The sequence below is a fragment of the Clavelina lepadiformis genome, chromosome 8, assembly GCF_947623445.1.
Source record: "Clavelina lepadiformis chromosome 8, kaClaLepa1.1, whole genome shotgun sequence".
Taxonomy (NCBI): domain Eukaryota; kingdom Metazoa; phylum Chordata; class Ascidiacea; order Aplousobranchia; family Clavelinidae; genus Clavelina; species Clavelina lepadiformis.
In genome coordinates this window covers 12988796-13111323 of record NC_135247.1, presented here as the reverse complement: position 1 = coordinate 13111323, position 122528 = coordinate 12988796, and the positions used below count along the sequence as shown (strand labels likewise).

The following is a 122528-nucleotide window of genomic DNA, read 5'->3' as shown; positions in this document are numbered from 1 at the left end:
TTAACGAAGCCTTTTATTGTGGTACATTGTGAAACTTGAACTTTACACGAATGTGTCGCTGTAGATCTAAAATTCTACTATACATTTGCATTATCTATATTATACTTATACTTGTTCCATTTTTAAAACTTACATCATATTTCCATCAGTGGATGGCGGAGCCATCATGCAGCGACTCAAAGAGTTTCATAAAACGTTTATGACGTTTGTCATTTCGGTTGGGTAACTTGCCAGGCAAGTAATGTGTTATTGCGTTAAGGAAAATTGCTTACCTAGAACTTAGCCAGCATAAAAGTTTCATTGTGGCCACGACCACGAGAAACTAAAATTGAAATGTCTTTTATTTTGGGTTTTATTTTCCAACCCACCGATGTACAGCATTGAAATCAACCATCTGCACTAAAACCCACCGCCTGTTTATTTTGCGCTAGATCCGTTGTCAGCGCATTCAAATTTCAGCCTTATACTTTGGGACTGCGTAGTTTAGGTTTAGTACCGGTGCTCTTTAATTGTCAGCAATGAAATCCATTTCATTCTTTTTGATACGTTTACATGCAAGGTGCAAGCTATCTAGCTTTGGTCCCTTTTAATCGTGCATTATCACGCCTGATATCTTTATACTCCAGGATTGTTTCTGTAGCTCCGACAACGCGCCAATGACAAAATATGAAATCAATTATGACTAAATTGTAATGTATGGTTTTTCGTCATTGACTGTGGGAAGAAAAAAGTATGGTGCCAATCTTGTTATAGGATGCTAAAACAAGAGTAAAATGCATTCATAAACAATCAATGAGTAAAATAAGCGGCAAAACCCCTGAGGCTTAAAAGTGCAAGATTTTAATTATACTTCAGCAGTGTTGAAACGAAACAATCAATGTAATTGATAAATAAACCACAACGTGTCTTTTCTACTCGTCACGCCTCGTCACAGCTCTGTTTTTAGATTGTTTTATCGCCGTATTTTAGCATTTTTCTTTTGGAAATTGACTATTTCACCAAAGGTAGGACGCGCAGCCCGAAGTTAAACTGAGGAGAAAATCCCAAAACAAGTTGGCTTTTTAAATCAAAGAATAGTTGCCAGCCAGTAAACTGGAAAAAGCATTGTCACCAATATGTTAGGGTTAAGCAGTTATTACCAAAGCGATATCGCATATTTGGCCTCTTTTATGACGGAGATGGTGGAGGTTATATAGTTGCAATCTAAAAACACCTTGCTTGATGACAGGGGTTTGAATTAGGTATGGTAGTAGTGGTAGGCCAGCTAACGCGTTTTGAATGGAAAACCACTCTGTGGACCATAGGAAGATGGTTAGTGACAGATAATGTTTATTTTCAGCACAGAAATATCACAGATGACAGTACACCAACGGGTAAAGCGTTCTTGTTTTACGAAAGTTACATGGAGCCGGACTATAGGATGGCGCCAACACCTTAGACTGAGCTGTAGCTTAGCAACTACATTTATCAGTACAAATATACCAATGGTAAGCTAGTTTAGGCTTATTTAATGCAAATAGTCCTGATTTATACTTAATTACGCTTTATTTATACCTATTAATTGTCGGCCAAACAAAACATTTTGTTAGCACATAATCCAAATACCTGAGTCATCCCCATTGCATCTGTTTATTGTAACGTAATAAGAACCGCCATCTCGTCAAAATTATTCGTTGACTTTGGGTTTTTGCTACTTATTCATGACAATAACTGCTTAGTCACTACATATTCGATTTTCATATTCAGATTTTCGATTCGATATTCACTACTACAAGTATATTTACCGACAACTGAAGGGCCAACTTGTTGTTAGACTTGCCTCTAACTTTAAACATGATTAATCGGTTGGGTTAGGACAGAGGTTGGAGGAAATGTGGTCGTCAGGTAACAAGCGTTTTGTTCCAGAGTTATGCGATCTTTGGTTTACAAATAAATTTGCTTTAATTGTTAGTTTAGTTTTTCTCAATTTTTGACAAAGAATCTTTGCAAGCCGCGACGGAAAAGGCAAAACCGTTTGAAGTGTTTTATATTCAGAGCGTGAAAACAATTAAGTTATAAGCCCTAGATTTCTAGTTTGTTTTCTTTGTAGTGTTGTAGTGGTTAAATGCTATCAAATGCTAACAAGCTTTGCAATGTTTTGTTTCTGCGTACTTTTTAAATTGCGCCCCAACTGATTCCAGATGAACTGAAATGGAGCCGTCTCTCCTCTGTGTTAAGAGAATGAAATCACGAAAAGTTGATTTTAGCTGTTTAGGCTTTAATTGAACTTAGATTTAGATTAAAATGTAGATTTGGGTGAGGTTAAGGTTTTCATGTTATAAGTTTAACATTCAAGTTAGGTTAACAAGAAACCGTGAATAATGCCCTTAAACACACGATTTTTTCCGGTGAAATAGTGACAGTCAATAAATTTTCAAGTGATCGGACTATCGAACTGAAATTGTTCTTTTTGTTTTACGTCATTACGACAAGCCCCAGGTATTATTTTTGATTTGTAAATTATTACGTCACTTTTCAGTGTTGTGACACGTTTTGGACTCATGCACTGTTCCCTCTAAACTGTGCGCGTGCGCAACACTGTCTCCGCGCACAGAAAATCTGTGCTGTGCACAAGAAAAAAATCCAATCTGAATCGAAAATAAAATAAACGCATAATAATTGCCACAGTGTGCACGTCTGGTGTTGCTCACAGTGGTTCAAGGGACCGCTCAGGGAGTTCGTGTGTTTGCTCAGATTCGTGAAAAATTAGAGGGAACTTTGGACTCATGTAGTTTTCACTGTTTTATGTCCAAACAACGGTCAAGATTTTCCAGGAAAAATGAATTTGATTTAGGTTGAGAATTCGCCATGGTCATGACAAAACCGCAAATTTACGGCGGTGGCTATAATTAAAGAATTAATTTATTTGTAACAGTTGACTAACAAGAAACCTTAATTCTCATCTCGAGTTGTTAATGCGTCATGGTTATTGTCAAGTGCTATTTTTGCTCACAAGTTGCAATACCGATAAAACAAAAAAGCTCCAATACAATCTTAATGAAAATTTCACTTTCAAAAGTGTGTTCGACTGTTTATTTTTCACTTGTTCAAGTCTTATAACGCCATTATGTTTGGATTGCATTTACACATCAAAACCTGTTAACATCGTAAGTGCTTGTAAGTTATAATATTTGATAGATTAGAACAGATTCGACTATGACTTTATTATGCATTTTTTGATAATAATAAAACATTGTATAATGTCTTCTGCTTCTTTACTAAGTAATTGACAAAAGTGATAACGCAAAGCAGTGCAATGAGTACATGCAATATTTGTAAAACAACATTCCCTTTGTACTGTGTAATGGATTTATACAATTATACTTAAACAAGAATGCAGCTTTGTTGCTAAGCACGGCTACGACTTACACCAAAAACGGTTTTCTAGGTTGGTAACGTTTGTTTCGTGATAGTTGAAATCGTGTTAGCAAGAAATAGAGTGAGATCAGGTTTACCATTTTCCCGTTAGCTGTACGTTTTCTTTCAACCCCTGGCGCGGGTATAAAAGAGTGTAGTAGGTCAAGCCTTGTAAACGGTCATTGATCACACCAACGTGGAAAGAAAAATGGCTCAAAATCAATAAGGTTGACACCGTTTAACTTTTTTTGCCAATTTGTGAATTTTAAAGATCAACTAAAACAAAATGAAAATATCCATCCCAGGCCCAAGTACACTACATTTTAAAATGCCCAGGCAGAATAGGGTTAAAAGAAAGCGGTAAGGTTGGGAAACAGGTTATCTGGAAAGGAATTTTGAGTAATTTATGGCTAAATTGAAAGTAAATTTAGATTAAAACATATACTCTAGTTAGGTTGAGATTACTCGATTATAATTTATAAGTTAACTAGAAATCCGGTCAACTAGGTCTAAACGTCAATTTGTTGGTGAAACATCGACAGCTTTTGACAATTAATTGCCTAGCATGGATAAATATTTATATTTGCAATGGCATACCGTACTTTAAACCTATAATTTGCTTTCTAGTCTGATCAAAGTTTTGCTATAAGTACCGCAGCGTATGCAGCACAATCTTGCAGTACCGAATAGGCTTAGGGCTTAGGCAATCAAGCCTAAGTATAACTATTTCAAGATGAACAACCTTCTCGTTTACTAATTTCACAGCGAGGAAAAAAAGTGCGTTACAAAACGCCATGCGTGGTTTTGTGGTAAGGGTTCTTTGTGAGGTATATAATTCAGCGTGTCAGGATTGCTGATACAGTAGTAAGTAGGTCTAGTAATGTTTCTGATTTTCTGATTTTTTTAGTTGGTATTCCTCTCTGGACTTTTGTGATGATGTAAGAAATTAGACTTGGCGACTTGCTTTCTTTTCTTTATACTGGCAGTAAAAGTAATCAGGTAAAATCTGCAACTAGAAGTTTTTTAGTGTGTTGTTCAGTGCTCGGTATCAAACTATTGGCATGGTATATACAGTAACTAGCTTAGATAGTAGTCTACATGTAACACGATATTATGCAAATGAAAAGACTTTTGTGATCTGTAGGCTATTCTGTATTTGCGACAGCCAGCTACCGCAAAAATACTTTTTATTTGGTTAGTTGATCATTGTTATGTTGATCATTGTTGAAGTTTGAGTTGTTCGTGATGTAAGCTGGTGACTATCACTATCGCTTTACAATTACATGCAGATGAGCAGTAATTATAGCGATGGTATTTTGTCGTGTGTATGAGGCATGAATTGCGATTAAGGTTGGCATTTGTTCATTATAATGGATATTCGCAGTACCCCTATTTTGTGTGTAGCCCGTGTGTACAGTTATATAAGACACAGATGATCGATTAAGCAGGAAGCGTTTGTTCATTTGACTGTTTTGGGGATGTTTGTGTATAATTTTCGAGATGTAAATTTTAATTTGAGAACATGATTTCATGACTGACCGCAAAATGACAACCTACTTACTCAGTTTGCCATAAAATTCCTTTATCAAAAGTCTTTGCTAAATAAACAATACATCGATGAGAAAAAAGAGTACGTGCGAGTTTGGAATAGTTATTTTGGGAACAGTCAATATTTGAACAAGTTGTGGCCAGGGATGACCGAAAAATCAAACGATCTATTACACAAGTGCCGCGTAGAATGTAAGTTTATTTGTAAAATCGTGATATGATGTTTATTTCTTTCAACGTAAATTTCATATACCTTACAATTTCATTCGGTTTGTTGAGTTTGCAATCAGCACTAAGTGAATGTTGTTAAATACTAAGTCAATTTAGTCGCCAAACATACGTTTAAGGTGAGGGGCGAGTTCAACAACAGATTGACCTAAAATCAAAGAGTATTTGTCAGTAAATATACTGGTGAAAGGATCTGTACTAATATATAATGGTTAAGCAGTCATTGCTATAATAAAATAAGAGGAAGAAACTCAAATTCATCTCTTAATTATGACGAGAATACCGGTTTTTATGACGTTACAACAAAAGAAACAAAATGGTTGACTCAGGTATTTGGATCAAGTGTGAATCCAATGTTTGTTGTAACAGACAAGTAACGAATTATATGTATTATTATTGTGTACTCAGTATAACAGTAACATTTTGTGTTAAATAAACCTAAACTAGCTTACCTTTGGCGTATTTGTGCTGGTTAATGCAAAACGCTACAGTTCAGTCGTGGCTGTTGGCTCTAGGCCAGACCAGGAACGTTAACAGACGTAAAAACAAGATTGCTTTATTAGTTTATGTACTGCCAATGATAACATTCCTATGCTGAAAATTAACACTACCTGCCACTAATCACCTACCTACGGCAACGTATTCCAGCCAAAACGCATTAGCTAACCTTCCATACCTAATAAAAACGTCAGTTATCAAGCATATTGTTTTACAGAGTGACTTCACCATGACCTCGATATCCGCCATAAAAGAAAACCAAATTTGCGACACAATTTTGGCAATAAGGCCTTAACCACTACATATTATTAGAAGTTCATTCTTCGGTTTGTTTACTGACAAGTACTCTTTGATTTTAGGCCAGCTAGTTTTTATATTTGACCGTCACTTTAAGATAAACTCTGAAAATCTAAGGCATACAACACTCACATAGCCTATACGTGAGTTTCGTATACTTTAGATTAGAAGTAAGTAAGTTGCTTGGCAGGATTTCTATGACAGGCTATCTTAATCCCAAAGTCTTATTAATCCAACTTCTCGGTTGGAAATAGCCTACTGTATTTTTGGCAGTTGTTTGCTATTGTATTTAATAATAACGCGGCATCTGATCCAAACTTTTGAAATTATACAAAAATATCAAAATTAACCTCAAAAGTAAGTATTCTTACGTCGTTATTTGTTTAAAAGCTCCCAAACCTATCACACTTCTTTATTTTACTGTATTTACATATTAGAACACGGAGGTATAGGTGCTGACTAAAATGAATAAAAGTAGCAAGAACGAAAAATTGTACCCATGTGGTTTACAAGATAAACAGTGGAGCTGGTTGAAGCCAGGCTTTAGCGGCAAAGTTCTGTTTTTGGTCTTCTCGTCTATACTGTTGGCCTTGATGGGGTCTTCTGCCAGGGGTGAATTATTCTTATTCGCCGTCATGCTATGGAAGAATTGGGATGATTTCTACTTTTTCTATCCACGAGAAAATAACGATTCATTGGCAAAGGTTGACGATTCTTTTCAGTCTGAAAGGAATTCAGTAAATGTTTCGGAAGCGTCCAAGATTCTGAGTCAAAATAGCAATAATTTTTTAAACAAAGTATTGGAGGATTATTATCTACAAGACGTCTACATTCAAGTACCGATGGCATTGTTAACGTCGTACCTAGTATTTTTTGTCGTCGGAGGTTACTTACAATGGCAAGTAATACAAAAAGAAAGCATAATTAGGCTACACAACAAATATTCGAAGGTTTAAACGTATATTCTGTCGTTAACAAGCATAAGCATAGCATAGCCTAATAGTATGACCATATCATAAGCATAGCCTAAGGTTTTTTTCAAAAAACGCATCGTAATGCATCGTCATCGTTTATGAGCATCGTCATGCAAACTGCTGATTATACAGCATATAATTTTACGTTCCTCTTCAAGTCCGCTTTAAACTGCAGTTTAAATGTTCACTTCGCGGTTAAGGCGTATCACTACTTTCTTTGCTCTTGCTTGTAGGAACTATTATATCAAGAAAAGAGACAAAGCTGAAGAATGGAAATGCCAACCCCAACGATTTTTAACACGGGAGGTTTGTTGGAAATACTGACTTGTTTTTGCATATTTTTGCGATATCTTTCCGAGATTGTAGTTTTTTTGTTGCAGCATATTGCTTGTAATAATCATGTTATCTAAAATATGAGCGGACATCAAATATAATTCAAAAGTTCAAGATTGCTGTCAATATTTCTGTCAAGTGACGCTGTTAGGTAACACTTTTGAATACGAAAGTAAACTACATAGATTTACTCTAGAATGAAAGGCACGAAATTTACCTCGGTGCCGTATGTCTTCTTGTGAATGGAACATTTTCTGGAATTCTATCAACATACGTGAAAAACGGGGGAGCTCTGTCCAAAGTTTACTTCGATGTAAACAAATATGGATTTCCGTATTTCATAGTATCAACCATTGTATACTTCTTACTTCAAGATGCCGCTTCCTACTATTATCACAGGTGATACTTTGATGCAGAATATCATTCCTTACCGGCCAAAAAGCTTTAGCAAAATACTTATGTGATGGAAATATATTTATGGCAATATGCAGAATGCTTCATTGGCCTTTCTTCTATCGCAACTTTCACAAGTGGCATCATCGTTATCATTCCCCTACTGCATTTAGTGCAGTCGCCCTTCATCCTGTGGAATCCGTGGTGTTTCAGGTATGTTATATGCTGCTGTTTTCCGTGGAAGGATATATTTTGTGCATAGACCATTGCAACTAAAAAGCTTGTAAAAAGTAATATATCAAAATTTTAAATTAATAATAGGCTACCGCTAGACTAATGCTAGGTTATATGCATCGGTGGAAATTAACGGAGCAATTCGTGAATGTTTTCAGTTTCTCCTTCTTTTGCCCCTTTTCTTCGTACCCTTGCATTTCGTGTCCGTCGCGGGTTGTTTCTACTACCTTTATTACTACGGTCTCATAGATCATTCCGGTAATACTTGTTTTCAGTTTTCATGCATTTTTTGTATTTCTTAAGATAAACACATAATCCGGAATTTAGAGTGGGCCAAATTTATTGGATTCATCCCCATTTAAACTTTTGTTTTCGTGTTTTTATTTATTACGGTTTTTACATGAAAACACGTTGTAACTTACGTTATAGGAATCGACATGGAATCTATCTGGCCTTGGCAACCCCCCGTACGTTTTCACGACGATCACCATAAGTACTTTCATTGCAATTTTGGTTTCAATACTCTACTCTTTGATCGTTTTCACGATACATTAAGACGCACCGATCGCAAATATGGTGAGGGTATCTTCGGAGGTAAAGGTTCTCCTGCTGGTGAAAAAGCGAAGAAAGCATAAGTATACGTTTGCAATTTTTAATTTATATTGAATGTTTTTGATGGAAATATTTTTTCTTTTATAGTTTTAAGAAGTATTTATTTCCGGAAACATTCAACGATTTTTTTTTGCAAAAAAATTAATTTAATTTAAAAAAATTTGATTTCATTTCAACACCATTGATTAACATTAACATAGTTTTGTAATATTGTGTAATTGAGCTTCATTTATTTTTAGATATAGATTGCCTCTATACTTTTATACGTTGTTTAGTTAGACTTTATTTGGCGCCATTTTGGAAAATGACAGTTGCATTTTTATTAGCGAGAAAGCCACTACTTGATGCTGTATGTTCGTTGACATTGCGACTTTATTCCAATTTAGCGACTTAAGAATCTTATTCCTCTGTTGTAAAAGTTAACAAACGGTATAATTACAGTATAACTGTTCAACTTGTGCAATCAGCTGGAGCGAGCGTAGTTACTATTCTTCATCATGTTTAGTGTAGGATTGCAAATGTTTCTTAAAAGTCATAAAAAATCGGTGATATTCAGGTGAAATAAATAATCCTACCACACACGCCGCCTTATACGCTTGCATGAAGTTTATTTACACTCAGCATTTATTCTTCCCATTTCCGGTCATTAATGGCAACAATTAGTGTTGCTATTAAAGTGCAATTTGATTTATGGCTTTGCTGACTAAACTTTTTTGAAGCACTTCATGAGCAAGCAAACTATGAGCAAGTCATATGCGCAAGCAACATAAACCATTCCAGCCAGAAAATGGTTAATGTTCAATCAAGTGAGTACCTTCTAAATCAGGTGGCAAATAAGACGGTAGAGGTTGTTAAGGAATATTACCCATAGTGGTAGGCTGTTTTGTAGACCTGCTGGGCAGTTCTAAAATCGGACAATACTATACAATAAGAAAATCAAAAAGCCAAACGAAAAATGTGTGACAATCGAAACTTGCACAAAGACTAGCTCGGTAACCAGGGCTCGAGCGATGAGGAGCCACGTCGGTTAGGTTGTGGAAAGAGTTTCCTCAGTCCGAGGACAAAGATTATCATACCATATATAATAATTGATAATATAAGAATATGCTGCTAACTGGTAAGCTGCAAATTTTATATACTGTCTTTAAATGATTATGCTTTACCAATCAAACTACCCTCTCTTAGGTAACACGTTTAGTTGTTGCTCTCTGGATTATTCATAAACCATACGCATACTTGTAGACTTCACACATGCGATAATAATACCAGCATAAATCCCAATTGAACTAGGTATCGAGGAACAGTTTCAAACACCCTTCTTTGCTGAAATTCAATTTTAGTTCATACTTCGACTTGAAAAAGCGGGCCTACTTGTTTCTTTGATATTGATTAAATATATTTTTAAATATTTGTGGTATTTTGATATTTGGTTTCAAATATTTTCACTACATCATAAACATAATGTGCTAAAACAAGTTGTCTTCCCCATATACGAAATTGAGAATTATATAGGCCTAGTGCATTTTAAATCAATTTTTGTCTAACGACATCAAATGGAAGCAAGCAGGTTGCAAAACATTCAGCAAAAATATAATTGTGTGCTTTGAGGTCGTGAGCAAATACTTACTTTACAGTAACTCTTCTTACAGTAACCGTTTAGTGTTTATTTGCTGGGACAACGGGGTTGATCGGCCATAGTTCAATTATTTTTACCGACAAATATTTGCATCACCAATCGAAGTCACGTCAACTATATGGTGAACCCAGCGGTTTGTATACCAAACAACACATTAAAAACGGGCTCGCATGTATGAGCGTAACGCACTATCTAAGGAGTAGATACAGGTAGGTGCAACACATCTACCGCTTAAAATGCTAGATTGTTGTAGCCAACAACTTTTGCCGTTTGTGCAGCCGAAAGAAATGTCGCACCGTGTGAGCTTAAATCATGTTTCCAGCAATGTTCTCGTTAATTTTGCAAGTGTCATATGGCAAAAGTTAAACCCTGTGCGTTAGTTTACGTTGTGCGCATTTCAATAGGCCTATACTGAAAATCCACAATATAAATTAATGAACAACAAAAACCCTATTTGTCTAGTCTAGTCTAGTCCATGGTGCATGTCTAATGTCTATAATCCACGCTGGTCAATTCAGTCTTGAAAGAGATAAATTGACATCGCACGATCAATTTTTTTAGTTTATGTAATAAAAACTAAACTACATTATTTCCAAGCATATTCCACTTGCATTAAACAGACACTTCAACTATAAGAGAACTATAAGTAAGATACAGTAATGTAGAATGCTACGCGTATAGTAGTAGTAGTATATAATAAGCTGTGAAAGACTGGGTTTTCCTAACGCTCTTGGCTTGTGCTTTTAAAATACTCAGATTAAAGTAATGGACTAATAAAAGAGTTTCATGCAAAATGCTATATTTGATGATACGCAAGCTGAGTTAATTTTACATACAAAGAGTTTATGAGTTTATAATTAGTAAAACTTTAACAAAGAATACAGTGATCGTTTTATTTAAACTTGCTATAATAATATGCAACTACCCTAAAATGTTCTAATGATTTGCAATCGACCCACTTTGTCATTGTGACCAACCAACCAATCTTATTAGACGGCTCTATGTCTTTTTGAACGAATCCATCAAGAGCTCCGACTGGTCGTGGCGTCTATAGGATCCTTTGGCAATATACTTTCTGCCCCTAGTTTTATGTACAATTTCAATGTGTCGCAGTCCCGTCAGCAAATCACACCACTGATGTACGCGTCCGTTATCAACTATTGGGGCATGACAAGGTATATCTATGGTTTCTTAGGCAATTTTCTGTGACGAACCCCAGCAAGATGTTTTTCTTTTGATGCTATTTTTTTTGGTTAAGAGTTATTTGTATTGCACCTTCCGATCTTTGCTATCTTTTTTAGCTTAGCTAATGAATTTAATTTTTTAAAACTTTGTTTACAAACAAAACATATTAACTTAAAAATAAACAAAAAAGGTTACCTATACTGCAGGACACAAAAAGTAATTATATGCTACAAGGTTTTTTTTATATACATTGTTTTAATCTTTTGTTTCTTTCTCTGCAAAATCTGAAACGCATAGATTCAATTATTACGTATGGATTATACGTTTACCAAAGCAATAAGCCAAAACCGCATTAGACTGCTTCTATAGCCTATACCGCATTTTTATAATTACAATTATTATAATTATAAATACAGTACGTCTTATAATTTTTACTATGATAGAAATTCCACTTTCACCAATCCCTTTGCCATTAACTTATAGTTTATAGCTATTAGCCACAATTTTACATCGCTGACACACACTGCAGTCTCTGGGCCATACTTGATTAAATAAACAGTTTATTATGACTTCATAAAACAGTTTCTTAAAATGAGATTTCTGAAATGTTATTTAACTTAAATTTTGTTTGTTCTACGCTTTTTACAATACCATAAGACACCATGTTACGTCACTCAAGCTTTTAAGTATTTCAAATCAATACACTTCCTTTTCCGTTTTAAGCGCATTTGTTTAAGGAGTAAAAGCGCGTCCGTCGTTTTTTTGCAATTATAGGAATCTGGATCAACAATACAAATGCAGATGTTCAAGACCGGCGCGAAGTTGATTACCGGTTCCCTGGTTACTTATTTACGATTTAGGCGGTTTCACTTGTCAAACCACTTGCGACCTGTTGTATAAGTCATGATTTTAAATTCATAGAAAAATAATGTAAATTTAAATAAATTTATACAAAATGAAATAAACCAATTAAATTTAAAAACAAATAAAATTAAAATAAATCAACACTAAAGCAACTAAATTAAAAAAAAAAAACTTATAAAAAATTAAAATAAAATAATTTTAAATAATTTTAATTAAAAAAAATTACAAAAAAATTTTGTGTTTGCTGCTTTTTATATTGGACAAGTACAAAAAGCTTTGCTTGATCATATACTTTTTATTTAGGTGTCATACAACGCTTTACTTCATCCAAGTTTTAATGATTTAGGTTAGTAAACTCACAATTTTTGCATCCTATTATTAATTATAAGGTTATTATAGTTATTTATGGTTTATTAACTTTGTAAATTTTGTTTTTACAGCTCCAGTTAATTTGAATAGTCCACAATGGACTTGTGGAAAACACAGACGAGTATTAAGATTTAATAGTTACATCGTAAGTATGATATGCATTTGGTGTAATTATTATTTTGAATGCCAAATAGCTTTTACTGTTTTAATAAAGATATCATATGATTGGTAGTCGAGGAAAGGTTTTTGTTGTTACAAAATTTAGTAATTTGAACAAGTTTGAGAGTTGGAATGGATGGTGATCTGTGGTGTGAGGCTTGTCCAAGAATTTTGTTTGGTTTCGAAACTTTTTATGAATTATTTTTATTGTGACATTTTATTCTCTTTGCACCTTTTCAATAGCTTATTTTATCTCCTATTTTGCATTTCAGGTTAGCATTGTAGACTACACAAAACCAAGTGAGCTTAAACGGGACTTAAATCTTAAGTTCAAGAAATGTTACCCGCAGGTACGTTTTGCACATACCCTACTGTATAACGTACAGAGCGCAAAATCTGGAATATACATAAAGTGTTTTTGCAGGTGTGTTTAACATTATCAAAACTTCGTTCATTGGAAAAACAGATGATGCGTTCCGTAAAAGCATTTGGTTTACAACCTGCGGTATTAACGTACGCAAAATACTATTTTGAACGACTCGTTTTTAGCTGTGCAATTAATAAAGCCAATCGCCATCACTTGGCAGCCGTTTGCCTTCTTTTGTCTGCAAAGGTACACGGTGATTTGAAAACTGAAGTTGTTCCAGAGCTAATTTCAGTGAGTTAAGGTCTTTTTTCGGAATCCTTTTTCGTAAAACTGTAACGAATAAGTGATCATTTCGAAAATTGCATTTTTACGTTGTATTTTGATTTCAGATTTTGGAACATTATTTCAAAGCGAACTGCAGTGCATTTCTTCCTTACGAGTTCGCCGCATTTGCTGCATTGAAATTTTCGCTAATTTTCCCGATTCGAAATCGGCATCTCAGTGATGAATCTTGATTGCTGATTTTTGGACCAAACCGATTTTTAACTACCTCCCTACAGGTGTTTGTCAGAAACAACTTGAACCAACATTATTACTAAAGTCTTTATTGAATCGCGTTGTTGAAGCTGATGTCTTGGTCACAAACAACGAAAACTCAAACACACAATACAAAACTCATATTGCAGGCCTACTTTTATTTCAGGAATTGCGAGTTTTAACCAAGATTTAATCGAAAGGGTTCTTACAACTAAAGAGGTTCTTAACTAGGCGAGCAGCATAGTTAGTTATGTTATGGTGAACTAAGAGTAGTGAGAAAGATGGTTTGCTGGCTTCGTTTTATGAGGTGTGATGCTGGCATCTGAATCTTTTAGATCGAATTTAATGCAATAAAGTCACTGTCTTAATTTGACACTAGACTAGGGTTACCATATTTGATAATGCACAATCCCTGACAAATTTACCTCAGTTGCATTGACCAACTTTGGAATATTTCCAAAGTACATTGCCGCCATTGCTTTTTTGTGAAAGAAGGATAAACACAAAACAATACAAAAACAGCAAAGAAATGTTGCATTGCAATACACGAATGCAAGTTTTCTTCTATACAGGAACATTTGTGAAAACGAAAATTAGCACAAATTTTTTTCAAAATACACTCCAAATTAATTAAATAATGAACGTATAACAGTTTATGAATAATACTCTACTCTCCCTCATACCAATCGTACTTTTCCGAAGATCTGATTTTTTTTTGAACAAGCTCTTGTTTGACTTCAAAAACACATAAAATTCTCAACAAGACATGCTTTGTACTGAAGTGTTAAAATTACTTTCATTCTCTCAATGGTCATATTATCTCTTTATTAAAATTCTTACGAGCTGACAATGTTCGCGACCTAAAAAAAGTTTGAAAAAAGGTTGCAACCTAGAAAAATTTAGACTAAAATACAATTTTAAAAAATCACGGATTTTAAGTACATTTTAGCATTTCTCCCTGACTCATATTCAAGCACTAAATTCCCTGACATGTCAGGGAAAATCCGAATCCTGGCGTATGGCAACCCTATACTAGACTCCATCTGACTATACAGAAGTTGTGTGCTTGCCAGGCTTAAGTTAGCACATATATTCTCTAAATCTGAATTTTGTTATAGTGCTCAAGTCAATATCTGAAATTGGAATGAAACGAAATGGGACAAGACAAATGTAGATGCTAAGAGATTTGTTTCTCCTTAATTGCAAATGTGATAGTGTCAACTAGTGACGTGAAAAACTTCACTCAACAGCCGCTGCAAAGTTTATTGCTATTCACTGACAAGTAGACCCAACGTACCGTAATGTACTGTACAACATAGCAGAGCTCGAGAGTTAGTAGGGCTATATTAGCTATCAGTTCTTTTACAATATGCAAGAATTTTTTATATAGACAAACCTTGTGGTAAAGAACCGACATCTTCACTGACTCTCTGTTAGAAAGTTACACAACACCAAAACTAAATTAATAAATAATCACTTAAATTGATTACTCTTCCGTCATGCCCCTATAAGTACTGTATCTTGGGTAGCTCTGGACGGATCGCTCACGTACCCCAAACATCTTTGTTTTAGCAGTTGATCTTATTACTGGAAATAATAAATTACTGGATTATTGTGTTTTTGTTTATTAAGCGCTCTCAACGGCGTCAAGGCACGCTTAATATAAATATCGCAAAAAAAGAAAAGGATCGTGAAAAGTTCGGAATAGACACAGAGTAGGCCTATTTCCAAAAGCATTCTAAATTAGAAAACACAGAAAAAGGATACAATCTTTAATTTATAGTATAACTGAGTTCACTGGGGTTCGGTTTGTAGGTAAAGTCGCAGCATTCAAAATAACATGAAACAACAATAATATATTACTGGATTATTAAAGAAATATTATTGGAAAATGATTGCAACCTGAACCAGACATTGTTACATTTGCCTTTTTTATTTGTGGTATTCATCATCGTTGCTGATGTGTTTGCGACCACATGCTTCAGCACCATTTTTTTATATTTAATCGAAAGTTTCCCTTTCCTATGGGCTAATCCTTGACGAATTGGGTGATGTATTAGCTATGGAATAAGTCATTTGGATTTGTTGAAAAACATTTCTATAAAAGGGATTTTCCCGAAACGACATCGTGGACAGACATCTTATAAGTTATATGGGACGTATATAATTGCACTGGGCAGTAGAGTCGGGCCGTTTACATACAATTAAGAAAGCGAAAAAGGAGTTTCTTTCTTTATCATAGTGGGAAAAGGCTTTACCAAACTTGCAGGTCTATGCTGTACTAAACTGTAGGTTCAAAATCACTCGAGCATAACCATTTTCACCTTCGCCTTCTAAATGGTGTATAAAAACCTTTATCCATTTGACGCTAAGGTGAGAATTTGTTAGTGTTGGAAAGATTTGATTGGAAATATTCTGACACCCTGATCAGCTCATTCTGTCTTTATTTTTATACCTGGATGAAGTGTTTAGAGACCATCTGCTGACTTATTTTGGACTTACGTGGTAAAACTGATGTGAAATTCAACATTTCAAACTCTCAAGTAAAACGTTAACCATACTGCTCATCACCGCATGCAGCGATGAGTTGCAATTGACAATTTGACATATAGCTTAATATGACTGTATGGGTCTAGTACACAACCAGAGAATGCATTTGTATACTAAACTCCAGCTGCTCAAATTTGCAAGTTGTGACGTCATTTAGTTGTGCACTTCTGCAGTAGACCCCTAATATGTTGGTGAAAGATTAGAAGCAAATATCCTAACCTTGTTGACAAGAACAAGCAGTTGACTAGGCTATTCAATTTGCAGGAATACTTTAGGGAAATTTACTTAGTTTTATTTTAAGACAGTACAAGTCTCATCCTCGTCCCAAGATGAGCTACTACCGCCGATAGTAATTGTTAGCATCTATAGGCCTAATGCCCAAACTGGGATGTATGGCAGTTTTTGAAAACAAATGGTGCGTACAAAGACACAACTTTTGTCGTGATCTCGTGCACCAAAACCTTAATTCTTTGTATGTTTATTTTAAACTGGCGTTTAAACAACCAACTTTCGTTTATTATCATTATAAATCGGCATTAAGATAAAAATTGGCTTGCACGTTGATTAATCTTGTGCATGCAGCTGCCACACTTTCCACTATGGTCTAAGGCCAGGTGACAATTTGTTGTTTTGGCTATACTGATAGCAAACTAATCAATTATTTAATGAACTGACTGCATTCCTTAATTCTGTTTTTGGATTAAACCAGCCTACAGTAAAGACAAACAACTATATTTTACTGTTTTACAGGTTGTATACAGACATTATATAAAAAATGGGAGTGAAGTGGGAAGATATACCAAAAAAATATAAACCCCACTGGAGGTAAGCATATCTGCTTGTAGATGATTTATTTAATTATTGTTTAGTTTTTGGCGTTGACTGTGGGGAGCGAAAAGTATGATGCTAAACTCGTTGTAGACTGGTCAAACAAGTAACGTAAAAAGACCCTTTTCGAGCCAAGCTTGTGTTGTGGAACTGAATTTTAGTGATTTTTTTACAAACTTTTCCGTACTACTAACTTCCTTAGACAAATTAGGTAAGACATGATGTTATTGTTTACTTAATGACATATTTCAAGTTATTTTTTATCAATTGAAATGACTGGCTTGTCTTGTAATTAAGTTCACTTCATTATTGAATAAAAGTTTTTATGAAAAAAATGTACAGCTAAAGGTATTGTAATAGAAATTGAATAATACTTTAAGGACGATTTTTACGGCCCTACTAAAAATGCTTATGTGCTATGTGCACTACGTGCATAGTGTATCCGTCTTATCTATTCGTATAGCTCGTCCATTTGCCTAACTCGCAGCCATTTTGCTAATTATGAACATAACATAACGTGATGTAACATAACCCCATTATGCATCACAATGTGCATTTGTCTGTTTATGGACGTATTATTTTGTCAGTTAAAACTATTTCTGCCATTGCAACGCAAAGAGTAACAGAAAAATCACCTTACTTCTGGACAACATTCCATATTGAAAATTTAACTGAAAATTACATTATTGTGCAGCAACTCAAACGCTGCTGTCTTTTTGTTCAGCTTTCGCAGGAGTAGAGGGTTCTCAAGTTTGTGTAATCATGTGCAAATGCATGTATTATTTGCCTAAGTCGCCAGTTTTTCTATTCCCATTGAGATGGCAACTTTGGCAAATTCTACTGTAACATAACAATGTTATAGCAATAAGCTTATATTATCAGAAGTCGCATGAAAGATATTTATGTGCACATGAATAGTTACGTAAAACCGCACAGGTAAAAACTCTATACCGGAATCCCATTAAACAAGATAAATATTCTAAGACAAAAGGATACTGTAAGTATTGATAGGCAACACATTAACAATGAAAACTGATGCACTACATTGCAACAACATATCCTAAGCAACCTGTATATATATACAGTCGAAATCGGTTAATCGCATAGTCAATTTGCCAAGCTTTTTTATGCGATTAACCGATGTATGCGACTAACCGATGTATGCGTTTTTTACCTACATTTTCTCCGCTATTCTCTTTTAAACACCGGCGCACGCATTCTTGCTCCTCCGCCGATTTTTGGAATGACACAATGCATTATGACGCAACAAGTGGGCTTCCTTCTTTTCGATTTCGACACAAAAAAAAACACGAAACAAAAACGGAAGGTTGCGGTTGCGCTTTGCGACATAACAGTCCTTAAATAAAAATTAGTCTTGTTGTTCTATTGTGATGTAACCATCCGTAACAATCCTTAAATGAAACGTAGTTTTGTGGTTCATAATCACTGTGGAGAAGGCCTTTTTTCGTGAAGTTTTACTTTATTGTTCAAATCATTTACGTGCTACTGTCTCTATAGCCTTCAGCCTTGCGGTGAATTTAATCACAGCTGTCTTTAATTCACAACTGCTGTCTTCAGTGTCTTGTCGTGTATTTAATCGCTGCGGGTTATGGGAGATCTAGCGATGATTTTTGTTTATTGGTGAGGATAATCTCAAGCAACTTAACACTTCATCAAAGGAAATATGCGGTTAAGTGATACAAGTCTACAAATCAATCAAGAATTCCTATTCGATTAACCGATTTATACGATTAACCGTTATGCGATTAACCGTTGAATTTTCTTCACAAGTGAATGGGAATGGTTTGGGATTATGCAATGCTATGCTATAAAGCGATTAATGCCTTTAACCGATATGCGATTAACTGATTTCGACTGTATATATATATGTAAAGTCTGGTGTCGATTTTGCCCAAAGGATGTGTTGCAAGAATTAGACATGTCCAGAACCAGCAAGGATGGAGGAAAGTGATGATGTAGTCATGGTCCCATGTCAGCCTTCCACCTTTTTCTTGAATTGACTTTTGTGTAAAGTTGTGACACCCCGTAACTGAACATAATTGGTCTCAAGAGAGAATGTGGCGGTCTGCGTCCCATGCTGTGCTTATCTGCTTCATAAGTTAACGTAATAGATTGAGCAGGATATATAAACACTGATAAACGTAACTTTTATGATTTTACTTATTTGCTCCACATTGAACATCACCTTTTGTTTTGAATTTTTTCATCCTGTAAAATGCAAATTTAAAATAATCATTAAATACTTACAACAGTTTTATCGTAGTGCATGGGCATATTTTAGAAGCACCCAATTTTTATTAATGCATGGCTAGGAAGTTTAGATTTTTATGGATTGTAATGCTTCATGTGGGTATGAGACAGCAAGCAGAGTAAGGTTTGTTTAAGTAACGTCTCCTACTTTGTAACGTTCTTTCACTATTGACACAAATTAAACATGAGATTTGTTTATTGCCACTGATGTATTTTATGCTAGCTGAAACATCTGAAGAGGAGAAAATGGCCTGTGTTTTTGTCTTAGATGTCTTCAAATCGTTGGTAATAATTGTCTTTATACTATAATTAGTAGTATGTTGCTACTCTCCACACTTAACAGTCTTAAATTTGAATGATTGACCACTATTCATATAGTTCCTAGACACATTTCTTTTTACAAATTTTAAGATTTAAGTTTCAAATTCTACTTAGACAACTTTATTCAAAAAGTTTAGCTCTGTTTAAATGTTGAACACCAGAACTTTCTAATTAAACAACTTCGACTGAAAGCCAGCAAACCAGATTAAGGTACTGCTTATTTGCAAGGGAAAAATAATATCTGACCATGGCATTGCTGCTTTGATAACAAAAACATGTGAACTATTTTTATAATTGCCTTCCCCTAACAGATGTCTACTGTAAGACTTTGATACAAATTTTTGCACACAACTGTTGTGTAAGTTTTCATGTCACCAATTGTAGTTGTATATCCATTTTGTAAATACTGTTTTGTACTGTTGCATAACTTGAATAACATCATACAAAAAATTTTAGACTGTAGATTTTAAATCAGGCAAACAATTTTCTAGGCTTTGCTTATCTTGTCACAAGCAGTTGATAACCATTAAAATCACTCCCGGTATATTGTGGTGGTAAAGGTCAGAATTTGTAACAACTAAGCAATCCAAGCTTGATTTTCAGTGGCACTACACTATAATTGTAATGCCAAAAGCTTTAATGAGTTTTGCTTTCGTGGTTCTGGTTATCAATGCCAAGTTTAGGGAACTGTGTAAAAATCAACAAAGTGTATATATCCATGCACACAGACAAGCTTGATAAGTTTGAGCCCAAACGTTGAGGAGTCAGCACTAAGTTTACCTCATGCAAAAACTCTTCTCAGTCTTGAGGACAAATATTTCGATACTTTGCCATACATACTAGTTTTATATATAAAATATAGGTATATAATAATAAATCAATTTATTGCAGAAAGGAAATGAGATTAAAAGTACTGGGCAGTATGTTATAATGTTTATGTTTAATGCAATAAATGTGTTTTACTGTAAAAATGCAGCACATGGAAAATAGAAGGCACTCCTTTTGAGGAAACACAAAAGAAGCTCAATGCAAAAAATCTTCATGACCCATGGCTTAGAAACGAAGTATGGATTTACTCAATTCCAAAGCACTACTCCTCTTTTGTTAAGGTAGGTGTCATGCTGTATGTACAGCTGCCGCAAAATGACTTAAAACACCACATTACACTGCTAAAATAGCCTGGTAATTACGCAAAATGAAAAACGACTTGTCTCAAAGGTTGACACCCAACTATGACACCCTCAAAACAGAGTTTACAAAATTATGGTGCCAGGAAAGAAACTGGATTATTTTAGAAATCTGAGTGCCTCTATTCCAAAACATCTGCAAATTGTTATAAAAACAAAGGAAATGTGACCAAATAGTAATGTTTATTGTTTGTTTCAATAAAAATCCGTAGTTTAGACTGAAGTTGTGTTTTTAATGGAAAAATATACCAGGTCCTATATCATTTTGCGGCAGCTGTATATGTTTCTTGTGATTTGTATCATATCATAGCGTTAATAAAGTAAATAGAAAATATGATTGATGCAGGTTCAGTTACTATATACAATGTTGTCTGCACTTAAAAATTTATACTTATTTATATTTTGTTGTTCGTCTTATTTTTCCATTCCAAAAGTGTGTGAACAAAGGAAGTGGTCATATTATGAAGCTTTATTTGTGTAGAAAGTCTGGTTTTTACATTTTATATTTATGTCATTGTGATCCTAAACACTATGGAAAATAGCTGAAATAGGATTTTAATCAAAACAAGATTTTTACAAAACGAGGTGTTAGTAGGCGTACATCAATGCCCTAAATAAAAACAAATTCTTTCAATGCCTGCAAATTTTTAATTCCTCTTTGAATTCTTGACAGATTTGGTTCCATTTTTACTTTAGTTTTCTACTGTTTATCCAAGCACCCAGTCTATTGATTTTTATTGCTTATTAATGGGGAAAGTATATAAGAACAACAGAGTGCACCTTTGTGGACTAGCTGGTAAATTTTATTACAACACAAGGTATGAGCAGTTGTAACTAGAAAAGTCTAATTTATCAGTTGAAAAAAATGGTTTCGCAAAGTGAGTGGACGAATACTGCACATTGTACAGGAAAGATATTGTTAGAGAAACGGAGTAATTACTGTACTGAACGACAGCTACAAGATGATGGCATAGTAAAATAATCAGACATATGCCCAAGGTGTCTAATCAAGTTAAAGCCCATGGTGTGTTAGGAATCTGCATATCAGGAATTTTTAATCTATTCTACTTGGTGTATTGAATTAATTTGTAAAGCAGAAAAATTTAAGAAACAAAGTTTGTTTTTTTTCAAGATCAAAATATCTTCAAGATAATTTGTAGTAATTAGTCTTTTTTACCATTACAAGTTAATTAATTAGTCTTCATTTACCAAGTAGTAAGGCCAGTGATTGTTTAAATAGTACCATAATGCGTATGTTTTTGTAAACTTGCTTTTTGTTATGAGTTACCTGCTTAATTACCTTTATCTATGTATTCCTTGTAGTTTTGAAAAAAATTGTGTGATTTCAACATGCGATTGTGTGCGAGCTGCAAAATCAGTAGTGTTTCTCAATTTGGTTATTATAATATGATATAATATTATATAATTAGTTGTCAATTTGGGATATTACCATTCAGCTAGAAGAGCCACAAAAACATGTCGGCGAGCTTCAGTTTGCTCACCTTTCGTAACTATATACTATCGTGATACAATTCTCTTTGCTTAAATGTATTTTTTGTTACAGGTGTTTACTAGAGGTATGATTCCTGGCTTTGCCCTTTTTCTTGGATTGCTTGGAATAAAACGCTACAATGGCTCTGAAACACAGCATCATTGAGTTTTTGTTTTATTTTTTCAAATTGAATTATATCATTAATAAAGATTCGGAAAGAAAAATGTGAGTGAAATCAAGTCAGCTTGGTGTAATGTGCAGGATAAATGCAGAGATTTGTCCATAATATACTGGTAATGCATTTAGTTTCGTATTACAACCAACAATTCTAAACAATATTGTGATTTGCAAGTTGTAGTATATACAGTTATTTTAATATTTCATTTAGAATTTTTTTTTGTAGCTGATGTACTTGTAGTCAAAATTAGTAGTCATATAGTCAAAAACCAATTATAAAAGTAAAATTAAATAGCAAGTTACAGTTTATTACAACAACTTACATGTTAAGAACTGGAATTATCTTAGGGTTTCATATTAGCTACACATGCATTGATTATTTTGGAATGAATTGTGTAAACAAATTACTTTGGTTTCACAAGCTTGGCTAACTTGTGCAAAAACTGTTGTCGCCGGCCCGACATTGTTTAATATTGCACAGCTGGTTTTGTCTGCAACCTTCATCGCAATCGGACATATCCAAATCCTTGGTAATATGATCATAATACTGCTGAGCTAGTTTGTCATCACTTGTAAATCTAGAAAATAAAAGTGTGTCATGACTTAACATTACAAACATTTTGAACTGGGGCTATTAGTAGGCTAATTAATGTTGACCTTTCAAGTAGATTTTCAAATTCAGGTGGGGAAAGATTTTTCATTCCATAGTCTTTAGAAAACGTGTATTCCAATTGCCATTTGGAATTTCCATTCAAGTTGGCATCTATTTAAACAGCAGTTGTAAATACAAATTTAAGAGTTATAGGAATCTTTACAGTACAGTACAAATTCCAACTCTAGCAATTCTGAATTCGGATCGTTTCTGCATTTGGGCTATCTAGCCTGTGTTCAATGCTGTCTTAATTTGAACGTTGACAAAAATTTAATGGTGTTTTATATTTTTGTTAACAATGTTTAGAAAGGGATAAAACTTCATAACTGCAAGCGACCTGTTTTATAGGCTACCAACAGCTTACCTGTAATATTTAAAAAGTAAGTTTCTGCGTCAAGCAATATATTTGTGGTCCCTTGGTAATCACCATCCATCGTATATATTCTGTATCCAGAGTTTTTGTACGAATAGGTAGTAAATCCTGGTCCAATGAAACCCACTACGCTTAAATGGGATGGGTCATTTTCATCATAAAACATTTTTAATTCATCCTACAGCAGTAAAAACGTCTTTGTTTTATCCTACTATTTTTATAGACGTAATTTTAGGCGCAATAATCTATAACTAGTGCAACCACATTCTGACCTTAAAATGTTATCCTTTTATAAAAAAAAACTTTTCGCATTATACTACACGTCGAATTAATTTACTTAGTATCAAATAAACAAGAGCTAGTTCAACGAAAAATATTTATTTAATTTATTTATAATGAACAAATGTTTTTGAACGGGATGAAAAAAAAAACTAAGCCTAGTTACCCAAACAACATAACAACGCAGGGCCAGATTTAGGGAACACCACCTTTTTTAACCAACCACTCTATACCACAAATAAGCAAAAATCCACTGATTTACAATGCAAAATTTGTATTTATCCACCAAATTTAAAGTTTTGCTTTAATTAAACGTTCATTTTCCTAACTAATTTCATTGCGTTTTAATGAGTTCAAACTGCACTGGAAAATGTGTTTCTATTTACCTAAAACTAATTGAAAACCGGCGGCACAATGCACATGTCGATGACTTAGGAAAATCTTGCTCACACTAGCGTGTTTATACGGAAGGGACCATTGGTAGGGCGACCAACCGTTCAACTGTCATATATTTCAAATGACTGTCACATGTTTGAAGACATCAAATGTCATAAATGTGACATATATGCTATGGCACTGAAAGAGATTTAGACAATTTGTGCAGGAAACGATGCTAAGAGATTACAAATTTTAGCAAATTAATCACCAGCAGATAATTTGCTTTTTTGAAAGAAATACGCCATTCTAGACCTTGTAAATTCAAAACTGTCTAGGGGACCATGCCCACCGACCCCCTAAGATTAATTGATATGTATCCTGCATTTTTATTGGACTGGAAAAAACTTTTCACACACCATTGACGGTGCCTTCATTCCTGCACAGAAATGTTCCATTAATTAAGTTTGAAGTAGGCCAATTACCATTAAATGCCTATCCCAAAATGAACCGAGGGCTGCGACGCTATAATAAATCATTTGAATTATAACAATGCGAAGAGCACAACCTTCGCTAGCCCACCAGATGCAAACTTTTTATAAATTACTTAACTGCCAAGGTTATGAACTTTACTTTTGCTAAATAAAATCGCCACAGCGTGAGAAGTGAGAACACGGCGCTGGGCAAATTATTAGGAATAGGCTACAGTTGTAAGCTAAGGTTTTAGCAGCGGAGACATAGGACTATTACAAGAAAAATAAGAGCAAATGGTTTTGGAATGTGTGATTGGACTGCATTGCGTAAGGGTTTGTGCAAATTTCATTGTATTCTGTTCCAGCGAAAAAATAGGACCATTTTGGCCTCTGGTTACCCAAGTTAGAGCTTGCAGTTTACACAGTAGGCCTATAACTTACTGAATGTGCGTGGCCAAAAAACTGAGAAATAATGGATTGTTGGTATCTATTAACAATAGCGTAATAATTGTAACTCCAAGATTTCATGCAACCATCCGTTGGACGATGTGTAATTATGAACACCTTCTCTTTTTCGTCTTCTGCCTATTAAAATGCAAGGTAAGACAGACGTATACAGGTAAAAACGCAAAATAAATGGTTGTGGCAGTTTAATTCTGCTTTCTACGTGAACGTTTTGAACCTTTTGCATAACTTTTGCGAACCAAGCTAACTGATCCTGAGGATCAACTGAGTTGTCTCCGACTATCAACCACCAGGAATCATCACTACAGAAATTTGAATTGAGCGACACAACTCGCAAACCAGGTCGAATAAGCGTGGAATAAAAGCCACCTAAAATTTAAAACTTAGCTGAAAGAATTCCTGCTTATTCGGCTATGTTAAAAGTTCTATCTTAGAGACTGAAAGTAGATTTTCGAAAATAACGTGATTATAAATTATTCATGAGTTATATTTATCATTGAAATGAGATCCAAGTGCAAAAAGAAGTTGACTTTAAATTAAAGCAATTGTCAATGACAGTAAATATTTTCCGAAGAATGAAATCACCAATAATAGTTTATCATTTAGTAACTATTGCCAAAATATACGCAAGTATGACGCAGGGTGGTAGAAAATATTAAATCACGATGATTAATTTTGTGCATGATGCTGTGCCTGAATCAGGTAGGCTACAGTATGAAGAAAATATTTTGTGTAAAAAACAAGAAAGAAGTATAATTTATCAAAGTGATCGTTTCACAGTCGGATTAGATCACGCTGCCGGTTGTTAAAGATATGCGATAAGGTTAGTTTAGGAAAATAGAAAAAGCAAAAGGTCAATTTAAGCTATACTGGTTTTAATTGCAGTGATTTCACATAGTGACGGTAAAATTGCCACCAACCCGGGCTTCATCATATCGTAGGCTAATTTGAAATACATTTTCGGCAACAATTGATGTGCTTAATGACAACTATTTTTTGGTTGAAGGTCAACTTATTTTAGTACTTGCTCGTCACTTTAAACAAAAAGCTGCAATGAAAATTCATTCTAACCTTGCTTCACTGTAGCCAAATCATTTTCCGGTATCCAGTTTGACCAGCTATCGTAGACTGTGTCATAGAGCCAGCTGATATCTGCACCAGGCTCATGATTAATAGAACTCGGAGGATAGGAATTCACTGGAGCACTTTCATGGTTTCCAAGAGCAGCATAAACTGGCGTATCTGATATATCGCAGAAAAAATCGTGTCTGGGAGAACGTCAGTGAAATTTTTCTTGTTTTTGTTTTGTATCAATTCTTTTGTAATGTCAATGTAATACTGTAAATACAGAATTTGATTAAAAGTCTCATGCTGTATGATTCAATTCATAAAAAAGCAACGATTTTCATGATATCTTACGAGAAGTAAACTCTGCTGCTTTGAGCTATAGGCGTCATAATAAGGAAAATATTTTTACTGAAAGCAGTTTTATACTTTAAGATTGGAATTCAAACAATTTATCTATCTCGGCCTTTTAAGAATCAACGGCTTGGTGCTTTTAGATGCTTTACATGGCAAGAAAAACTGTGCTTAATTTATTGTACAGTCTACATATGCAGCATAATTGAAGTCTATATGATTAAAACTTGCAGTCTTGTATTAACAGAAATATAGGAAAGCATTGCTTTCAAGTCTCAAGGTGCGGCACTTCTAAAATATTTTAACCATTACTTGGAAAGTAAGATTTTAATAGAGTGGTCCATCGATTAATTTTGTCTATTTGGTCCTCTTTCGTCTGATTCCATACATTGTGAGCTGGAATATCACCTTTACGAAAAGTTAAAGATAAAAATTTTATACGAACAAATGTAGATTTTATGCAAATACGTTCTCCATCTATATCAAAAACGAATAGCATTTTAGGTAACCTGTATACCGGTAAATAAAATAAAATCGAGATCAACTGCGCTTGCTACTTCCATCATTCCCTCAACGGTCCATTGAGGCATGTCGCAATTTCTGTAATCTCCCCACTTTCCAGCACCTTCGGAAGCTACAAGAATATAATCTTTAAAAGTGAGAATCAAGAATTTATACAGAATTCGAAAAAGATTGCTTTCCAAACCGTCACTTGGTGTTGGGTTGTTGTCTCGACAACACAAAGGTTCTCCACACACAGCACTTGCTCCCGGTTTGTATCTCACATCCATGTGAACATCGCTGAAAAATAGAAACTTCGAAGTAGGCGCTCCATCACTGGGTACTTTAGGAGGCTGATATGTTGGCACTGAAGTACTTGGCAACGTTACTTTCCATTCTGGTTCAAAACTTTCAGGTTTGTCACATTTGTCACTGAGCAGCCAGTAACAAAGCTAAAACCATTTAATTCAAATTAATAATCTATTTTAATTGCTGCATTTTTCAAGCATATTTTTGAATTAACCATAGGTCTATAGATTACATTGTAATTGTAATACAGTTTGGTGTTACCTCATCCGGTTTTAGATTAAAAAATATATAAAAAGCTTCGTCTTTGAATTCTTTCACTGCAAGTTTACAAACATTCTCATCTTCGATTTTAAACTGCAAGAAGATTTTTGGTAATTTTTAAAGGTTTGTGATCAAAGAATATTTCAACAAAATTTCATATTTCTGTATAGACATAGCCTACATAAGGTTATGTAGATTTTCTCATTGAAACAAGTTTTTTTAACAGTGTTTTTTTTAATAAATCCCTTTAACCTGTATAATTTAGAAGTTGCTTATGGATCATTGTTTAATCATGATTTTGCTACCAAATGCACGCTTTGACGTACTCACTTCTATGCAAACTCCCACTGCAACGACACTGATGATATCCTCGCCTAATTCGTTGTATAGCAAAGATTGAAGAAGCCTTACGCCGCCATCACACAGTTTACAAGTCATTTTTTCCTTATTAATTAAGTCATTTATTACTTGACTTTTCTTAGGTGATAAAATATCTCCTTGACTGAGAATGCGTCTGATCAGAAGAAAACCGATTTTCCTGCAAGCATGTAAGTTATTATTATAAACTGCTCAGGGTTGAGTTGTACACGAACTTTGGCATGAACATTAGCATTCTTAAATTCTCACGAACCCGAGCTTAAGTTTCAGGTCACCAGAACGTGTATAGTCTTATAAAATTTGAGCGATGTTTGTCAAACTTAATCACTAACAACTATTCATTTTAGAGCAAACGTCGTGTTAAATATCCTACTTCCGGCATTTGCTTTGTCACGCAATGTATACTCGTTATACGAGGTTACAGGTTAAATTGTGCAGCATGAACAGCATCGGATAAGTCACACAATGATCTTTCTTTGACTCCTGTAAAACTTGTACGAGAGCCTATACTAGACTTTTTCCTCAAAACGTTTTTCCACGATTTTGTCTGCATGTCAAATGCTTTCATTTAATAGGTCAATTGAAATGACCAGCGAGATGTTGGTTACCGGTTCCTTAATTAGGCTACTTATACTGAAACGTGAAATTGGTTACCGGCTTTGTGGTGACTTATTCTGTTACTTAATGAAAACCTTAATTTGAATGGTTACCGGTTACCGGTCAGTTACTGATGCGTGACGTTAGTTACTGTATCCGCTGGTTGCATAGTGATAGTCAATGACGTACTCGCACCTGAAGTGTGTTACTCACTAAATCATCTGCTGTCTGTTGTAAAGTCTTAGTTTAAAGTAATTTTGTAAGAATTGGTGTAAATTTACATCAATTTACAGCAGACAGTTTCAGTTCAATTTCAGTTAGGCGGTTTAAGTTTGCATATTGAAAATAATTCATATAAATTTGAAATCTATCAACCAATATTTATCTTACAAAAAGTTATGGAGTAGCATCACAATTAATTTTAAGAACGTAATAAAAACTCAAATTAATCCGTATACGAATGTTTATGTAAAGCTTAATAATTTTATTTAAATTTAAGTTAATTAATCTTTTTATTGAGAATCAAATAACTTTTACACAATTTAAAAGAAATTAATATAAACTTATAAAAAACCCAAGTCATCTATTAAAACGAAATGACGTTTGTAAAAATTGATATAAACTTCATGCAGTTCGGAAAATCTCAACTAAATTAATACAATATATGAACTCATAAGAATTCAGTTAGATTTTAAAAGATTCAAAAATTGAAATTAGTCAAAAAATTTAAAGAGGTATGGAGGATATTTAGATATTAGGTATAAGTTATAAATATTTAAATGTAATTAGATTTATATAAATTAGGGATGAATCGATTAATCGGCGACCGGCATGTAATTAATCTGTAACAGGCGTAATTATCCGCTATTTCACCGATTAGCTGGTGTTAATTGTTTTGGCCAATTGTTCAGCTTTAGTGATCGGCAATTGCTAAAATCTAAGTAAAAGATATGAATTCTCAAGGATCTGATAACAGACTGACTTGAATCAGCCATACAAAGTCGATCGATATCGATTTATCGGTGGCGATAAATCAAACCTTAATAAAATCAGTTTATATATGAGAATATTGAGAATTTATATGCTATAAAAAGTTAGCAATGGTTAACTATTACAACGATAGAAACAATTATACCGATTATCAACCATGTAAAATGGGCTGATACCGATTACTCAGTCACCGATTAATCTAGCCTGGTTCTTATAAGAACCAAAATTATTTTCAAATTTTCACAGCTCTAATTAGGCTACTAAGTATAACTATAACAAAAATCGCTTCAATTTCGTTTGTTGTTGTTTACCTTTTTAAATCAAAAGCTTCATGTTCTTTGCTGACAGCAGGTTTGTTAAAATTGGCAGGTAATTTGCCGTCAAGGCCTTCCCTGTTTAAAATACCATCGAGCAACACAACATCATTGTCTGGTGACCATTTCCATGTAGGTTTAGCATAACTTCCACAAAAGAAACAACATGCTCCTACAAGCAGTAGTATTATCGAAACTTCTTTGTTGACCATGATTTGCAGTTCCTATCAGACATATTAATATCTGTTTAACTGCGTCTTTTATCCCTATGTTTAGAAACATGAACTCATTGCATTCTTGTCGTGCCAAATTGAAATGACAACGTTTCTGGACACATCCTTTTTCTCTTTTCTGTGTTTTCAGAAAACAATGAAATTGGTGAATTCTATATACTGTAGGCTACAGTTACTCAGTTAGGTTGCGGTGCTCAGTGAAAAAACTAGCATTTTTGCTTTAAACTTCATTGCTGCAAAGAAAAAAAATTATCCCACTACTGCGACATTGTACTGCAGTAAATATCTCTAAAGAAAACTTATTCGAACTACGCAATCAAATACCGCGCTGCAGCCCTTCTGCGAGCTCACTTAAGCGGAATTAAAAAAAGTTTGTAAAAACTTTCCTCTTTCGTTCCCATATTAAGTGCAGCGTAACATAACTATCTACATTAAACACTATTTTAATTATATGAAAGGTGGATACCTTACACAGTAAGCCTTACCTTATAAGTCTTAACGAGAAATCATTATAGTTATGAAGTGTGTTCAAAAAGTGTCCAACCTCTGCGCATAAATACGCAACACAATACATTTGACATATTTTATTTTATCGCCTACTAAAATTGCCGTTCAAGATATCGCACTTTTTCCAACAGTTTCACCATTGCCTGTGACATTCCTAAACGCCTTCGCTGGAATGTTTTGTAGCTCCATCAACGACTTTTCACAAAACAACCTCTCTTGACTCAAATCACATCCATTCCAGCACGATTTTTAACTGAGAAAAAACTCGGAATTCTGGACACTTATGCTGTGAGCGTTTGCAAAGCAGTGAACGCACATGCAGCTTTACAAAGGCGACTTAAAATCTTGGAGTAGTATTTGTTAATAATTGTTTGGCCTGATGGTATTGGTGTAGAAAGTTTATTCATAATGCATAAAACCATTAAAGAATTAAGTCAGCATAACTTTACGTTGCTGAAAGGTTTTCATGGTTTTTGCCAAAGGCTTCCAATGAAAGGATTGAAAATTGCTTTGTGAGTTCCCAAACGTACACAGAAAGGTGAAGTCATTTTTTACAAAAAAACCACTTTGCCGAAGCGGAGAAAGTTAGATGTTACTTGAAGCAGGGAAAAATAAAGTCAGATAATTTTACAGTAAAACAGACCTCGCATATGCTCACTAACTGTAATACGAAGATATAGATTGCCAATAGGTTATTGGTTACTGTTGTTACAAACCTTACCAATAAGTCAAGTGAGATGTATGCTTACTTTATAGACTTAGCACTGACATTTTCGTCATTAGTCAAATGGATAGAAACTTGAACCTACTCTGGCAATACTAATGGTTGTAATCTATCTTGCTCCTTTATTCTTATGCTGTTTTATTCCTTGATCTTAGTAATGGCGTCTTTTTGAAATCTTGACGTTTTCACTTAAATGATTCGGGTAACACTTTTGTACAAATAATTAAGGTAATCGAGGTTATTAAAACATGCAATGAAGGTTAGCTGTGATAGTTTGAAAATGTTTTTGAAAATTCCATTTGCTTCATACGTTAGAAATAATCCTAAAACATTTTTTCCTGACCTCAATCACCTCAGTTATAATTTTTTGCTTCTGTAGTGGTATAGGCACTAATGACTAATCTATACCACGCACTAACGCTTTGCGTTTGGTAGCAGGACATGCAGAAAACAATTCTCAGCAATGTTTGAGGAAACGTGATTGCAATGATACAGTATATTTATTTGCGCAAAACTAACACAAGTTACGCTTGCTTAGCCGTATGTGCTTGACTTTTTACTTAAACATTAGATCCCGTGACAAGTTAATATTTTGCGATGTTAAAATAAGTGGCAAGCGTAAACATAAACAGCAGCACCACAAAGCTGATGCAAAGCCGTATAGTGCTAAACAGGCATAAAAATTGACCATTAAAACTGACCTTTGATAGTCATTACTCATTACTCATTAGTCATTCAGACTGACTAACCTAATCGGCAATAATTAATTAGGCCTGGTTGGGGAGGCCTTGAGAAAATGCTAAATCGCAAATGATGAATAGTACTGCAGGCATACGCAAACTGCTGAGTTTTAGACATTGCACGTTCTTCGAATGACCGTTCACCCGCTTTGGGCCAGCCTTTCGTCCCTCTCTATAGCACAATCAATGACTCTTATATAGACTGACATTTTTTTGGGTTTAATGGAGACATGGATAGTAGCAAACGGCATTATTGCAGAAATGTATTAAAAGTCTATTTTCAAAAACTGACAAACAAATTTGGCAAAATAAAGAAAAGTGGATAGCTTGTAACTTTTCCTAATTATATACCCACCAAATTTCACGTTAGTACGTTAAGAAATGTCTCGTCAAATCACATTTTCAATGGAAAGTTACAAATCTTCCTTATCGAAAACTATCAGTCGTCCGCTCTCCTTGCTGGGTCTGTATTACCGGAATGGTATACCTGTCTAAAGACCATTGACACACCGAGGTCATTTTGATAATTGTTCACATAAGACGGTAAAGTTTCATTTGGTAAATGAAACAGATAAGTTTATAACAGCGCACACAGCATAACAGCGCATAACAGCGTTCTGTAAGTACAAGGATACCAATCGAATTTAGCCGAGGCCGAGGTGATTTAAGCTCTCAGGTCCTCGAAATGTAGCAAAATTGAAGCACAAAACTTGACTGAAGGAAAAATAAATCAAAGTAAGATATACCGGTATGTCTAACATTTAGAAAATTCAAATGAAACTAAGAAATCCTTTTTCATAAATAGCGGAATTAGAAATTAGTTTTGTGGTGTTTGTTTATCTTTCATTAATTATTATTATTATAGCACCATACTATTATTCTTTGCTGATTTGATAAAATTTCCCTCAAATTCAGTCTTACATTTACATATTTGACATTATTCGTATTGGTTGTTTTTTGTAACCTTGGTTGTTAGGTTTTGCGCTATATATTGAAAAGACGCCAACAGTTGATGCAATAAGAAAAACACAACATTGAGTTAAATTTATTGAAGAACGACGGAAGATGAAAGTACTCAGGCAGTTTTAAAGTTATAACAGCAATCCTATTGATATAACTACACATTTTCTATGAAACGTAAAACCATGGCCTCTGGTTGAGAGACCCTGACCTAGGTTAAACATTACAGTTAACCTACCTAACTTCCTACCTTAACATACCCAAACTAAATGTGACAATTAATGTGAGGGTGCATACATTTTAGCACTACGTTTACTGTGTCAATATCATGTTATTGTATAATGTACGAGTGTATAATACATGTCAGATAAAAGCAATTATATACAATACAATTATGGTTTATTTCTTATTTGATTGATACAGTCAAGTAATTGTATTGGTATGTTATAAAAAATGAATATATAATTATAGTTTTTAAACAGCCTCCGCTTTTAAAAATTACTAGCAACATCCTTAATGTTGTTTACACTCTATTTAATTCTGAGAATCTAGCAAAAACTGTCATCGCCCGTTCTGCATTGCTTAATGTCGCAAATGTAGTATTGTTTGCATGCCTCGTCACAAGATGACAACCTTGCATCTTTGGTTGAATGTTGATAATACTGCTGGAATATTTCATCATCAGCGTCAAACCTAAATATTACACACGTGAAGTAGACAATTCTAACATTCTATTCAGCGGTGCGGGCGAAAAAAAGTGTTTAAAGCTGTTTTTACCTGTCAAGTAGTTTATCAAATTCTGATGCTGATAAATTCCTCATGCCATAGTCTTTGGAAAATGTATATTCCAGTTCCCATTTGGGATCATTGGTCAAATTTGCATCTGTACAAAAGGGTCAGCTGTTATTGACTTTATGACAAACGTAATGTATGTTAATTGTAACTGTACAAGCGCAGACAAATTTATTTGATTATGTATTACAAATACGATATCTATTTTTCATAAAGTTTTACATTTTTTAAAGGCTTACATTTTTGCAAGCCGTAAATATAATTGCATTGAAAGATGCTGGTTGACTAAACAACTTTTTTACAAAGTATGAGCGAAATACAGTAAATGTATATTGCAACCAGAACAATACTCAAAAAAAACAAAACTTCAAAGCACCAGTCATATTTAGGATATATGTGTCTGCATCAAGTAAGCTATTTGTTGTCCCTTTGTAGTCACCGTCCATTGTGTAAATTCTGTAACCAGCATTCAGGTCGGAATATTCAGAGTAGGTGGTGAATCCTGGACCGATAAAACCCACTATGCTTATGTGTGATGGATCATTTTCGTCGTAATACATTTTCAGCTCGTCCTAAACAGCAGTATAGTTACCAATTAAAACAAATTTATTTGTGTTTTCATACTTTTAATATACTTAAATTTAATTGTTTATTGCAGTTTTAATTGGTTTATTATTACCACTTGGTTTAGTTTTTTGGTGTTTGCTATACTTTGCCTGGGCAAGCGTTAAAAGTTCCTTTTATGACCTCACCAAAATCATTTACAAAATTCATACAATGTTGTCGTACAGTTTATAGTGTATTGAAAAATACAGTAAAATGAAATATCAAGTCTCATTATATACATATTAAATATTTTTATATGCATAACCGATATGTAGAATTATGTTAGATTCAACTTACTGTATGTGCATGGCCAAAAAACTGAGCAATTATTGTATTCTTGTATCTATTAACGATGTCGTAATAGTTGTAGCTCCACGACTTTATACAGCCATTTAGAAGACGATGCGTAATTATAAACACACTTTCATTCTGGTCTTCAGCCTTTGAATGTATAAAAAATAGATACAGTCTCGCAAACTATATATAGTAATATGCAAGACCCAAAGACGGAGTTCTAGTTCTGTAATAATCATATATATGTCTCACCAGTTGCATAACTTTTGCGAACCAAGCTAACTGATCCTGAGGATCAACTGAGTTGTCTCCGACCAGAAGCCACCAGGAGTCATCACTACAGTAATTTGAATTGAGAGACACAACTCGCAAACCAGGTCGAATAAGCGTGGAATAAAAGCCACCTGGGATTTAAGCGTAAATAGGGAAAAAGTCATAGAAGCGCTTTATTTACAATTTATAAACGTTGATATTAAATATTATAACAATAATATTTTCGTGAAGATGCAATAATCAAAGAAAAATCGTAATTAACCTTGCTTCACTGTAGCCAGATCATTTTCCGGTATCCAATTTGACCAGCTATCGTAGACTGTGTCATAGAGCCAGCTGATATCTGCACCAGGCTCATGATTAATAGAACTCGGAGGATAGGAATTCACTGGAGCACTTTCGTGGTTACCAAGAGCAGCATAAACTGGCGTATCTGATATATTTTTTATAACAATGTTATAATACAAAGTATGGAAAATAACCAGTGAAATAAAACCCGTTGCGTATACATGTTAGCGTAGGTACTTGAAAGCTATTTTGTTTGCCAATCACGTTAAGTATACATATGTAGATGCTCTTTGAACGCCAAAGTTTGATAAGTTTTGCTACAACGTCACAGACTATCTAGCCTGTATAGGTCAGTGGTTCCGGAACTTTTTTGAGCATGACCCACTTTTCATACATTATCTGTATTCATGGCCCCTTTTCTCCAATCCATATAACGTGGCTGTACTATTTAACATTTAATTCAGGGTGATGAAGTGGACTTAAAAGAAAATATTACTTTATTTACAAGTCGGATTCAATACCAGATTCAATACTTCTAGATTCAATCTAGTCAGAGTAGATTCAATACTTCCGTGCGGAAAAGAGCGTCATTGTCAATGATAGCGGTGTAAAATTATTACAATTGAAAGTGCAGGAAACGTAGAAATCTATCCAATAAGGGTCCTGATGCACGCTCCCCCGAAGTGTCTTAAATTTGTATGGTCTAAAATGGCGTATAATAATGCATAATATTTTGCTTTTTTCTAAAAAAGGTTGCATGCTTTTTTATGCCCTCACGCCCAGTTTATGACCCCCCTAAATATTTCTGTATGGTCCCCAAGTTGGAAACAACTGCGATATATAGGCGATAAAAAACTTGTGATAAAATGAAAATCATGTCGACCCAATAACTTTCACAACCACATTTGTTTAACTATTTTATATATGGCTATGAATTACTGACAAAACTAATGACATATTATTTCCTAAATGTATTAAGAATAAGCATAGGAACTTGTATTAAACTCTTATTTTATATTATATTAAAGCGAAAAGGCGTCTTACCTGGAAAATATGTTTTTAATAAAGTCGTCCAACGATTAATTTTGTCAATTTGATCTTCTTTGGTCTGATTCCATACATCATGAGCGGGAATATCACCTATATAATGAATAAGTCTTGTTTCCGTTATATTTTAACATTGCTAATTGAATTGAAGCATTTTATGCAAACAATTCATACCTGCGAACAATATGAAGTCTAAATCATCTCTTTTCGCTGCTTCCATCATTCCTTCAACGGTCCGTCGTGGCATGTCACAATTTCTGTAATCTCCCCATTTTCCAGCACCTTCAAAAGCTAGAAAAACAGACTTTAAAATTTTTATTTAACTGTATGTAGGCTATAGAATTCAAAACATATATGCTATTCGTACCGTCACTTGGTGTTGGGTCGTTATCTCGACAACACAAAGGTTCTCCACACACAGCACTTGCTCCCGATTCATATTTCACATCCATGTGAACATCGCTGAAAAATAGAAACTTCGAAGTAGGCGCTCCATCACTGGGTACTTTAGGTGGCTGATATGTTGGCACTGAAGTACTTGGCAACGTTACTTTCCATTCCGGAAGAAAGCCATCGGGTTTGACGCATTGGTCTCCCAATAGCCAGTAACAAAGCTGTGCACAATATACCTTGCTAAAAGACTTTTTGACATTTGAAATTATAAGTGATATGAAATTACAGTTACTACTATGTAAGATTGCAACTGCTTTACCTCATCCGGCTTTAGATTGTTTAAGACATAAAAAAATTCAGTTTTGAATTCATCCACCGCCATTTCACAAACTCTTTCACTGAGAAGATCACTTAAGCCTTGGATCTATTTTAACATATTAGAAATAAGATTACTAAGATAACGCTCTTCCAAATAGCTTTTTCCGTAATGGACACATTTCCGCTTGATACTATAACGAAATCATAATATCTAACTGTAAATAACTTCACATATACAATACTTATTAGATAAAATGCAACACAAAAAAATGAAAATTAAACTGAAAGTAATAACTCGCATAACAACCCATTGAGATTTGTGTCACGAAGTTTCACGTTTGTAGTTTAACAAACGTAATAATGTATATATAGGCTAAGTTCATTTTCAGATTTCTACGGAAATTTAATTTATTATTGCTTCCAATTTTTCTTTTTATGTATTAATAGTCGCTTACTTCTTCACAAGCTCCCACCACAGCAGCAGTAATGATTTCTTCTCCAAAGAAACCACTTAGTATGTCTTGAAGCAACATTACACCAGATTCACACAACCCACAGGTTGTTTTTTCGCGGTATACTAACTCATCTATTGCATTGCGTTGGCTGGATGACAAAATATCTCCTTGATTCAATATGCGTCGAACTACTAAAAGTCCGATATTCCTGCATTGTATAGTTTGTATTATAAAACAAAATAATGTACTATACCTTGTATATACTTTATAAGCAGATACAGTACTTTAATTTAATCGAAAAAATAAAACATATGCATGGCAGTTTTTTGTAACTTATACCTTTTCAAATGAAAATCCTTTTTTCCTTTATGTATGTATTTTGTTGTGTAGAAACTTGTAAGCAACTTCGGGTCAAATTTATCTCCGTTGATCAGATTTCCGAGTGGAACGACATCATTTACTATTGGCCATTTCGAAATAGATTTGGCAGAACTGTCATGAAGAAAATGAGCTACCAAGACCAGCAGAGTCACCAAAAGTCCTATCTGACCCATGTCAACTTAAACACTATTACCTGTAACATTTTTGCAGCTGTGTGAAAGGTAGGTGAGCGCAAGGAACAACAAGACATTATCTACGCCTGATGTCTAATTTATAACTTTTACCAAAGTGAGATAATTTAAACAAAGATAGCATTTCCTCCGTAATAGTGCAATGGCATAGCATGAGGATCTTCTCTAAACGTACTCATAAATTTGTTAAATCTATCGAAAGGAGGAAAAGGTTGTTTTGAAAGAATAAAGATTGGTCCACATCGTTATAGCCTATCTTTTCCGATTGTGAACTATACGGCTCCATTTTCTATCTCGTACAAACAAAAGTTTGAAATCTGTGAAATAAACATTTTTATCCTTCTATAGATAAGAAAAGGCATGTCATAGTGATTTTTAACCTTTTTAGTTGCTATACGTATAATATAGATTTTATCAAAGTAAGAGAAATCCGAAATAATTAATAATTAATTAATTAATATTCTGTACTGACAAAATATTTAGTACAAAAAAGATTCTGTGCTGACATTTCTAATATAGAGTAATTTATAGTTCTAATTTTTGTCAAGCTTATCTGACACTCATAAAGCAGTGTACTTTTCAATGGAGTTAATTGAAACAAAATAAACAAAGCGCAAGATATGCTATAGCTTTACCTAAATTGCTTATCTTTGACAAACAGTAAAACACGTCATAAGTTAATATGTAGCACATTTTAAACGGCGGATATATGGCGTTAAGGTAAATAATTGAGTTAGCTATTAATTTATTAATGCAAAGCCCGGGTGCTTGCAGCTGAGACAAGCAGTCACTATTGCCTTTAAATGCTAAAAATTACTCTACAACAACGAAGTGAATAATCTTGGAAAATTTCTCATATCATGTTATTATACTTAAGCTTTCAGAAAGATCCATTTGATGACTTATCGATAGAAATTGGCACGAAACACACACTTGAAGCATTTTAGATAAAATTAACTCAAAGGAATATCTCAAATTGAAAAACAAAGTTATATAACACGCTGACCTGTTGAAGCTAATGAATGTATCTTCTAATTTGTGGTTCATGACCAATAGTCTCCGGTTGAATCGATTGTGTATGTTTTCCTGATCTTTTCTATCTTCTTACCGCATTAACGTATTTTAAAAAAACAACGCATTATATGTTTGCAAATTTTTTTCAGTTTTTTATCTGAAAACGTATAACAGAGCACTATTACAGTATCGGGACCAATTATGCATTCCGAGCATCATCAGCATAAATAATTAAATAAGTTGAATACATAAACGAGTTGTTCACTTTTTATAAACCATGTTATATCGATCGTATACGCAGCGTGATATTACTGTAACAGACTCTTAGTGTCTATAGTGGCTCTAATAAACCTAAGCTGATGTGGTTAAATTTGTAAAATTGCAAAAAATAGCTGTTGAGTATTTGATATAAGCAGGTTAATCTCATGGCTGAAAATTTCTAGTTTCAATACCTTTGATAATTAATCGTTTCATGCGGGTCTTTTATATTTTTTATTGTTTAATTAAAGTAAGCGAATGAAAGTGCATACAAATTTCAAAATTCTTGCGTAAATGTTGTAGGTTTGTTTCTTATCTATTCTGTGATACGCATCGTCAAATGTTCCCACAGTGCGCATCTATACGTCGTAAGGAATGATTAACATTGCACTATTCTATGAAAATATTTTCTTTTAGAGGATGCATAAATACAATATGCTTTCATATAGATGATTTTGACGTAAAGTTAACGAAGCCTTTTATTGTGGTACATTGTGAAACTTGAACTTTACACGAATGTGTCGCTGTAGATCTAAAATTCTACTATACATTTGCATTATCTATATTATACTTATACTTGTTCCATTTTTAAAACTTACATCATATTTCCATCAGTGGATGGCGGAGCCATCATGCAGCGACTCAAAGAGTTTCATAAAACGTTTATGACGTTTGTCATTTCGGTTGGGTAACTTGCCAGGCAAGTAATGTGTTATTGCGTTAAGGAAAATTGCTTACCTAGAACTTAGCCAGCATAAAAGTTTCATTGTGGCCACGACCACGAGAAACTAAAATTGAAATGTCTTTTATTTTGGGTTTTATTTTCCAACCCACCGATGTACAGCATTGAAATCAACCATCTGCACTAAAACCCACCGCCTGTTTATTTTGCGCTAGATCCGTTGTCAGCGCATTCAAATTTCAGCCTTATACTTTGGGACTGCGTAGTTTAGGTTTAGTACCGGTGCTCTTTAATTGTCAGCAATGAAATCCATTTCATTCTTTTTGATACGTTTACATGCAAGGTGCAAGCTATCTAGCTTTGGTCCCTTTTAATCGTGCATTATCACGCCTGATATCTTTATACTCCAGGATTGTTTCTGTAGCTCCGACAACGCGCCAATGACAAAATATGAAATCAATTATGACTAAATTGTAATGTATGGTTTTTCGTCATTGACTGTGGGAAGAAAAAAGTATGGTGCCAATCTTGTTATAGGATGCTAAAACAAGAGTAAAATGCATTCATAAACAATCAATGAGTAAAATAAGCGGCAAAACCCCTGAGGCTTAAAAGTGCAAGATTTTAATTATACTTCAGCAGTGTTGAAACGAAACAATCAATGTAATTGATAAATAAACCACAACGTGTCTTTTCTACTCGTCACGCCTCGTCACAGCTCTGTTTTTAGATTGTTTTATCGCCGTATTTTAGCATTTTTCTTTTGGAAATTGACTATTTCACCAAAGGTAGGACGCGCAGCCCGAAGTTAAACTGAGGAGAAAATCCCAAAACAAGTTGGCTTTTTAAATCAAAGAATAGTTGCCAGCCAGTAAACTGGAAAAAGCATTGTCACCAATATGTTAGGGTTAAGCAGTTATTACCAAAGCGATATCGCATATTTGGCCTCTTTTATGACGGAGATGGTGGAGGTTATATAGTTGCAATCTAAAAACACCTTGCTTGATGACAGGGGTTTGAATTAGGTATGGTAGTAGTGGTAGGCCAGCTAACGCGTTTTGAATGGAAAACCACTCTGTGGACCATAGGAAGATGGTTAGTGACAGATAATGTTTATTTTCAGCACAGAAATATCACAGATGACAGTACACCAACGGGTAAAGCGTTCTTGTTTTACGAAAGTTACATGGAGCCGGACTATAGGATGGCGCCAACACCTTAGACTGAGCTGTAGCTTAGCAACTACATTTATCAGTACAAATATACCAATGGTAAGCTAGTTTAGGCTTATTTAATGCAAATAGTCCTGATTTATACTTAATTACGCTTTATTTATACCTATTAATTGTCGGCCAAACAAAACATTTTGTTAGCACATAATCCAAATACCTGAGTCATCCCCATTGCATCTGTTTATTGTAACGTAATAAGAACCGCCATCTCGTCAAAATTATTCGTTGACTTTGGGTTTTTGCTACTTATTCATGACAATAACTGCTTAGTCACTACATATTCGATTTTCATATTCAGATTTTCGATTCGATATTCACTACTACAAGTATATTTACCGACAACTGAAGGGCCAACTTGTTGTTAGACTTGCCTCTAACTTTAAACATGATTAATCGGTTGGGTTAGGACAGAGGTTGGAGGAAATGTGGTCGTCAGGTAACAAGCGTTTTGTTCCAGAGTTATGCGATCTTTGGTTTACAAATAAATTTGCTTTAATTGTTAGTTTAGTTTTTCTCAATTTTTGACAAAGAATCTTTGCAAGCCGCGACGGAAAAGGCAAAACCGTTTGAAGTGTTTTATATTCAGAGCGTGAAAACAATTAAGTTATAAGCCCTAGATTTCTAGTTTGTTTTCTTTGTAGTGTTGTAGTGGTTAAATGCTATCAAATGCTAACAAGCTTTGCAATGTTTTGTTTCTGCGTACTTTTTAAATTGCGCCCCAACTGATTCCAGATGAACTGAAATGGAGCCGTCTCTCCTCTGTGTTAAGAGAATGAAATCACGAAAAGTTGATTTTAGCTGTTTAGGCTTTAATTGAACTTAGATTTAGATTAAAATGTAGATTTGGGTGAGGTTAAGGTTTTCATGTTATAAGTTTAACATTCAAGTTAGGTTAACAAGAAACCGTGAATAATGCCCTTAAACACACGATTTTTTCCGGTGAAATAGTGACAGTCAATAAATTTTCAAGTGATCGGACTATCGAACTGAAATTGTTCTTTTTGTTTTACGTCATTACGACAAGCCCCAGGTATTATTTTTGATTTGTAAATTATTACGTCACTTTTCAGTGTTGTGACACGTTTTGGACTCATGCACTGTTCCCTCTAAACTGTGCGCGTGCGCAACACTGTCTCCGCGCACAGAAAATCTGTGCTGTGCACAAGAAAAAAATCCAATCTGAATCGAAAATAAAATAAACGCATAATAATTGCCACAGTGTGCACGTCTGGTGTTGCTCACAGTGGTTCAAGGGACCGCTCAGGGAGTTCGTGTGTTTGCTCAGATTCGTGAAAAATTAGAGGGAACTTTGGACTCATGTAGTTTTCACTGTTTTATGTCCAAACAACGGTCAAGATTTTCCAGGAAAAATGAATTTGATTTAGGTTGAGAATTCGCCATGGTCATGACAAAACCGCAAATTTACGGCGGTGGCTATAATTAAAGAATTAATTTATTTGTAACAGTTGACTAACAAGAAACCTTAATTCTCATCTCGAGTTGTTAATGCGTCATGGTTATTGTCAAGTGCTATTTTTGCTCACAAGTTGCAATACCGATAAAACAAAAAAGCTCCAATACAATCTTAATGAAAATTTCACTTTCAAAAGTGTGTTCGACTGTTTATTTTTCACTTGTTCAAGTCTTATAACGCCATTATGTTTGGATTGCATTTACACATCAAAACCTGTTAACATCGTAAGTGCTTGTAAGTTATAATATTTGATAGATTAGAACAGATTCGACTATGACTTTATTATGCATTTTTTGATAATAATAAAACATTGTATAATGTCTTCTGCTTCTTTACTAAGTAATTGACAAAAGTGATAACGCAAAGCAGTGCAATGAGTACATGCAATATTTGTAAAACAACATTCCCTTTGTACTGTGTAATGGATTTATACAATTATACTTAAACAAGAATGCAGCTTTGTTGCTAAGCACGGCTACGACTTACACCAAAAACGGTTTTCTAGGTTGGTAACGTTTGTTTCGTGATAGTTGAAATCGTGTTAGCAAGAAATAGAGTGAGATCAGGTTTACCATTTTCCCGTTAGCTGTACGTTTTCTTTCAACCCCTGGCGCGGGTATAAAAGAGTGTAGTAGGTCAAGCCTTGTAAACGGTCATTGATCACACCAACGTGGAAAGAAAAATGGCTCAAAATCAATAAGGTTGACACCGTTTAACTTTTTTTGCCAATTTGTGAATTTTAAAGATCAACTAAAACAAAATGAAAATATCCATCCCAGGCCCAAGTACACTACATTTTAAAATGCCCAGGCAGAATAGGGTTAAAAGAAAGCGGTAAGGTTGGGAAACAGGTTATCTGGAAAGGAATTTTGAGTAATTTATGGCTAAATTGAAAGTAAATTTAGATTAAAACATATACTCTAGTTAGGTTGAGATTACTCGATTATAATTTATAAGTTAACTAGAAATCCGGTCAACTAGGTCTAAACGTCAATTTGTTGGTGAAACATCGACAGCTTTTGACAATTAATTGCCTAGCATGGATAAATATTTATATTTGCAATGGCATACCGTACTTTAAACCTATAATTTGCTTTCTAGTCTGATCAAAGTTTTGCTATAAGTACCGCAGCGTATGCAGCACAATCTTGCAGTACCGAATAGGCTTAGGGCTTAGGCAATCAAGCCTAAGTATAACTATTTCAAGATGAACAACCTTCTCGTTTACTAATTTCACAGCGAGGAAAAAAAGTGCGTTACAAAACGCCATGCGTGGTTTTGTGGTAAGGGTTCTTTGTGAGGTATATAATTCAGCGTGTCAGGATTGCTGATACAGTAGTAAGTAGGTCTAGTAATGTTTCTGATTTTCTGATTTTTTTAGTTGGTATTCCTCTCTGGACTTTTGTGATGATGTAAGAAATTAGACTTGGCGACTTGCTTTCTTTTCTTTATACTGGCAGTAAAAGTAATCAGGTAAAATCTGCAACTAGAAGTTTTTTAGTGTGTTGTTCAGTGCTCGGTATCAAACTATTGGCATGGTATATACAGTAACTAGCTTAGATAGTAGTCTACATGTAACACGATATTATGCAAATGAAAAGACTTTTGTGATCTGTAGGCTATTCTGTATTTGCGACAGCCAGCTACCGCAAAAATACTTTTTATTTGGTTAGTTGATCATTGTTATGTTGATCATTGTTGAAGTTTGAGTTGTTCGTGATGTAAGCTGGTGACTATCACTATCGCTTTACAATTACATGCAGATGAGCAGTAATTATAGCGATGGTATTTTGTCGTGTGTATGAGGCATGAATTGCGATTAAGGTTGGCATTTGTTCATTATAATGGATATTCGCAGTACCCCTATTTTGTGTGTAGCCCGTGTGTACAGTTATATAAGACACAGATGATCGATTAAGCAGGAAGCGTTTGTTCATTTGACTGTTTTGGGGATGTTTGTGTATAATTTTCGAGATGTAAATTTTAATTTGAGAACATGATTTCATGACTGACCGCAAAATGACAACCTACTTACTCAGTTTGCCATAAAATTCCTTTATCAAAAGTCTTTGCTAAATAAACAATACATCGATGAGAAAAAAGAGTACGTGCGAGTTTGGAATAGTTATTTTGGGAACAGTCAATATTTGAACAAGTTGTGGCCAGGGATGACCGAAAAATCAAACGATCTATTACACAAGTGCCGCGTAGAATGTAAGTTTATTTGTAAAATCGTGATATGATGTTTATTTCTTTCAACGTAAATTTCATATACCTTACAATTTCATTCGGTTTGTTGAGTTTGCAATCAGCACTAAGTGAATGTTGTTAAATACTAAGTCAATTTAGTCGCCAAACATACGTTTAAGGTGAGGGGCGAGTTCAACAACAGATTGACCTAAAATCAAAGAGTATTTGTCAGTAAATATACTGGTGAAAGGATCTGTACTAATATATAATGGTTAAGCAGTCATTGCTATAATAAAATAAGAGGAAGAAACTCAAATTCATCTCTTAATTATGACGAGAATACCGGTTTTTATGACGTTACAACAAAAGAAACAAAATGGTTGACTCAGGTATTTGGATCAAGTGTGAATCCAATGTTTGTTGTAACAGACAAGTAACGAATTATATGTATTATTATTGTGTACTCAGTATAACAGTAACATTTTGTGTTAAATAAACCTAAACTAGCTTACCTTTGGCGTATTTGTGCTGGTTAATGCAAAACGCTACAGTTCAGTCGTGGCTGTTGGCTCTAGGCCAGACCAGGAACGTTAACAGACGTAAAAACAAGATTGCTTTATTAGTTTATGTACTGCCAATGATAACATTCCTATGCTGAAAATTAACACTACCTGCCACTAATCACCTACCTACGGCAACGTATTCCAGCCAAAACGCATTAGCTAACCTTCCATACCTAATAAAAACGTCAGTTATCAAGCATATTGTTTTACAGAGTGACTTCACCATGACCTCGATATCCGCCATAAAAGAAAACCAAATTTGCGACACAATTTTGGCAATAAGGCCTTAACCACTACATATTATTAGAAGTTCATTCTTCGGTTTGTTTACTGACAAGTACTCTTTGATTTTAGGCCAGCTAGTTTTTATATTTGACCGTCACTTTAAGATAAACTCTGAAAATCTAAGGCATACAACACTCACATAGCCTATACGTGAGTTTCGTATACTTTAGATTAGAAGTAAGTAAGTTGCTTGGCAGGATTTCTATGACAGGCTATCTTAATCCCAAAGTCTTATTAATCCAACTTCTCGGTTGGAAATAGCCTACTGTATTTTTGGCAGTTGTTTGCTATTGTATTTAATAATAACGCGGCATCTGATCCAAACTTTTGAAATTATACAAAAATATCAAAATTAACCTCAAAAGTAAGTATTCTTACGTCGTTATTTGTTTAAAAGCTCCCAAACCTATCACACTTCTTTATTTTACTGTATTTACATATTAGAACACGGAGGTATAGGTGCTGACTAAAATGAATAAAAGTAGCAAGAACGAAAAATTGTACCCATGTGGTTTACAAGATAAACAGTGGAGCTGGTTGAAGCCAGGCTTTAGCGGCAAAGTTCTGTTTTTGGTCTTCTCGTCTATACTGTTGGCCTTGATGGGGTCTTCTGCCAGGGGTGAATTATTCTTATTCGCCGTCATGCTATGGAAGAATTGGGATGATTTCTACTTTTTCTATCCACGAGAAAATAACGATTCATTGGCAAAGGTTGACGATTCTTTTCAGTCTGAAAGGAATTCAGTAAATGTTTCGGAAGCGTCCAAGATTCTGAGTCAAAATAGCAATAATTTTTTAAACAAAGTATTGGAGGATTATTATCTACAAGACGTCTACATTCAAGTACCGATGGCATTGTTAACGTCGTACCTAGTATTTTTTGTCGTCGGAGGTTACTTACAATGGCAAGTAATACAAAAAGAAAGCATAATTAGGCTACACAACAAATATTCGAAGGTTTAAACGTATATTCTGTCGTTAACAAGCATAAGCATAGCATAGCCTAATAGTATGACCATATCATAAGCATAGCCTAAGGTTTTTTTCAAAAAACGCATCGTAATGCATCGTCATCGTTTATGAGCATCGTCATGCAAACTGCTGATTATACAGCATATAATTTTACGTTCCTCTTCAAGTCCGCTTTAAACTGCAGTTTAAATGTTCACTTCGCGGTTAAGGCGTATCACTACTTTCTTTGCTCTTGCTTGTAGGAACTATTATATCAAGAAAAGAGACAAAGCTGAAGAATGGAAATGCCAACCCCAACGATTTTTAACACGGGAGGTTTGTTGGAAATACTGACTTGTTTTTGCATATTTTTGCGATATCTTTCCGAGATTGTAGTTTTTTTGTTGCAGCATATTGCTTGTAATAATCATGTTATCTAAAATATGAGCGGACATCAAATATAATTCAAAAGTTCAAGATTGCTGTCAATATTTCTGTCAAGTGACGCTGTTAGGTAACACTTTTGAATACGAAAGTAAACTACATAGATTTACTCTAGAATGAAAGGCACGAAATTTACCTCGGTGCCGTATGTCTTCTTGTGAATGGAACATTTTCTGGAATTCTATCAACATACGTGAAAAACGGGGGAGCTCTGTCCAAAGTTTACTTCGATGTAAACAAATATGGATTTCCGTATTTCATAGTATCAACCATTGTATACTTCTTACTTCAAGATGCCGCTTCCTACTATTATCACAGGTGATACTTTGATGCAGAATATCATTCCTTACCGGCCAAAAAGCTTTAGCAAAATACTTATGTGATGGAAATATATTTATGGCAATATGCAGAATGCTTCATTGGCCTTTCTTCTATCGCAACTTTCACAAGTGGCATCATCGTTATCATTCCCCTACTGCATTTAGTGCAGTCGCCCTTCATCCTGTGGAATCCGTGGTGTTTCAGGTATGTTATATGCTGCTGTTTTCCGTGGAAGGATATATTTTGTGCATAGACCATTGCAACTAAAAAGCTTGTAAAAAGTAATATATCAAAATTTTAAATTAATAATAGGCTACCGCTAGACTAATGCTAGGTTATATGCATCGGTGGAAATTAACGGAGCAATTCGTGAATGTTTTCAGTTTCTCCTTCTTTTGCCCCTTTTCTTCGTACCCTTGCATTTCGTGTCCGTCGCGGGTTGTTTCTACTACCTTTATTACTACGGTCTCATAGATCATTCCGGTAATACTTGTTTTCAGTTTTCATGCATTTTTTGTATTTCTTAAGATAAACACATAATCCGGAATTTAGAGTGGGCCAAATTTATTGGATTCATCCCCATTTAAACTTTTGTTTTCGTGTTTTTATTTATTACGGTTTTTACATAAAAACACGTTGTAACTTACGTTATAGGAATCGACATGGAATCTATCTGGCCTTGGCAACCCCCCGTACGTTTTCACGACGATCACCATAAGTACTTTCATTGCAATTTTGGTTTCAATACTCTACTCTTTGATCGTTTTCACGATACATTAAGACGCACCGATCGCAAATATGGTGAGGGTATCTTCGGAGGTAAAGGTTCTCCTGCTGGTGAAAAAGCGAAGAAAGCATAAGTATACGTTTGCAATTTTTAATTTATATTGAATGTTTTTGATGGAAATATTTTTTCTTTTATAGTTTTAAGAAGTATTTATTTCCGGAAACATTCAACGATTTTTTTTTGCAAAAAAATTAATTTAATTTAAAAAAATTTGATTTCATTTCAACACCATTGATTAACATTAACATAGTTTTGTAATATTGTGTAATTGAGCTTCATTTATTTTTAGATATAGATTGCCTCTATACTTTTATACGTTGTTTAGTTAGACTTTATTTGGCGCCATTTTGGAAAATGACAGTTGCATTTTTATTAGCGAGAAAGCCACTACTTGATGCTGTATGTTCGTTGACATTGCGACTTTATTCCAATTTAGCGACTTAAGAATCTTATTCCTCTGTTGTAAAAGTTAACAAACGGTATAATTACAGTATAACTGTTCAACTTGTGCAATCAGCTGGAGCGAGCGTAGTTACTATTCTTCATCATGTTTAGTGTAGGATTGCAAATGTTTCTTAAAAGTCATAAAAAATCGGTGATATTCAGGTGAAATAAATAATCCTACCACACACGCCGCCTTATACGCTTGCATGAAGTTTATTTACACTCAGCATTTATTCTTCCCATTTCCGGTCATTAATGGCAACAATTAGTGTTGCTATTAAAGTGCAATTTGATTTATGGCTTTGCTGACTAAACTTTTTTGAAGCACTTCATGAGCAAGCAAACTATGAGCAAGTCATATGCGCAAGCAACATAAACCATTCCAGCCAGAAAATGGTTAATGTTCAATCAAGTGAGTACCTTCTAAATCAGGTGGCAAATAAGACGGTAGAGGTTGTTAAGGAATATTACCCATAGTGGTAGGCTGTTTTGTAGACCTGCTGGGCAGTTCTAAAATCGGACAATACTATACAATAAGAAAATCAAAAAGCCAAACGAAAAATGTGTGACAATCGAAACTTGCACAAAGACTAGCTCGGTAACCAGGGCTCGAGCGATGAGGAGCCACGTCGGTTAGGTTGTGGAAAGAGTTTCCTCAGTCCGAGGACAAAGATTATCATACCATATATAATAATTGATAATATAAGAATATGCTGCTAACTGGTAAGCTGCAAATTTTATATACTGTCTTTAAATGATTATGCTTTACCAATCAAACTACCCTCTCTTAGGTAACACGTTTAGTTGTTGCTCTCTGGATTATTCATAAACCATACGCATACTTGTAGACTTCACACATGCGATAATAATACCAGCATAAATCCCAATTGAACTAGGTATCGAGGAACAGTTTCAAACACCCTTCTTTGCTGAAATTCAATTTTAGTTCATACTTCGACTTGAAAAAGCGGGCCTACTTGTTTCTTTGATATTGATTAAATATATTTTTAAATATTTGTGGTATTTTGATATTTGGTTTCAAATATTTTCACTACATCATAAACATAATGTGCTAAAACAAGTTGTCTTCCCCATATACGAAATTGAGAATTATATAGGCCTACTGCATTTTAAATCAATTTTTGTCTAACGACATCAAATGGAAGCAAGCAGGTTGCAAAACATTCAGCAAAAATATAATTGTGTGCTTTGAGGTCGTGAGCAAATACTTACTTTACAGTAACTCTTCTTACAGTAACCGTTTAGTGTTTATTTGCTGGGACAACGGGGTTGATCGGCCATAGTTCAATTATTTTTACCGACAAATATTTGCATCACCAATCGAAGTCACGTCAACTATATGGTGAACCCAGCGGTTTGTATACCAAACAACACATTAAAAACGGGCTCGCATGTATGAGCGTAACGCACTATCTAAGGAGTAGATACAGGTAGGTGCAACACATCTACCGCTTAAAATGCTAGATTGTTGTAGCCAACAACTTTTGCCGTTTGTGCAGCCGAAAGAAATGTCGCACCGTGTGAGCTTAAATCATGTTTCCAGCAATGTTCTCGTTAATTTTGCAAGTGTCATATGGCAAAAGTTAAACCCTGTGCGTTAGTTTACGTTGTGCGCATTTCAATAGGCCTATACTGAAAATCCACAATATAAATTAATGAACAACAAAAACCCTATTTGTCTAGTCTAGTCTAGTCCATGGTGCATGTCTAATGTCTATAATCCACGCTGGTCAATTCAGTCTTGAAAGAGATAAATTGACATCGCACGATCAATTTTTTTAGTTTATGTAATAAAAACTAAACTACATTATTTCCAAGCATATTCCACTTGCATTAAACAGACACTTCAACTATAAGAGAACTATAAGTAAGATACAGTAATGTAGAATGCTACGCGTATAGTAGTAGTAGTATATAATAAGCTGTGAAAGACTGGGTTTTCCTAACGCTCTTCGCTTGTGCTTTTAAAATACTCAGATTAAAGTAATGGACTAATAAAAGAGTTTCATGCAAAATGCTATATTTGATGATACGCAAGCTGAGTTAATTTTACATACAAAGAGTTTATGAGTTTATAATTAGTAAAACTTTAACAAAGAATACAGTGATCGTTTTATTTAAACTTGCTATAATAATATGCAACTACCCTAAAATGTTCTAATGATTTGCAATCGACCCACTTTGTCATTGTGACCAACCAACCAATCTTATTAGACGGCTCTATGTCTTTTTGAACGAATCCATCAAGAGCTCCGACTGGTCGTGGCGTCTATAGGATCCTTTGGCAATATACTTTCTGCCCCTAGTTTTATGTACAATTTCAATGTGTCGCAGTCCCGTCAGCAAATCACACCACTGATGTACGCGTCCGTTATCAACTATTGGGGCATGACAAGGTATATCTATGGTTTCTTAGGCAATTTTCTGTGACGAACCCCAGCAAGATGTTTTTCTTTTGATGCTATTTTTTTTGGTTAAGAGTTATTTGTATTGCACCTTCCGATCTTTGCTATCTTTTTTAGCTTAGCTAATGAATTTAATTTTTTAAAACTTTGTTTACAAACAAAACATATTAACTTAAAAATAAACAAAAAAGGTTACCTATACTGCAGGACACAAAAAGTAATTATATGCTACAAGGTTTTTTTTATATACATTGTTTTAATCTTTTGTTTCTTTCTCTGCAAAATCTGAAACGCATAGATTCAATTATTACGTATGGATTATACGTTTACCAAAGCAATAAGCCAAAACCGCATTAGACTGCTTCTATAGCCTATACCGCATTTTTATAATTACAATTATTATAATTATAAATACAGTACGTCTTATAATTTTTACTATGATAGAAATTCCACTTTCACCAATCCCTTTGCCATTAACTTATAGTTTATAGCTATTAGCCACAATTTTACATCGCTGACACACACTGCAGTCTCTGGGCCATACTTGATTAAATAAACAGTTTATTATGACTTCATAAAACAGTTTCTTAAAATGAGATTTCTGAAATGTTATTTAACTTAAATTTTGTTTGTTCTACGCTTTTTACAATACCATAAGACACTATGTTACGTCACTCAAGCTTTTAAGTATTTCAAATCAATACACTTCCTTTTCCGTTTTAAGCGCATTTGTTTAAGGAGTAAAAGCGCGTCCGTCGTTTTTTTGCAATTATAGGAATCTGGATCAACAATACAAATGCAGATGTTCAAGACCGGCGCGAAGTTGATTACCGGTTCCCTGGTTACTTATTTACGATTTAGGCGGTTTCACTTGTCAAACCACTTGCGACCTGTTGTATAAGTCATGATTTTAAATTCATAGAAAAATAATGTAAATTTAAATAAATTTATACAAAATGAAATAAACCAATTAAATTTAAAAACAAATAAAATTAAAATAAATCAACACTAAAGCAACTAAATTAAAAAAAAAAAACTTATAAAAAATTAAAATAAAATAATTTTAAATAATTTTAATTAAAAAAAATTACAAAAAAATCAAAGAAAGTTTAACAAATTTAAAATAAATTAACAATGGCTCAAAATAATTTCAATTAATAACATATATAACGTAATAGAAAATTAAAATGCATTGGTAAAAACTCAAATAAATTTTATTAATCATGAAAAAATTAGTACCTGCGGTTATCGTCTTTTGTACCGATTACCTGATGTCGCTTTTTGGTTAACTTTTTATAACATGTGAATTCTCAATATTCTCATAATAAACTATCTGGCTCAATTAACACTTCATTTATTGGCAGTCAATTAATGGGCATTGAAACATAGCGTGAAAAACGAATAGACGGGGTCTATAAGTATACAATTTGAAATATATCAATAAACATATGCAAATGTAACTTGAAGTAAATTGCAAGCCCAAAACCAAGTCCAACGGAATAGTTGTCAGCAAAGATATCAGAGAACGAATTTTTCTATAATAGTTAATATTTATAATCAAATAATAATTAAATACTGTATATATGTCAGAAAAAGGGCTTTATGACATACATAATCGTTATAATTACGTCACAATGAGAAATCATTGTGCATAACGCTAGTGTTTGCATCAACTGTGAATAGAACTTTTCCTGATTGAGGACAATAGTAGGTATGGTAAAAGAATACTTACAGTGCATTCGCAACAGGGATACCTTACGTTAAGCCTAGTTTGGTACAGTTGGTGTATTTATACTGGTGAAGGTAGATACTAAGCTACTGCTCACTGAGTTTAGTTTTGTCTTTTAGCCCTGGTTAGCCTACTCTCGTACTGGCACTTGCTGCGGAGACAGAAATGCTTCACAAGTTCATGTGAAAATAAACATCAATTGCAATCAATCGTCTAACAGCGGAGTCATTTTTCATCCAAAAGTGTTAGCCACTATACCACCCAGACTATATTACCATATTTGATTCAAACGCAAACAACTAAGCACATAGGTTTCACATGGTGACGTCATAATTACTGCCACCTCCATCACCAAGAAGGTCATATTTCGGAAACAATTGCTTAACCAATACATATTGTTGAAAAAATCCTTCTCCGGTATACTTACTGACAAAAGCTTTTCATTTTGTAGATGAAGTTGTTTTTAGACTTGCCTCTCGCTTTAAATTATACAACTAATATAATTTCTTTCAAACTAAATGCAATAAAAAATGTTTGTCGTATGCATATAGCCTACCAAAATTGATAGTGTTGCGAAAATTAAAGGAAATGCCGAAAATTTTCAGTTAGCATATTTGTTGCCGTGTTAGGATTATTTTGGCGTTGGCTACTAAATTTCGCAATCTTGCGTTGTTTGTCCCTGAAGCGACAAAAGCGTTAGAAACGGTTCCACGCATTGCAAAAAGCGTTTCGTGTCGACACCCCAGCTGAAATAATCAACCTGTGCAGATAATAAAATACTAGGCAATGTTGTTACAGTTACAGGTTTACAGGGTTTTCTTTTTCCGAGGTGAATTGGTTTTTTTTTTCGGTTATGATATGGAATAACTGGGACAAAGTTTGTGTTTTTACTCCCACAAGAGAAGATATTTCGTCCGCCGGCAATTCAGATAAAGCTCTACTCAAAAAGAAGTTCCGCCAAATGCCACTCAGTAATTTAACCAAGGCTGAAATCGAAGAAAACTTCATTGAAATATGGACGTTTGAACAGTTATTGGAAGAATGGCAATTACAAGGCGTGTTTGTTCAAGTTATCATTGCGATATTAGCGTCATACGCTCTGTTCTTTGGCCTCGGTGGTTATTTACAGTGGTAAGTGTCAGATGTGATTACTATGTTATTGCTACAATCATGGTTAAATTTTCAAGAGTATTCAAAACCAACCAATTCGAGATATATATCTTATGTGCAATATAAAAACGCAACGTTTGACTAGTGCAATGTACTGTACATTTGATAAATATTCATACTCCAGGACAAATACTCGTATTTAATTTCTGTTTTTATTACGGCAGAACTACCGTAAACTCCAAAAATGAAATCTTCAGAAGCGTTTTCTTTATAGGTATTACTATATGCAAAGGAAAGATAAATCCGATGAGTGGAAGTGTCAGCCAAGACGTTTTCTTACGGCTGACGTGAGAACAATATCCACATATTTTATTTTATTCGTAAGCGTTCAGTGCAGAAGGGCCTAAAAATTGTGTTGTTCTTGATCATCTTCATGGTGACCATTTTGTCTAACAAGAATGAGTTATGGCTAATAAGCTCATGTCTGGTTTTACATCCCACTGAATGCTATTTATTCAAAATACCGGAAGGCCCATGCAGAAAAATCTGCTGCTGTTGTTGATTGAATAGTTAAAAAAGAATTAAACTTCGTTTTAATTTAGCGGCTGATCTGTGTGGGTTGATTTTGTTTACTGTTTTCCGTTTGCAGAACGAGAGACACGAAATTTTTCTTGGTTCCATTTGCCTTTTCATGAACGCAACGACTTCTGGAATTTTATCAACTTATATCAAAAATGGAGGAAACATTACCGCTGTTTATTTCGACATTCACGATTATGGCTGGTTTTACTTTTTCACTTCATTTGCCATATGCTTCCTGTTGCAGGATGGAGCAGCCTATTACTATCACAGGTAAACAAAATAAATATATTATAATAAAAGTTTGCGTCGCTTATAATAGTGTAGTGTCATACATGCCGAAGATCTTATAGTATAGGCCAGTTGTGTCCAACCGAAATACCTTAACGGCCAAAATTTACGTCACTAGTTTAAATCGGGCCGCATATTGCCACCATGAATAGCTTACACTACTAACCACACAAACGCAGTAATAACAACACCTACAATAATGGACCTTATGACGCTCAAGGAATTTGTATATGAATAAAATAACAATCAACGGCACTCTTTCAAGAAAAGTCAAACAGACCGACGAAAATATTAAAGAGTCGTCGAGGCATTAAAAATAAAATCTTGGCTAATCTAATGACATTATAAGTATAATGTCACTAGCGAGTATATCGTCGACATAAAGCATCACAGCCGCTCTGGAAAGAATGCAAATGATTTGCAAATGAATGATCACGCTCTGGCCATGCGTTCGAAAACTGGTCAGCGCTGGACAAGATTAATAGTATTCAAGTAAAAATCAGGAAACTTCAATACTACCATTCAATTTAGGTCATTAAAACAGCTCAATTCTGCTTTTTCCGGGTGACCTTCCGTTTAAAACAAGTTCATGAGTCATGACTTATTAAGTTATAAAGCTTTAAGGAGAACTTTGCTGCAATAATTGTGCTCAAACTTGAGAAACAAAGGCAATTTACTGGTATCACTAACACAAAGTTTCTTATAGAATGAATGTATACATGTTGTTGATTGAGCACTTTATCCTATACCGAGAGCGTAAAAGCACTGTGATAATTTCATAAGTAATTATTTATACTGTATAGCCTTATTTGTATGATAACGGAGAGATATGTAAGATTTTCGTATACGTCTTTGTCAGGGACGATGTTAAATCATTATGCATTACAAGCTTAAAGCGTTACTCGAAATGCAGGATGCTACATGTACCTTTCTTTTACCGAAATTTCCACAAATGGCACCATCGCTACCCGAGTCCTACTGCTTTCGGAGCCTTAGCCATGCATCCTCTGGAGTCATTTTTCTTTGAAGTAGACTTTATCAGTTGTTGTTTTAGTAACTGTACTGTAAAATATTTGGAATGAAAGTAGTCGGCTGTGGCAGTTTGTATGACAACTTCAGTTATTTCAGGTCGTTCTCTTACTCCCAATCTTTATTGTACCGTTTCACTTTGTGGTCGTGATTATTTGCTTCTACTACCACTTTTACTATGGACTAATTGATCATTCTGGTAATGTTGCAGTTACATGTAACATACTTTTTGAAATGGCTTCTACATTTGAGTATCAAAATATTAATTTATGATTCGAATTTTTAAGGCATTGAAATGGATTCTTTTTGGCCCTGGCAACCGCCAACTCGTTTTCACGACGACCACCACAAATACTTCCATTGCAACTTTGGTCTGAACTCGCTTTTATTGGACCGATTTCATGGAACACTAAGACAAACAGATCGACAATACGGCGAAGACGTTTTTGGAGGCAAAGGTGTCTCCACTGATTGCAATAATAACTGAACCGCTTACCAGTAATTCTACTCATGTTTCGATACAAGTTGGGTTTTTCTTTATATTCATTACAATTTCATTTTCTGAAGTGTAAACGAAATACAAATATTACATGCAAATACTCTTTATTTACTGCCTGTTTAAGACCAATCTTGCTTATGTTATCAAAATGCGTGTAAATGCTGCGACTTAACTGGGATGTTCAAAACTCGCAATAGCTTTCGAAACGACAAAACCGTACAAAAGACAAGTACGCGAAACTCCTTTATTCACACAGTAGTAACACGAAAAAAACCTCGAAAAAGTATCAACTTTAACAGTTGAATAAATAAACCACAGTAATTCATTATATTGGTTTATTGATGATATGGTTTCTATTTTATCAAAGCTAGAAAAAATTAATACTCCTAAAGGTGGTCGTTTACCTCGCCACAATAAAATAATAATTTCAATCCATGCACTTGTTCGACTTTTGAAAATGCCTGACAAAAATACCAGAACTGTGGCAAGGCGGGTTTCCAATTGTTAAAAAAGCAACGCTTACCTATTAGACATTAATTTGATCGGAAGTTTCTATTTTTAACGACGCTTTTCCAATAAAGGCCTTAAGATAAACGTTGATCATACAGAGTTCTAAATTTGTCGGAAAGAAATACGAAGTAAGAAAACAAAGCGTAAAACTACGAAATAAAAACTGTAAATAATCTACTGATATCCACCTATACCTATCTATCTACTTGCGAGCAATCGAAAAATCTATTCACGGTTGAATCATACAGTCATCGCCACATATTAGGCTACAAGTATTTATACAAGTGTCGTTTTTTGTTTCTTCATAACAGTTTCTAGCCTTATAGTTTCGGATTGTTAAACACAACTTTAATGCTGCCGAACAATCCTTGACACAATTTCGGAGTGAGCATCCACTCTGGAAGTCTCTGAGCACGCTGTAAGACAGTAAGTTAGTTCAAAATATGTGATTATACAGTTTAAAACTAAAATGGTATATACATACATCTGCAGATTGCACAAACAATAAATTAAAACTGTGTAGATAGGGCACCTCCGTTTTCTCTTGAACATTCGGTAGACGCTTGCGTAGTGTTGCTTTCATATGTTTCCGTGTGTATGTCATAAAACCCAGTTTTTTGTCGTTGCGACAAAGAGCGGAGAGACCGGTAAGCAAAACTTCCTATTGGTGCCAAAATTCCCGATTGTATTGGCTTATACCAAGCATTTCTTAGCTCCAGTCTCATTACAGCCGTGAGAAGGAACAGAAAAAAGCCCTGTTCAAGGAAAGTTAGCCTCTATATCTCTTTTAACTTTATTATTTATTACGGTTATTGTCGAATCTTTTCGAAAATTCATAACAAAAGCTTGCAAATTTACCTGCATACTACTTGTTATCGCAAACGCCCATGACATAATCGTTTGAAAATGGACCTCACTTGACAGCATCATAAAATATCCGAATGCCCAAGTAAAGCCGAGCGTTATTGCCATAACCACTCCCACTCTGACATCTCTTTTCAGACGTGCGGTAGATTTATTCTAAATTAAGTAAAATCTAAATCATGTATAAAGATACCCTCTAACTGACTGAATAAGGTCATTAAACCTTCTTACCTTTCGCCCGGTAATTTTGCGCATTACCATAGCATACAATACTATGTTGAATACCAATAAAACAAAAGATGGAAGGACAAATCCAAAATTAAGTGCGTTTTCGTGCAACCAGCATAAGTGCTCAGGACGATAACTTTTATACATTCTGTGTTCTATAAAACCAAACACAATTACCTTAAAGTGAGTGGCAAGTCCAAAAACACGCTGACCTTAAGTTAGAGAGTCGTTGTCAGAAAACATACTGGAGAAAGGGTTTGTACTAATATGTAGTTGTCTATGGGGCGCCGTTCGTAAAAAAAATACTTTTTTGCCAGAACACGCTTTCCTAAGCCAACATTTGACAAATCAGGATGATTTACATTAAATCGATCTGATTTATTTATATTGGTATCATTTCTTTCCGATTTAAACAATGGTAAATAATAAATCGCCCTAACTAAATCAGTTCGATTTAATGTAAATCATCCTGGTTTGTCAAATGTTGGCTTAGGAAAGCGTGTTCAGGAAAAATTTTTTTCTTTACAAACGGCTCCCCATAGTGGTTAAGCAGTTATTGCCAAAATTGTATCGCGAATTTGGTCTCCTATATGGCGACGAAGGCTGTCACTATGTAATGATAACGTGCTTAATGAGTAATGACTGAGGTTTTTATTAAGTATGGTAGGCTAGCTAACGCGTTTTAGATGGAAAACGTCTCCATAGGTAGGTGATTAGTGGCAGGTAATATCTATTTTCAGCATAGGAATGTCACAGATTGCAGTACATGAAATGGTAAAGCATTTTTGTTTTTAGCGCAGTTAGGCTACAGTTACCGGACTAGGCTTGGAGCCAACAGCCTTTACTGAATTAAAACATTCTATTTACATTTGATCCAAATACGTGATCCAATCTTATCATTGCTTTTATCGTGACGTAATAAGAACCTGGATTTCATCATAGTTAAGGATGAATTTGCGTTTTCCTCCCTTATTCATGGCTATAACTGCTTAACCACTGCATAATAATACAAATACTTTCACCATTAAATTTAATGACAACTATAATAATAATAATAATAACAGCGTTTTATATATACTCTCCAATAGTTTATGTTCAGAGATGCATAGTGTGACTATGACAAAGTAAAAACCGTTTGTCATAACTGTGAGGTATGCCATGCCATGTAGGCTATGACAACGAAGATTGCTTCGTTATACATATGAATATTTTGATTACTATCCATTTTTTCCAACTAACCTGTTGTGTGGTTTCCACAAACTTTAGCTTCGTCGGTAAGTTCCTCGCCTTGATTGTGGTAAGTTGTAAACGTGACTGCAATTGTTGCAGCAGTTGCCAAGAGAGGGCCACCGTATGCAAAGACACAGGATAGTAACATATAGTGTTTCGATTGTCGTGCACCAAGCAACTACGGATAAAGACTAAACTAAAACTCTTCACCTTTAATCTTACCCATTGCAACTATCTAATGATTTTCTTATGAAAAGCATTTTTATGAGTCTTGACAAAAATCCAACGCAATAACAAGTAGGCTACATACCTCCGTGAGAGATCGATAGATGCAATGAATATACACGGCCATCCAACACCAAGCACTCAGCAAAACAAAATGAAGAAAAGACGTTACCGCTGTGCACACATTGGGATTTTCTGTTCGGCCCACTCCAAATATAAATGCCAAGTAAAAGGAAATCAGAGAGACGCAAATATGGATAAAGATTCGGTTCTGGCGAACTTCTCTAACCTTTCTGTTTTCAAATAAATACCGATAATTAATCATAATAATCACAAATCAAAACGCTTGGTACTTCATATAGTATAAATCATCTGCTTTTATCATTCTTACCTCACGTACAAATGGGCTAAGACAGTGCAGATTAAGCCAATTACAGACAACGAACAGCCAATTATGCTGACCATAGAAAGAGCGAAATTGCCGTCCACCACAGTATGTCTCTGAAAGACAAATTTGTTAACTTAAGTAGCTATAGTAAACTGTAAAAACAATACCCGCCTCTAAGAATGTCTGATAAGTGGTAATAACATACAAACTCGTACTATCAGAATTGAAAAACTGGTCAAATGTGTAGATTGACAAATTGACGACCCTTCCATTCTGCATAACCCGTCGGTAACCCACTTTTGATTTGTTTCATCTCGATAAACACAAGACAAGTCTGTTTTCATCATCTAAAAATACAGCATGATTCTTCGTAATAGCGCTGTAAGTTTCGTCTTAGTAACTACCACTTCTTAATTTTGCTTTTTACTACAAAAAGTGAAGGCAAGTGAAACTAGAACCTGGCCTTAATCCAAGGGAAAGTTGTTAGTATAAGAAATCAGAATGGCGAGCAATAAGTCCTTGTTTTAAGAGCAACTTACTTTAACACTTGCCCCTTACTTTTAATTTCAAGAAATGTTAAAGACCCAACTAGGATAACGCTTCTTATATAACGACAAGTTTTCACTTTTTGATTGATATTGTCTATTAAGTGTCAAAATTTCTACACACACCACTTATCTAATACTCATGCCGTAATCGATGATAAAACAAATTCAAAAATTTAATCGATAATCATGCATTTAGTTGCACCTGCAATGATTCTTTTATTGGTTTAAGCCCTGATGTAGCTTGAATTTCGCTGAAGCTGATAGTAACTGGTTTAGTAAGATTTGCCACTGTTACATTTTTACCTATTTCAGCCGAGACCACCTTTAATAACAATATACACTTGAAAAACAGTGATATGGTACGTTCAATAAGTCTAAAATAAAAGAAACGGAAAGATGCCTGAAGTTGAGTATTTATAATTTTCAATAAAATACGCTGTTTTGCAACATAGCACGGTAGATAATGTAATATTTACCCATTCCAAGTTTCCATGGTATAATCCTTTTCCTTTGAATATTAACATGGAAGCTAGGAACGACCCATTAGTGCTGGTCGATACCATTTGGTAAGCTTCGGACGGTAAAGTAACGTCTACAACAGGAACCTGCACTAGGGAGTTGTTTGCTGTCACATTCAAGCGGTATTTTGTGTTGTGAAAGAGACCAGTTTCTGAGTTGTGGCTTGATATCTGCAAAATCATGACCGCTCTCTTTAACTATGTTGAAAATACTTGACTCCCTGAAATTAATTTTGCCTCTTACAACAACGGCAACGTTTTCGGCTTCAATGCTGGTCATCTCGTTGATTTCTGCTGAAGCTACGTGAGAAACTACAGTATGCAAGGAATGCACCAACGTCTGGCCGAGTTCCATTTCATTTGACCCGTTAACAGTTTTAGCTGAAGAGGCAATAACGTCGGCGCTATAGATCATGTTGCTCAGTGCATTTAAGCTGACCTGCAAATTACATTAAAGACAGTATTACCCTCCATTGACAACACTGCCTTTTAGATAGCAGATGGTAAAATAGAGGAACAATACACATAAAAATAACAAGATTTGCAACAAGACATCATAATGGCGTCTTTTGTAACGGCTGTACACTAATTAAGGTTGACCGGCGTAATTATTGTAACACCTTGCTTTCTGTTTCATCCAATTTAGCTGAAAAGTTTGAAAAAAAGTTGACCACTCCACTGGTCTCGTCCATCGCCAAAATTCTATTTTTCATGAGAAGAATTAATTCGCCTGTTATCTTCTCTATCGCATTTGTGTTCCTCGAACTCATCTATTTTAGGCATATTGTTAGTTCAGTATACGTTGGCAGTGTAGTAACAGTATATTCATGTCAAAAATAATTTTGGTTTATATATGTACATTTGCAAGGTAATCTGCCAATGTAAGATTGCAGTTTAGGTAAATCAATGTCGACATGTCGAAGGCTGCAGCACGTTTTTCAGCATTTTCTTCGCCGGAACAAAAAATAGATCCCATTGGACGACCTTAGAGGAAAAGTTGCATGATTAATATGCAAAATAAGTTCAATTTTAATTTTATTTCATCACTAGTGCATGCACAGTTACCATCCGGACATTGCAAACTGCTAAAACTTTTCTGGTTTACAAAGACGCTTCCGAATGTCACATTACCAAATGGAGTTTCGACAGTGAGTGCTGAGCATGATGCTGTAAGACACAAAATGTTCTCAGGAAATATCACAACACTCCAAAATCACATGACATCAGTTAAAGAACGTTTTTACAAAGAATATGCTCCTTTAAAGTTACCTGTACATTTGCCAAAATGTTGTCTTAATTCGAATCCTATTTTACAGACGCAACGGTCATATACGCATTCTTCATTGGTCCCGCATATTGTGGAACATTTTGCGATAGCTGGAATGATGATTTATTGCAGGAAATTAACTCCACAAATTAAGATAGGTCAATAAAATTACAATACTCAGTATGGACATTGATAACTATGGTTATTGACAAATCATTGCACTGTATTATGACAACAAAAATGAAGGAAAATATTTTACAATGACTGGTTTTCAAACATTTTTACATATAAGGATATCTATCTCGTCATTACAATAAAATAGTAAACAACTTTACAAAGCAATATTATAACTTCGTCTAATATAAGCTTCATAAAAATTTTTGCAAGATGTAAAATATAAACATTGGCTTCAATGTTTTTCGCAAAAATACGGATGAGGGCGTTGTTGAACTTTGATTATCTTGATTATTTGATATCTGTTATGCTGCTATATGAAAAAGTTGTATACAAAAATGTAGAAGTCTAAATTTCTATTGAGGCAATAGGCCTACAAGGTTACATGAAAACAAAAAAAAACGCAAAGTAATGGTATACCTTTACATGTGGTGACTCCATCACCGACAAATCCACTTTTACACGCACATGTGTATGACCCTGCAGTGTTTGAACATTTTGCATTTTCATGACAATTATTGGAGCCATCGTCACATTCATTTTCATCTGGGAATAATCAAAACCATTTGATTAATTATCGCAAATCAGTTATCGTATGGCTCGATAGATGAAACACTTCCATATAGTTTACAGCTGTAAGTAGACTCCTATCCATTTTTGACTAGTTTAGCATGGTATCGTTTCCTTACCCCAACATGACGGCGACCCATTCCCGGAAAAACCTTTTTTGCAAATACAGTCGTGAGAGCCAACCAAGTTTACACACGTGGCATTTTCATGACAGTTGTGAGTAGCACTTGAGCATTCATTTATATCTGCATAAGCAAAATACTTTAGAAGAAAAACAAAAATAGAGGGTTTCATGTTGTTAATCCAAGTAACACTTAAGGTTTAGGGATGGACAATAAATAAGTTGAAATCATGTAGTAATGCGCAGTTGTTGCCATCAAAATGGCTATTGCCAACTCTAAAATAGTATTTACAAATAGTTTACCATTGCACGTCAAACCATTTCCTTGATAACCCAGTTTGCATCTGCATGTGTAACCACCATCATAGTTAGTACATATTCCCAAAGTAGTATGGCATTTGTTTTTGCCAAGGCATTCGTTTACGTCCGCTGTAAAGATTTGTAAAGTTTATATTAATTTTCCAACAACAAACCATTGTTCGAAATTTCGGAAAACTTGAAGCAACTTTACTGTTCAGCCCATGCATATAAATTGCGGTATAAACAATACATATGCAGACGTAATGATAACTCGAAGCTCTTTAAGTCGAAGTGTTTTTGTGGTCCCCAATGCATAGCTTGTTATTTCGAAATTAGTCGAAAAATCGTTCATTAGAAATGTAAACACCATGGTGATTCGCTTTGTTTATGGATTGTAATAAGGTAACGCAAAACGTTAATTTTGCGTTCTTTAATTTGTCGCGTGTACTGCAATGTGTGACATTTAAAAACTCAAAACGGAGCTTTCACGACCCTGCAGTTAAAAGCTTATGAAGATACACGCAACCGCATATAGAAAGTAACAAATTTAACAAGAACAATTAAAACAACTAAACTAAGTGAGATAAAAGCAGTACTAAACCAATCAAATGTGGCGCTATAGAGCTCCCGTGGCGCCACCCATGAGACCAATAAAGCGACGCCAAAAAGGTTATCGTACTTAATATCAACCACATAGGCGAGTCTAGCACTCTAGATGGTTCTACATTGCCGAAACGATTATAACAGTTGGTCTTTGCCAGTTCTGCGTTTAATGTCATTATTAAACTTAAAAATACAGTGCTGCATTTAAATAAAACTAAATTTACTTTTTTATGAAAAGGAGTCTACAAGAGCGTGCTTAAGTTGATTGCTAATAATGCTTCTATTATGCTCCAGTCGCCTTTTCATGGCTATATACCGTCAATTACACCAACTTTTTATTACTTAAAATAATTCCATTGGTCCCTTCAACTTCGAATTAACGAGCTTCCACTGTAGTCTACTCTACTGTGCAAAATCTACTCGGTTTTACCTGCAGTATCGCCACGCTTGCTAATACAGAAAAGAATTATGACAATGGCACAAAGATGCAATAAGACCGACTGCTTTGGCCAGTACATTTTATTTATGTAGTTAGGTTTATTTCTGGAAAATATTTCTGCAATTTACATTATTTGAAACTTAATTTGGTAATATATGCATTGTTTGCATTTTTTATGATGGTTATGCGACAGTAATATTAATCTCACAAAGGTCCTAATAATATAACCTATCTGATTCATACTCCAAGGGTATCTAGATTTAATTGTTTTACATTTAAATTGCCTTGAATCCTTTCAACTATCTTCAAAATACATTTGACCTGCTGATATGTTTGGTACTCGCTTTCCTCGCAGACTTTAAACCTTTTACTGTAAGTAGAATGGCATGTTTTTAAGTCTGCATGCAGCTGTGGAAGATGATTCGTCATCAGGTTTTTGCAGAAATAAAAAACCATTTGGAAAAACCATTACCAACGTTTCCACACTGAAGGTTTGAAGTGCGTTTTTGAGACGAACCCAAGCATGCCAGAATACATTTGGACGATTTTGAAACTCAAATCTCTGCAACAGTTGTAGTCTTTTGAAGCGATTAAATTCAGTTGAGGCAGATAACTTATACCTTTTGATGCTGATTATAATGATTGGCGCAACAAACTGCTGTACCTGCACACGAAGATATCCGTACAACTTTACACTGTTCAAGAAAATCCTTTTTATGAAGACAACACTCCCACGTTTTATTATACGTTTTGTTCTATTTACAACAACTATGTCAACAGCAACAACGTACCATAACCCTAAAGTAGAATTTCCGTACGTCACGTAGTATTAGCACAATATTTTCCACTTCCTCAAATATTATCATGTTCATCTTATATTTTGTAAGAGGCGTTGCCTATGAGCAACAAACACAAATTTTTATTTTTGGTCTTGTTGCGTTATTAAATTCGCCATACATAATACCATGCGATGCATAATTATTTTTGAAAACAATTAGCCTAGCAACTGGGTAAAACTTCCATAATGTATGATGACGAGTTACTTTACTTTACAGCTCGCCATAACAGGGGTACACACGTCAAATTATAAAATAGGCGGCGTAGGCTATGTAGTAGCGCTTTACTTGACCATATTCGGGATTGCAAAAAGCCGAATCACTTTGTTTGTGTATGTGTCGTATTCGACAGTCGTGTAAACATTTCCGAGTACCAGTTTTTGACAAGGTGACATGCAGTAATCAAGTAGGCAATTTCCAATATGAATCGATATCACTTTAGGGTAGATATTTTAATTGACAACCTTTTTATGTTCATTCGTACCACAACCAAAAGAGATAAAACTAACAAATGATATTTGGCATTGTTTGATACTCATCTCATACGATTCACCTTACATGATGCGATATATTTAGCCCGCTCGAATGCCATTGCGCGTCCGCAGGTCGTTGGTGATCCCACAATGTTACTCATTCCTAAACTGCATGACGTAGTTTGAAAAGGATAAAAAATAAACAAAAGGTGGCATGGTATCAGGATCTTTGTGGTCGGTTTATAAGAATAGTCTTTGCACCGCCTAAACTCGGCCATGATTCTTGATCGCTTGTTCTTCAGTTACCGAGTTTGTACAAATTCCACAGACACAAATATTTTTTATTTTTTTGTATCGTATTTCCCAAATTTAGTACTGTTTATGAGAAGTTCTGATCAAGGGCAGGCTACGTTAATGCTCTTCAAACGCATTGCAATGGTAGCTGAAGGGTGTCGATTATGAATCGTTTTTTTGTGAGCCCAGCAGCGCTTTTTCTGTTCGCACTAAGCCGAAAAATATGCTGTTTTGTTAAAGGATTTAGTATGGAAAACTGTGGTATCAAACCACAATCACCATCGATGTAAAAAAAAACAGATTGTTATGGTACCTTTTTGCAAAGCAAATATATTTCGAAAATGCAATTTCGAATAAAACCAGGTGAAGAAATGGAAATAAAACAGAAACGGAAATAAAATAGTTTCCAAACTCACGGATTTTATATTTTTTGTTATGGCTAAAAACGTGTTGTTAAAAATAAAGCACCGTTTGAAACGAAACTTGAAAGATACTATGCTATAGTTATTTATGGGTGAACTGAAAATATAATTTTTATAATCGAGGACCTATATTTACCAGCGTGAAGTTTGCGACCGGTTCCCTTGGACTTATTCGCAGTTAAAGTGATTGACACATAAAGATTTTTGCTACTTTTTCTAAAAGCTATGATTTAAAATAAAACTATAAAAATTAAAGTAAATTCAAATGAATAAGTAAATAACAATATACTTGGATTCATGTAACTTCATGCCAATTGAAAAAAATATAACTGAACTAAAAAAAGTTAAAAAAAATTAGGACAAATTCAAGTATAGATTCGAATTACTGTAATTTGTATCAAATCAAATAACGCTTATAAAAATAATTCCATATAAAAAAATCAAATGTGTCATTATAAATACAGACAAATTGGCACTAGTTCTTTTATATATTTTCTATAATTTGTATAAATTATAGAAAATATATCTAATAAATTATTATCTTGTAGAATATACAGTAATCGGTATTTTACTTTAATAGCTATTTTCCCGTTTACTTGCAGTGTCGGGTTTTTTGCTGAATAATGGGTAAAAATCGGCCTCGGCTGAAATTATCGGTGCACATGGATTTTCAGTGGCTAGTGGCTATACAATTTAATTAAACCAGTGCGTCATGAAAATATGGAGAATTGGTATGTTATGACAAATTTAGCAGAATCCATTGGCTTTATTTATTTGATATGTTATGTATAAAAAGTATTTGAGCTTTTTAAGTATATTTTAGTTCTTATTAGCATTAGGCCTATTTGGTTTTATATAAATCATATCGGTCTAATTTATTTTAATTTTTCTTAGAGTTTTAAAGGTTGTTTCGACTTTTTTATATCTCTTCAATTAACGTGGATTTAAATTATTCCAATTAAACTTGTATGAATTTATTTGTATTTACATTATTTTTATGATTTTATTTTAAATCATCGACTTTAAAACAGTTAACAAGTGATTTTATTGGTAACCCACTTGAACTGCAAATAAGTACGGTAACCATATACTGTAAGTATAACCAGAGAAACGGTAACCAGCTTCAATTGTGAATAAGTAACCATATGGAACCCGTAACTAACGGTAACCGTGCAACCGATAACTAGCTATACGCCAGTGATGCTTGATATAGCTAGTATACGTATATAGCTGTACGCCAGTGACGTTTGATATAAAGAGCAGAACAATATCATTACTGGAACAATTTGAAAATGGCCTGAATAATTCCATCAAAGCAATAGCTCTCGTATCTTTTCCATACTTAACTACAGTACATACGGTCTTAGAATTATTCCAGGTCCCGATGAACTTTTTTGCAATACTTTTGATTTTGTTAGCGTATTGATCTTCTTCCTTTGATAAAATTGATATGCGCGCATTTTTAGTCACCGCCTTCGTCAACAACATTCATCTAGTCACGCTTCGCTAGGTGCGTAAAATCGACAAGCACCTACCATATAGGCTCAGCAGGACGAGAGATAGTGCTACTGGAGGGTTTTGGTGCTGAGCGTTTTCAGCATTTAAGCGTGTTGTATTTTTGTACTAGGATGTATTAAAGCCTGCAATTAAAATTGTTTACATCATGCAAAGTGAAATGTTAGAATCGTTTTAAACCCATGGTGCCTGGAAAGGCAGAGAGAAGGTTGTTTGCAGTAGAATCTAAACACAAGTAACAGTATGACAATAGAGAGTACGAGTTAGATTCTCGGAAAGCTATACATAACAGTGCAAAATGAAGAGACAAGTTATACGAAAATGTGTTCTCGAAATTGTCGCAGCTTTAAGCACAAATGTATAAAAAACATCGAATCTTTCAATGAATAACGCGTGTCGTCACAGGCACACGTTTTTCGATGGCGTTTCTGGTATTATGTAAATAAAAGGTGAACCTTCAGCGTAGATATGCTATTCTATGCTAGGCTGGTTTATGCTGATAAATTTTGCAACAGTTCCTATTACTCCATAGAATAGACATTCCACTGTTAACCAAGACTGTGGATGGGTGTGTTTACTATCTTTTTTTATTCATTAAGTGCTCTCGCCTATCTGTATAGCAAAATAATATAACCCCGGGTGTGAGTTACCAAACCTGTGGGAACACGTACAGTCATGCGTACACTTACAACGGAACAATACCTCTTGACCAGAGAGAGAAACGCTAAAGTTACCATTTCTCTATAATTTTAAAAGTTTGGATTTGTTTGGCTAGTGATATTAAATAACATTCAACAACTTACCAATATTACGTAATTAGCATCCTTATAACGTAGTATGCATCTTAAAACTGTTATGTGGTTGGAATTAACACCCTTTCGTACCCTAAATTTACTTCGACTGAATACAATATATGGTCATTGTTCATACCTTTGATTTTGGTGCTGTTTAGGGCTATATTCAAAGCGCGCTTTCATTTAAAACGGCTAATGCAGTTTCTTTTTAACACAAAGTTCCGGTCGCAAATACAAACTTCAACGTTTGTCTTCTGATAACATTTGCCTTTTGTACGTCTGGCACTGTGCCAATACTGCATGGATGAGTACAATTCGAGATCGGCCTACCTTGGGGTCGCTTGCATGGCTATAGGTTTATACGACGTAAAGGATCTTAAGTGAGGTTCTTAAGTAAGTTAGATTTAGGTGTAAACGTAGCCTAAGTCTCCTGAAGTTAGGTGTGTGATTTTCAACTGCCAATTGTACAACATTGGCTTTTGAATGTAATTTACCTCGTAAAACAAACTGTGCCTACATTTTGCTCATTTTCGGAAAGCTGTCAAGTTTGCTTACATCGTGGAAACATAACCGAAGTTGTTGGCTGACCCCCATTTTCAAAGTTCCAGACAGCCATACCATTCTTAGCAAAGTGCTTGTCGCCAATTGTGATATAGAACGCATACTGGTTATCAATACAATATTAGCTTATCAACACTCTAGTTTTGAAATTTGTTCTGAAACCCCAAACTTTTTTGGCAGCAAAGCGTCTATTCGAAGGTTTTATTGCTGGCTGGGTTTTATATGTCGGATTAAGAAACATTTGAAGTAGACCGCCCCCCCCCTGCTCGAGCTATGCCACAGATTATTGAGCAGACTTTAAAAGTATGACGTCATATGCAAGTAAATTTCGCTATGCAAACAGTTGGTAGCAAGCTGGAATTCTGTGGGCAAACTTGAAATGGTGATAATGTATCTGGGCGATTTGATGGGCCATTTACCATGACTGGACGTAAACAGCTGTTTTGCTGAGCGAAAACAGCAGAAGGGCGGAGTCACACTCATTCGGTATGAGGAATATTTTGTTAGGTAGAGCTTGGAGAAAGTTTTCTGAAACATTTGTGTAGACCGGAGCAGTGCTACTGTTTATTAGGTCCACGAAAAATAATTTTACGAAAGATAGGAAGTACACTTTCGTCATCGTGTACATCAAAATGCTTCATAGTTATAAGTCACATATGGTCATTACGTCTCAAACTGTTTGGCAAAGCCGAAGCATTTACTCTGTGATACGAAGGCGTATATTGACGCTGGAGGGGTAGTGGATAGTACGTCTGATAAAAGCCGAATGTCTTTTACGTAAAATACGTTTGGTAGTTTTAAGATTGAGCCATAACAATTATCGTATCGCAAATATGTTGTATATAGATGTGTGATTTAAACATATTAGTACTGTTTTTGTTTTTATGCAATAATGATAACTAGCCTATGTGATGTGAGGAATGTAATTTTATTAATGGTTCCATTCTTACGTTTTAGACTACGTTTACTTGGAGTTCCGTTAACAGCAAAACTGTATAGCTATTTTTTAATACCTTACAATCGGTGTTACAAAATTTGCACTTGGATTACCCAGTTTTGACAAATTAGAACAACGGCTGCTTGAAAACGTTATGCAGGTCTGCTTGTATGAGGAGGAATAAAAGCGGGTGTAAGTATTAGTTTAAGATCGCAGCACTGATGGAAGATTTCATTCTCTGACATGTTGTCGCTGCCTTAAACTTAGGCAAATTACTAGTTAACTTTAACGGCCTGCAGTTTATTTTGGCGTATCCCTTTTGGCTAAAACACTGTTTGACGAACTCGCCTTGTGATAAAACCGCGTAAGAAGATATTATAGTTTAAAGTGCGTTTTTCTCTTATTGGCCAAAAAATCAACTATCTCGCTGTAGCATCAATACATGTTGTGATTAGAGTGTAAATGATCCTCCAATTAATTGTCATAGATAAGCCAACGGTGTGATCGGTAACGAACTACTGTGCAAAATATTAAGGTGTTTTCTGGAATGATAGTTGTTTAGTCGCATATACTTTGAGATTACACAACCATAATTCTACCATAAATTTTATCATTTCTAGGCTGAGTGTTTCTTCTGTTTTACATCATAAATATTTTTACCTTTTTTCAGAATTTCGTCTTTGCCACATCAGAATGTTTAACTACAAACTTGTGCGGTTTTCTATATTCCTTGCCTTAACAATTTCGCAAGTGCAACCACACGAAGCGCAAGGTGAGGCTTCATATTTATAAAATATTCTGCTCTAGTTCTAGTATGAAACAATTCAAGACTCTGTGGTGTCGTCATATGAACTAGTAGGGTATCACGGAACGTTTTCATAGTTACGGGTCGCATATGGAACAATCGTGTTTTATATTGTTTTCGCATTTATTTATGTGCATTCTATCTTCACCACACAATGTGCGATGTTACGATATAAAACCGTTTATTAGTATGTAAGGTAGACGCTCCATCTAACTACAGTACTAGACTATAGCTTTTAAGCCCGATTATTGAGTAAAAGGTTTTTATTGGTGTGGAAAATGGAAATGTCAGATGTAACACTTGACACCGTGACATTTCTTTGAAGATTAATATCGGAGCGACTGTTAGAGGCAGTTGACTCAGGTTTACTGCTAAAGCTCACGTAGCAAACTACGTTAAGGTTTAGCATACCTAGCAAATTATTGTTGTTTCCATAATCCAGGAAAACGTTTGTTGATGCTTTAAAATAGTTATCAGTTTTCACTTTCGTTTAAAATAAATAAAAATCATACAAAGCCTTTATCGTATGAAAACGTAGCGCGCCTGTTGGCTTATAAAACTAATGGAAACATCATTACTGGCAAACGACAGCTGGATCCCCTTCGCGCCTCAAGTTGTTCAGCGTAGTTGTGTGGGTTAATTACATGCAATGACGTTATGGTCCAATTTAAATCCCGCCTCGTTGATGAGAGACAAAACGTCATCATTGACCTTCAGGAAGCCATTGTATACCTCATTTCAGTTTATAATGAGGCGCCAACTGTCTTCATAACATGAAGTTATGTGCAAGCAGTTAATGTTTCAACAAACGGTTGGTTCTGTCACTCAGACTTTTGTATACGCTGTTGTTTATAACATTTATCATAAATAACTAAACGAGAAGCAGCAATTACGCTTTTCCGAGTATTATACCAAGAAATGCTGTCATCGACAAAATGAATTTAGCTGCATCTTTATGTATATTGATGTTATTCAAAGCATACCACATACCACAGCAACTGTTTTTCCCCAGAGGAAAACCCGGAAAGTTTACAACATTGGATTGTGCGGCGATGTTAATTTTGTGATATTACGTAATGTTCCGAACGACGGCAGCTTTCTTCATGGCCCGTCCAGTACAAGAAGTGATTGTTTGAAAAAGCAAATATGTTTGACATACAAAAATCAGTCAGTTGTGAGATTAATTGGAAGTTATGATATACTGTGCCATGCTATTCTAAACATAACCTTAGTCTCGTATCTAACTTGACCTTAAATAAACCTATAACGCTTTCTCTTCACTTGGCTCAGATTTTAAAAACGCAGTATTTCCTCTAAAATTGTCACTTGGTTAGGTTTATTTCCAACAAAGTGCAAATCAAATCTGTTCTGTCATAAACGAATGGTCCCATATCAGCGTCAACAGGTGGTGTGTTCCTACAAAAAGAAGTGGGGGTTCGCTGTTCAACAATTCTTGACATCGTATTATTTCCAAATGTATACGGAAATGTTCAAAGGGGAAGCCTTTGAACACTTTGTCACATCACTTGAGCTTAAATTACCGATATTTTTTCTGTGCGTCGTTCATACACATGCTAATGATGTTTTTAATCTTGCCTGGATAACTGCAATGATAAAACAAGCAAAAATAAGTAAGGGGTCGGGACCCCCTTCAAAAAATGAAGAGATGGCGATCCCGCGCGATCCCACTACAAAACATCACTGGTGTCAACCTTCTTTTAAAATAACGGAATACATGACTACGTACCGTCATGCGACTCAAAACCTTTTGATCTACCCGCGCACTCGCGACCGTCTTCTTCGGGGTGAAGGTCTCAGCGACACTTCATTTTTGCAACGGCTGACAACAAGACTTACGCAATAGTGGAAGCCGTTAAATATGTTATTTTTACAGCCCTAAACATTTTGCAAAAATGCATTTCCTTGCATGTTTTGTATACTATAGACTATAGAGTATAGACCGATCAGTTGTGTGTGAAAGGTTACCAAAGTAATATTGAACTAAGAGTGTGCAAACATCTTTAGGTTCGTCGACCTGTGGTGGTGCGTCTGGATGGTCGTATTCAGCATCGTCTTCATCTTCCAGCTCTTCATCATCGGCTTCGGCGTCAAGTTCATTTTCATCATCAAGTTCTTCTTCCGGGTCGTCATCATCATCAGGATCTGTCTCCATTAGTTCTGTTTGTACGCAAGCTAAAATTCCAGGAGAATGTATAACAGCAAACCGAATGTGTCAATGGTGTAAACAGGAAGTTAGTATCTATTTGTTTTACCGTAATCACTTTGTCACTTATCCTTTTTTAGCGGTTTAATCTATATCGTAAACTTGACAGTTTATTATAAAACAGAAACTACATTCGCGGTACACTGTTTGACCGCTGCAAGAAAGAATCCCAATTTAGCTTGTCAGTTACATTATTATTAGTTAAGTAACAAGTTTAGTTACGTTATTTTGGACAAGGGTGACGAGGTTAGTATATAGCATTACCGATAAAATGTCGCCTTTGTAATAAGTTAGCTCTTTTTAGTATCAACTACGGAAATCAACACCTAACTATGCACATGACATTTCACTTGTTTTCCTGCATAGTAAGATGTCAAACAAACAATGCCCCGGGCGTAATAAGACATTTTAAAGTTGATGAAATCAACGGTATGCAAACAATGGGTTTTTATCATCCTGCAAGGAGATTGTGTTTGTATCTTTTCAATACTATCAATAAACTCGTTTAAATTGCTAGTAATAAGGGCAATGCACTCTCGCTCTAGGAATTCATGAACTGCGTACATAAAAGCAGCATCATTTTTTTACAGTTCATCCGCAAGCTGCAAAGTGAAATCGCCTCCTGTAAGCTAATCCTCTCTTTACCCGATTATACCTGAGAATATGTACCGGTAACTGTACATTGTTATACCACCATCAAAGATCGTTAATGTTAATGCGTTTTAATATGGTGTACCGAACAAATAATCGAATAGAAATTGGAAGTAGTTTGAAAAAATTGATTTCTATAATTAATGCGAAAAATTTACATGTTAGATTAAAATGATGCGTTTTTTATTTGCTGAAAAACCAGGTATTCTGAATTCAAATAGGAACGCTGTTTTAGAGTTTACGATTCTAGTTCTGTATAAAATGATTTATAACGATTTTTTTTATTTTCTTTTTTTATGCTGCACTTTTCCTTTGCGTATTAGTCGTAATTCCTAACCTTTGTTTTACGCCCACTCCAAATATTGTGTGTGTATTTTTAACTTTAAATTCTGGCCCCATTGATTTTTCGATATGGTATTTTACCAATTTTGTGCGATTTGATTATTCTGCTACATTGAAACATATTTTCTGCCTTTGAATTGTGTAAAGGAATTTATAAAATCGTGGGTCATGCAACTGTGCTCACTTTGGGACCACATGTTACATGTGATCTCAAGCGAATAGATTAACAAGTACCTGACGCATAATGCGGCTTGTGTTTTGTTGCTGTAATCGTTGTGCGTTGCATACCAAAGCAATGACCCATAGCATTGCCGCACCTAATATGTGAGTCAGAATCATATAAAACTTTTTGGGTCAAAGCTGTCTAAACCAAGTATGGTTTAAAATGCAGTTTGATCCTTATTTTGTTTTACATCTAAATCGTCCAAAAAATGAATCGATTGCACAGTATGCTAGATAGGTTTGATATAATTAAGTGATCTCCTCTCGCTTGATTCTGTAGACCTTCCTCAAACTCCTGTACGTTCCTTTAACGTTCCTCTGACTGTGCTTTTGTATATTTTCTGTTTCTAGGATTTCAGTGGACAAAGATGCAACACTGAGGAACTTCTTATCGAACAAAAATGTGGGGAAATCGACACTGTTAAATCAGCAGCAACACTCGATGCTGCGAATGAGAATAACCGTTTTAATCATCAAGCAGCCAGTGTACGTGTATAAGAGTATAAGGCACCATATTGATTATTGCATATGAAAGCAATTGTACAGTACATATGATTACTTGTTGCCAAACGTATTATGCAATATCATGACAGTTTCCTTGAAAATGATGATAATAATTTTATTCTATAGGCAAGAGTTCGCGTCGGCGATTCGGTTATAATTCCATTTCGCATAAAAGAGCCAGAAATTTATCCTGTTGACCTCTATTACCTTATGGACATGTCATATAGTATGCAAGACGATTTGCAAAGTGTTAGAAGTCTGGCTTCTTCCATTAGTGAGTGCCATGAGTTGAATATACGCTTATTCTGCTTTTTTATACCCATTTTCGCAATTTATTGCTTCAATGCCGTCCATTGTGTGTAGTCCAGACTCTTCAAGATCTCACTATGGGTGGGGAAGGAAGTGTTCAAATTGGGTTTGGAAAATTTGTCGATAAGGTTCAAAGTCCGATGACGCAAATGACGACTTACAGGTGAAGCAACATTTCTACGTTCAACTTAAGATAAACTTTCTCTTCACTATTCGCGTGTGTATTTGTTGACACTATTTCAACAAAAATAAACGGAGTAGTTTTGTTCACTACTGTCACCGTATTTAATCTCGGTTTGGTTTTTATCACTCGTAGTTTACAACATCCTTACGGCGAAGAAACGGTTGCACCATTTCTGTATGAAAATGTAATTGGTCTAACTCCTGAAGCCTCAAAGTTTGAAGAAGCGCTCAGTCGCTTAAACGTTTCCGGAAATTTAGATCCTCCAGAAGGCGCTCTGGATGCCATGCTTCAAGCTGTACAATGCAAACACATAATAGGCTGGCGTGGCAATGCTCTCAGACTTCTCATGATTGCAACCGAATCAGCTTATCACTATGCCGGTGATGGGTCTGCTTTTCTTGCCGGTATTTCAAAAGCTAATGACGGAAATTGCCATTTGGACAATGACGGAAAGTAATAATCTTTCATTTTCGTTATTCACAAACAGTTCAACTAGATTGAGTCTCTGGTTTGACATAGAGTAACGTGAAAAATTAGATATTCTTCCGAAAATTAAAGCTTTTTATGACAGGTATGTTGGTGCTGAGGATCAAGATTATCCGACTGTCAATCAGGTACAACGTGCTCTTGAAGAGAAATCGATCACTCCAATTTTTGCTATTGGCAACAGCTATGCTGATTTGTACAAGGTAGAGCACAAGACGTTGTAATACAGTGTATGCTTTCAAACTTGCACACCATTTTTTTAGTGGAAGTCGTCGGAATAAAAGTGATATTAAAAATGCAACGTAACAACTAGAAGGGACAAATGTTTGTAGAATTTATCATTAATATATGATGACTGCTTATTATATCTTTCTATGGCTTTTGACATTCATTAGAGTTTCACGATATGGATTTCTAAACAGCCTAACACATTCCATTTTGACGATGTTTAGACCTAACTTTACTGTCGTATGTGATTAATTTCAGTACGTATCGGAAAATGTTTTTCGTGGATCTACTTGGGGAGTTTTACAAGGAAAATCAGAAAACGTTGTTCAGCTGGTCAGCGACGCTTACAAGAAAATTGCCGGTAATGTAATAGTTTTTAACTACGTTTATTGGTAATACCCCTAAACATTCTTACATACAATATAACTACTTATAAAAAAGCTTATATCTCAATTTCATAACTTTTGCGCATTTAGGTAAGCAAGAGATTGTAACCGGCAACCCAGACGAAGATGTTCTGTGCCCTGGCTATGTTGCTCTTTTACCGAGTGGAATGTCCCGTGTTATATCTGATGACGAAAGTGTGATTGAAAAGTTGTCGTCGGGCAGCAAAGTAACGTGCTTAATTAAATATAGGAAACGTCTATTTTACCGGCAAAAATTGTACCTTCAGAACTGTTTTTTTTTGGTGAAATATTAATGTACAGCTTTAACATTTACCTTGAAATCACATAACATATACTATACTAACCTCTACGTTATTCTTACGTATCCCTGAACTAACTTGAACTTTAATACATCTTCCATTAACAAAATTTATCTGTTCACGTGTCTTTTTCTCTAACCCACCGATTCTTAAATTTCGTGAATGTACTGAACTTCGCAGATCTCAAGCGTGTACAACAGTATTCACCGAACCCTACGTTGAAATTCAAGAACATTAAGCAAACAAACTGTATTTCCTGATATCCATCGATCGAAACCCTATGACTTACTCACCGAAACCCTATTAGGGTTTGATCGAACCCATGTTAAAACCACTTCCCTATTCCAACTATCTCATCTCATCTTGTTTATTTCGTCAACGCAATCTACTTTTGAAATAGACACCTTGTTATAAATAGTAACTGAAGTTGATTTTCTTAATGTTCCGAACTATATCAGTCTTCAAGACTTCGAGTTATGACTTACAGCGTCACAATTGGTATAATATATGTGCTAATTGCTGAAACAATGTCTAGGTTTATTACAACATGTCTTTGGCTGCAAATAAAAATGCTTGCGCTGGTGAATCGAGCTGCTACATTGGAAATGTTGAAGTTAAGACTAGACTTTACGATGACAAGCTCTCTGTGGACACAACAGTACTTGGAGCGTTTGGTTGTACCCTGGAAGTCGATGTGAGTTACAAAAATCATTGAAATAGTGTGATATCTTGGGACATGGGCTACGGCTCAATGTTGATTATGAACAAAATACTGGGAAATGTGTATAAATTTTTCAATGATCTGTATTTTTAACCAGAATTGCATTATACATCCATATAGGTGAATAGTTTATCGTGCAGTGGACAAGGAAGTTTCTCTTGCGGAATATGTGCGTGTAATCCCGGATGGACAGGATCAATTTGTGATATTCCAATTACGTCACGAGGATGTAGAGAGGAAGGAGCATTAATCGATTGCAACGGTATTTACACTACTGTAAATTTTCTTTTATTGCTAAATAAATGCAAATTGCCGGCCGATTAGAAGTTATTTATGCCTTTTATTAAGTGTGAGTTGTTCCCAGCGGTAAATTTTCTTTTGCTAAACTGTTCTGGTGGTAAGCGTTTCATTCACAAACTTTGTACTCGCAAATGTATTATTGAATAACAAACACTTGAACCTTTACTGTGTAATACAGGTCATGGACAGTGCAACGATCAAGCTTGCGTTTGTGATCCTGGATACAAACATAATAAAGGACGAATTTACGGAGATTTTTGTCAGTGCAATGAGTGTCTCAAAACAGCTGGCCTTGTGTGCTCAAATCACGGAAGGTAAGTCATTTAATGACGAGTTGACATGATTACAAGCTGTAGTTTTCAATGTTTATTGCACCTTTTAAAAATTCAGATAATATGCTATTTCGTTCTTAAAATACATTGTAATTGAACATCGTAGCTCATCGGTTTTCGACAACAAAACTTGGTGTGACCAAGGTTTAAAGAGGTTAAATTCCAATATATGTGTAATCCTGTTTTACAAATGATCGTACATGTAGCCCAGTTACTAAAGACTGCAAGTGCGCATGCGAGTGCGATGCGGGATATACCAACGACGACTGCGGATGTACCAACGCTACAATTTCATGTCTCGGAATCAATGGCGAGATTTGCTCTGGCAGTGGAAAGTGTGTGTGTGGAGCTTGTGTTTGTGACGAAGCCTCTGGTTTTGGTGGACCTACTTGCAGTGACTGTACTAGCGTAAGTACTAGTAAAGTTGAATTTGTCATGGTATGCTAAATGTTTGTGGTCAAACTAACCAACTTTCGCAACGTAGAACTGCCCGTCATGCCAAGTATTTCAGGACTGCGTACAGTGCAAAATTCATAAAACTGGCCCATACAACCAAACATGTGATGAAAATTGTCCTATCACGGAGTATGATGACGTTTCTCGCGTGGACACGTACTCTATGACAGAAGGTATTCCTTCTGTGTACAGTTTCATAAATGTCGCTTGCTAGCAGACCGCGTAATTGCGTTAAATGCTTTTGTGAATATGATTATAATGCCGATTTGTATTGTTGCACGCAGAAAACACTGAGAACGGCGATGGCACTGTTTTATGCGCTGCTATTGACACAAGCGACAACTGTAAATTTTACTACTCGTATCAAGTCCGACCTACCGGAAGTGTTTTTGTCGCGGAGAAAGATAAAAGTAAATATATTAATCTGACCACTGGCAGGCAATTTATACGACTGTTAATTTCTAGTGTCTTATCTTGTCTCGGTTTTGATTCTCGTAGGATGCAAGCCATCGTACTCCCTGCTGGTCATCTTGTGGTGCTTCCTCCTCTTTTTGCTCATTGCTCTAATCCTTCTTTGTTGCTGGAGATGCTGCGTTTATGTGATTGACAGGGAAGAAGAAAGAAAATACCAAATTTCTAATGTTCCGGGGTTAATTCCTCTTCTTCCTGCGATGGGTCCAGGTAAATAGTTATGCTTTCTAAACTGCAAGCATTTTAAGCCGTGCTTTTCTGAACGCATATAACATAGGTGTACGACACAAGGAATTTTTTAGGGCTGTTTGCAACGTAGTAAACAAATATTGTTACATAGCCTAAAACATTTGGAGCGTCTTCGGCGTTCTATTGACGTCACTGCTCCTTCTTGCTCCCGTCAAGGAAATGCACGTTTTCAGCTCGGGCTATTTTCCTTGGCACTGAAAACATTTAAGTATCAGCAGCGAAGCGTCATCCTGAAACCTTTTCCAAACAATATTGTAAATTATGTGTCATTTCAGGCACCGTTGTTGAGTTTATTAAAGCGAAATACCTAGTCAGAAGAAGTGCCAAAGTAGCCGTGATTCCAGTCCGTCGTTCTTTTCTGAATGGTGGTACCAAGGTTATGTGGCGCACCTATGAAGGTAATCAACGTTTTTATTACTTTTGTTTGCGTCAAACGCTGTATCCGTTTTTTATTAATATGTGCTATTTTTTGCTTTTTACAATGTCGTTCAAATTTAAGGTTCATCGATGGATAACGAACTAGAAGTTTTGGGTATTGGAGAAGAAGGGACGATTATGAGGAAGAAACAGCAAAGTGCACAGCAAGTGGAACAGTAAGATGTATTCTAAGCATATTAACTAATTTGGGCTGAAAGAAGCATTGTTTTAATTTATCGTCAAGTCGGTATAGAAATGTGCAATGGAAAGATTAAAATAACAATACAGGTTGGTAGTCCACGGAAAGAAAGGAGACACGACTATTGAAATTGAAGCGTTGGAGTCGCGAGGACCACAAGGATATTCATACGGTGGAGCAGGAGGGATGGCCGCTGCCGACGGAGCTGGAACTGCTAATGGTTCTCAACTTGCTGAAATGAACGGGCAGCATAGGAGTAATGCAGCCACTTTAAGATATGGAACCGTCGATGAAACTTCACCTCTGTTGGAACGACTTTCATGGGGCGATGGTGAAGTTTCGTAAGTCAACGATTTAATTATTATCGGTTATCCACATTTCTAGTCGTGCTAGCTCTTCAGATAATCATAAAGTGGTAGTGAGGTAGTTACCTAAACATATTGCTCCATCTTAATATTACAAGTATGTTTCGTATTTTTGTCCCGTTAACACCTATAGGCTACAATTTTCGAATTAAACTATACCACACGAACTATACCAAACTATTTTGTGAATTTTGTTGCATTAGATTCCATGATGGTGACGAATTTGGCAATATAGAGATTCCACTTTTAAACGACTTTTCTGGAAAAGAAGCGTCGTTTTGGGTGGAACTTTATGGACAGGAGAAGGGAGTAGCTCTTGGGTTGAAAAGAACAAAAGTAGTGGTCATCAAAGACGAGGGTATGTTCAACAAATTTAGGCCATTAAACTTGTCCTCTGTTATATATTATAGTATAAACAGCTCTTTGAAAGAACTTTGTGTCATTCTCCAACGTCTGATTATGTTTACAGAGGCTGGTATTATCGGATTTCCCAAACCAAGCTATGTATTCAAGGAAAATGACGGATTTGCAACTGTTCCAGTTCATCGCACTGTTGGAATGGACGGAAAAATAAGCGTAACCTGGTTCACCCGGGACATCACTGCTTCGAGCGGCAAACACTACGTTGGTGGGCGTGGTGTTGTTGAGTTCAACGATGCTGAGGTACACATATAATCTCATAATGACATACAAAGTGTGTATTTCCTTTTTTGTTGTCGTGCTGATAATATTTTGGTAGCACTCTCGTAACTTGAATTTAACTCACAGGTCACCAAAAACGTACGTATCGAGTTGATACCTGACATCTTGTACGATGAGAATGAGAAAATGTTCAGTATTCAGTTGGAGGATCCAAAAGGTGGCGCATCTCTTGATCTTAGCAACTGCATGGTCACAATGCTTTGTGATGAAGAGTGCTCTTTGATCCAATTCCCCAAGAATGCTTATCCATTTATGGGTATGTTTTATACAAGCTAAGAAATATAAATTACCTTTTAAGGTGTTAAAACCGATTGTAGTAGGGGTGATGTATACTTACACTAGCGGTATAGAAACGCTTATAACAATTATTTTATCGTACTTTATTTTTGGAATAAAGAGTTGCTTTATGTATATGTATCATATTGTTCCTAAAATAAGGTTATACATGAGTGTTTGTTTTACTTTGTATAAACTTTTTGTCTGGTCCTTTTAAAAGAAAATTGTGGAATTGCTGAGATTGCTGTGTTGAGAACACGGAGTACCAAAGGTAATTCCACCGTGAGATGGTACACTGAAGATGACACGGCCATTGCCGGAAAAGATTACGAAGCATCAGAGGTAATTATAGTTATCTTTATTTCTAAAGCTGTTGCAAAACGTATAAAATCCATGTACAGTACACCGGAAAATTAAATGTATTTTATTGTTTGCAGGGTACGATCACCTTCAATAACGCTCAAACCGAATCTCACATCAAAGTACCAATTATCGACAACGATATCTTTGATGAGTCGGGAAGAGCGTTCCGCGTTGTTTTGGTCGACCCGAGCGAAGGAACCAAACTTGCCAACAACATTGCTAATATTTCTATCATTGAAGATGACGGTAAAATCAGCACAGTGGACAAACATGACTCTGCTTTCATTGGCACACTCTAAAGTATTATGACATACACTCATTCTTTATCGTTTTTTGATAGAACCTGGCTTGTTCGAATTCACGAAAACGAGCTTAGTGATGCGTTCGAAGACGCAGCTTGGTAGGCTAACTGTGATCCGATCACTGGGAACAGATGGCCACATTCGTGTTCCCTGGGTCATACGCCAGCAAGGGGATAATGCCATCAGCAAAGGTTTGCTAGAAACGGGTAACAATAGGACACACGGTGATAACAGAAAAAATGCTGTACATTGGATTCAAAAGCATGAAATTGTAGTTGAATAAATTGCATATGTAATAATTTTTAATTATTTACACCACGTGTTATTTCTTCTTCAATTTGTATGTAGAGCTTTTGGCAATAAACGGAGTTCTTGAATTCCGAAACGGAGAGATCAGCAAATATCTAGAATTGAACCTATCCAACATAAGCTCAACAGAGTTGATGATGTTTGCAGTTATTTTACAACATCCATCGGGAGGTGGTAAACTAGGAGCTAAGAACGAGGCAACAGTCACTGTATTTGCTGCCGAAGGTAAGCCAATGATTCTTGTAGAACTAGAAACAAAATTGCAGACTAAATCCCTATCATTTGCATTTATTTTTTTTACACTTTAGATTATGGAACTGTACATTTTGCCCAATCTCAGTTTGACGTCACTGCCACTGCTGGCGTAGCCAATTTGCTAGTTTCTCGCAAGGGTGACGTCAGTAGCGCTGCATTTGTTATGTGTGAAACATCAGACCGATCAGCTATCAGCGGAAAGCATTACCAAGGTGATCTATGTGTATTCTAAGTTATATTGTTTTAGTGATGTGTGGGATTCTGTTTGTAATCGTGTATACGCCAGCTTAGCTTTGAAGAGGGGAACCATCATATTTTATCTGTGGAATCGATATTTCCGCATATGTTGTGTACACTGCGGCGCCATCTTGCGTGTTCCGTGTTGGGTGGAGCTAAAATCAGGGTATTTATCAACCAGCGCTGTTCACACAAAAATGTCCAAGACAATAACCAAAACTTTTTTGTTTGTCATAACAATTTGACTTGTATCCGTTATACATAACTAAAACTGGAAGTGGTTTTTAATATTTCTAAAACCTTACCCATGTACAATGAGACACTCTAAAACAACAAGAGGTATTAAAAAAACCCATTCTAATTGAAAACTTCATACAGTTTAGGCAAGTGCAGCATAAACAGAAAACGGTTTAAGTTTACTAGAATCCTTTAAACTATTGTAGCGTTTGGTGAAAATGTTTCGAAAATGCTGCACATCGCATCATGAACAATACTTCTATTATTATTAAAGTACAACAATAATAAATGCTTTAAATTCCATACAGGTAGTTTTTGGCGACTAATGCGTATAATTATCAAATATTTACATTATACTGTTGTGGATGATTTTGGCAGGTGGCACTATCAGCGTAGTGTTTGACGCTGGAGAAACGGTGAAGGAAGTTGGCATTCCAGTTTACAACGATCCCAATCACAAAGGACAGTTACAGTTTGCGGTTTGCTTGCGTTCAACTCCAGGTGGCCCAAAAACCGAATCACCATCTGAAGCCGTTGTTGGAATTACATGTGTTGCTATGGGTAAGTTGTGTCTTTATCGCCGTTTATACGAATTTCATCCAAAGCCTTGAACAATACAATGACAGCCTCAAGTTGTTATACAAAATTATTGTTGGATGTAACGCAGTACTTTTGTATGAACATCTCTAATGTTTAAACAGCTCCAGCGCGGCCGGTTGGATTGGCGCCTTCTGGACCTTCCATTGTTGAGTTTGTCAAGCCCAAATATTTATTCAGGCGCAGTGCTAAAGTATGATTCTTTGAATTGCTTGTTACTTTATGGGTTTACAATTTCCTCCTACACACCTACTGTAAGGCATACCTTTAACCTGTTTCTGCAGCAACTTGCTACCAAAGATGTGTACCAGACACCTTTTTCCCGATACCGGAATGATAAAAATTCCATAATAAAAAATCTAACCAAAACTTTTTGGCAGTATTTTAAGATTTAGTCAAAACAAAAACTGAAAACTATTATAACTAAAGTTTATACAACAAGTTAAATAATCTGGAGTTAATAGTATTTGATCAGTACAACTATATTATTATAGATAACTCAATATATATCAATTTACAGTACGCCGCCATCCCAATACATCGTTCAACAAGTGATGGTTCCTGTTTAGTTGAATGGCGTGCCACCAGTCATGACAGTTCTAATGATGTGGCTCCTTTGTCGAAAAGATCTTCATCGTCGTCAACATCATCATCCGATGTTGAAAACAATAACGACTGGGGAACAGGCTTGGTAAAGAAAAAGTTTCTAAAATTTTTACGAGTAAGAGAGATGTCATCTGTATAAGCGTTCTTGAAACTGACTCATGTCTTTAACACCTATCAGGTCAAATTCGAAACTGGACAAGAATCCTCCATGCTCGAGCTATCGTTGGAGGAACATGAAATACTCGAACAACAAATGAGTTTGAATGTGATGCTCGTTAACGCTGTGTGGGGCGATGCGAGGAGTGATGAAATTCAATTAGGCTTGCGAAACACTGAAGTTATTATTCTTAATGACATTGGTAATTGATCCTGTAAAAACCAATGTTATTATGTAATGTACGCACAGTTACTGTCGTGCAACGCAATTAATTTCTTCTCTAATTATCAGATGCTGGTACACTTGGGTTTTCGAAAGCGACCTTCTCATTTAAAGAAAGTGAAGGCATAGTGACAATTCTTGTACATCGCCTTGGAGGAATGGACGGAAAAGTATCAGCTAGGTGGCGTACTCTAGAAATGTCGGCAAAAGATGGTCAAGATTATGTCGGAGGGGAAGGAACCGTGGTATTTGCCAACAACCAGGTGTGACGATTATGCGTTGATTCTCCTGCTGATATGACATCTTTTTTACAAATTTTTTCCATTTTCGAACTTTGTTTGGACTACCCAGATTTCGGCCAACGTCCAAGTTCGGCTGCTCCAATCAGATTCCGACTTTCAAAATAACAAAGAAAAAGATCAAGAAGAAAAGAAATTTGTCATTGAACTTGACCAGTTTAAAGGAGGGGCGAAATCTGGAATTAGAAAGACAACAATATTTGTCGTCAGCGACGAAGGTGATTTTGTCAGTACAGTATGCAAGTCATCAGTTGCTGGTAAATTATGAAATCAGAATAATGGACTTGAGATTGTGGTAATGAAATAAATTTATCGTAATTAGATCGCAGCGTGATCGAGTTTAGTAAACCGTCATATCCGGTCATCGGCAACTCCGCCACGGTTAAACTCCCAATTCTACGGACTGGAAGCTTGCAAAAAAGAGTGGCTGTTTTATGGCGCACAATAGATGGCACAGCTGTCGCAGGAACTGATTACAGAGCTTGTCAGGTAAACGGCGGCTGCGAGACTATTCTTACTAATGTTAAAAATGCATAACGATTCATATATTGTTGACTACAGAATTTGATGATCTTGGAAGCAGGCGAGACACGTGGCTATGCTGAAGTTCCTTTAAGTGGAAAAGCGACTGAAGCCAAATCATTTACAGTAGCACTTGAAACAGCCGAAGATCAGATTCAGTTTATATCGGTTGATGAGGAACCAGGCAAAGTAACGCTTGGAGCGAACAAATCTGCAACTGTTGCCATTGTTTGCAGCCAAGGTGACATTCGAATGCTTTGCCCTGTCGACAAAAGCAATCTAATAAAAATAGGGAAATGTGGAGTTTTTCGGTTTTGCTAAAATCTATTTGTTGTTCGTTATCACAGAGCGCGGCATTTTCGAATTTAGCAAGCCATCCTTTGTGTTTAAAACGAGTAGCGAGTTGGGAATGGTTCCCATCATAAGATCGGGAGGAACTGATGGGGAAGCTACACTTCACTGGAAGATTTCTTCTTTGGACCAAGTGTCTCCTTTTGAAGGTACTTTGCAATAGCTCTTTTTCTTGTTAAACCAATTTGCAATATATAAAACGAATATAAGAAAATCGTTAATAACCTTTTTGAATTTTTTTTTAAATCTTCTCATCCTAGGCGTTGAAGACTACATAACTTTCCGAGATGGGCAAGTTACAGCTAATATTGAAATTGAACTGGAAGGCGTACCCTCTGATGCTTTCGTTGTTGAAATAATACGAGACGACGATGGACCAAACCTCGGTCCAACCACACAGGCGACTGTGACCATAATTGGAGAACTTGGTGTGCAGTATTTGGTTACATCTGCATAGAAAATCACTGTTTCTGTTTCGAAAGATAAGATTAGAGATGTTTTAAAACTCTCAGTTTTGTTGTAGCTTATTGTTATTTTTGTACCAAATGTTTTTTTTGTAGAATCGCCGATCATTGAGCTGGAGAAGAGCAAACTCGTATTTGACGACGTTGAAATAGTTGAGATTCCTGTTTTGCGAAAAGGCAACGTCAGTGAGGCAACTTACGTTGGATGGAAGACGATAGATGGTAGTGCTTTGAACGGAAAAACCTTTATCGGCGGAACAGGTAGAGTTTTGTTCGGCAAAAAATGGAGCCTGTTTAAGGACAAAAATGAAATGCTGAGTTTGATGGTCGGCCTACATTATTGGAATCAGAAGTGAAATTATAAAAACTGTGAAGGTTTTTACGACTTTTATGCTGGTATTTTAAAACATTTAGGAAATTTGGTGTTCGATCCTGATGAAACAGAAAAAAAGATCCTAATCCCAGTTTTAATGGCTCCTCATGACAAGGCCGCCAACTTTAGTGTGCAGCTTTCGGACATCAGAGGATCTGGTCAACTCGGAAGCCTTTCGCAGGCTGAAGTAACCTTGGAACCTGTGGCAAGTACGTACAACATGAGTGACGTTTGTCGTATATATTTGGAGCAGGTTTCTGTTTGCTTGTTTGTACAATACAGTTAGGAAATCAAAACTCGAATTCGTTTTATTGAATTCGATTTGGAATACAGGTGTTTCAGTTGTTCGACAAGTTTTACAACAGGCCACACCCAGACAGCAATTTACGCCAACAGGTAGAAACGTCAGTTGCATAGCAAACAATCAAATATCACGCCTTCGTCATTTTTAATTTGGCTTTCAATTCATTTGTGCAATCACTCTTATTCCCTTTTGAAGGTCACAAAAATGATCATCATTTTTGTGTAGTCATTTTTATTTCTACAACAACAAACATGTTCAAAACGGCACCTGATAGCTCGTTATTATTATATATACAGCTCCATTGATACCTTTCACTTACAAAAGACTTGTTTACCTAATATTTATATCTATGTTTGCATGGCTTGATCAACTATCAATACAAAAATAGAACTACAGTATTATCTGAAAGCAATCGCAATGAATAAAAAGATGTGACTGCAAATGATGATTTTAGTGTACAGTGTACATGCATCTAATAAAATATTTTAGTTTTGTGTGGCTATAGATATAGTTTTACGAATTGTAATTGTAATTGTAATTTGCATACCCTTTCTACCTTTCATGCTGCATTGTTTTCAAGACTAATTCAATTAGTTGGATTTATATTTTTCGATAAAATGGTGCTTTGGTCGAAAGTTAATTTTAAGCTTAACGTTGTTTAGTGTTTCGTTTCCACTTGCTTGAATTGCAACCAAAAATCTAGAAGGTTCTTTTACTTTGCAGAGACCACCGTGGAATTTCTCCGTAAGAGATACTTGTTCCGACAATCCCAAGGCTCGTCCCTCATACCAGTTCGACGATCTAACGCCGACGGTGTTCTTGCTCTTCAGTGGAAAACCCAGGTGTTGGCTGACGACCAAGAAGAAGTCAAGAGATCGTCTTCCCGCTCAAGCTCTTCAACATCCTCCTCCTCCTCCTCTTCTGATGAAGAGGAGCTTAAGGCCCAGAGGTCCGCAGTCTTTACTGACTCGGTACAAGCAATAGACTGGGGTTCAGGTTAGCCAAAATATATAGGCTTACATGTTCTTTTAAAATGCTCGAAAACAGTTTTTAAGATTTTAATTTCGCTCCATACAGGAACGCTGGCCTTTGAAGATGGAGAACACGAAGCTTCGATCGAACTTGTACTTTGTCGCGAGATTGCACACAGAGAGTCTAATTTCAGGATTGAACTTATTGATTCATACGATCGAGTGAACTTCGCTGTACCCAGCACAGTGGTTACCGTGATACGTGATAAAGGTACTGTTCAAGATCACTAAATTTTGACTCTTTCTTTACTCTAGCATTCTATTCTGCAGTTTGTTTTTCTTAGATCCCGGCATGCTTGGATTTGCCAGTCCACGCTACGATTTTACATGCAGTGAATCGCAACTGGTTATTCCCGTGCATAGAAGCTCTGGTGCGGATGGTACAGTAGCAGTTCCCTGGTTTACACGTGACGCCACCGCAGTTGGTAAGTTGAATGTCGCTGGAAGCGCTGGGATGGGCTAATGACAAGTAGTTAGACGCATGTGGAATCACTTTCTAAAATGTAATTGTTGTGTGTCTTTTTCTATTTAGGTGGAGTGCATTATTTGCCAGCTGAGGGCAATCTGGTCTTCAATGACAGCGAAGTTCTTCGAAAGATTGTTGTACAGATGCCAAAAAGAGTCGATTACTTTGACGATGATGAGGTCGCCTTTAAACTATGCCTGGGTGAGCCCACTGGTGGTGCATCACTCAGTGTATACGAAGCTCATGTTGTTCTTCGAAACGACATTGGTAGGAACCGAGTTTATTATTTATTTATCGCAGCTATATGCTTTTGCGTACGGTGTGAAATCGCATTTGCAAAACACTGAATCCTGATCTTGATCCATTATGTAGACGTATGGTATAAATTCGTACATTTTGCAACGATCTCAGTTAGCAACAAGTTGATATTATACCAAGGAAGAATCATATGTTTATTGCAAAAAAATCAATATTTTTTACGCAGTCCCTGCACAAGTATCATTCAAAGCGCCAAGAGTCAAATGTGCACAGTCTAGTGGAGTCCTACAGGTTCCTGTTCAGCGCACCCAGGACTTGAATGGACTGGTCACTCTGTCATGGCAAGCAAAAGGTCAGCCTGGAAAGCCAAAATCTCATTATGAAGGAACGTCGGGATCGCTTGTGTTTTCTGATGGAGAAGCGGAAAGATGTAAGCGTTACTTGAATAAACTTGAGTTTTAAATTATATTTTTGAATAGATAATACAAAAAATGTTTGCGAAATTTTCATTGATCTTTGTTTTCACTCGTGGTGTACCGACACTTAATCACGCGACACTTAATCACGCGACGCTTAATCACCGACACATAATCACTAGGACACTTAATCACGCGACACATAATCACTAGGACATTTAATCACGCGACTTGGATACTTATTCACGCGACATTTAATCACGCGACATATAATCACTTGGATGTCGGAAAAGCGTGAGGAAAATTCAGTAATTCAAGCTCGTGTGCATCTCTCTGTGGGGATGGCGATGTGGATTGCTTTTAAGGTGTTTACCAGCCTTAGCCATGGTCCCTTCCTCTGACGTAGTCGAGTCATTTCTGATCTTAGCTGATAGCATGCCCGATCACGAGAAGATGTCTGAGCTGCTTTCGTATTTCGAACACACATATATCAGAGGCAGACGAGGTCCGGGACGTGGTGAAAATTACGGCTCAGCCATCTTTCCAATCGAAAGTTGGAATCATTACGAAGCCGGGACAGGTTGCATTGCAAGAACCACAAATGCAGTCGAAGGTTGGCATTTTGGTCTCCAAGTGCTTTTTCAATGCCACCACCCGACATTGTGGACTTTCATACAGGGAATTGAAAAAGACATTCAAATGCAACGTGCAACGTTTCTGCAAGGAATTGCTGGTACTCAACCTTCTATTCCAATGCGGTACAAGGCACTGAAACTGCGTGTGCAAAACACAGTTGACCGTTATCTGTCAAGCGAGATTTTAGTCTATCTTCGTGCAGTTGCTTACATTTCCCATGCATAACATTGCTGTAAATTGTAAATGTAAATAAACATTGTAAATGTGTGATTAAATGTCGCGTGATTAAATGTCCTAGTGATTATGTGTCGCGTGATTAAGTGTCGCGTGATTAAATGTCCTAGTGATTATGTGTCGGTGATTAAGCGTCGCGTGATTAAGTGTCGCGTGATTAAGTGTCACCAAACCTTCACCCGTTTTGCATATTTCTCTAAATTTGGTACTAATTAGTTTTATTACTGTATGAATATTCATAGTTTTTGTGATTTAAAGTGGTGACAATGAAACTTCCACCTCACGTACAAGAGAATGGAATGGAATCTTTCAATATTGCTCTCGAATACCCGACGTCAGGTCGCGCCACTTTGGGAGAAAACACCCAGTGTGCTATTACCATTGACAACGATATAAGTACGTCCTATATCAAATCTTACTTGCAGTGTGGACGTACTCGTCAAGTTAATGTAGCTTTTAAATATATATATATATATATATATACCTCAAGGGTATAGTCTCAGTATACTTATATAATTTAATTTGTTTTAAAACCAGCTCCCGGTGTATTTCATCTTGAGAAAGGCAAGTATGCGTTCCAACAGAGCGAAGGACGGGATACGATTAAAGTGTTGAGGAAGGATGGTACCAGAGGGCCCGTTTCAATACCGTGGAGGGTAAGACAACATACATTTTGATAAAACTTACTTTTTCTTTTCTCGTTCATATCACGGTGCAAATTGTGCTCCTTCATTACTTTAGATACTTCCTATTTCTGACAATGCTCCTCCGTCTCCCATGCATGACATTCACGGTACTGTAGAATTTGAAGATGGCCAATCAGAGGCAGATACCACGGTCATATTTCCATCCGACACTGATGAAGACAACGAAAGGTTGTTTGGCGTCTTAAGTTAAAAAAGAACGTGTTTTATAGACCGTGTGTTGTTCCAATCCAAAGATATCCGAGATTATAAATTTAGTGCTATGTACAAACAAAATAAATGTAATACATATTTACGCTCATTCAGCTTCAGTTTTCTTCTTCTTCCACCGGGTGGGCGTGCTGAATTGGATGAACCATACAGAGCAAACCTTTTACTAACCAATGATCTAAAATGCGAAGTTAGCTTCACGAAGCCAACCTACAACGTGCGTGGTGATATTGATACTCTTCTTATTCCAGTGGTACGTGACGGACCCAAAGGAAGGCCGGCAACCGTGGATTACAAAACAAGAGGTGAAATAGTAGATTTGTTATTCATGGCCAGTAATAGCTAATTTAATGACCTTCAACTTGCACTGTAATATTAAGTTGAAATACGTCTGTTGATTGTTGCTGAAATTATACGACTAAAATCAAGAGTTTTCATCTTTAATTTTTGTACAATTTTTTTTTTATATAGATGGCACTGCCATTGACTGTACCAATTACATTGGCGAAGATGGAACACTTGAGTTTGCTGCCGGTGAAAACAAGAAAGATATTTTAGTGCCAATCATGAATGATCCGAATGGTGGAAAAGTTAACTTTTCTGTTGAACTTTGTAACGTTACTGGTGCTTCTGAACTTGGAGCAAATGTGAAAGCGGTCGTCCAAATTGACAATGTGACAGGTACGGGACTGATTAAAACTCAGTACATTTAAGCTTGTAGATTAACTTACGGTAATGTAACTCAAATCCTTGCAGGTCACGGCAGATTCGAGATGGCTAGTAAAGAGATGGCAGTCAGACAAACTCGCAAAGAGGCAAGAGTACTGGTATTAAGAAAAGGAGGAAGCAAAGGTATTGCGGATATTCCTTGGGTTGGAGAGTTAACTTCTCAAAGAACAACCATTGACAGCGTACCTGGAAAGCTATACAAGGACGATTATGACAACATCGAAGGAACGGTAACCGACATCGTTTACAGTGGCATCCAACTTCAGACGTTCAAAATATTATGTCAAACTAAGTGTATAAATAACTTTACAGTGTTAGATTTGATATTGTTGTTTTAACGTAGTTACAATTTGACGATGGTGAGAGTGAAAAGGAAATCATTATTCCCCTGGCTGAAAAGCCTCAGGATTGTGACGTCACCGAACTTGACATCACTTTGCTTACGCCAACGTTAGGTGGTGGCGTCAGTCTAGGAGATGTGACATCAACAAAAGTGACGATAGAAAACGACTTGGGTATAAATTTTTGTTAATAAATTAAATTTAAATTTTACTATTGAAACGTCTGGCTGTGTAGCATTGGCTAAAATTAGAAATACCTTAGGCTAGACTAATCCAACCCCAAACCCAAGGTAACCCAAGTATCACCTGTCAGTGTACAGTATACTGTATATTTCTGTTATACCGGTACTCATGCGTATAAAGCTTTAGTTCAAAGAAAACGTGTTATTTACAGACGGTGGAAAAATACAGTTCCAATCGAAAGTGATCGAAGTTTTTGGCACGGATGGGGAAGTGCGCATTCCAGTTGTGCGCACTGGTTCGTCTGATCATCCATGTCAGGTTACTTGGGAAGCAACTGATGACACTGCCCAACACGGAAAACACTACCGCGCTAAAAAAGGATCTCTTGCTTTTATTCCTAATGAAGCGAGGTCAATATAATTATACTTGAAAGAGCTAACTATTAGTTTGTGGGTTTTGGTATGCTTTAATACCTTGTTCGTACTTTTCAGAAAAGAAATATCTATTCCAATCGTTAATGATCCCTCTGGTGACGTCATGTACTTTAATGTTTCCCTTGGCAACGTTAGGGGAGGAGCAAAATTGGGAGAAATCACAAAGTGTCAAGTATTACTTGATCATGTGAAAGGTAAGGGAATGGGTGGTGTTTTGGAGTGGAGAAATTATAGAACTTGTTTGTAATTGGACTACGGTTTCTAGTGAAGAGCTCTGTGAATAACAGAAAAAAAAGTTAGCACGACCAAATTTGCTTTGTATTTTCCTGTTTGACATTTATATGAACTTTTGAATACGCTTGCATGCTTTCATTTTGTTTAAAAATTTTTATAGATAGTTTGAGTTATGTATTATTAGCTCATGAGCGTTATATACTGGTAATTTTTATACTTGCAAACATTTCAGTGAATTAAAATATCTGAATTGATATAAACATGAGATTTAGCCTGTTTTTGATGTGATTTATGGCATTGGGCAATTTAGTTTTTATTTGCATGATCATTGTGTGCACGCAGAAATCAGGCATGCGATTGAAGTACAGCAGCAATCTTCGACTGGTGGTAAGTTAAGAGCAAAATTAAGAGATTCTTGTTTTTTTTATTCGACTGTGGTGGGGTGTAAATTTCTGATGTGATTTGCTGTGGTGTGATTTTGATTTTGAATGTTAAAGATGAATGAACTCACTTTTTATTTCTTTGTTATCTTATGCTTCTAATCGCACTGTCCTTATCTTTCAGTACACGGGGAGATCGAATTTGACCTGCCGGAAACGGAAGTCAATCAGAGCAATGAAAAGGTTGTTTTGAAAATTGTCAGAAAAAGTGGGATGCATGGTCGGGTAGTCGTGCCGTGGAGCATCAAGACCACATCGGTCAAGTCACCATATAAGGTTAACAGGAACATTTGTGACATTTTTATCTGACCTCTGACATTTGTTACGAGACTGCTTTGGTTAAGTGCTATGACATGTATTGATGAATATGTTCGGATAGTTTTTGCCTTCTTGTTGTTAACTCTACCTTCGGCTTTACATTGAGCGTAGGATTTACATGGTCAAGAAACATTCAAAGATGGTGAAACGGTTAGCCATATCGAAATTGAAACACCAACCTTACCACAGACAGAAGAGGCAGAGGTTTTTAGGTAACAACTGCATTTGCTGCGACTCTGGCCAATACATGTTGCCTAATATGTTGCATTGCAGTTAACTGTACACTTTATAGTTAGGCATGCTAGTTTTTTTCAGACTAATCATTATTTTTTTTATTACTTATTCTTGAAGTGTTACTCTTGGAAAACCTACTGGTGGTGCAATGCTTTCCAGCGTCACAAAATGTTCAGTTACCGTTTTGAATGACATCATTCCTGGAAAAATTTCTTTCTCTGGGGAAAGATTTACCGTTAAGCAATCTGCTAAACAAATTGAAATTCCTGTCGAACGCACGCTGAGAACAAAGGGTGAGTGTTCGCAAACACTTGTCGACAATGACAAAACATTTTTCCGGATGGAATGTAAATTTGCCATACAGACGTATTGCGATAAATTAGATTAGAGAAATCCTGGTAACAGATATTAAAACGTTGGAAGTATTATTTAAAAGAGTATTCAAACGTTGTGAAACTACGTAAGGCTTTGCGAATTACAGGCAGAGTTCGCGTGCCATGGCGCACTGTCAGTGACGACCCGGAATCTATTTTTTCCAACCTATCCGGTGTTGAGACGTTTGAGGATGGAGATGAAGTATCAGTCATTCGCATCTGTATTCCTGTGCAACCACGTGAAACGGAGCAAGATCGCTTTGATATCGAATTAACTAAACCGAAAGCTTCTGATGTCGTTTTGGGCGATAAGCACAGCTGCTCGGTTGCAGTTGAAAATGATATTTGTAAGTATGGTTTTGGAATAAAATATTTTCATCTTTAGCGATAGATTCGAACCTAATATAAATGTTTACTTTTGAAAACTAAAATACCTAATGATTGGTTTTGTTATCACTTTCGTTCCAGCTTCAGCACAAATTGCTTTCCATGAAGAATCGTTGGATATTCTCCAGAGCAAGGGCAAGGTCAAGTTACCAGTCACACGCACACAGTCGACAAATGGTCGAGTCATTTTGCCGTGGAAGGTGGTACCGGAAAGTCCTGACTCCGTTTATGTTGGTGTTGTTGGTATGTGCCAGTGAATGTCAGTGTCTTGAAGTATTGACGCGTCACCATGAGTTGCTTAAGTTGCCAGCAATGCCCTGTCGGCGCTGTTAGTCGGAGTTTCGTCAACACTTGCGTATTATTTAGGAGAAACAATTTTGGAAGATGGGGATGGTAAAGGAATTGTTGAAATCGACTTGCCGCAACTCCCGCTAAGTAATCCTGAAGAAAAGGTTTCAGTGTGTTTAGAATCACCAGTTGGCGCACCTGCCCAATTAGCGGACGACGCGATTTGTGATGTTTTCGTCACCCACGATATTGGTTAGTTCTTTTTTTATTTCGTTGAATGTTATCACATGCAAATATGTTCAAATTCAAATCTGGCATCCGTCACAACACCATGTTGTATTTAAATAAAGAATGTTTCTTTGCACCTTTTTCTTAAATCGCAACTTTATCAGTTTCAATCAATTACTCTTCAGCCCCACGTACATGCTATACGAGACTAACATCATTACTTTCTAAACAAAGCATATTTTACGTTATTGTCGTTTTCATATGAAACAGGCGAGGGCTTAATAGAAATGAAGGCGACAGAGGTTGCTTGCAACAGCGACGATGGAGACGCCGTCATCACTGTTGTCAGGAAACTTGGGCACGAATTTCCGGCTGAGGTTTCCTGGTTCACAGAAGACGATACTGCGATGATGGGACACCATTTTGATGCAGAACATGGTACTTTTCGCGATACTGTGATATCCGTTTTTTCTACTTGTCACAAATGCTATTACTCTTTTCTATTTAGGTCGCTTGAAGTTTAAATCTGGAGAAATAGAACGCAACATTCACATCCCATTAGTCAACGACCCAACTGGGGAAACGCGAATTTTTTATGTAAAACTGGGCGAGGTTAAAGGAAGAGACAAAGCGGGCGATGTCACCGAATGCAAAGTTAAAATTTGCAGCGAAGCAAGTAAAAAGCAATAACACAATAAAGCTTTAATTGCAATCTTGGTTTCTGAACAAGTTTTATGCTATGTTTTATCTATGCATTGTGCTTACTCATCAAGTTTCGATCATGTTTTGTATAGAAATTTATTTAATTTCTCTGGTGATCTGCTCGTTTACAGTGCCACCAAATGGCGTCGCTGACTTCGATGCTGATCTTTCTGGCCCGCAGACCATTAGGACTACATGGCTGCCATCTGAAGAGGGTGCGCCTGTCGACGGCTACAAAATCACTTATTGGTGTCGCCCAGGAACTGTGAAAACAGTCAAACTACAAAAGGACGTGAGTTGAACACGCGATTTTTTCCAAGTCAATTACCAACAACAGCGACTGTTTGGGCTGTAATGTGAATGTCCTGGCGTTTTAAAACGTTTAAAAGTTTGTTCATGTAAGTTCTGCGTCACCTCAACAGGATACAGAAGCAATTCTACCTGATCTTCAACCAAACATGTCGTATCAGGTCAACGTGTGTCCGTTTAATGATTTGGGTGATGGTCCCACTTCAGAAACACTTGTGGCTGAAACACAACCTGGTAAGTAAAACACATGCATCGTGAAGTATTACGTTACCGTCATCGTCATATAATTTGTTCTAAAGCAGTATGTTAAATACTTTTTCAGAGCTTCGATTATCATATCACACGCCTATGCAAGCGAGGACGAGCGAGAAAATTGCTATGTTTTCCCTTAAAAGAAATATCAAAGACTTTGAGGATGTTGTGTCTTGGAAGATTGTGAAGGAAATTCGAAAGAAAAAGAAGTCATCAGATTCAAGTTCCTCTAGCTCATCAAGTAGCAGGTAAGTGATTAAAAATTCTTTCACTTCGCATGAAAGCAACTGGTACATTTTAATACTTTATACACACCCAACATAATAATCTACTTCAAAATCATTGTTTAAAATAAGCTCTTTTCTTTACTTTTGGCATAAATAATACATAGTTTTACCGTTTCAAAATAAAATGGTAGATTCATTAGGATTGCTTTTTTTACTTTAGCAGTGGATCACCGTCTACTTCTGACGAAGGAAAAGATGGATCACCCGTATGTGTCAGCAGTGGTGTTCTTGAGTTCCCGTCTGGTTCGGAACAACTCAAAGTTGAGTTTCCGCTTAAGCAAGACATGCGTTACTCGTCTCAAGTCTACAGATTCTTAGCTCAAAAAAGAACTCCGCATGAAAAGGAAACCTCAGCACCTGAACGCTACCTGGCGAACATTGAGTTAAATGTTGTCAACGACACAGGTTCAAAATTATCTAGTAAAGCGTTTGATGTGAGCGACGATAACGTTTTTTGTTTGATGTATCCGATTTGTATCGGGTCACGTTGCATTTTCCTCTATGTTGCAAATCATGTCGAGGTGTTTTTCTGGTAGGTTACCCAGCTCGTGTACGTCGTCCTCTTGCGGCATCTACAAGTCCATTTGAAGCGACCGTGTCATGGGAGACTCCCGCTTTAGGTGGTGTTGTGAAAGGTTACAAGGTTATTGCCCGAACAAGAGGTAACTCCTTTCAAAATTTATTCCAGGCTAAACTTTATAAATAAACTACAATAATCTTAGAAATTCTGTTTGTAATTCATTAGTACTGATTATGTGTTAAATAATATGCTTTTCGTTGCTTACTATGATAACAGGTGAACCTGATGTTGTGGCAAACGTGGGTGCGGAAGCCAGGAAAACTACTCTAACCGGTTTGCGGCCTTCCACAAAATATTATATTGTTGTTCAGCCATACAATGACGTTGGCGATGCCAAAATGTCACCTTCCGCTGAGGTCACTACCCAAGATGGTAAGGCGGGTATAATGCGACGATACACTTGATACAGTCTCACCTATTATCTCCATTCTAGAACTTAAAGTTAAGTTCACGGAACGCTTCTACACTTTCAAGACAAGCGACAAGGTGGCTGTAATTCCAATAAAGCGCCACTTTACGCGAGGTTACGCGGCTCTCAACTGGAACGCTCGCTGGTGTAAACGAAGCGATCAATCTGACACTTCCTCGTCATCATCAGATTCAGATAGCGACGAGGTAAGCCCCAAGTTTTTTATAAAAGACTGACTGACTTCCATAGCTCACATTGCATGATATAAGGCTGTGGCTATGCTATAAATAATTTCTGTTCTAAGAAATACAAGCAAAATACTTTTTTTTTAACATTTGATTTGTAGAAAATACTTGCCCGAGATTATGTGCTGAAATACTGGAGATATTTATACTAAATTGACGGTTGTGTGTTAATATTTAGCCGAGGGGAAGAGAATGGGCTTCAGGATCAGTCGCTTTCCCCGATGGTGCTGAAACTGCCGAGGTCCGAATTCCACTGCAGCAAGCTACTCCTCCTCCCGTTCCGAGAAAACGATCTTTTTTCTGGCTTCACATCGATGATCCTAACAAACAGAAAAGACTGGCCGCCATGCGTTGCAAACTCGTCGATGACAAAGGTTCCTTGTTTGCTACAGTTCTTATGCTTAAATATTTCTACAATTATTTTGCCTTGGTATGTATTTACTATTGGTAGTGGACAAGCTATCGACAAAAATCGCTTGAGATTTTTGATCATAAAAATTGTCTTTGGCAATTTAACAAGAACAACAAAGTATGAGAATTGTCTTGCATTTCTATGGCATGACGATAACATGTTAATTTGAACAACCTCACTTTTGATGAAGGAATGTTTGAAATTATTTAATTTAGTAGAAAAAAACAAAACATTTCATTGATCTGTCACATCTGTTGTGTCAACTCTACAGAACGTGGTACGGTCGGTTTTGCGGAACCATTGGTTTCTTTATTTGGTTGCGCCAAGTCTGTTGACATTGCTTACCTTCCACTGACACGTAAAAGTGGTACCGATGATGACATGATCGTAAGTTGGAAAGCCACACCTTCACAACTGGCCAATGATCTTATATTGCAAAATCGGCGTGAAGGTTCTGTGATGATATCCGATGGGGAAAACGCATCCTCAATCGCTTTACTGCTCGAACCAGATTGGGTTGATCGGTTCGAATCCAGTGAACCTGCGAATATCTACGTTGAGTTAATAGATACTCAGCGTGGCGCGGATCTTACCAGAAATGCCACGTCTTCCACATTGAGATTGGTCCCTGGTGAGACATATACCCTGGTATCCTCTTGTGCTAGTGCACTTACTACCACGATTAACTTCAATCTTCCTAAAGTTTAGCATGCAGTGTGTTTCACTAATCAAAAAACAAACAACATAAGATACATCAAATAAACGTAAAGCACAAAATGCACGTCAACTAATGAAACACTTTCAACTAGTGCAGGACGTATAACTTACTCAGACATATTTTCGACTTAACCGAAAGGACAAAAAAGTTATGCATTGACCTTTCTAACAGTCGCCGCCCATCGTTTCTTGAAGTGAAAGTATTTTTTCTGTGAGTCGTGGTTTCCACATTTGATGTCCTCGGAATGTTGAACATGAAACTTTCTTCTGTGCCGTATACTTGATATTCTCTTACATATAATCTATAACAAGCTTGCAAGGCGTTGACTTCGTCTTCATTCTTCATGAAATAAAGTCGCATGAATCAGTAATCATTGTTCTTCTCATCGAGCACGATATAAAGGTAATGAATGCATGTTAGATAACCTTAGTAATTCTCTGTCTAATTAGATGTTTGTGATTGTTGTTTGTTAGTATGTTTCGCTTGTGATATCCTTAGTCAAGTGAATTTTTTGTACGTTTTTAGCCGAACGAGGCGTGTTTTCCGTAACGAAACAAAATCCTGAAGTGAAATGGCCGATTTCAGACAACAGAATTGATTTTGAAATTCGGAGAGACCAGGGGAGTTATGGGCCAGTTTATCTTCAATGGAACATTATCAGCGATCCTGAAAATGAGAAAGACTTATCGGAATACATGCCTCAGCTGGCTGGCGATTTGCATTTTGCCAATGGCGAAACAGCCAGGACACTTTCCATTGAAACTTATGACGGTGATCTTGTCCCTTACTTAAACCAAAACATCTCCATGTACTTCAATCTGACAGCAGTGACACCCGGTGCCATCATAGACTATTCTTCGTCCAAGGTACCGGTAAAGTTTCTTGCAGATAGAGGAGTGATTTCAGTAACTCCTGTCATGTCGAAATTGCGTTGGCCCTTGTCTCAAGATTACATTGAATTTGAAGTGCAAAGAGAAGGCACATCTGGTCCAATTTACCTGCAATGGGAAATCATAGAAAAAGGGATGGACGCCACCATAGCTAACGCAGTGAAAAACTACATAAAGCGTACAGAGGGAGATATACATCTTGCCCACGGGGAGTCCGGTACTGTATTACGCATCCCAATGTCAGATATCGAAGCCCAAGGGCCTAAAAAAGATTGCGAATTGTCTTTAAAAGTTACCCCTATAAGTTTGGGAGTGACCATGAAAGACGATACCCAGTTGGCTGCAGTTGTATTGATGAAGCAAGATCCTGGTATCTTGGGATTTACGGAGACGCAATGTGTTAAAGAAACAAAAGACTTGACAAGCATCACTATCCCTGTGAGAAGAGAGGAAGGCACAGGAGGAGAAGTATCGGTTGCATACTCAGTTCGAGATGATACAGCACATGCAGGAGTACATTACCAAGAAGAATCTGGCGCTTCTAATCTGTACTTTGATCATGGCCAAAGTGAAGCCAAAATTGTCATTGCACTTCTTCCTGAAGCAAAGTTTCACAAACCTGTCAGTTTCGTCGTTGAATTGGGCAACTCTACGGGCGGTGCTGAAGTTGGAAAGAAATCTGAGGCTAAAGTAATTTTGGAACCAAATTACATCGAACCACCAGGTGTTTTTAACTTTGGTCTATTGGACGAGAACCAAGGTAAGGAAGTTCGCGCAACAGAATCTCCTACACTTAAGGTACCAATAAAGAGATCTGGAGGAATGGGTGGTGAAGTTACGGTGTGCTGTGCAACAGAAGACGCCAGCGCCATAGGCGGAAAGCATTACAGTGCCTTCCATAAAAAATTGATTTTTGAAGATGGCGAAGGAGAAAAAAATGTTGAGGTGACGTTGTTACCGGAAAAGCACCGTAACAAATTAACATTTTTCTTGAAGCTTTCTGAACCTGACGGTGGTGCGAGCGTTGACGAAGCCTCAAAATTAACAATAAATTTGTTACCTACGGACACAGAACCAGCAGGTACATTTGTTACTCCTAATAACAGCGAAGTTCCTGATGTAAAGGAGTGTGCCAATCACAAGGCATACGTTCTGATTCCGATCAAACGAAAAGATGGGTCTGGAGGAGATGTTTCCATGAGATTCAAAACCAGGGATGGCACAGCCAAGGCAGGGACACATTATTCTTCAAAATCAGATATTGTGAAAATGGAACCTGGCCAAGACAACAGTGATATTAGCGTACCGTTGCTTCCGGCTACGTACAGAGACGAGTTATATTTCTTAATAGACTTCGATGATCCCCAAGGCGGAGTTGGTTTACCTGAGTCAAACGAAGTTAAAGTCTTCCTACTTCCGACAGACGATGAGCCAAGCGGTGTGTTGAATCTACCCAAAGAAAATTATTTGACAATTAATGCTAAAACCTGCACCAGTTTGGATGTTCCTGTCGCTCGAACCAATGGAGTTGGCGGCAATGTTTCGGCAAAGCTAAGCACAGTTGACGGAACTGCGCTAAACGGAATACATTACGAAGGCTTTAGTGGAAGAGTTACGTTGCAAGACAGGCAAGAATTTGTGAATGTTCCAATTTCTTTGTTATTTGAAAAATACAGAAACCCACTCAACTTCGCGATTCGTATATTTGAGCCAGAAGGCGGGGCGGAGATTGGTATATCAACCACAAATGTAACTCTTTTGGCAACCGATGATGAACCTTCAGGGACAGTTACCTTACCCGAAAAAAATAAAATAGAGGCAGATGCTAATAAGAGTCAAACGTTGGAGATTCCCGTGAAGAGAATCGGAGGAGTCGGCGGAGAAGTATCAGTGAGAATTAAATCGAAAGATGGAACTGCAAAGGACGGAATTCATTACCAAGGCGTAGACAGCCTGTTGACAATTGGGGATCGTCAAGAGGTGGTATGTGTACCCGTTTCTCTAATCCCGAAAATATATCGAGATGCCCTAAGCTTTACTTTAGAGATTAGTGAACCCTTGGGAGGCGCAGATATCGCTGTTTCCACTGCAGATGTTATATTGCTTCCAACTGACACTGAACCATCTGGTTCGTTGAGCTTACTGGAGGGCCCAAGTCTAAAGATAAATGCAAATGACCGCACAATGGTTAACTTCACAATTAAAAGAATGGATGGTGTTGGCGGTGACGTGTCTGTAAAAGTCAAAACAAAAGATGGAAGTGCTAAACAGGAAGTTCATTATATAAGCGTGGATGAGAGAGTACTCTTTAAAGATCGACAAGAATTAGCGGATGTTCAGATACCGCTGATTCCAGGACTGTATCGAGATCCTTTGGATTTCATACTGGAGATTGATGATCCTTCGGGCGGAGTTACATTGGGCAATTCAACCAAGTGCTCCGTGGTCCTGGCACCAACAGATACGGAACCAAGTGGGCGTCTGGTGTTTCCATCGAACCAAGAATTGGTATTTAATGCAAGAGAAGCATGCAAGGCAGTGATACTGATTGAGCGAATAGACGGCCTAGGTGGAGATATATCCGCTAGTTTCACAACAGCTGACTTGACAGCAAAATCTGATCATCATTACGAATCCACCAATGCAACTATAACTTTTAACGATAGACAGTCGAGCTCTACCATTGAGATACCGCTTTGTCTTGTGGATTACACGGAGCAAGTTATGTTCAATGTTCATATAAAGCATATCACACCCGAACGTGACGTCTCAAGCGAAGCAATTGTCACCCTTGTTCCTACTGCTAAAAAGCCTCAACGTAACTTGAACCTTCCAGCTAAAGAAATCCATGTACTATCGTCAGATAGAGACACAGCATCCATATCTGTTGAACGTAAGTCTAATGATCCAGCTTGTGAAGTGATGGTTCCTTACGAAACTAAGGACGGTTCAGCGATAGCAAATGTACATTACACACCTACTAAAGGCGTTGTAAATATTCCTAAAGGCGAGAAAGTTTCTCAAGTAGAAATCTCACTTCTAAAGGCCAGTCACACCCGTCCATTAGATTTTCTTGTTCAGTTTGACAATGAAGACGGCCCGGTAACCATGAAAGTTTCTCTAACTGCAACTCTTGAAGATCCTCCAGGAGAAATTGAGTTTACAAAGGAAACCTTCAATTTCACGGCACCAAAATCTGAAGAAAATGTAATCGTGCGCATTCCCGTCCATCGCAAGGAGGGTACCGGAGGAAAAGTTTCTGTCGACTTCTTTACACGTGACAACACTGCCATTGCTGGCACGCATTATGACGAGGCTTACGGGTTGTTAGTTTTTGAAGACGGAGAAAGCTTGAAACATATTGACATAACTTTACTTTCGGGAGCTGATTATCCAAAAGACCTGAGTTTTGTCCTGGAACTTGGTGCAGCGTACGATGGAGCAGAAGTTATTGGTATTTATGAGACTGAAGTGAATCTAGAAGCACCGTTGGACGAAAATGACCCTGGAGTCATCGGCTTTTCTTCCCCACACACTTATTTCAGTTCGATGAAACTTAAACAAGATAAAAATAAAAAAGCCCTCAAGGTTAAGATACCGGTCAAAAGAACTATTGGATGTGGAGGAAACGTCGCAGCAGATTATTACATGCGGGATAACACAGCTGTGTCAGGAGTTCATTTCGTTGAAGCAGAAGGCGAAGTTAAGTTCGGAGATGGACAGGCAACCAACACTATTAGCGTTTCTTTACTTCCCGGTCCACATTTCCAAGAGGAGTGTTCGTTCATGGCGGAGCTCGGCCGGACCTACGGCGGTGCTGATGTTGGCGTTTACGAAACCGAGGTCGTTCTTATACCACGGGAAAGAACTTTGTCTAGAATGTCCACTTCATACCGGAGCAGTAGCAGTAGTTCGTCCTCTTCTTCCTCCTCTTCAAACAGTAGCAGTAGTTCGTCTTCTTCATCGGATAGTGAAGCAGAAGCTACTGTTTTTGTAAATTCTTCTGCAAGTGAGTTGTTATAAGCTATTTCGCAAATTATCAACGTTGTTGCCTGATATTTAATGTACTACATGAGTAGTTAGATGTAGGTGATAGCATATAGGGTAGTACTTTCAAGGTTTCGAATACACGAAAAGACTTCAGTGCTATTGATAATTTCTCCAAATTTAGGATGCTAATTTCAATAAATCATGATGGAAAAGTTCCAATGTCAACGGTTACTCCAGTATAGGTTAGTTGTGAGAACGAAGTCCCAAATGCAAAAGCAATTCACTTGCGTGGTTAATTTGACGTTTTTGACTCATAAATTCTCCAAAGTCTGATAAAAATACGTGGAATGTAACTTTTGGAACGAACAGATTTTAATTGTTTGTGAAAAGATGCACCTTTGACAAGTCGCCAGGTTTAAATCCTTGAACAGTTTAACATAACCTGTAAAACGATTGGCTGTGATTTAGTTTTACATTCTAAAACGTCTAAAGGATATTTATTGACTTGTTTTCAATGCCTAATAGGCTAGCTTTAATTTTTTTCTTCCTTTTTCAGGCAAAACGTTTTAATTTTCAAGGATACTCACTAAAACGTTTTTTCCAATCTTTATTTCATTAAATAACTTCTTTTCTTGTATGTTACTTAACCGAGTTTTATTTTCAAAAGTTCTAATAAAATTGCTTGTTTTCTAAAACTGTGTGGATTTATCTTTTCTCACTTATTTTCGTCCGCTTGACGTTTTTAAAAACAACTTTATTTTGTTTGCAGCTATTTTCATACATTTCTAACAACGTATATTACAAAATACACTTATAAAACAATAAAACCTACACGATACTGTGCCTATAGGCTGCTATGAATTAACTCATACTACAAGGCATGTGTGAATGTAAAAAATCATTTCGCGTTTAACTTGAATACACGTAGCAGGATATTTAAAATAAACTACAATCTTTTTATTAACATATGTGTGTGTATTGGCCTGTTCTGTCGATGGTACTGTATATCCAGTATTGCCATTTTTTAAACGTTCTTGCCTGCTCTGTACGCATTTTAACTGAGATACTATCCGAGCTTTATGACTAAAATAACTTTATGTCATGGCTGCGGTGTTGATGAGCGTCGTTTACTTCAGTCAAGCTGATACATCTTTATCACTATTCATCCTCATCGACCATGGTGTGAAGTATAATTATTAATTTAGTTTTCGAATGCTATTTTTTGATATGACCCTAAACATTCTTGGAAGAACTTTTTCCTTCTGGAAGTCCGATTTTTTGACTGTTTTGTTGATACTTTTCTTTTAGATATAGGCCTACAAAAAATGAAACTGATTTGTAAACTCTGTTTTTCAGCTCGATTAGTTGCACCCAAGAACGTTCGTACAGTCATCAACAATGCCAATTGTTTTACTGTAGCCTGGAAACCACAGGAAGCGCCAGTACACGAATACTTGGTACAACAAATCAATAATATTTGCGTTTTTGCTCTATTAACGTTTAGTTTTTAAATCTTAAGTGAAATGAATTCTCGCAAAGGTTTCGTACAAGCGAGCCGGATCTAATGAGGACCCGCAACGCCACACAGTTCCGCCCACAGAGCATTCACTTACCATAGAAGGCTTGGTTCCAGAGTCTGCCTACGCTATCGTTGTGTCAGCTCTCGGAGACAATGGCCAACAAGCTTCCAGTGACGTTATTGGATGTAAAATGCCTGGAAAAAGTAAATTTCGCTAAAAAGGACTTTTAAACTCACCAAAAGGATGGACATTTGTTGTATCAGAATTATTACAATTACAAAATATACCTTGAGTTTGAAGTTTTGAACGAAAATAACTTTGGTATTGTTGTTCATTTTTAGGTCCTGGACCCCCCAATCGTTTGGCGTTCCAGGTTTTATCACCTACGTCTCTGAACTGCTCATGGGGCGAACCAGCCATCACTAATGGACTCATAACTGGCTACGAAGTGTTCTATAAACCGACCGGTACAGTACATTAATCTCTTACTTTTTAAGACTGTTTTCAACAGCTTTTCAAGACAGTGGTAATCTCTTGTTGTTTGCAGATGAAGAAATCGCAAAGCTGCAACCGCCAGTGGTGGTCCGCATTCCAGACGGACATTTTCGCTCTTTGCTGGTCGAGAACTTAAGACCAAACACGGCGTATCTTTATGTTGTACGAGCCCAAAATAAATCTGGTCTTGGTGAGTCTAGAGAAGCGACAATGAAAATAGAACAACAGGTTGGCTCCAGGCCACCTTCTGGTAAGTAATATAACGTCTATACTTAGCGTACGACGTAGTTGAAATGAATGTTGTTAAACAATTTCAGTAAGTGATATTGGTGTACAATAACTGAATATATTCACGAACCAAATTGCGGTTGAATTTTTTTCAGCTATATTTTTGGATGAGGACAACATGAAAATTGTTCAAGAACAAATTCGACTAGAGGAAGCCCAAAGACAAGAAAAAGTCAGAAGTCGCCAAGCATCGTCGGTTTCCAGTGAAGGAAGCCTAAAAGACTCTACAATAAGCGTAATTCATGATAAAACATAAAATATTTAATAGAAAGATTTAGTATTTTGTTTTTTGTTGGAAGTTTATTGTTTTTTGTTATGTGATCATTTTAAATTATAGGTTACTCGGAGACAAGTTCCCGAAACCACAACCGAAATGGCGACATCAACTGAAACGAAAACCAGAGTTACACGGTGGTTGAAATGCTTCCAATTTAGGACTATTCCTTTCATCCAAGTTATTTGGTTAATATATTTTCGTCAGCGTTTAAAATCTGTGTCCATTTTCAGATACATTCACAAAGATGGACAACGTGAGCCAGAGGTAGAGATTATGGAATATGATGGAAGATTGTCTCAAGATGATCTTGCAAAACTAGCTGCCAATAGTGAACGCATAGAGGTGAGTATAGTGGATAAACACTTGCAGTTCTTGGCGTTATATAAAATGTTCGTATAGTTAGTATTACACCACGTACATTCGCATTGATCAAAAGCAAAAATAATATCCTTAAAATCATTCTTCCACAGTGCGGATCACCGCTTCAGGTATAATTATGTTTTAGTGAAGCCTTTTGTTGAGATGCTACTTGATGGTTTGAAATAAAATATTCCAGTCCGCATGTAAAATATTTGCGTTTGTAAAACTTCTTTAGCAGCAATAGTTGCAACAACTTGTGTAACTGAACGCAAAACTATGTGGATATTCCTTTGTTGCATGCATAGAAAATGCCTGCCAAGGTTTTTACTCTGTACGTTTCCTCATTATAACAAATTAAAACAAACGTAAAACTTGTGCGATCAAAACTGATACTTTAATATTCCGCTTATATGTACAATATACACTTAAGGTCCACTGCGCCTTCGAAAAAGTATATCAAAAGGTCCTAACTGCATGTTGTAAAAGTTTGATTCTGTTTAAAACTTTGATTGATTTCAGGTTCGGGTTACGTAAAATGTGTGTTTTCGTTGATGCAATGAAACGTTTAATATGCATTAGTTTGAGTTGCTTTACAAAAAATATATTTTTAAATTAAGTGATTTACCGCAGCCAAAAAGCTATAGTTTTACGAACGTAGTGCAATGCGCACATCAATGTAATTGTTGAGAAGTCTGTTGATGTGATATAAAAGCATAGTTACATGATAAAATACAGTACAAATACATCTGCGTAGGTTCAAGTCATCTCATACAACACAACTAAAAGTAGATCAACCGCTGGAAACACGATCGACACGGGATCCACCGCTGGTTATATATCAGATGGAAGGGGGACTTCCCCAACGCAGAATACGTCGATGGTGACTTACGAACAACCCGAAGAATACACGAACACGGACATAAGGAGAGACGTTTCACAGGACACTCAAGTTTTTACTGACGTTCAGGAATCAAAAGAAGGCGACACCGAAGTATTAAAACCAACCTATACGAATAAAAACTGAGTTTATTAAAGCGTTTTTGTGCTGTTTATTTACATTTTATGATTTATTACGCAGGTGACAACTATAACGAAGACTTACAAAACGACCACAACGGAGAGAAGACTTGAAACCACTTCAGGAATGAAATCAATTAAAGTTCCTACGGAAGGAATGCATAAGCCAGCTACACACTAAATACTGAAGAATCCAATTCTTTCACATCTGCCTACGGTGTAAAATTTCTGAAACAGAATGATGCTATTTTTGCACTTTCCTTTTATTTATAACCATTTTTTCTGTTGAAAGCACTGTATCGCAAATACAGCGGAATGGGTTTGAGTATTGGACAGTAAAATGAGGGAACATAATTATACATTGTCGACATCATGATGAAGCTATGAAAAGGTTAAGGTGCAATCGATACTTGCACCTGGGTGTCAGGCATCTTTTGTATTTGCATGCCTTTTGTTTAGCCGTCAAATATAGTGAGTCCTGTCTCATGTAAAATGATCAGGATATTTTGACCGAGGGTTGAAAAGCAACTCTACTGTTTACTTCGTTCCTGACCTGAGGTCCCCAAATTTTATGACTTGTATAATATTGCATTATAGAAATACGTTTTATGCCGTTTATTTGATGTCAACATGAGCCTTATATTTCCCATTGCACTTTGCCTGTTAAGCACATACGCAACCTTGTTTACTGCAGCATCGTATGAATTTTATACTGCTGTCATTACGATATCCAAAATATCCCACGTTGTGCTTCCTGTATTTTTGAATATTATTTAAATGAAATTATGGGAATTTATGTGTTTTCTTGTCTCAATGATGCTTGCTACTATAACATTTCTTAATCTACCCCTACTTCACCCTCAATTACGACCAATTCCAGACAAATTATTGTTTTAAAAACAGTAGTTTTGCCAAAAAAGCAGTATTCCAGGACACACGTGTTGCAAATTTATCCGATGTATATATAGGCTACTATTTTGCATGCAACGCTTTTATATTTGCCATGCTTAAAGATTGATAATAATAAATACCTAATGTAGTGACGTCGTTTTTCTTGTTTTCGTATTACAGAAAAATTTTGTATGGTCGCGTATGACCTCTGGCCTGAAGCAAAAAAAAAAGGATTTCAGCCTTTTTTATAGCTTCTGTCACTACTTCGGATATTTTGTGAACTCAGCAACGTTTAAAAAAGCAAAGATAACCAATATGCGCCCAATAACTTGCATGGGGAAAAGAAATACATGATTTTAGCTGTAACTGTGTTGAGAATCAAACCTTTTATAGGTAAGAACAGGAAAAAAACTAAGTTGAAAATTGAGTGTTTTAAAATGATTTTGCATTGAAAATCCAAATTTAAAGCTCACTCGTGCCACCAATACTCCACACAGTCCACAGTAGTAGTGTCAGTGTTACTCTTCACACTTGCACTGAGCAGGGCTTCTTGAAGCAGAGTATATCTTAGTTTTCTTTTTGCTTAATTTCGTACCATATTCTTCGCAAACATTTGCAAAACGATCGGATGCATGCAAGATTAGGTTGGGTAAAAGCCACCTTCAAACAACAGATGACCGATCCCACTGCTTCCAATAATGACACAATCTTCGACAAAGCTTGGGTTTGTTCATTCTATTCATGTAAGACGTGAGGACAACACAAATCTTTTGCGGATTTCAGCATCCACATTGAACGGTTTCGACCTAGTACTGTTCAAACTGACACCAAGTTCAGGGCAATTGTGCAGCTACTAGCAAACAGCCATCAATACTCCTGCCAATTCGACCGAACTTATGGTCAAGAGATTCGATTCCTTTTTGGATATCAACGAAGCAGGCATGGATATCTTTTACACATTTCCAAGACTTTTCAAAAATTTGTTTAAAAGTGAAATTTTGATCCGTTGTGCTCCACCCCAGAAGAAAGGTCCACTGTTTGATTTCAAGCTATGATTCAGATATTTCTTGCTATCGCATTTTATGACATTCGTCCTATCAGGTACATTGGAGAATTGTCCCGGTAATTAGAACATTCCTTCTTGTCACTCTAACCTTTTGGCATGTTATATATGGTCCTTGTAATGTCATAATATTGACAGCTGTTATTAAGCACATTGCTTCTAGTGAGTTATTTTATAAAAAAAACTAATGATACATTTTATTTTCAAAATAGCTCGGCAATGATATTTTTATGTTCTTATACACGAAACAACTCATCAAGAACTGCAAGACAAAAATCGTGAAAGGCATAAACAAAAATTCACCTTCTGGAAAACCACCTTATATACTCAAGTAAAAACAAACTTAATACAGTCCAAATACGTTTGTGTTCCCAATGGTAGGTACTTAAAAATCCTTAAATCAACCAACAAATTGAAAGATCGTCATATAGGCTGAATCAAATACGGTTGTTTCAAGTAATGACGTTTTAAAGGTAAATGTATAAATGTAAATGTATGTATCAAACGTCTTTGCGAAAAGGCACAACAAAAATACCTACAATGCAAAATATTTTGTGCACTAAATATAAAATATATAATATACTTTAAAGTTCACAGTTAAGTTTGTAAAATTTCATATTGCCCTCAAACGCTTCAATCCGCCTTCTTTAACGTTTTGGGGCAGTTTCATGATTTTTGCAGCATATGTTTGCACTATTGCACTTTAAATTTGCGGGTCACAGTCGATCATCTGTTAGACGTAAAATTCAACGCAGCCGTTTTCTTCGCAAGATTTCGCGGCTCCATCATCTTTTCTATAATCTACACTTTCTGGATCTGAGGTGTGTTGCCCACTGTAGCAGTGACCTTCATGTAGAGAGACAATAAAATTCCAAAGATTTATACAGTATATATAACCAAAACAGTCATGTAATTTTAAATGGGAAAATCTGACAAAGTATTCACTTACCTGTAAGCAAAGCATTGGTAGTTTCTTCATAAAAGCCCATTTTAAGCAGCCTAAAGCTAGTACTGCAGCAGTCGCATATAAAATCTGTTCCTTCACTGTCCTGACCTACTTTGAAAACCATTGTCTGCGGATGAGGCAAATAACATCTGCTTCGTTCTTTAGGGTTGTAATCCTTTAAAATAAAATTAGGTACCATAGTTCATGTTGATTGCCTTATGATAAGCTATAAAGCAATAAAAGATTTAAACTTTACTGAGTATCATTATTCAACTTACACACTATTAAGTTTTACCAAAGTGATAAAATATACTTCTTTGATGTACAGGGAATGATATCACGTATTAGAAAAAATTCCGTTTAAAAGAAATTTCAATATGTTGCGTTCTTGTCTTAAGTAAAATTACCTTATGACATCTCACGCAGTGAGCCATTCTCTGCTCAGTTGCCGTTTTCGGAATAAGTACAGCAAGAGCCTTGATCATTTTTGGATCTTTGGAATCAAGCTTGTCAATCAAGAGATTCTTTAAATCCTTTGCTGACACGTTTTCGACATAATCTTGAAGTCGAACAGCGTCATTTACTAAGGTTTCGACATTTGGGACATGTCTTATAGAATGGCGCGAGTTGTTGTTTTCTACAAATGAGTCATTATCTTTGATTCCCTTTAGGTGTTGGTTACGTAAATCTTTTGTCAAACGCCCTATAGCGTGTTTGGCTGGTTCTTGCTGGCTGGATTGTGATACTGAAGAAGGATGATTTTGATGAATATCACTCTCTCCTTGTGTGTATGGGGCAGCGTCAATTTGACGATTATTATTCAACCTTTTAGTTGTGCTGCAATCCGTTTGTTCGGACATTATACCTGACTTGTCTTGAGTAGGTAGTAAGTGTTGAGCGGGAAATGACCTATCCGTCTCTTGCAAACTTTTGAATTGGTCGCACGATGTGACATAATCTAGAACCGCAGGCCCTTGCACTGGAGAAAAAATGAGTGAACCATCAGACAAATCTCCGGAACTGTTGGCTCGTTGCTTTTTTGATTTCACAGGAGTGAATGCTGATTTCCTGTTGCCTTCCACAGACTGTGACGTTGGGGAGTTATAAACTCCAGAAGGATACATTGCTGGAACCCGAATAGGGTCACCATGGAAACAATCCTGCTGGGTCGTTACCGGAGTACTGTAGTCTGAATAGGATATTGAATTGTGATTTAGTTCCTGATACCACTCACTGGAGTCAGAGTGAATGGGATCGGTGAGGATTTCCACACTTTTTGCGCGGTGAGATTTCTTGAGTATTCCTCTGTTACCAGAAGACTCGCTTGCACTTTCGTCAGCATCTAACTGTGTCTGAAGTCCTCCTGTCTTCGTGAGATTAGACGCGCTGTTCTGGGACAATCCACAAAGGTCGTAATATGGATCGTAATATGTGTGTTGGTCAAAATAACTTCTCGCATTATCATGTGAATCCAGCTCATGATTTGAATTCGAGTCAAATGATTCTGGGGAAGTCGACGACCGCCGTGAGCCTGTTTCTTCGCTTTTGTGATTATTATCCACTACATTAAATTTGTTTGTAGTATTACAGTTACTTGAAATTTCCTCGAAACTTTGGTTGTACATTTCTGTGCTGTCTCTATCTTCTGCTATATGTCTTGGTTGGGGCCTTGAAAATGGATCAACGCTTTGTCGTTGGTCAAGATGATTTTGTTGTTCATAACCCATTAGTGGTAAAACTTGAACCGCGTGTTTAAAATGCATCCTCTTTAGTACATCGGACGACATATTTTTGCCGTTCATGAGGACAAACTGATTGTGGTTACCGTCGTCACTCGAAGTAGTTGTGGAATATCCACTTTCGGATTGGTCGTGGAACTTAACCCGTCGTTCACTGGCGGTGATGCTTGAAGGAAGACAAGATTGTTTTTGTTTTTCGTATTGAGACAGATGCTGAAACATAACCAGTTGTTTCTCCTCGGTTGATAACATGCCTATGCACAAAGTCTAGAGAAAGATAAATAATTAGGTTACTGATAAAATGCAGAAACGTTTGACTGATCTTTCATTGTGAAAGTGGCAATAAAGCATTGAGAAATTTTTAATTCAATTTAACTTCGGCAATTCAGGCAACTTTATTACCAGTGAAGACAAAAAAATCCACTACGCCGTAACAAATATGTCGTTAGAAATATACAGTATAATGATGTTCTTTCATTGAAATAGGCGTGTTGAAATCATGGCGTAATCCCACTGGGCAATACATTTGAAAAAATGAAGTACAGCATTTTCTGGGTTTATAAGTTAATCAGATGCTTATGATAAGCCAACCTCAATTCTGTGTTGCAATAGATAACAGAACATGTATTCACAACTTAGTTTAATCGGCTTTATTCAAAGTCTTTGAAACCTAAGATTGACCTAAGCAGTTAGTTATCTTTCTTACAAAGCGTCTTTTTAACTGAAGCAATCGCAAATTGGCGTAAGTCGCCATAGCGCATACCTTTATAAAGACCGCCATAGCAGCGAAGTCTTAGCATTAAGTGGAAAACGTGATCTGTTAGGCATGTTAAAGCTGCAATTAAAAGTTTTACAACATGATCAAAAATACCAAAATTAATAATTAACAACAAGCTTAGTAGCAAATTTTATAGGGAGCTACGGATTAAAATCTTTTACCATAGCAAACTGTTTGAGAAACTACCACTTCAACTAACTCACTGATAATTTCTAAATACTGCAGTAATTATTATCCAAGAAAAATAATGGAACAATATAAAACAAGTAGACTTTCTTACAAATGATGGATGTTTTACTAAAACTTTATGTAACAACAACTTTAAACTAAGTTTTCCGCATTTCATGAGACTGCAAATCAAACTTTTCGACAATATAAATGTACGGCATATAACATAATAATATGGCATAACAAAGAACTGTAGATTAATTTATTAACTAGCTATCTGTTATGTCATGTGCTGTGTTACTTTTACAGATAACATGTAAAACTTTCAAGATTTGTTCGCTAGCTATTGATATGCCAAAAAAGCCTACAAAATTCTAGTCGTTATATCCTTTAGAAGAAAACAACCTTTCCGTAACCTTTTTCCAGTCAATGTTTCACAGCGTAAGACTTTGTCGCTTGTAAAAGTCATAAAATGGTCTCAGTAAATTAGGCTTTGGGGGTCATTTGTTGAAAGAGCGTTGGATGCCAATGCCGTTTTTTAGTGGTATAGACAAGTTTACAAAATGTCAACATTTACAAAGCAAACTTCATCTTTATTAACGCAATTCAAAGCATTTTGTCTGAACATTTTTGCATTCGACTAGTACTGTACTTCATGCTGATAGACTAAACTTAAGTTTTTCAAAGCACCTTACATACCGTATGCATTTATACAGTAGATTATCTACAAATGTTGTTTTATGTGCTTAAATATTAAACCCGAGTTCCTTGTACTAAGCAAATCGTTCCACAATATTTCATTTAGAAGTGTCGTCTAATCCTCTTCAAGCACATTACAACTCTTTTATAAGTCTGGTACACTTTTTTCTATACAACTGCAAGCTATACTAGCTAAAGGACACTTTCTAAAAAGGCTAACTAAGTTATACTAAATCGGAGTGTTAACTCTTTTCTGTTATACAAAGAAAGATAAGAAATTGTAACGCTATAGGCTTACACGCACGAACTTGTAAGGACTAAGCAGTGAAAATGTTTTCTGGTTAACGCGTGGTTTTAGACATCGACGAAACGATATTGTTGTGTTAGTTCCTCCCCCGCTGAGCATCGTCGTTTTAACCAGTATTGTTGTTCTTTTGTTGAAAAACAAGCAAAACTTGGTACAAGCCTCCCCAACTACTAATCATTTCTACCAGCGTTGGCTTAAAGCTGATGAATCAAACGCCAACTGACAACTACCAGGGCCCTCCTGTGCTTGCTGAGTATACAAATCAATACAACACAAAGCTTTCTTGGGCCACAAAACGGCGTTTAAATTGTTCTCGTTCATTGAGTTTAGCAAATACAAACTTTTACCAAAGGAAGCCTATTGCTGGTCGTATATGTCGTATCTAATATGAATTCATTGTTATATGAGAACCTCGAAAGGATATAAATGAATCACTTAAATTCCACACAACTTTCAAATTCTTTAAAATTCACACATTTCAAATTTTCCAAATGTCGAATTTGTCAATAAAAAGTTTGAGCATAATATTATACATAAGCTATACGTAACGAGTAGGAAGCCTGTATTATAGACTCTTTTTACCGGGGCATGATGACCCTTGCAACAAAGGAACAAGCTCTTAAATTGTTCAATAAGCTCACCATCGAAAGAATAAAAGAGACAGCGTATTGCGTTAATTATAGCAAAACACTTGCATCTATTCTTTTGATAGAATCACCCAAGTTTTTTTTAAATACTCGGATGATGATCTTATTTTGTTGTTGCAAAAAAAGCGTTATACTTTATTTACGGACCAATTCGCACGTCAAAGAATAGCCTATCGTGCCAAACTTCATGGTCATATCAAAATTATCAACAACACACTCCTTATAAACATCTATTGGAAACTGTATTATCATACTATGTTTACACCATTCCTGTAATCGTTGCATACGTTTAAAACATCTTTGAAAGAATCTTTTGAAATCTTCAATACTGCTTGACAGCTATGTGATCATTGATAATTACTTATCCTGCAAAATGTATACAATCAAACAGTGTATGTTGGATTGTACGCTCATAGTTATTTCCCCAAAACTTTCAAAATTACTGTAAACGAGGGACTGTTCACACCTGCATAAATGCGATGACTTTTAACGCAGATGCTATATATGCAACTGCAACCTTTCGCAATCGTTTTTCTTGCCACCATAAAAGTCGTTTAATGTACTGAGTTGTATATACGTTGTTGCAGCCGATCTTTTTACTACGTGAATTTGGAACCTTATGCATAGGGATACAATGTTATTCGAATAGAAATGAGAGCAACCCGTAGATATTGGTCTTGACGCAACTTCATTATTGCACTATAGATATTAACGTTGTATTACGACGTTGGGCAAGTTTTTGGTTAAACTTTAACTATACTCATTTTAAATTTTACTTTCGTATATACATGAAAATTTTTTTTTCTAAGTACTGTATGTGCCTGCTGAAAATGGGGTGAGTCTTGTGTACTGTCAAATTCGTCTTTTTCTTGCAAACGTCTCGATTTTGAATTGGACACAAATCAATAAGTTATCAATATCACAACATACGTCATACAAATATAGGCCTCTACACTCTACAGTAAACAAACAAGGTCTGAGATAATCTGCTCACACGACTACAACACAACGTGGTTATGCTTTTAGAGGTTTTAAACTACTTTTATTTACATGTAATCTTGTGCAACCCGTTCGTCGCAACATCTAAACATAACTGTTTTAATTTTACAAAATATCTTAAGAAAAGGTATCTGTTATTTATATAATACTTTATTTTATTCATTACAACTCTCCTTTCACCTTTACCATCATATATGTAACAAATCAATTAAAATAAAGCAGCAGTCTAATAAAGTGCTTGTAAACAGCTGTCCGATCATACAAGTCTTCATAAAAGTATTGCATTGTCATGCGACGCATAGCCTACAAATTTATTGCATTACAGATTGTTGAACTACAAAGACACTGTAAATAAAACTGCTTTTAAGGAGCATATGCACTATAAATGATGCTTATCTTGTTCTTCTAACCATTACAGTATTAAGCTAAGAACAATTTCCTTTCCTTTGTATAAATATGATATACGGTTAAACATATTTAAAATAAATTATTGTTATTTCAACCTAAGAGAAATTCACGTAATGTTTACGTAATATTGCATGTGATTTTAATAACTTTTTTCGAAACCCATTTTACAAACAATACTATACATAGTTGTATATAATACGACCTTTCAAACTGCTGCATTTGATATTTTTAACAAATAGTCAAAACAAAACGCAAAGCAAGCGAGTGATATCAGGACCAAGACTGATCTAACTAATCAATTTCTCAACAGCTTCCAAGTCGCGTTTGTGATATTTTTAAATCATTGTGCATTGCCATACATATGTAACTGTTTTTACCTCTCGAAGGAACGTTGCGGTGAAATCTGAAAACAACTTATTTTGGCCACTATGTCTATAACCTCTTTTACAGTTTTCCGAATTTATATTTGCACAGGTAATTGCTTTACGGAGATTTTTCTTTATTCAACTACGCTGTGTAATTTCAGTTCTCGTGAACACATTTCACGCAAAGTTAAATTAAATTTAAAAATATTTGCCCGTTTATTATAAGAGCGTTATTGCGATACGTTTACTTTCTAACACTTTTCTATGGTTGAGATGAGAAATGATCAAAATTAATCCCCCTTTATTGTTACGACTTAACCTAACTGAGAGCCACCAGAAAGCAAACACAGCTTATCGCCCTGCAAATCCTATGGATTAAGTTTTGTGGTACGTTTCGAAATGAATATGTACCTATAAAAAGACAGTGAAAACAATCTAAAAAACCAATCCGACTCCTCAATAGCGTCGCATGCTATAGAAGTAGTGATCAACTGCCAATCGATCATTAACTGGCTGACAGTAGAAGGCTGCTTGTTGATTCAGCTCGCAGCTTATAAGACAAAGGTCACTTTTCATTTCCCTTTGCAACTTCTATAACTCATACATGACAACTTTACGACAATGGTTTGAGAACAACTGAAAGAGCAAACTTAAATACATACGTTTAGTTCCATTTAAACTTGCACTCAACGATAAAGATCGCAATAATCGACGTTTGGTCTCGCCCTTCCACATTACAAGCATATCTTCTACCTAGATCTCAGTTGTAATATTTGCATTGCATACATTAAGAATAATGGTTTGCTAATCATTAAAGACAAGCAAGATTATGGAACAAGATAGTATTGTTCGTTCTGCAAACTGTGCTCCTCTGCATTTATAACCTCTTTTGCTTTTATAAGGTCTAATTTCCAGCTGAAAAAACTTCCTTTTTACGAGCTGAATGGAACTCTGTTTTAGGACATTAATGCTCTTATTTTAAAGAATCCTCTGACTCTGCAACGTATGGGCAAAACATTGAAAACTTTAAGTTATTGTATTATGTAGTTTTAAGCAGATCTGAAGGTTTCCAGCACTACGAAGATTTATGACATTATGCAATAATTAAAAAAATCGTTATACAAAAGTTATCTTCATTGCACAATTAGAAAACTATACAAAGACAACTTTTCTGCGTAGGAATTATCGCGTTGCAATAATCTGGACAAATGAAGTGTTTGGGAATGTGTTTTAAACATTTCCTATTTTGTTGGGATACAAAGAAAATGTTCAATAATGTTTTTCTGGTAATTGTTTGTTATGTCAAGCTTTACTTAACGACTCAACGCGTTGTCATGGAGAAGTTTGTCATGATGCGCTGTCGTGCCTATGTTTAAACGGTTTGGGTTGTAAAATACACTGGTACATACGTTAACATCTACATGTAATGAAGAAAATATGTTTGCTTTTCTTGTTACGTCAAAGCCGATATTGGCATTGCGATGACAATTTGCGGTTTGACGCATTTGTTCGGCGTAATAGAAAGAATATTTACACGGAACAACTTTCAAATAACCCAAGTATTCGGCATAGCAGAACAAATCAGCGGATCAAAAAGCACACGTTTACTTTTCTTTGTTACGGCATGAGCCCGGACACTACGATTTGACGATTAAAGCATATGATGACGTCACAAGAACATATTAAACAAATTACACATCATTTCTGCTCTCTAGAACCAGAAAATAAAACTCTCGCAAACATTGCACTGCGATGGTGATTAAGAGAAATATTTCCCATGCCCAACCACTCCCTTCTGCTTACACATACTAAAAAAGAACTTTTTGCTCATTAACTTAATCAAAATGAAAGAATTTCGTTTCATCTAAGCCCTTTTACTCAATTAGCTGTCTCTGATATCCTTGTGCCAGTTCGTTAGACACGTAATTTTAACCAGGCACAAGCGCATTCACGAGCCTCTTGTCAATATTTATTTTTCCTCTGAAATGCACTCAAGAGCGCCTAACAGCAACGCTTCTCCAACGGACACCACGCGTAGTGTCCCCTTCAAGTAAAATATAGAAAGTGAGCTAAACTACAAGAGCCAACTTGTAAACGAAGTACTTGTTCTTATTGATAGTACTTTTACTGATTCTAGATTTAATTGTTCATCAAGATCAACGAAACTTGTATGGCCAGATGATGCTTTTCAGATCGACACTATTCGTATGGGAAATTTGCGCGTCCGAAGAAATTTTCCTACTTCAGTGTTAACAAACTGTAACTTGTTATTTTCAAATTATCAAACCTTAAATTTCAGTTTCACGGGTTTAGTGGCCGTGCTAGTTGTTATCAGCAATTATTACTTTAATTAGTTTTAAGCACGTTTTAAGTCTTTTTGGCTTTGTCACTTTTTCACGTTCATTAGTATATACTAACAACAATGGGTTTGACTTTTGGAATTGACGATTTCTTAGCTTTTGACGAAGAATAAAATGTTCGTTTGATTTTCTAGTCTGTACAAAAAGTGCATTACGATAAATCCTGTTTCTGCTGTTCTGATCGCCATAGCTTGTTAGACTAAATCTGACCTAAAGTTTAGCTTTTTGCTAATCTTTTTTGCTGAACCTAACTCTCTTTCGAAACGTGCTTCCTGACGAATAGGCATCTCTTATAGATATGTAGCCGTTTTTGTGTTAAAGTTAAGAGAACCACAAACGTTTACCAATTGTACTTATTTATTCAACATGTTTGACAAATAGAAACGTTTGCATTCTTCAACTGTGGCGTACAAAGCACGAGTTCAAACAATTTATAGCAACAAGGCCAGTCAGACTCACTTATAATAAATGTTTAAGCATATAAGATAACCAAAGTAAATATGTACTTTTTCAAATTCTTTACAAAAGCATGTGACTACAAAAGCATGGTGCCACAGAAATTAGCGCTCGACAGTAATACTAGACCAAACCACAAAATGACACACTTTATATAACCTATACTCCTACATGTTGCTAAATAGAGTCAAAGTCAGTGGTTCCCAACCTTTTTTGGTGTCGGGGCCGAATTTCAAACTTCATAGTACGTATGGAGCCGCATGAAAAGACTCAAGTAATTATAACGAAAATTTTAAAGCATGAAATCATGTACCAACGAATAGCAACACTAACAAGAAAAATAACACAAATCAATTTAATGTCCAACTTGACATTGGCTTTGAGCTTTAACAACTTTGTCAAATCGAGGCGCAATTGTGGTTTATGATTCACAATAAGTAGACAATGGACCATTCACAGCAATATAAAGTAGGCTACAAGGTGTAACTGTAAGATGTAAAATGAAAAATTCGTAAACAATTTTGACCTAACGCTATAAATTTTGACCAATTTTTGACTTTTTTAGACAACTCAAAAAATAATCGCCCTAATTGTTGCAAATAGATTTTTTATTTTTTTGTGGGATTTTCAGGGGTCATTGAGAGCCGCAAGAAAGCTACCTTGGAGCCGCGGTTGGGAACCACTGGTCAAAGTCATCCACTTTCAACCATCTTTTTCAACAAAAATCTCTCAAAAAAGTTGTATTTGTTGAATATGTCAAAGCACATATTACACGTGATGCATCATATTTTTGAAGTTGAACTGCTTTGTTCCGAATATTGTATTACTGAAGGCATAACCACCGACATTCTACAACTGTACACTAAATATAAGTTAGTTTATAATAAAATTCGTTTGTTTAGTTTAAGTTTAGAATCTGATTAGAGTTTATTACGTCTTTAAGTTTGTCTTATTAAAGGTCTGCTTATCAAATTTTTCAAATTGTATTTTATGACTAAAGTGAAAGTGTATAATTAATTGAATAATACTTGAATAAATGTATAGTAATTAGTTTCTCGATATTATGAAGGTATAAAACGAGTGATTAATAACAAGTTTTTGGTAAGTTTTTCTTGGGCAGTCTGAAAACTTACTGCATCATTCCATATTTTATGCTAACGTTTCTCCGGTGCGACACGAAGTTTCTATCCAATGTACTTGGTCTGATTATACGAGCGTTAATTCAAAGTTAAACTTAGACTAATGCTAATTGCAGAGCAATCTAGAAACACGATTGCCAAAAGCGGTTAATGAACAAGTTGTTACAGTTTACAATCTTACTCTTATTGCTCTTGCTGTATCGGTCGTACGGTATTTTTAGAGGTAAAACTTTCATTTTCTTGTTTGGAATCGTGTATCTTTCCTAAATGTTCAGTTGCGTGTACAAATAAAAACGAAATGATTGTAAGAACAAAATAAGCAGAGCTGAAAAAGAGGTTTAACTGTCTTGCCGTAGCTATAGGCTGCCTACAAAAACAGAAAACATTGATTTCATGAATAAATGTACTCGTTGGCCATATCTTTGGTTGTTTGGTTGCTTTTTTACTGTTCTTCAGTGATTAAGTTGTCCTTAACTCGTTATGCAGTTGTTTGCTAAGTCTTCGATTGCTTACAATTAGTACACTTGTTTCCTATACTTGTTCAACCCTTTTAAACCTTTATAGAAGCTTGAATTCTTTAATGGAAGTCAATTGCACAGAACAAACCAAATAGTTCACGAGTTGTTTCTTGGTAGCTATTCAAGTGTTCGTCAGTTCATCCGTTATCATTAAGTTATTATACTGTTGTTTTTTAATTCTTCGGATATTTTCCATTTGTACACTGGTTTCTTACTTGCTGGATCGTTTTCAACTTTCCGAGAAGCTTAAATTCTTTAATGAACGTCAGTTGAACAGAATACACAAAATAGTTCATGAGTTGTTGTTTGGTAGCTATTTAACTTTTTTCAGTGCATGAGTTGTTATTAACAGTTGTACACTTGTTTCTTACTTGTTGAACCATTTTAAACGTTTTGTGAAGCTTAACTTTTTTAATGTAAGTTGCTATGCATTTGTCGGTCAATTCCTTGATTGTTTTGCAGTTGCACATTTGTATCTTACTTGTGGATCATTTTAAAACCTTTGAAGAAACTTGACTTCTTTAATGAACGTCAGTTGCACTTACTACACCAAGTAGTTCACAAGTTGTTTGTTGGTAACAATTTAACTGTTCTTCAGTGCATAAGCTGTTACGCAGGTGTTGGTCAATTCTTTGATTGTTTGCCAGTTGCAAACTTGTATGTTACTGGTTGAACCCTTTTAAACGTTTAGTGAAATTAAACTTTTTTAAAGAACGTCAGTTACACAGGATATACCAAGTAGTTCACCAGATGTTGTTTGATAGCTCTTTAACAGTTCTTCATTGAGTAAGTTTTCCTTAAGTTGTTTATGCAGTTATTTGTTAATGCTTTGATTGTTAACCAGTTTGACACTTGCTTCTTACTTGATGAGCCCTGAAGTTTAGAGAAGCTTAATTTCTTTAATTAACCTCATTTGCACAGAATATACCAAATAGTTCACAAGTTGTTGTTTGGTAATTATTTATCTGTTCTTCAGTTGATAAGTTGTTATGCAGTTGTTGGCCAATTCTTTGATTGTTTACCGGTTATACAATTGTTTCTTACGTTCTAATTCTAAACGATAGAAAAAGCGATAGAAAAATTACCTATCAAAAGAAGATCTGTAACAAAAGCTGCAATGATTTATTAAATCATTTATACGAGCAAGAAAAGATTTAAAACAGCTTTATTGTTTGACCTAATTTTAATAATCACAACTTATTTAGCACGTATGCAATAGAGTAGGCTGATTGC

General features: G+C 35.9%; 10 protein-coding genes across 19 annotated transcripts; 6 read left to right on the top strand and 4 right to left on the bottom strand.

The window, feature by feature from the left end:
* Positions 1-6374: 6374 nt before the first annotated feature.
* Positions 6375-9090, top strand: LOC143469714 (uncharacterized). The gene is made up of 6 exons (XM_076967505.1): positions 6375-6865; positions 7175-7247; positions 7471-7673; positions 7766-7880; positions 8060-8159; positions 8331-9090. Exons 1-6 carry the CDS (start codon positions 6432-6434, stop codon positions 8534-8536), a joined length of 1131 nt encoding a protein of 376 aa, XP_076823620.1. The 5' UTR covers positions 6375-6431; the 3' UTR covers positions 8537-9090.
* Positions 9091-12427: 3337 nt separating this feature from the next.
* On the top strand, positions 12428-13778 carry LOC143469113 (CDK5 and ABL1 enzyme substrate 2-like). 2 transcript variants are annotated; one of them, XM_076966679.1, is made up of 5 exons: positions 12428-12544; positions 12639-12712; positions 12999-13076; positions 13151-13339; positions 13483-13778. In XM_076966679.1, the coding sequence occupies exons 4-5, from the start codon at positions 13193-13195 to the stop codon at positions 13606-13608; spliced, it is 273 nt and encodes a 90-aa protein (XP_076822794.1). In that variant the 5' UTR covers positions 12428-12544; positions 12639-12712; positions 12999-13076; positions 13151-13192; the 3' UTR covers positions 13609-13778. The 2 variants fall into 2 exon arrangements, with proteins under 2 accessions (XP_076822794.1, XP_076822793.1); XM_076966678.1 differs by having other exon boundaries at positions 12449-12544; positions 13151-13384.
* A 2153-nt stretch (positions 13779-15931) lies between these two features.
* On the top strand, positions 15932-22508 carry LOC143469591 (NADH dehydrogenase [ubiquinone] 1 beta subcomplex subunit 3-like). The gene is made up of 4 exons (XM_076967338.1): positions 15932-16003; positions 16931-17005; positions 20577-20709; positions 22352-22508. Exons 2-4 carry the CDS (start codon positions 16956-16958, stop codon positions 22442-22444), a joined length of 276 nt encoding a protein of 91 aa, XP_076823453.1. The 5' UTR covers positions 15932-16003; positions 16931-16955; the 3' UTR covers positions 22445-22508.
* Positions 22424-30184, bottom strand: LOC143469590 (sphingomyelin phosphodiesterase-like). The gene is made up of 12 exons (XM_076967337.1): positions 29840-30184; positions 27894-28101; positions 27564-27656; positions 27199-27445; positions 27010-27126; positions 26805-26900; positions 26145-26315; positions 25291-25442; positions 25050-25193; positions 23473-23659; positions 23114-23219; positions 22424-23034 (listed from the first exon to the last, which is right to left on the bottom strand). Exons 1-12 carry the CDS (start codon positions 30052-30054, stop codon positions 22884-22886), a joined length of 1887 nt encoding a protein of 628 aa, XP_076823452.1. The 5' UTR covers positions 30055-30184; the 3' UTR covers positions 22424-22883.
* A 3131-nt stretch (positions 30185-33315) lies between these two features.
* LOC143468969 (sphingomyelin phosphodiesterase-like) lies at positions 33316-38064 on the bottom strand. Of its 2 annotated transcripts, none has more exons than XM_076966465.1 (12): positions 37812-38064; positions 37473-37680; positions 37019-37123; positions 36674-36920; positions 36481-36597; positions 36304-36399; positions 35234-35404; positions 34951-35102; positions 34702-34845; positions 34175-34370; positions 33784-33889; positions 33316-33699 (listed from the first exon to the last, which is right to left on the bottom strand). In XM_076966465.1, exons 1-12 carry the CDS (start codon positions 38024-38026, stop codon positions 33555-33557), a joined length of 1902 nt encoding a protein of 633 aa, XP_076822580.1. In that variant the 5' UTR covers positions 38027-38064; the 3' UTR covers positions 33316-33554. The 2 variants fall into 2 exon arrangements, with proteins under 2 accessions (XP_076822580.1, XP_076822581.1); XM_076966466.1 differs by having other exon boundaries at positions 36481-36588.
* Positions 38065-46156: 8092 nt separating this feature from the next.
* LOC143469710 (uncharacterized) lies at positions 46157-48872 on the top strand. The gene is made up of 6 exons (XM_076967500.1): positions 46157-46647; positions 46957-47029; positions 47253-47455; positions 47548-47662; positions 47842-47941; positions 48113-48872. The coding sequence occupies exons 1-6, from the start codon at positions 46214-46216 to the stop codon at positions 48316-48318; spliced, it is 1131 nt and encodes a 376-aa protein (XP_076823615.1). The 5' UTR covers positions 46157-46213; the 3' UTR covers positions 48319-48872.
* Positions 48873-52862: 3990 nt separating this feature from the next.
* Positions 52863-56496, top strand: LOC143469608 (uncharacterized). 2 transcript variants are annotated; one of them, XM_076967356.1, is made up of 6 exons: positions 52863-53975; positions 54229-54301; positions 54604-54806; positions 55684-55852; positions 55953-56052; positions 56141-56496. In XM_076967356.1, the coding sequence occupies exons 1-6, from the start codon at positions 53698-53700 to the stop codon at positions 56338-56340; spliced, it is 1023 nt and encodes a 340-aa protein (XP_076823471.1). In that variant the 5' UTR covers positions 52863-53697; the 3' UTR covers positions 56341-56496. The 2 variants fall into 2 exon arrangements, with proteins under 2 accessions (XP_076823471.1, XP_076823472.1); XM_076967357.1 differs by having other exon boundaries at positions 52875-53975; positions 55738-55852; positions 56141-56491.
* An 83-nt stretch (positions 56497-56579) lies between these two features.
* Positions 56580-64449, bottom strand: LOC143469607 (adhesion G-protein coupled receptor G7-like). Its single transcript, XM_076967355.1, has 19 exons — positions 64329-64449; positions 63299-63424; positions 62994-63119; positions 62725-62850; positions 62133-62240; positions 61929-62030; positions 61723-61847; positions 61484-61633; positions 61108-61302; positions 60822-61034; positions 60548-60667; positions 60013-60144; positions 59801-59910; positions 59495-59702; positions 59194-59362; positions 57958-58109; positions 57721-57882; positions 57395-57617; positions 56580-57278 (listed from the first exon to the last, which is right to left on the bottom strand). The coding sequence occupies exons 1-19, from the start codon at positions 64414-64416 to the stop codon at positions 57211-57213; spliced, it is 2703 nt and encodes a 900-aa protein (XP_076823470.1). The 5' UTR covers positions 64417-64449; the 3' UTR covers positions 56580-57210.
* Positions 64450-70193: 5744 nt separating this feature from the next.
* Positions 70194-108855, top strand: LOC143469241 (uncharacterized). Of its 7 annotated transcripts, none has more exons than XM_076966874.1 (83): positions 70194-70361; positions 70840-70941; positions 73000-73226; positions 74765-74899; positions 75044-75191; positions 75281-75389; positions 75543-75863; positions 75982-76099; positions 76383-76485; positions 76601-76737; positions 77366-77524; positions 77672-77813; positions 78030-78165; positions 78390-78591; positions 78668-78812; positions 78924-79049; positions 79138-79320; positions 79635-79757; positions 79859-79952; positions 80065-80316; positions 80544-80698; positions 80810-81003; positions 81109-81298; positions 81539-81660; positions 81756-81927; positions 82022-82174; positions 82332-82517; positions 82601-82759; positions 83400-83582; positions 83723-83811; positions 84139-84309; positions 84403-84583; positions 84673-84866; positions 84955-85120; positions 85225-85391; positions 85464-85665; positions 85772-85924; positions 86036-86203; positions 86336-86500; positions 86654-86821; positions 86946-87008; positions 87640-87912; positions 87994-88158; positions 88232-88372; positions 88480-88680; positions 88898-89101; positions 90216-90353; positions 90495-90613; positions 90699-90832; positions 90968-91176; positions 91343-91552; positions 91628-91830; positions 91944-92115; positions 92336-92534; positions 92616-92752; positions 93135-93179; positions 93357-93508; positions 93662-93762; positions 93902-94077; positions 94266-94505; positions 94627-94788; positions 94912-95085; positions 95332-95499; positions 95570-95737; positions 95895-96055; positions 96186-96306; positions 96395-96572; positions 96775-97016; positions 97148-97273; positions 97408-97563; positions 97625-97806; positions 98024-98219; positions 98529-98888; positions 99501-103874; positions 105212-105312; positions 105395-105578; positions 105717-105842; positions 105923-106120; positions 106254-106393; positions 106496-106569; positions 106666-106777; positions 107550-107786; positions 107874-108855. In XM_076966874.1, exons 2-83 carry the CDS (start codon positions 70863-70865, stop codon positions 107991-107993), a joined length of 17619 nt encoding a protein of 5872 aa, XP_076822989.1. In that variant the 5' UTR covers positions 70194-70361; positions 70840-70862; the 3' UTR covers positions 107994-108855. The 7 variants fall into 7 exon arrangements, with proteins under 7 accessions (XP_076822989.1, XP_076822988.1, XP_076822991.1 ...); XM_076966873.1 differs by having other exon boundaries at positions 96772-97016; XM_076966876.1 differs by lacking the exon at positions 86946-87008 and having other exon boundaries at positions 96772-97016.
* A 1106-nt stretch (positions 108856-109961) lies between these two features.
* On the bottom strand, positions 109962-113073 carry LOC143469800 (uncharacterized). Its single transcript, XM_076967623.1, has 4 exons — positions 112909-113073; positions 111120-112718; positions 110716-110887; positions 109962-110612 (listed from the first exon to the last, which is right to left on the bottom strand). The coding sequence occupies exons 1-4, from the start codon at positions 112975-112977 to the stop codon at positions 110500-110502; spliced, it is 1953 nt and encodes a 650-aa protein (XP_076823738.1). The 5' UTR covers positions 112978-113073; the 3' UTR covers positions 109962-110499.
* Positions 113074-122528: the final 9455 nt, after the last annotated feature.

Bases quoted from the DNA above. Each gene is read 5' to 3' on its own strand.
- LOC143469714 (XM_076967505.1), top strand. From the start codon at position 6,432: ATGAATAAAAGTAGCAAGAACGAAAAATTGTACCCATGTGGTTTACAA. The intron at 6,866-7,174 runs GCAAGTAATACA...TCTTGCTTGTAG, and splicing joins GTCGGAGGTTACTTACAATG to GAACTATTATATCAAGAAAA. The intron at 8,160-8,330 runs GTAATACTTGTT...CTTACGTTATAG, and splicing joins CGGTCTCATAGATCATTCCG to GAATCGACATGGAATCTATC.
- LOC143469113 (XM_076966678.1), top strand. From the start codon at position 13,193: ATGATGCGTTCCGTAAAAGCATTTGGTTTACAACCTGCGGTATTAACG. The intron at 13,385-13,482 runs GTGAGTTAAGGT...TTTTGATTTCAG, and splicing joins TTGTTCCAGAGCTAATTTCA to ATTTTGGAACATTATTTCAA.
- LOC143469591 (XM_076967338.1), top strand. From the start codon at position 16,956: ATGGGAGTGAAGTGGGAAGATATACCAAAAAAATATAAACCCCACTGG. The intron at 17,006-20,576 runs GTAAGCATATCT...GTAAAAATGCAG, and splicing joins AAATATAAACCCCACTGGAG to CACATGGAAAATAGAAGGCA. The intron at 20,710-22,351 runs GTAGGTGTCATG...TTTTTGTTACAG, and splicing joins ACTACTCCTCTTTTGTTAAG to GTGTTTACTAGAGGTATGAT.
- LOC143469590 (XM_076967337.1), bottom strand. From the start codon at position 30,054: ATGGTCAACAAAGAAGTTTCGATAATACTACTGCTTGTAGGAGCATGT. The intron at 27,127-27,198 runs GTTTGGAAAGCA...ATATTCTTGTAG, and splicing joins CAACCCAACACCAAGTGACG to CTTCCGAAGGTGCTGGAAAG. The intron at 23,660-25,049 runs GTAAGTTATAGG...TTACTGCTGTAG, and splicing joins TTTTTGGCCACGCACATTCA to GATGAATTAAAAATGTTTTA.
- LOC143468969 (XM_076966465.1), bottom strand. From the start codon at position 38,026: ATGGGTCAGATAGGACTTTTGGTGACTCTGCTGGTCTTGGTAGCTCAT. The intron at 36,921-37,018 runs GTAAAGCAGTTG...TATTGTGCACAG, and splicing joins ACAATCTAAAGCCGGATGAG to CTTTGTTACTGGCTATTGGG. The intron at 35,103-35,233 runs GTTAATTACGAT...CTTAAATCCCAG, and splicing joins TCTGGCTACAGTGAAGCAAG to GTGGCTTTTATTCCACGCTT.
- LOC143469710 (XM_076967500.1), top strand. From the start codon at position 46,214: ATGAATAAAAGTAGCAAGAACGAAAAATTGTACCCATGTGGTTTACAA. The intron at 46,648-46,956 runs GCAAGTAATACA...TCTTGCTTGTAG, and splicing joins GTCGGAGGTTACTTACAATG to GAACTATTATATCAAGAAAA. The intron at 47,663-47,841 runs GTATGTTATATG...GAATGTTTTCAG, and splicing joins TGGAATCCGTGGTGTTTCAG to TTTCTCCTTCTTTTGCCCCT.
- LOC143469608 (XM_076967356.1), top strand. From the start codon at position 53,698: ATGATATGGAATAACTGGGACAAAGTTTGTGTTTTTACTCCCACAAGA. The intron at 53,976-54,228 runs GTAAGTGTCAGA...TTTTCTTTATAG, and splicing joins CTCGGTGGTTATTTACAGTG to GTATTACTATATGCAAAGGA. The intron at 55,853-55,952 runs GTAGACTTTATC...CAGTTATTTCAG, and splicing joins TGGAGTCATTTTTCTTTGAA to GTCGTTCTCTTACTCCCAAT.
- LOC143469607 (XM_076967355.1), bottom strand. From the start codon at position 64,416: ATGTACTGGCCAAAGCAGTCGGTCTTATTGCATCTTTGTGCCATTGTC. The intron at 62,241-62,724 runs GTATACCATTAC...TCATCATTCCAG, and splicing joins TGGAGTCACCACATGTAAAG to CTATCGCAAAATGTTCCACA. The intron at 59,911-60,012 runs GTACGAGTTTGT...TTTGTCTTTCAG, and splicing joins CCAGTTTTTCAATTCTGATA to AGACATACTGTGGTGGACGG.
- LOC143469241 (XM_076966873.1), top strand. From the start codon at position 70,863: ATGTTTAACTACAAACTTGTGCGGTTTTCTATATTCCTTGCCTTAACA. The intron at 92,753-93,134 runs GTAAGGGAATGG...GTGTGCACGCAG, and splicing joins ATTACTTGATCATGTGAAAG to AAATCAGGCATGCGATTGAA. The intron at 94,078-94,265 runs GTGAGTGTTCGC...TGCGAATTACAG, and splicing joins ACGCACGCTGAGAACAAAGG to GCAGAGTTCGCGTGCCATGG.
- LOC143469800 (XM_076967623.1), bottom strand. From the start codon at position 112,977: ATGTATTGCCCAGTGGGATTACGCCATGATTTCAACACGCCTATTTCA. The intron at 112,719-112,908 runs GTATATTTCTAA...ATCTTTCTCTAG, and splicing joins TGAAAGAACATCATTATACT to ACTTTGTGCATAGGCATGTT. The intron at 110,613-110,715 runs GTAAGTGAATAC...CTCTACATGAAG, and splicing joins TACCAATGCTTTGCTTACAG to GTCACTGCTACAGTGGGCAA.